Source organism: Notolabrus celidotus, chromosome 10 (assembly GCF_009762535.1).
Source record: "Notolabrus celidotus isolate fNotCel1 chromosome 10, fNotCel1.pri, whole genome shotgun sequence".
Taxonomy (NCBI): domain Eukaryota; kingdom Metazoa; phylum Chordata; class Actinopteri; order Labriformes; family Labridae; genus Notolabrus; species Notolabrus celidotus.
Genome location: NC_048281.1, coordinates 22,110,314 through 22,224,621, shown reverse-complemented (window position 1 = coordinate 22,224,621; position 114,308 = coordinate 22,110,314). Strand labels below are relative to the sequence as shown.

General features: G+C 39.5%; 5 protein-coding genes across 10 annotated transcripts; 1 reads left to right on the top strand and 4 right to left on the bottom strand.

Annotated features, from left to right (window-relative positions):
* Nucleotides 1–4,773: 4,773 nt before the first annotated feature.
* On the bottom strand, nucleotides 4,774–10,781 carry tpt1 (tumor protein, translationally-controlled 1). Its single transcript, XM_034693710.1, has 6 exons — nucleotides 10,648–10,781; nucleotides 10,028–10,101; nucleotides 7,762–7,946; nucleotides 5,856–5,961; nucleotides 5,645–5,761; nucleotides 4,774–5,211 (listed from the first exon to the last, which is right to left on the bottom strand). The coding sequence occupies exons 1-6, from the start codon at nucleotides 10,673–10,675 to the stop codon at nucleotides 5,209–5,211; spliced, it is 513 nt and encodes a 170-aa protein (XP_034549601.1). The 5' UTR covers nucleotides 10,676–10,781; the 3' UTR covers nucleotides 4,774–5,208.
* Nucleotides 10,782–12,167: 1,386 nt separating this feature from the next.
* On the bottom strand, nucleotides 12,168–38,198 carry ranbp2 (RAN binding protein 2). Of its 3 annotated transcripts, none has more exons than XM_034693503.1 (30): nucleotides 37,958–38,185; nucleotides 35,450–35,517; nucleotides 35,241–35,352; nucleotides 33,820–33,972; nucleotides 33,399–33,629; nucleotides 33,144–33,286; nucleotides 32,655–32,850; nucleotides 32,275–32,418; nucleotides 31,997–32,156; nucleotides 31,627–31,808; nucleotides 31,040–31,239; nucleotides 30,413–30,536; nucleotides 28,760–28,921; nucleotides 28,212–28,349; nucleotides 27,741–27,872; nucleotides 26,550–26,771; nucleotides 26,326–26,409; nucleotides 25,955–26,096; nucleotides 25,740–25,834; nucleotides 21,063–25,650; nucleotides 20,533–20,610; nucleotides 17,637–17,813; nucleotides 17,152–17,238; nucleotides 15,852–16,027; nucleotides 15,289–15,703; nucleotides 14,608–14,697; nucleotides 14,313–14,470; nucleotides 13,936–14,209; nucleotides 13,246–13,601; nucleotides 12,168–13,121 (listed from the first exon to the last, which is right to left on the bottom strand). In XM_034693503.1, the coding sequence occupies exons 1-30, from the start codon at nucleotides 38,027–38,029 to the stop codon at nucleotides 12,816–12,818; spliced, it is 9,465 nt and encodes a 3,154-aa protein (XP_034549394.1). In that variant the 5' UTR covers nucleotides 38,030–38,185; the 3' UTR covers nucleotides 12,168–12,815. The 3 variants fall into 3 exon arrangements, with proteins under 3 accessions (XP_034549394.1, XP_034549393.1, XP_034549392.1); XM_034693502.1 differs by lacking the exon at nucleotides 20,533–20,610 and having other exon boundaries at nucleotides 15,289–15,437; nucleotides 15,486–15,703; nucleotides 37,958–38,184; XM_034693501.1 differs by lacking the exon at nucleotides 20,533–20,610 and having other exon boundaries at nucleotides 37,958–38,198.
* Nucleotides 38,199–38,607: 409 nt separating this feature from the next.
* Nucleotides 38,608–74,122, bottom strand: LOC117819953 (LIM and senescent cell antigen-like-containing domain protein 1). Of its 4 annotated transcripts, none has more exons than XM_034693506.1 (10): nucleotides 73,957–74,122; nucleotides 50,025–50,184; nucleotides 47,473–47,539; nucleotides 47,180–47,300; nucleotides 46,951–47,100; nucleotides 45,673–45,823; nucleotides 43,866–43,958; nucleotides 43,138–43,186; nucleotides 42,040–42,115; nucleotides 38,608–40,306 (listed from the first exon to the last, which is right to left on the bottom strand). In XM_034693506.1, the coding sequence occupies exons 1-10, from the start codon at nucleotides 73,983–73,985 to the stop codon at nucleotides 40,192–40,194; spliced, it is 1,011 nt and encodes a 336-aa protein (XP_034549397.1). In that variant the 5' UTR covers nucleotides 73,986–74,122; the 3' UTR covers nucleotides 38,608–40,191. The 4 variants fall into 4 exon arrangements, with proteins under 4 accessions (XP_034549397.1, XP_034549398.1, XP_034549396.1 ...); XM_034693507.1 differs by lacking the exon at nucleotides 73,957–74,122 and adding an exon at nucleotides 68,114–68,129; XM_034693505.1 differs by lacking the exon at nucleotides 73,957–74,122 and adding an exon at nucleotides 64,226–64,332.
* Nucleotides 74,123–76,510: 2,388 nt separating this feature from the next.
* Nucleotides 76,511–98,148, bottom strand: LOC117820059 (GRIP and coiled-coil domain-containing protein 2). Its single transcript, XM_034693699.1, has 24 exons — nucleotides 97,947–98,148; nucleotides 96,644–96,706; nucleotides 96,443–96,527; nucleotides 96,251–96,330; nucleotides 96,054–96,158; nucleotides 95,428–95,926; nucleotides 93,250–95,168; nucleotides 92,388–92,451; nucleotides 92,126–92,226; nucleotides 91,289–91,387; nucleotides 90,515–90,634; nucleotides 89,404–89,568; nucleotides 89,144–89,248; nucleotides 86,912–87,074; nucleotides 86,669–86,769; nucleotides 86,353–86,430; nucleotides 86,091–86,228; nucleotides 84,023–84,144; nucleotides 83,451–83,627; nucleotides 83,148–83,356; nucleotides 81,472–81,699; nucleotides 80,995–81,134; nucleotides 78,443–78,644; nucleotides 76,511–78,241 (listed from the first exon to the last, which is right to left on the bottom strand). The coding sequence occupies exons 1-24, from the start codon at nucleotides 97,950–97,952 to the stop codon at nucleotides 78,168–78,170; spliced, it is 5,043 nt and encodes a 1,680-aa protein (XP_034549590.1). The 5' UTR covers nucleotides 97,953–98,148; the 3' UTR covers nucleotides 76,511–78,167.
* Nucleotides 79,762–80,985, top strand: tmem223 (transmembrane protein 223). The gene has a single exon (XM_034693700.1). The coding sequence runs from the start codon at nucleotides 79,960–79,962 to the stop codon at nucleotides 80,749–80,751; it is 792 nt and encodes a 263-aa protein (XP_034549591.1). The 5' UTR covers nucleotides 79,762–79,959; the 3' UTR covers nucleotides 80,752–80,985.
* Nucleotides 98,149–114,308: the final 16,160 nt, after the last annotated feature.

Below are 114,308 nucleotides of genomic sequence, written 5' to 3'. Positions count from 1 at the left end.
TTTTTCAATTTTTCATTGAGCATAGAGAAAAAAACAAACAAACATGACATATCTCCCAAAATTATCTATATACAGTAATAATGTTAATAGCAGTTATAATATTAATATATTAATAAAACTAAATATAATAAAATGAATTAATAATCAGAATTAATACACATTTGTAAAAATAAATAAAATAAAGTAAGAAGGAGACAAACAGACTTGGGGGTGGGGGTGTCGTTAATCAGGAGGTAAAAACTTCAGAGTATTGAAGAAGGATAGAAAGAGTTGCCACCTATCATAAAACTTTCCAGAGTTGCCTCTGAGTGAGTATCTTATCTTCTCAAGTTTTAGAAAAGACATGACATCCTTGAACCATTGAGTGCTGGAAGGAGCTTTGATGGACTTCCAGTGAAAAAGAAGACAGCGTCTCGCCAATAAAGAAGTGAATGCTATAACATCTAACTGCTTCGAGGTGAAGCACCAACTATTGACTATTTACTCAATGTCTACAAAAGCATCTTGCTGCTTATCACTTTCTTTTTCAAATTAACAATTGTAACAAAGCTTCAACGAAAAGGATAAACTCTTGGTGAAGAACCCCATCTAATTATGTCTCAATGTTTCTGCTCTATTGATCAGTGACGTAATCTACCATATGGCCCCTAATGCCCCACAACACCCGAGCAATGGGAATAAATGGGAGGCAATAGCCAGCACTTCACCATGGTTATCAAATGGGCTCCTCTTTTCACCAGTGTTTTGTAGAGTTAGACCCACAGCACCCCGGGGAGGCTTCATAGTTAACCCCCTCCATTCCAGCTCTCACCTCCCGCCACATCCTCACACCGACATAAGGAAGAAAGAGATAGAACAGAAATTTTATATAAAAGACAGAGGACAGGGAAGGCAGAGCCTGTTTGGGCTAGAGCTCATCCCTGTCGGGTTAGGCTGTGCACATCCACCTTTCCCGACTCCCCCATTTGCTTTGGGGAAGAGAAGAGTGAAAAGAGAGAAAAATAAAGGAGATGAACAGTTTCCTCTTATTCTAACATTATTTCTCTTCATCCAGATTCAGTGCCTTGTTTTTGCTGCTTCGTCTGACATCTACTTTACCGTCCTACGCAAGCTCTGTCCACGCACTGATTACTCCCAGTAATAAGATAATTGGTCATGCTACGAACCCTCTCCATCCTACCTCCACCAAACAAACCCTAACTTTCAATCCTCGCTGTTCAGCTTCCTGCTACCAACTCTGCATATCTAAACTTTTATTTTGTCATAAAACTCCACCACGAGTCCTCCCAGGTCACTGTTAACTCAGCGAAATAGACTTTCTGATGACTGATCAACCAGAGCACTCTGTCAGGCCTGAGTGTTAGTGCAGACTATCTTCTGCTGGAAGACAAGTAGTTCTCAATATGAAGTAACAAGTGACAGTTTGAAATACTGTTAAGCAGATTTCATATTCACATTAAAACTATATTATCAAACAAAGAACTATGCTAGCTAACAATCCAAAAACACAAAATCAGTATTATCCTGATCTGGACTTAGTTTTTTTCCTTGTTTATTATGACCCAGGTCTCATTCTTAGCGGTCTTGTGTGCTTGTCATTGGCATTGGAGGATTTCTTATTTTAAGACAAAAGTTTGTCTTAATATCAACATAAATATTGTGTTCAAAGATGTCTATTAATTGGATATGGTTGGTCCACACTGACTTCATGTGGTGCTGAAAGTCATTTACCATTCATAAAGTGAATTTGTTTAGGTAACAGACTACTTTACCCCACCGGACTTCTGTTTCCAAAACTTGCATTCACCCCTAATTGTTGAAAAAAATGTGTTAAAAGTTGTATTCATTCTCTGTCTCTCATTGCCCTTTTCCCTGCTTTCTTATCTGCCTCTACTCCTTCACTGGTTTATTTATTTTTGTCATCTAGCCTTACATGGCTGCAATCTCTCCTCCTTACTGTGAGTCCAAATCTTTCAGTACCATAGGCATAGACAGTGTCTCCAATCTTATCTAGTTTTTTTTTACGTTCTGTTAAGTCCATCTAACAGCATTACCTTACCCCTGTTAATTGTTTCCCACTCTTCCCATCATTTGCCTAAGGCCATTTAATTGTTGCCTTATACCCACAGTTCCTCTCTCTGACTGGCAGGTTGGCCTCAGTTCCATCTCCCTTCATTCCTTGAGCACTTACTCACGCCACCTCAGCCACAGGGTCACTGATATCCTGTAAATGGTGGTTTTCAACCTGGATCTCAGTAGACTGATTGGACTGACTAGTGAAGATGAACTGGTAGCAACTCTGCGTATGTTTTACCAAACACTTCATCTTTCCTTGATGTGCTCAGAAGCCTTTTATTTGATAAAACTTTCTTCTTGCCACAATGATAAATCTGGAGCTTTTCCCCCTCCTTCTTTCCACCCTGTCTTCCAATGATTCATTCATCTAACTCAGGGGTGTCAAACATGCGGCCCGTGGGCCAAAACCGGCCCGCCAAAGGTTCAAATCCGGCCCGCAGAACCACTTTGCAAAGTGAAGAAATTACAGAGAACTCATTAACTGGAATTTTTCAATGAAAGTAACTACTATTTCAGATTTGTCCTCTGGGGGGGTCACATAAAAGCATAGGAGTAAACCAAAACCTGAACAATGCTTTTTTTCTTAAAGTGAGAAGATAGATTACTTGCTATTTGCAAAATTCAGTTGAGATCAGGCGGCAACCTCTGGTCTATAAAATATGAGTCCAATGTGGAAGTGCTAAAAACTGCAGTTCATTGAGGATCCGCTTGAGGCTGGCTAGACAATCTTTACAGTAGAAATAAACATGTTTACAGCCTGGTACAAAAGACGAGTGTAGTCTGGATAGCTCATTTCTCTATCGGCACACACTGTAGGGGTTGAGCTTTTTTCTAATGCAGCAATTTGGAAGATATTGAGATTATGAGTTTTCCAATGAGAGGCACAGCTGACTTGACTGACAGGCGGGAACACTGTAGTTGTTGGCTAGTCAACCAGCCTCTTTACATCACAATAGCTCGACAGCAGTCGAGCAGCATATTTTATACAGTCTATGGTGCTGACTGAGTGAACCAGAAGCTGAAAAGCGTTTTTTTTTCAGGACTTTTTTTCTCAAAGTGATCAAATAAATGACTTGCTGTTTGCATAATCCGATTGAGATTCATAAAGATTTTTTTGGGCACTATAAGATGATCCACTAACTACTAACACTAGCACTACACCGCTGCATACAACACTGTCCAGCAAGCAAACTGTTCATGCTGGGGCTGAGGAGTCCAAAATAGTCAACTTTACCTTCTTCATTATTATAATCTATCAGTTCTTTTGCAGTAAACATCAAATTCGGTGTCAGGTGAATGGATAACTTGTGTGTTTGGTGTGTTCGCAGCAGGTCTCAGTGCTTAAAGAGCAAAAGCCCACTGTGAGACTCATCATGGCAATAAAGACCATACAAACATATTATGTTATGATTTTGCTGGTCCGGCCCACTTCAGATCAATTTGGGCTGTGTGTGGCCCCTGAACTGAAATGAGTTTGACACCCCTGATCTAACTCATAGTGCCATGGACAGGTCTGTGCCTCTACCCTCCCACTAACTATTAACTATTTCACTCTAAAAGGCAACATATGTTGCTTATCATTCTGTCTCATTAAAGAACACTTTGTTCGTTGATAAAGCATATACTTTTAAATCTAAGGGGGATTTCAACATAATGTAGCATATTATTTAAACCAGGATCATGATGATGTATTCTCTGTGAAAACACTTTTTTTCTTTTGGTTGTCACTCAACTGCTCTATTTTTGTACATTTAAAGGAACTTTTTGTAAGTTGACATCAATCTACCATCAAGGTTTTTTAAATTCAAATTTTTGTTAACTTTGAGTCCTTTGGGCCTTTCTTCATCAACCGAGCAGCCTGACCTCCTGGGGATCAACTGTGCCGAGTCAGTGAGCTCTTTTAAATCCATTCTTAAAACAGACCTTTATTGCAGAGCCTTCCCGGATTTGATCAGACTTTTATTGTTGCATTTTAAAATATGTTTTATTTCTTTATCTTGACTTGTGTGTTCTTATGATCTGCCTGTTTTATTTTGCTGCCCATTTGTTGCACATTGTAACCTGGTTTTGAAAAGTGCTCTACAAATAAAATTATTCAATGACTCACCTATTCCTATTGTGCTCCGATGCTGGTTCCATCCAGTTTTCCTTAACTGTATAGCTGGACTCCCAGAGGGGCAGCTTTGAGTTCCCAAGTAGGGACATTTGTGGGTGCTGTGATAAAAGGATTGGTGTCTAATATGTCATCGCAAATAAAATAGAAATTCATTTTTTATTCCCAATTCAAATTGATTTTCATTGCTCAACTCCATTACAGAGTGTCAAAAAATTCCACCATCAATTCTTCTGTACACTCTAAGTCATTTAACTTAATTCATTTTCATTGTTTACATTTCATCCATTATAGCTCATTAATTCACTTGCAATAAATACTCAAGCCTAGTGTTGTGTGTCTAGAATTGAGTGATTCCATGATTGAAGATTCAGTAACTCTGGTAAGGAGATGAACATTGAATATAATTCCTCCTTAGATGTAGGTGGAACAATAGGCATGTAAGAACAAAGTGCATATCAGCTACCGGTCAAATGATAGACCCAAATGTCTCAAGATTAACCAAAAAGTTGACCATTTAGTAGTAGGGTAAGACATTTCTATGTAAAGAACAGACAAATTCAACACTCCAAACGTGACAAAACTGAGGTGGGGACATTGGATTTTATTTTCAAATTCAACACACCTTTTCATTGTAGATGGAATTTTTGCTCAATGCAACAATAAAAACAAAAGAGGTCTGTGGAAGTCAACCTGTTTAAACCATGGACTAAAATTGTTGGGGGAAAGAAATGTACTTCTTGTAGCTGGAGCTTTGGGTTTCTTTTTTGAATTTTCACATCAAAAAACATTGCCAATCCTTCATCAAAAATCAAACTGCAGAAGCCAAAAGGAAATGTAAACCATAAGTGACCAATCACATTTGATGTCCTATAATTGGTAGTGGGGCAGTGGGCTATAACGAGAATGTTGTTTTAATCAATTTACAAGAATAATTCGGTTTAGGCATGATGTAAAATAGTGCTCCATCAGTCTGTTCGTTGGGCCATGTGGAAAGCAGCAGTTGTTGTTTCAGGTTGTTACTGCAAGGAAAAGAAATGCATGTTACTATACAAGGTGTGTAAAAGTGTGTTTATGTATCACACAGAGTAATACAAACAGGAAAATATGCAGAGCCCTTAGTATGAACCAGAACATTAGAATGAGGTTTGTCCAGGGCAGATAAAGGGGGACAGCACTGCTGAATTTCTTTAGTTATGTAGCCTTTGTACAGTTACATTTTATATCTGTATACAATTCTCAAATATTGAATTCACAGCTTGCTAATTTAACGATAACAGCTGGCACAATGCACAGTACCAGGAGCCCAAAGCAGCACTCTTATTAAATTGATACATTTTATCTGTTAAACATTATGATTCTAGGAAAAAATTGCTACAGCAGCTTGAAAATGAATTCATTAAAAGACAACGTTTCATGTGACTTGATCTTTTGGAGATTCAACTGACTACTTACACATTTCTCCTCTTCCAGACCATCTTTGAAGAAAAGCATGTATGGCGTGGAACCATCCTCGCGGTAGTTCAGCAGTGCAACCATCCCATCAGGGTTCATGGAGGGTCCTGTGAAGAACTGCAGCAAGATTTTAAAAAAAAAAGATGTGTTAAAGTTGACCATTTAAGTGCTGTCTATTTTCAACGTTTGCGTCTCTGCTTTGTGTAGTTACCTGGAAGTCACCGATATTGTCAAGAATACACTTCACTTCCTTCTTGCAACTCGCCATGAAACTCTCCACTCTCTCCGGTTTTGTCTGTTCCAGGTGCAACTTAACCCTGGACATAAAAAGCAGAGTGTGAAATCAGTAACAGTTCCTGTTTAGCATGCATTAGTGTATTTTCTAGGGATGTAACGCTATATCGAAAGACTGTAAAAAAGCGATACATATAGGGGTGGATTAAAATTGATTCAACATAGTTTGTATTGCGATATTATTTTTCTTGCCAGTGGAAGGCGCTATTAGCATTAAACCCCACTTGTTCAACATCATTAAGTCTCTTGCACTGCTCTCTTTTTACTCGCTGAGTGGAGGCGTTTTGAGTTTAAAGCATGAATCAGAATCAGCGGAGACGCTCAGCTGGCGGCTGCAGCTGAGTGACAGGTCTCCACCAGCGCTTTTTTCCTCAGCTGCCAGACTGATTCTGACCTAGTTTTGCTCCTGGCTGACACCTTACTGCGTTTTATTGCTTATTTTTCTCAATAAAAACAAGTAGACAGAAAACTGGACACCGAGTCTCAAATATGATTCTGTTCAGTAGTGTTAATTTTGGCAGCCATTTTTGATTTAGTCTTAGTCTTAAGAGGAAAATGCCTGTTAGTTGTAGTCACGTTTTAGTCTTTTCAGCCCTTTTTATAGTCTAGTTTTAGTCAGCAGAAACTCAAAAAATTTTAGTCTTTGATTTTGCCAAATCATTTTCTCTTTAAAATAATTCATGTAGTCGATCAGATATCAGTATCAGGATAACCAAGTGTTCAAATAGTCAATATATCACTCTAACACTTTTGTGTAATATCTTAAGTTTAATGATTTAGCTTCTAACTGCTAAAAAGTAAAAAGGAAACACTCTTGATGTGACCACTATGAAGATATTTTGATTCTGTTGATTCAAATAAAAATGCCATTAACACAATATAAGGGCTGTATTGCACTTTTACGATGGTCCCTGAATGCACCTCGCAGCGACAGAGGCACTGGTCAGACAGTCAGTTCACGGCACTCTGAAATGTATCTGCATCATTCAACAAGGAGTTGATCAAAACTTACTAAATGTGTCTGATGTATCACCAAACTGAATTAAATCAAGCTCTAGACGCAGAGATTATCGTTTATCGTCATCATTTTCGTTAACGAAATTAACACCACTGTTCAGTTGTCCTGTTGAAGTCTTCCCTCTATGACCATGCGTCCGTGGAGATTATGAGCCTGCTCCACACATTGATAATCAGCGTGTTAACATTTTGAACACCTCAATACGATCAATAGCTGTTTATTACCGTCGGTAATATACACTAGGCCGTGCAGGAAAATTTGATTTGGGGGGAAAAAACCCCATTAGACATTTTTGACATGGAAAATTGTCACGTTTTTTTCAATTATTAAACGCTAATTGATCTATCGCATTTCCAAAGATCGATCAAGGAAAATACTTGAAATTTACATCCCTAATTTAAAAGAGATTTACCTCATCTGTTTTAATATTTTATACTTTCATTTGGGAATTGTTCACTTTCCATTTCTCTAATTGTTCTGAAATTTTCCAACAAAGTATTTTTGTACAGTGATTTTATTGTGCAGTAGTTTTATTTGAGTAACAACTCACCTTAAAAATGAAAAATGATGTTTACAAATAAATATGAGAGAAATATTTAATGCAACTGTCCATATCTGAGAATTGAAATAAAATAGGGATTTAAATTATGAGTTCAATCCAGGTTTCTTGAAAATCTTTAGAGAATAGGGATTCGAATGGAATCGTGATTTGAGTGTATCGTTACATCCCTAGGATTTTCTATACCTGATATGTTGATGCAGAGCACTGACCATGCATTTGGCTGTCTACAGAACCCATACTCACGCCTTCACGTAGTCTTTGAGGTGAAGACCATATGTCTTCTTGTTGAAACTAGTCTCCTGGAGGTTGTGGTTGAGGACAATGTCGCAGCCAGACACAGAGCCAGGGTCGTTTGACTCAGTCGCCTCTTCAGCAGACGCGTTAGCCCCGATTAAAGAATCATCAAAGGTGTCACTCCTGATGGTAGTCTGTAAATATGAAAACAAATCTAAATTAAAAACTTAACTGACAATATGCAGCAAGATAACCTGCCAACTTAACCCCATAGGACGGAGGACACTTCCAGTGGCCATTCAGAAACAATCTAAATCAGCCTCTGTCCTTTAACATTGAGAGGTCTGTTGACTAATGCCAGGCTGCATTGCAAGAAACTGATCACAGTTAGTTGTGACAGGGGATGTCCTAATCAGAAAAGGTTTTTAACTTTTCCACTTAAGAAACTTTAAAGACATACGATTCAAATAACCTGTGGGGGAAAAAAAGAGGCATGTTTTAGATTTTTTCTTTTTTGAATATTTAAAAGTTCCTCAGTAAGACCTAAACTCCTTTCAATCTTGTGTCTCTTGGGTTTAGGGATTAACGTAAGCACTAAGGCGGGTCACATTTCTTTACTGAATACCTGAAGGGCTCAGTCATCAAAAAGTGACGTGATTCGTGATTCATGATTACAGCCAGGCATGTGACTGACATCTGACAAAGAAGCCGGACAATTTCACAATCGCATGCTGGATCCTTGTCAATGGAGGCACGTTTATTGTTGTGAGGAGGGGCGGTGTTAAATTGTTACTGTACGGTTTTCCAATCAAATGAATACTCCAACTAAAAAAAAAAATCTGATCTAGCTGCATTAACCCTTTCAGGGGTAGCCAATTGATTTTGAACAATTCTTTCACTGAACTGAAACATCAGTCCTCAATTGACAATAGGTTGGGTAATCTCTCCCTAGCAAGTACCTAAAAACGACGATTCACCTTGTCTAATGACTTGGCAAATGTATAATGTATCTTGGTTTACCACCGACACAGCTGTGTTTAAATTTTAAAAGGGTAAACTTCAAAATGTGGTCAACATTTTAGCCCAACATCGGTCAGCCATGATGAAGAACAATACATCCGGACTGTGACCACTAGTGATGTGTCTCTGAGAGTCGATGTTTTGTAGTGAATCAGAAGAGTCGGCTCGCATCTGGAGAGCCGGCTCCCAGTTTTTCCTTTCGCTGCTTAGCTCTCAGTGCTCAGTCCCAACTCTGCTCACGTCTGGTGAAGGTGATGGAGGGGAGGCTATGTATCGTGGCTACATCTGTTCCTACCAAAGGGCCTTCCAAGTCTTCTTGAAGACAGGGCAAATACTCACTTATGGCCCTTTTCCACCGGCCCGTCTTAGGCCTACTCTACTGGACTCTACCATGTTTGTGTTGTGTTTCCACGGGCGCGGCACTTCGTGTCATATACAGGTTTTTCGTACCCGCTCTGCTCTGGTTCAAAGCGAGCTGAGCCGATACTAAAAAAGGAGACGTCGACGGACTGCCAGCCACTGATTGGTCAGAGAAAGACGTCTCCATGAGTCATGAGCACGATGCCGAACACAGGAATCAACTTTACCATTTTTTAAAAACGATATCAGTACTCTTTTGCTTTCCTATCTCGCTCGGCATGTGACAAAAAAGCCACATACCGAGCAGCAAGTACACCATTGCCTCCATTTGTTGTTGTTTGTTGTGTTTGTGTTGCGTTCAAAATTATGTGAATGAAACCCCTCCCACTGAGTCGGTACTCGGGCAAGTGGAAAAGAAACCCAAACCGAGTAGAGTCGAGTAGAGCTGGAACTCAGTGGTGGAAAAGGGCCATCAGAGGAGATATCCAATCAGCCCATGCAAGCTGAGGCATCGGATTTTTCTCAATGCCAACCTGCACTGAGGACATTGATAATGTTCGCTTGAGTTTGGTTCAGGTTCTGTGGATATGTTTGCAGTTTTTTGATAATTTGTGCAAAAAAAAGGTTTAAAATACCAAACAAAGGTAACATGGATTTGTAACAAAACTAAGCAATTTGAAGGCTTCTCATAAAAACACTGTACGAAATAACTGTTTAACACACAAACCATTAGTTTTTGTAAAGTTACGGTAAAATATACGGCTACAAAAGATCCTAAATGAAGAGCTGTTCGGAAGCCGAATTCAAAGAACCGACTCTCTGAAAAGAGCCGAAGTTCCCATCACATACATACCGGTAGATCTCATCACCCTGTGTTCGGATAATGTTGACTCACCTTTCCTTCAACTTCGTAGAAGAGCCCGCATTTACTGTTGGTCATTTTGTAGCAGTCCGTTAACATCTCGTCTCCTGTAAGCGGAAACAGTTTCACAAAGGTTAAAAAGATCATATAAAAGATGGTGGAGGGTTAATTTGATGTGATGAATAAAGCAGAGTGCCACGTTACCGAGCCTGATGCTTATTCTAGAAACATCCAGACGGATCTCCTATAAATAACACTATAAACGCCAAAAGGCCACGTTCACTTCAACTTTAAGAAAACCGTTATATTTCTATCCCTAACCCCTTTTACCGTATCACGTTTCCGTTATTAAACAGCGCCTAATTGGTGTTAATCGAAGTTATTTAAAACTCAGATTGACCCGCGAACAAGGCTTTGAGCTAACCGGCTTTAACAACACTAGCTAGCCAACAGGGTGGCTATGTTACACAGTCAGTGGTGACCATTTTGATCAGCAGCCGTATAGCGTTAGCATCTCACCGATGGTTACACGAGTTAGCTAGCTCGGGCCTAAACCAAACTCTTGTCTATAGCATTAACACGGCCCCAAGAAATCCCTTTGTCGTCCAGCTAACTACACGGACGAGATTAGTAATCGAAACACAAGCCGTTACCGGTGATGACGTCCTTGTAGATGATCATTTTGACGCTGAGATGTTATATCTTCCAGAGACGGAGAGAGAGTGCGTGCTGTCCTATCCGCACGGGGGAGAAAAAGACCGACAGGGCCGCGAGTCTCTGTATTTACATCCTGATGACGTCAGCGTGGGTTTGATGACGCGCTGAGCTACGCTGCTGCCAGCACGCTGCGTCAGGAAGTGGTACTTTTTTTTTTAAAGAACCTAACTTTTCCTGATCATCCGTGCACAGAGCTCATGAGTCATGAGCTCCTACTCAGGGTTTTTAAAAATGTAGTCACTCTTTATTTCATTGGAGAATCTAAATATGACATTGTTTTCAGACCAATACGACATAATGAATGTAAAGGAACGCTTCCCGCATTTAATCTCCATTTTATCAGGAGAGGCCATGGACACCCTGATTGGACACCGCAGTAGCATCCCTGAAATCCTAAACTATTATTGGCCAGCTGCCTTGTCGGAGGTGGCCATTATATAGTAATCAACCATTTGTCATTAGTTTATATAGGCTAATTTGCATTTCAGTGTACATCAGGGGCGTGAAGCTCATTTCAGTTCAGGGGCCACATACAGCTCAAGTTGATCTGAAGTGGGCCGGACCAGTAAAATCATTACATAATAATCTAAAGACAAGGAAAACTCCAAATGTTTCCCTTTGTTTTAGTGCAAAAAAGTACAAGTACATTCTGAAAATGTTCACATTTAATGATCTATCTTTCTACAAAAACAGCTGTTGTATTTTTGCCATGATGAGTCTCATAGTGGGCAGAATATTTTACTCTAACACACCAAACACACAGGTTTCACATACACCTGACGCAGAGTGTAATGTTTACATCAAAAGAAGAGATAAGATTATTGTAATGAAGAAGGTAAAGTTGATTATTTTGGACCCCTCTGCTCCAGCAGGAACAGTTTGCTTGCTGGACAGTGTTGTATGCAGGGGTGTAGTGCTGGTGTTAGTAGTTAGTGGATCATCTTATAGTGCTCTAAAAAGTCTTAATGAATCTCGACCAGATTATGCAAACAGCAAGTCGTTTTTCACTTTGCAGTCATTCCGCGGGCTGCATTGGAACCTCTGGCGGGCCGGTTTTGGCTCGCGGGCCGCATGTTTGACACCCCTGGTGTAGATCATTTTCTTTGGCTGTTACTTTAAACATTTTCTTCTTGAGTCATTGAAGAATTAAATTTCTGCAGTTTAAAAAATAATAATCAAAAAATATATAAATAAAAATATTTGCAAGAATGTATCTTTTTTGTATTATTCATACAAAATTTAAATGTTAAGTACGTTATAAATATATTTATTTCTCAATTAAGGAAAAATTTAAGTATTTCCTCTAGGCTTTCTGTACATGTAAATTGATATAACAGTATACAATTTAAAAAGAAATCCCCTTTTTTTTCTTAGAAAGCAACTTTATTTGTCCTTATTATTTTGGTACAACAAACATAACACTCCTTAACACAAAAGAGTGAGTCAACTCCAGAACTCCAGTCTATGTAGGGAAGGGAGATTCAATTATACAAAGGAAAATCACAGGGGATGCCAACCTTAAAAAGAACACACAGGCAGTATTTGAAGAGAAGGGTGGGGCATTGTTACAGATCAAGGTGCGTTTAAGTGTCAGTGTCACCTTGAGTTGATTGACAAGGCTTCTTAAGGATAAAAGGAACCAAACATTGAGTGAAGCTTATGAAAGAAGACCAACACATTCAAACTGAACAAATATTAGACAAAGGAACAAAAACATAATAATAAAAAGGAGTTCATGTACAACTATACACAAATACAAACAAATCATGAGAATGTATTGACAGGTGATGATAAAGATACAAGTGCAACAAAGCAAAAACATATTTGCCTCCTCCCACATACTGTGCCAAGTTACCCCTTTGCAACTAGGTTATAAGATAGCAAAAATAATTTCTGTCTCTAGGCTACTGGAACCAAGCTTCTGTGAGGAATCATCTTGATCAGTAGTTTGTGACTGGGGGGTTAATTCCTAGTCATCTAATGACGAGGCATTCAGTTGCAAAAGGCAGATAAGAACTGCAAATAGAGCACATCATTACCCAGTCTGTATTTTAATTTTATAACCTAAACCAAGCGGTGAATTTCAAGCCTAACATATAAAAAGCTACAGCTGTCCACAGTCGGTGATGACGAGCTTCTTTGACGGTTTGCCTCCTTTTGTTCCCAGCCCTCCCATCAGCTGCACGACATCCATGCCATCACGAACCCAGCCAAACGACACGTGTTTGAAGTCCAGGTGTTCTGCTTTCTTCAGCGTGATGAAGAACTGGGAGTTGTTGGTGTCACGCCCACGATTGGCCATCGACAGAATGCCCGGGCCCGTGTGCCGAACATCAAAGTTTTCATCCTCAAACTTGCTGCCGAAGATGGACTTGCCTCCTGTGCCGTCACCGTTTGTGATGTCACCAGCCTAAGACACGTATGGGTACATTGTTAGAAATGTCACATGGAGATTTATTCTTGCGATAGATACAATAACTGCGAGTCTGTTTGGAGATATTATATTTAAAAAATCATTTAAAAGCATGACTCACCTGACACATGAAGTCTGGAATGACCCTGTGGAAGGTGGAGTCTTTAAACCCAAACCCTTTCTCGCCAGTGCAGAGAGCCCTGAAGTTTTCAGCTGTCTTGGGGACGATATGGGAGAACAGTTCTATTATGACAGTGCCCAGTGGCTGGCCGTCAGCTGCCACATTGAGGAAAACCTGTGGGTTAGTGTCTCTGGAGTGCTCTTGAACTCTGGACATCTTAGGTGTGGCGAGAAAAGAGGCATCACCCTCAGTTGCGCCAATGTGACTCTGACACTCGCAGAAGGTCTTCTTGAAGGATTCTGCTATCTCCGCGGTTTTGAACTTGGCTGCCAGCTGTTCCACTGCACCATCGCCATCTGGAAAATCAGAGAGAGAGAACAGAGAAGATTAGCAGAGGAGCAGCTGACGACTATTAGCACAAAGTCGTCTGTTTTGACATCAATTTTAACAAAAGAAATTTGTGGAAAAGAGTTGCAGGTTTCCAAGATATAATTATAGCTCAATCAAACTTATGTTAATATTCAACTAACAGCTGCACGTGGGCGTTTGTTGTCTTCATGACAACAACGAGCTCTCTGTAGATGGGAAGGTGCAAAAAGTGTAGCTGTGTTGTTAACACAATAGCTTAAAAAAAAGCCAAAACAAACAAGTGCAGTGTAAAACATTGTGACATGTAAACAGTGTAAGAACCTGAGTAGTCCGTGGCAGTCCAGATCAGTGCATGGGCTGAGGCGTTCATGGGTTTGAGTTCCATCACTGGTGTAATCATGTGGTTGGCACAAACTCTCAGCACCTGCTCTCTTCTCATCAGAACTCGATAAAAATGTTTGTCAGGATGGAAAAGAATCTTGATGTCACCGATGCCTCGCTCCTTCCATTGGCTAAGGTCTCTGTCCCATCGGTAGAGCTTGGTGCGCTCCTTAAAAAGGATTTCCTCATCCTCCTCTCCTGACTTTGTCTCCACCTGGAAGTTAAGAAGTCACACAAGGGAGAGGTATGTGGTGAATAAGTTACGAAACACCATCAAGGTGGGGACAAAAACATTGGAGTTCAGAGTCCAGGGGTACCTCTGGTAGAGAAACTATCGGCTCAAAGTGAATGTCCACATTATTAGCAGAGTCCTCTTCATCACTGCCATCCTCCTCTCCATTGTTTTTGGGTGCTGCTGCCACTGTTGACCCAAAGACTGTGGCTCCAGCGTTCGCCCATGAGAAGTTGGTGTCCTCTTTAAGGAGAGAACAGAATGCAGTGAGATATTTATTCGTTTAAGTGGTGTATCTGTGATGTTACTCACACTGACTTCCTCCTAATATATGTTAATCGTTCATACAAGCAGTACATTATGTCAACACTAAAGCCTACCTGTTGTTCCAAAAGCATATGCATCTGTGTTTTTCGCTAAGTCAGCAAAAGAGAATCCTCCAAGAGTGTTAAAGCCAAAGTTTGATGAGTCTGTGAAGGGAGAGACGGAACCGTTACATATGGAAATTAATGCAGTTAATCAAAGCTCTGATTTGCTGATGCAGGATTCCAATAGCATGGAGGTTTGACCACTCTAAACAGTATCACCCAAAGTAAGGATTGTGCACAAAGTGGAACAAGAGATGATAAATAGTTCATTTAGCAGGTCAAGGTGGAACGAGTTTGAACTTTTTATATAATTAGTATCATTCAGGGTTGCAAGGTCTGCCGTTTACCTGCAGAACTGGGCTAGTTTTGAGGTGTTGGCGCAGGTAGAGCACCCCACCCATTTTAGATGTTCACGTAAAGAGTAATACAAATCCATATCAGAAACTAGTTGTTGTAATGCACAAATTTGACAAAATCAGACACCCAGACCTCCACAAAGAGTCAAAGTATGACAGGTTAGCATAAAAGGTTGTAGGCTAAGCCTGTGGTAGGCTGCTGATGAGCTGTTGAAAATTTGACCAGGATGGTTATTTGACAGGTTTCACACACTAATGCTGAATCGCGTTCAACAGGTGGTCTGTCAAAACGTCAATGGTCTGACTTTTGTAATAACGAACAGTAAGTGGTCTGTACCTTGACCAGCTGTTTGAGCAGTCAGAGCTACAGATCCTGTCTCAATGTTAGACTCTGGCTCTGGGCTCTTCTTAGTTGACAAGTCAATAGGTGAGCTGCTGCGAGGAGGCGAGCTGCTGGGAGGAGGTAAGCTGCTGGGAGGTGGCCTGCTGCTAGGAGGTGGAGGTGAGCTGCTGCTAGGAGGTGGAGGTGAGCTGCTGCTAGGAGGTGGAGGAGAGCTGCTGCTAGGAGGTGGAGATGAGCTGCTGCTAGGAGCTTCACTCTGCGTCTCTATTGGCTGGTCTGAGGTCTGTTCTTCTGGTGGAGATGGGGAGCCGGCAGCTTCTATGCTGCTGGAGGATGGACCTGGGGTTGGCTCCTCTGGGGCATCTGCAGTGCTGCTAGGGACCTCTTCAGGCTGGTTTAACTGGGCATCCTGAAACAATAAACCAGGTTAATGATACTGCTGCTCTCTGCGCTGTATTGAAGAAAAAAAAAAACTCTTTTTCCCCTGGTCACATCTTCTAATGCTTTACAATCACTGTCTAAATACATATTTGCATATTTAATTGAAATTGTCCTACCAAGTCCTGCTGTGCCTTGCGGACTTCTGTCTCAAAGTCCTCAGGCTTGTCATGGTCTGGGTCACTGTCAGTGGTGCTTATGCCGCAGAAAAACGTAGGTGGCAGCTGAAGGCTTTTTGCCTTCTCCTCCTCCTCTGGTGTCGGCTTCTTCTCCCACACCACTTGGCAATCGGTCTCTGAATGGGACAGTTTAACTCAAATGTTATTATTTACTCTGCATACTAGAAAAGAACATTATTTACCTATACAGTATGGGCAGGCAGGTAAGGATTCACTGAGTCAGAGAAGTATGAGGGTGCGCTGCCATTTAGTATTTTATATGTTAATAGCAGTACCTTCATATCTGCTTAGTCCTTAACAGGCACCCAATGAAGAGAGGCTAGCACTGGGGGTATGGGCTTATATTTACATGCTGCTGCATTCTTTGCAAGCTGCTGCATTGTGTACTAACTACAGACCTCGCACTCCTTTTCAGCAAAGCAGACAGAAGTACTTTACATAACAATAATCTAGTCAGGATCAGACAAAGGCCTTGATGAGAACCTCAGCATCATTTAACGAGAGAGAGAGAGATGTTATTGAGGTGGAAAATGATACCCTTGTCACCTCTTTACTCTATCTCCTCAATGAATAACACAGTCATCCAGAGACAGAGTCAAATTATCATATGGATTACTCAGTCAGCATTTTGGTCTTAGCTGAGTTGAGAAGCAGGAAGTTTGAAGATAACCAATCTTCAACAAGTGGCATATATAACTGTATATCAGCATATCAGGGAAAATCAATCCCTTAAGCCTATGCTGTAGGTCTGTGAAGCTCTTCCCGCAAAAGCCTATGCATGTAGCCTAACGTGCATCTCCTCCAAAATGTAACTACTCGTTGAGACGACGTGGTCTGCAAGCCCTGTGATTGGTCCACTGGACGGCATTGTATTTCCTGTATTTATAGCACTTCCAGAATCACCGTCCATTGGACGTACATTTCACCTCCTCAGACGTCTCCTCCCTCTCTATTCTTCCATGTAATCACTGCTGTATGATAAACAGCAATATGTATCAACTCTAAGTTAACAAAATATGCTCAGAAAACAGGAAACAGGCATTCCTACTATCATAGCGTAGTATTGCAGAGCTATGCGGACAAATAGACACACAAAACTAACTTTTAGGTATAGTGAAAACAACAGTTGACCTAGTAAAGATCCCTGAGGGACTCCATGCCTAACAGCAAAAAACAATGACAAAGAGTAAGACTAAACATAAGATAAAACATTGTGATGGACAGGATACAAGACACATACCATCACCACATGCTGCAGCCTTCTTCACAGGACGGTCAAGGTAGAGCTTTCCATTTAAGGCTTTTACCGCTGACTCAAAGTCTTCATCTGAAAATTAAGAAAAAAACAAATCATATGTTTAGCTTTTATTTCTGCCACACAGTTCTCACAGACATTCATTACTTTATACTTTTTTGTTTTTTTGCAGGTCATTATGTCTTCAATTAAAGTTTGGTAGTATGAACACCCACAATGATAATGTAGGCAGCAGTTATGTAAAACAATGTGCACTTTCCTCAGTAAAACAGCTCACAGAAAAACATGTAGTCATCATGGTAATTATTGGGGCTTGGTTAAAAAATTTAGAGAACATTCTATTGAAATTGCATAATGAACACTTGCAATATTTGGCTAGATTATCTAATAAGTCACATCAGTTAATCTAGTTACCATGATCACTAACAGAAATATTTTTTTCATACTCTTATTTAATCATTTGGTCTCACCGTCAGTTTCATCGTCACTTATGTAGCCTGGCTCATTCTGGTAGCAAAAGAAGGTTAGAGGCAGCAAGAGTTTTCGTGCCAGGGCGGCCTGTTCAGCAGTGGGTTCTCTGACATACACAACCTCCACCTCTGAGTCCTCGTTTGACCCTGCACTGCCTCCTTCTGCCCGAGGTGGCCCTGGAACAGACACATATGATATAAGTAGAACACACAGTTAGGGTAGGAGCAGCTTCAAATACATCAGCAGGTAAACTGCTTATTTTCATCTATAACAACAGGTTAGTTCCACACACACACACACACAAAACTCATGCATGGCAAAAATGAATAGCATGCATTGATTCACAAATGAGACAAGTCGTTTAAAAGACTAGTCCTGTATGTATATAGATTTTTTTTAGTTTGTTTGGCAGACATATGGCAATGTTGCATTGAAATGGTGAAGATCTGGTTCACTACTCTGACAAACCTCCGCCGAGGTGCAGTATCCAGTCAGACGCCGGACTAATTGGGGAATTCCATTCCATGCTGTTGCTACACATCCTCTCCTAAAAACAGCATGCTTGATGCAGCACATTCCTCTCTGAAGGAACGCCGTCTCAGGAATTTGCTCAGCTCACATTTCAGAAGACATTATAACTGTACTGTGATACAAAACTCTGGTATAATTCGGTGTATTGCTGAATCAAATACTAACTGGTTATCTAACTGCTCCAAATTTAATGACAGTTATGACATTACCAATCCCATGTATTAAGTTTGTAACAGGGATGCCACATTGAGGAAGTTTATTCAACCAATTCAGAAATATTTGGCAAACTGACTTAAGCTCATAAAATTCTTAAGTCAGTGAGTCCTTACTTTCCAGCATTGTCTTGTTAGACATATATCACTACAAAGAGAGTTGACCACCTACCAGAGCACATTTATGACTGCAAGTTTATTACATTACATTGCATGTTTTCTGGCTCTCTCGCATTAAATAAGCTTTTACGATGATAGAAATTTAAGTACTTTCATTTCTTAAAGCAGATTCCTGCTTGATTATGCGAGTTGCAAATCTTAATAAAAATACATGTTTTCTATTTTGATTGAAAAACAGCAATACACATAGCCAACTCAGAACTGTTAACCACAGAAGCAGATGCTCTTCATAGTTGTCGCGTCTGTTTTTCATTGACAACACAGCAAGTATTTCACAAGTTCAGACTTTTTCATCAGGTATTTGAATTTCGATAGCTTATACACAGGAATAGACTTGACTGCAAGCAAAGAAGCCGAACAAAAGCTAATGAAATAAGCAGGTTTGTAACTGGTGTATATCTAACAACCATGTACCATTGTTCAAAACTACTACAGTGAGTCACATGTACATGGACACATCGAAACCTTTAAGTCTCTATTTGTAAAGTCTACGGGCAAGTGTTTCCAAAAAATAAGAGACCTATGTAGTGATGTAATGATGAGGCTCTTGTCTTGAGAAAAGCAAGCTTGTACTTAGATGGTTCAGTTGAACCAACTCTGAACCAGCATTAGTACTAGCACAGAGCGAGCACCAGGGAACTTTTTAGTGGAAAAGAGGTATACGAACTGATTGTCCGTCAACCCAGGAGATGAGAGGCAGATAACTAAACACCAGAGGTGGGAGAAAGCCATTGTTTTGCAAGTCTCAAGTAAGTCTCAAGTCTTTAATCCCAAGTCTCGAGTAAAGATGTGCAAGTCCAAGTCAAGTCTCAAGTAAAGACAAGACAATTTGAGTCAAGTCCGAAGTCATAGGCTTGAAATTTTGAAGTCCTTACAAGTCATAAGCACGGTTTACCAAATAAAATGCCATTTTAACAATGTAACAATCTATTGAATTAAACAAATACAATGAATGCATTTTGAATTGTTTGATTTTTTAAAAATAAAATAAAACCAGTGTGACAAGACTTAGTCACAGAAAAAGAGAAAATGGTCTTCATCTGGTGTTTACATTGACTCTTATTGACATTCTGTTGAAAGAGGTAGAAAACTCAAATAAGACCAGTGACAGCGAAAGAACTTAACCTCAAAGAAAAATAATTCTGACATAGCATTCAGGGTATAATCAGTGCTAAGCGGTGAAACAACAAAGGAACTTCTGAAGACGTTGCAAAGTCATTTTAACTTGTCTAATGCTCAAAATCTCAAGTTTTTTCAAGTCATCAGATGAAAGTCCGAGTCAAGTCCCGAGTCATTGGTGCCAAAGTCCAAGTCGAGTTCCAAGTCTTTGATGATATTGTCAAGTCGAGTCCAAAGTCATCAAAATTGTGACTTGAGTTCAAGTTGCGTAACTCAAGTCCACACCTCTACTAAACACTTCTGGAAATGTTCTCTTCAGTGAACTGAGAGACATGCTGATTAAACAAAGTGAACAGCTGGAACAGCACAGATGTGCGTGTGTCAGAGTTCAAGCAAACAGTTTAGATTGTGAACTAATCTTTATATTGGAACATTAACAAACTGAGATGTTTACCAAACTACTGGAATGGAGATTTAATCCTGATATACTTATATTAAAATATTTATTATATTGATTTATTTCTTGGCTTTAATAAAGCAGCTACATTGACCATTATTTCCACCATGACTCTGACAGAGATTCAGAAAACAGATGATATATCAATCAGATTTGTGCATCTTTACCTGTGAAGTGAGACATTAAAATCTGGTGTAATAAAAAGGTCCAACAAAAACGTTAACTGCACGACTAGAACATTTTTTAAATAAAAAACTGCACCTCCACACACTGGACATGCAAAAGATTAGCTTCAACGTCTTCCACTCCGTGCATCCAGGTTATTTTTGTCTAGTAGTAAGGGTCAGCCAGGTGACAACTGAGAAGTGTTAACACACACTGCAGTGGTTAGAATACCTGGTGGTTCAAACTGGGTAGTTGATGTGCTGGTCCAAAAAGCCATTGGATTATCTTTGAAAAGCCTAAAATCCAGCCCTGAAGGATATTGAGTTGTTGGGTGAAGAGAAACTAATTGTGAGGCTGATACTATCACCATGTATCAAAATGTTAATTCATGAACGAGTGACACTAAGTTATTTATGTTCAAGCTTATCTGGTTGAACACTTGTGTTTAATGTGTTCAAGAAAATTATTGTACACAATTTACTGATTACAGGTGAACTACAGCTGTAAATCATCCTTTTATAGTTTGTATAAAAGGAAAGTATTTTAAGAAAATGGGAGGTGACTGAAAAAGCTGATTTAATGCTTTTTCTCTACTTGAAATTTTTGAGAAGGGTGCTGGCAGGGTCAACTAAGAGGATCATGGAGTAATAAGATGTTGACAAAATGAGGCACATGAGTACAAATTGAAACAACAAAAGCAATCATGATACTTGATCAAAAATCAATACAGAAAATAACTTAATATAACTGAAAAACTGTACCTCTCTCTGGGATTTTGAATGCAGGTGCTGTAGGTGAAGCGTTGGCAGTGGGCTCTGAATCTCTTGCTCTTGAAGTGGATGCAGGTTCTTCACCCTCACTGTGAAATTTAGGAGCCCCAAAAAACTTCTGAAGGCTATCAGTGCCAAAGACAAACTTAGGAGGTGACACTACTGTCTTGGAGAGGTTAACTTGACTTGGCGATTCAGCTGTACATGGTTTACAGTCTGGAGAAAGCTCTGTACGTTCCTTGGTGGTCTCTTCCAGAACGGCAATGGCTGCCTTCCCGCATAGAGGAGTGTCAGGGGTTACAGATGCTGGTGTTCCACTGTCTTGAGGGGTGGCAACTCTGGGTGTCACAGGAGTCATCAATTCCTGCTGGTCTTGAGCAAGCTTAGCATCTTCAAAAACTTGCTTGAATGAATTTGCCGTTTCTTGAAGCTTGAATCTCACAGCCAGCTGTTCAATGTTTCCCTCACCTACTTCAGCAAAGTCCAAGGCACTCCAAACCCAGGCCTTTTCTGCACCCTTCATAGGTTCCAGTTTCATAGCTGATGTGATCCAGTGGTTGGCACAGATTTTAAGTACCTGGTCCCTCCTCATTATCAACCTCACTCGCTTGCTGTCGTAATTCTGCAAGATCTTTAGATCTCCAATACCCCTCTCTTTCCACTGAGCCAGTTGCTTATTATAGCGATAAAGTTTGGCCCGGTGACTGAAAACTACCTGCTCATTTTCCTCTCCGGTAGAAATCTCCACAAGTTCAGGCAATGGCACCACAGGTTCAAAGTACTGGCCGTCCCTTTCCTCATCCTGGGTTGAATCCTGCTCGTCATCAGTACCAACTGAAGCTCTGCTCTGGTTAAGCTTAGCAGGAGACTTGGAGGGGCTGATGCCCGGCTGGAAGCTGAAGTTGAACCCACTGGTGGATTCAATTCCTCCAAATTGGAAAAGATTCTTTCTCAGGGGGCTGCTGGCAAGCGGAGAGGCATAGACTGAGGAGTCTGCTGTATCATCCAAAGCCTCTTCTCTTAGGTCATAGTTATCCCACTCTAAAGTGGGGCCAGTGGTTTCACCATGAGGCTTTATTGCAAGGCTTGAAACATTGCTAGATGCATTAATGTCTTCTTGGTCATTGTCATCTTTGATTTTTGTTTTATCCTCTGTCAAAAAGAACTTCAGGTCTTTCAAACCAGACTTCATTTCCTCTGCCTTCTGAATGAGGTGTGCTGTTCTGCCTGAGTCAACTAGCTTATGGGGGGTTTGTAAGGGGATGTCCAAAAGCAGTCTCTGACACTCTTCAAACCTCTCCTTAAACTCTGCAGCCAGCTCTGGGCTTTTGAACTTGGCAGCCAACTGTTCAAGTTTAGCATCTCCATCAGAGAAGTCATTGGCAAGCCACATCCACGCTTTGTCTGAGCCTGCCAGGGGCTTAAGATTCATGGTGGTGGTGATCCAGTGGTTGGCACATACCTTTAGGACTTGCTCTCTTCTCATTAGCACCCTTAGTCTGCCATTCGTGTTGTTCTTCAGGAATTTAAGGACTCCTACACCACGCTCTTTCCACTGACCGGAGTTTACGTCAAATCTGAACAGTTTGACACGCTGAGAATAAAGAACCTGTTCATCTTCCTCACCCGTCACTAGGTCAACCTTATCAGGGATTTGGACCACTGGTTCAAACTGTATATCATCATTTTCTTCTGTTTTATACATGTCATCATCCTCTGTTTCCTTTGAGGCACCAGTCTTTGAAGGAGTTGCCTGTAATGATGAGAACACTTGCTCTCCAGCTCTAGAGAAACCTTTGAAATCAGGGTCTTTCTCGCCAAACTTGAAGTCTCCTCCAGAGGACTCTGCCAAGTCTGCAAAGCTGAAATTATTCTCTCCTCCTGAAATTAATGGATTCTGTTCATCCTCCGTTAGTCCTTCTGAGGACGAAGGATCATTTTCTTTTGCCTTGTGTTTGTCAGCTATGTTTTTCAGAAAGATTGAGGCTGACCCTGATGGAGGTATTTGATCATCAGATGGGGAAGTTTCTTTTGCAGGTTCCGGAATGCCAAACGTGAAGCCACCAGCTTGAACAGGCAGTGAGAAAGAGAAGCCTGAAGCACTAGATCCGGATGGAGGAGCTTCAAACTTGAAAGAAGCTGCTGAACTTTTTTCTTTATCTTTATTTTGACCAAACTGAAAAGTGCTGCCAGTTACAAAAGGCATTGTAAACCCAGTTCCAGCAGGCTGGTTAGATGAACTTTTGGCCCCGAAGGAGAAGCTGAAAGAGGAGGCTGAGGGAGCAGTGCTGGTTGTTCTTTTTGCGTTGGGATTTGGGGTCTGACAGGATAAGCATTTAATGGCAGAGGAATTGTTTCTTACCAAGCACATGTCACAGTCCCATTCTCCATCTTTTTTACCAAACATTGTTGATAAAGAGGGAGTGCTTTTGGCGTTGGGATTTGGGGTCTGACAGGATATGCATTTAATGGCAGAGGAATTGTTTCTTACCAAGCATATGTCACAGTCCCATTCTCCATCTTTTTTACCAAACATTGTTGATAAAGAGGGTGCTTCATTTGGAGCACGGCAGGAAACAAACTCAGTGGCTGATGCATCATTCCTGACCAGGCAGTCGGTGCAGTCCCACTGCCCATCTTTTTTTGCAAATTCTTCCCCAACTTCTGACACCGCTGGCAAATTAAACGTTTTTGAAGCCCCCTCTGTCGATTTAGTTGCAGGGTTGGGAGTTTGACAGGCAACGCATCTCTCAGCAGAGGCCTCGTTTCTTATGTCACATGTATCACAATCCCACTGTCCAGGTTTCTTGCCAAACTGGGCACCAAACCCAGATGGAGATGGCTGTGCTGCTGTTGCTTTTTGTGTAGTGGTAGTTGTTGTAGGTGAGGTTTTAGGAGCTTTACAAGAAACACAACTGTCTGTAGAGGCCTCATTTCTTGTATAGCATGTGGTACAGTTCCACTGCTCTGACTTCTTGCCAAACTGAGCCCCAAAGCCAGAAGCAAATGCACTGCTTACTGAGTCAGCAGGTGTTGAGGTGTTGGTGCCAAATGTAAATGAGGAGGGTATGGCACCAAATCCAGTAAAGGGAGAGCTAGAACTTGTGGGTTTGGAGGAGTCAATTCCAAATTTAAAACTAAAGGGACTGCTCTTGGTTTCACCAGTAGATTGAATATCTGGCTTTGCTGAAGAGTTGGGATTGGCAGTTTGACAAGCAGCACACCTCGCATCTGTGGGTTTATTTCTAACACAGCACATAGTGCAGTCCCATTCCCCTTCTTTGATAGCAAACTGGGCAGCCAGTGAACCAGAATCTTTAACACTTTCCTCTTTCTTCTCTGGCTGGATTTGCTTTGCTGGTGATTTGGGCACAATTGTTTGGGCTTCCTCAAACTTAGCCTTGAAAAGTGATGCCTCATCTACTGTTTTGAAGCGGATTGCAAGCTGTTCAGGCTTGGGCTCTTCATCTGCATAATCAATAGCATTCCAGACCCAGGATTTGTCAGAGCCGGCATTTGGTTTCAGTAACATATCAGAAGTAATGTAGTGGTTTGCACAGATCTTGAGGACCTGTTCCCTCCTCATCAAGAGGCGGACCTTCCCTTTTGTGCTGTGTTTCAGGATTTTAACGTTGCCAATGCCACGCTCTTTCCACTCTTTTGTTTCAGTGTCAAATCGATACAGCTTTGCTCTGTTGCAAAACATTTCTTCCTCCTCCTCCTCGCCCGTTTTCACATCTACTTTATCAGGAAGAGGTACGATTGGTTCAAAGTGAGGACCATCTTCGTCCTCCTCAACATGAGTGCTGTCATTATCACTCTCTGCTGCTTTTTCCTCCTCTGTTGTTGAATTGACAACCCCAACCATTGGCCTGGCAGCATCCCCAAACTTGAATGCCTGCTGCTCCACCTTTCCAAACAGATTTCCAGTGCCTGCGCTCTGAGCAGAGTCAGTAAAGGAGAAGCCACTGACAATCTTATTTCCAAATGTAAAGATGCCGGATTGGTTTGGGGGCTGCTCTTGGACTTGAGGCTTCTCTGTTACAGTATCTGTTTTAGGGAGAATGTCTGACGTAAGAAGACCAAGCAGACTTTCACTGTGCTTAGCTTGGGAAGCAGGGAAACTGAAATCTCCATCATTCGATTTAAAGTTGGAGTTGAATTTAAAAGCGTTGGAAGGTGTAGACTGGGCAACTGCTGCTATTCCAAAACTAGGCACTTTAGGGACTTCAGCAGGTGCCTGTTGGCCAAAGGGGAGTTTCCCAAAATCCACAGGCTTTCCCTCAATGGTCTTTGGTTGCTGAACTGGGACAACAGCTGGTTTGGTGAAGTAGCCAGGTTCAGGAAGCGGAGGGTTGGTGGTTTGTTGGGTTACACTCTGGCCATAATATTCTTCACTATATGGGGAAAGAAGGCTTGTGGCTGGTGATTCAAACCGAAGAGGGGCACCAAAGGCCGGTTCTTGAGGAGGGTAAATGCAGGCAGGGGTTGTCTGCAATGGTGGTGTATGGGTGGGCTGCTGGTAGGCATACATATGCTGCTGCTGTGGTGGCATACGGTTAATACCATACATTGGGGCCTATGTAGAGAAATTCAAAAATAGAACAAATTGTGATTCAATGTACAATTGTCTGTTATTGCAAATAAAGATTAAAACATGATAATTACCTTGGTGGGTGTTACATTTGCTGCGGTTCGTAGGAGGTACTGAGAGTTGTAAGCTGGAGACTGGTTGTAGTACCCCGAGGGACCCGTTGTGGCAACTGAGATGCAAATATGTTAAGAAAAAAAAAATATTTTATACACAATTCTGACCTATACTTTAAGATAATGATGTAGACCTGCATATTTAGACATTTTTTGGTTCTATGAAGAATACTGACCTGTTAGGGGGGCCCCATGGTAGGACTGGACTGGGGTAAACTGCTCCTGTAGCCCCTCAGCCCCGTAGCTCTCACCATACATTTTGTGATGAGGGGAGCCAGCATTTCCTGAAGAGTTGTGTCTCAGATCGTGAACCTCATTCTGTAAAAGAAGGAGATTATATGACTTCACAAAATCACAACCTGTTAATTGGATCTGCAAACTTTTTATGACTTCCTCAACTACATCCTTTTTAAGATAGACTCAGCATTCTGTACCAACACAATTACACCAGTAGAACTAAATGATATTTGGCACTTTACTACCTTTATTTGATTTTAATTCTTGCATCTATTGTTAAATTGTGTGGAATTAATCTCTAGTGTCTGACCTTGAGGGCTTCAACTTGCTGACACAGCATCTGAAGGAGACTTTTCTGATCCTCCACCCAATGTGGTTGTGTCTTGGGTGAGATCTGGAAAGCAATCATGAAAAATCACACATTGTGTCCTAAAATCTCCATCGTTGTGGTGAATTACATGCAACTATTCACCTACAAATAGCATGAATAAATCTCATAAGTGTTCAAAATGTGATCCAATGACTTTAACCTACCAGGTGTCTTTTGGAAGGAGAGCTGCTTTTGTTAGGAGATGGAGTTGAAAACTTTATATTGGATATTGCGGCAGAGGTTTCTGAAGGATGAGCTGGACTGGAGTGTGTTGGTCCTCTTAGACTTTCCACTTCCTTTTCCCTCTCTTCATCCTCGCCACTCTCCCCCAGCTGCTGGTTCACATCATTGAGGAGGTCCACAATTTCCTCCATGGAAACAGGAAGCTGGAATACAGGTGTAATATATATTGTTACTAGGGCTGTCAGACGATTCATTTTTTAACTCACAATTCATTCCATGATCGTGCATTAAAGCTGAAAACACAAATGATGTGCTGAGGACCGGTTTTGCATCAGTCACGATCATATGGTCGCGCCGCAGCGGCGCTCATGTGAGCGGGGAGGTCGTTTTGGAGGAGCTCCGAGGGGAGGGGAGGGGTAAGACGGAGTCCTGAGGAAATGCTACATTCAAATTCATGCTAGTTTTCTGTGACTACCAACCCTAGCTTTAATACCGTTTCATGGCATATTAATTTCACATTATTATCAATTTTTTTTAATGTACCTTCAAAAGGATATTTTTAAAGTTGTTAATACTTTATCACAATGGGATTGGACAAAAATGCTTGCATAGGTATTTTTATTTCAATATAAGCTTAGAAAATTTGGCATCTGTAGTTTTAGAGTTCATGTTGGGACGTTAAACAGATTGTAATTCCTAATATAATTTCTATTTTATATTGCTGGCCAATTAATTCAAGTTTGATTCAAGTTTCTCGCCAAAGCATGAATTTTCATTTTCTTGTCTTGATACTTGAACACATCATGATGGCGATGATCACCTTATCGTCATTTTTCGGATCCGACCTTGAACTTATCCTAATGTAACCTTTTGTCACCTCATTTAGTTAGCTCGCTTGCATCTATCCTGCCAATTTCAACACAGATTTCAGCATCAGGTTATTATTTTTTTTATTTTTACTATTTTTGATTTTCCAGACTTGCTACAAAGTTGGGTGAGATACCACGGCTCCTTTGATAGGAGGGGAATTACGACTTTCCTGCAGAGCTCTTCACACATTCAACCATACTCCACCAACAAGACGTTGTAGCAGTATGATAAGCTCAAACTTTAAGTGATTGATTTTCAAGTTTTGGAAAAAGTTGAACTGGAATAAATGACCCGGGACTTACCTTCTCAATATCATCTGCATTACCATGGTAGATTTTGGATAGGTAGGTCCGGAGCTTTTTCAGAAAAGTGATACACCTATCTTGAGTCTCCTCAACACCATTGCTTGCCTCCTCTGATAGTCGCTGGTAAATCTTTCAAGGAAAAGTTGTAGTCACAGAAAACAAAAATATAAGACATTTGAAGCCATCACCAATGCATCAATCATACATCACATATTTGCTGGTTGTTAAAGGCTAACATTGAGGAACCGCCATTTGATATTGTAAAGACTAGGATGCAAAATATAGTTTTTTTCTGATGAGAAGATATTTTTAGACTTGTTTGACATATTTGTTGATGCCATGTAATGCTAATTATTATTATTGTATATCCAATCTTTCTGTGAAAACAGACAAAAAACTGATGGCAATAAAGAAGAAAAACAAAAGTCAATGTTTAAATTACCTTATGTTAGGAAATGAGTGACTTACCTGTGCCAATTGCCAGATGGATGACATGCTGTTGATGGTTTCCAAGGTAGCAATGGCCTCCTCTGTCTTGCCTTCAATATCAAGGAGAGCCGCACACACTACGTTGGCTTCCTCTTCATAACCCTTCACAGAAAAAATCTGAAATGGAAACAAAAACAAACACATAAAGAAGATACAATTTCATACATCAACATAATGTAACATATTGTATTTGAAAATGTCTTTATTCTAATCAACTCTGGATACATATTTGCTGCTAGGAATCAAACCAAAAACCAAGATCTATTACACTTAACACTAAGACATACTGACCCAATAAAATATTTAAAATTCTCAAAAAGATGAATACACCTGTTCAGCTTCAATGTGTGTATGTTTTTAGAAACAGCCAATAATGGTAAATAATAAAACAAATGAAACAAGAATTCAGAGTATCATACGGCAATAGCTTAATCAGGGCAATTTTTGAGCCGTAATACCCAGAATCATTACACCAAAGACGACACTATCTCTTCTTATCATAGAAAGAAACCACAAGAAAGTATAACCTGAATGTCTTTGGATGGGAAATGTATGAAGAGGGGCTCCAGTGGTTCTGGGATACTGCGTCTGTTTTTGATCCTTTCCAGCAGTGGAAGTGCTGCTTTCCAGTAGTGGACACTGCGGCCAATGTACTCCTTCCGGTCGTAGTACGAGTCCACGCCATCGCCCTGTGGTAAATAGAAGACAACCTTAAGGTTATAAGACTACAGTAGCCAAGACTGTGGCAGTCCACCATTGTCAAACTTGCAAAGCCACTTTTCAAAACATCATTGGAAAGATTGTGGTAAAAAGGAATAGCCAACATTTGCTAAACTTGAAGTTAAAAGAGCACCAATAAATCAATACATTTTAGATTAATTTGTTAGTTGATCTTATAAAATAGGTCTAATGATATTTCAGACACTTTAAAAGCTCCAGTGATAGTAGGAAGTATGAGGATTAAGAATAAACCTGGTCACCCTTGCTAGTTGTCACCAGAACTAATAGTCAGTTAAAAGAATGATTAATATTTGAATCCTTGTGGGCTTTAAATGCTGGTCATATGTTTAGTATAAGCAGCGGTCCACCACTAGCCAGGGCTGTAGCTTCAGTTCATGGCTACTGCCATAATGCTATAGTGCTCTAAAATCTGGATGTAAACAAGCACAGAAAACATAGCAACTTGTAGCATGGCATGATTGGAGCTAGAGAATGGAGATCAAGATTTATTTAAACTGGAATATAACCACTCAACTGAAGTGATGTAAATCTAGCAAGCACATGTGGTGTCAACCTAAAAGGAGGACTGATATCTGGCAGTGCTGGCTCTGTTAATGTTAGCCACAATCAGCAGACCAATTTAACATTGTTCCAGGGCGTAGCTGGGTTGGACTTTTTTAATTTCTGTTTAAAGGACATGACATTGGTTGCTTTGAAAAATCGCTGGCCAAAGCCCCCTAAGAAAGCAGTCTGGCTTCTTATATAAACTGCAAGCAGTAATATCATGTGTGTATTAAAATATATATAAAATGAAAAGTGTAGGTTGTAAAATTGTGTGATAACATTTTTTTTTTTATAAAGGTCATGTTTCACAATATGGCGCAGTTTTCGTATTGTTCCATGTTTGCAAAAATAGTTGGATGGATTAATGTAGCAGACTTCAGGACCTGATCAACCTGTCTGACGCATAGAGTAAGGCAGCGCAAAGGAGACGTGACACAATTTTTGCCATAGCCTTTCAAAATGAAGGTCACAGTACATTCATATAAGCATGGTAAATCTCACTTGTCTGCAATAGATGAGACAACACTTGGCATGTGATTGCTAGAGCTGTGATCACACCGCCAACCTTCCGATTGAGAGACGACCGACTCTACCCACTCTACAATGTCCTGATGGTATTGCTGTATATTTCTAATTTTGTAATTGAAAACAACCACCAACTTAGGGAACTCAGTGACATCAGAGCTGTGAGTAAGCCTTTGTAACTTAAAAAAATAAACAACGCTTGTTAAAACTTGCTCATACTTTGACCATTGCAAGACATACGTGTCAATAGATGGGCAGGTAACATCCGCTCCTAAAATTACTTGTATTACTTGCCCAGCACTGGATTCAAGTTAATTGTCCAGCTGGCTATTTAATGAGTGGAAACTGTGTTTGCGTGTGCGTGCACGTACCGTCTGACTGAGACGTTGGGCCCAGTGAATAGCCATGGCTGGTTGAAGCCCATTTTTTTCTCCCGCTCTCAGAGAGTTCAGTCCATGTTGCACAATCATCCGCAACTTAGCTGACATGCCCGGACTACAGGGAGACAAACAACAAAAATAGTGAACACATGTACACAACAACAAAAAACACACACATGAACAGGCCATATGGAGTGCCTTGTCATTTCAATGCAAGTTATTAAAAAACAGTAAGAATTAAAAATATTAAAGTGACAACTGTGCATGTATCAAACTGTTTATTTTGTGTTGGAAAACGTAACAGAATAGAAACTTAAAGTAAGTTGTTTAACAGTAAGTTTACTGTAATCTAACTAAGTATTATCTAGACCTGCTCTGTTTGTAAAGCACTTCAATAATACACTTCAATGCTGTATGGTTCATTGTCCCACTTTATATTAAATAACACATTTTATTTTTATTTTGAGATAATCCACAGACAGCAATGTTAAAACTGTAACATCAACAAAAGTTACTAGTCATCAAACATCACATGTGGTCTAACCTGACATAATCATGCCAGGAGCTATTCTGGCAAACACATCTCTATGTTTAGTATCAACACTAAGGTGTACTCACGCAGCTCGTTTGTTTAAGAGGCTGTAGATGGCGTCCCACCACTCCCTCTGCCTGTCTGTGGTCAACAGGCGAAGAAGAGGAAGGGGGAGGCAGCGAGGCTCAAAGAGCTGTTGCTGCTGCTGCTGGTTCACTGAGCTGCTGATCTTAGCCGTCTCCTGAAGTTGACAGTGGCTACAGAAAACCACACCATACAGAAACACCTGTACGGAGTAATCAACACAAAGACGGTGTGTTATGCATTTTGGCACACAAAGGCATGTATTTGTCATCTGAATATATTCATTTATGTGATTTGTGTTTTGATAAAACTGCCACTGTGTGCTTTGATAGCTCTTGTGGATATACTAAAAAAGTGGATTCATGAGGCAGACATCACAAATTGTGTCAGCAAAATCAGTGTTTCTTACCAAACCATGTATGGTACATACAGATTTTATACAACATACACCTCACAGTTTACTTGAAAGCTTATCAAATCCCTGTTGATACCACTCCTGACATGTTTTCCATATTGGAGACTGCTGGAAAAATATGCAAAGCACCAACTCGTGTTATGCTGGTCCTCCAGCCCACATGATTCCACCTACCTCTAAGTCCAGCAGGCAGATCGACTCTGGTGCGTTGGTGTCCAGTTTGGAAGTTTCCAAAGTAAGCCGAGGAAAGAGCTGCTGCAGCCAATCCTGCATGGCCAGTCTTTGGTCCTGGAGGGTCCACTGTAGCCCCAACCAGCACAGATGTTGCAAGTCACCACCATGTAGCAGTATAGAGCCTACAGAAATGACACCAAAGTTATCACAATGTACAATGTATGAGCTGTTAAAAGAATACACTGCTGTCCTGGAATTTTAAGACTGTTTACTTTTTTTTGGTTCCCCAATTAATTTCTCAAAAGTAAACGAGTACCCACACAAACAATTTAAGACATGTCTATACTGCTATAGTACTTAGGTTTTGTACCAGCATCAGATTTGGCCAGTTGAGAGAGCTCTGGAGCCGCAGTGCTAATGGAATGAATGTCATCATTGGCAATAAAGGAAGACATGGTCGAGGCCTGCGGTCCAAACAGGAGTTCAAACAGCGAGTCCTGACCACTACGATTCCCAAATGCCTCCACCACCTACACACGGGAAACAAAACGGTTATGACTACTTTGACAAATGTCCATTGTGCATTAGTGCTGTCATGTAAAATAACAATGCTCAGTGTTTAAATTGGATCAGAGAACTGGGACAGACCTCTCTGATCAAGGCGGTTGGATCAGTGCTCAGATTGAGCAACATGTGGCCAGCCTGACTCTGACGATCGTTGGCCAGCAGCTCCAAAGGCTGTGGCGGTGCTGCTTGGTCTCTTTTGGTCACTTTAGCTTTTGGTCTAGGAACCTGGTAGAAAGACAAACAAGAAAGAAAAACTAAAGTCAGTTTTTGATGTTTTAAAATTAAACTTGTGAAATACGTGGCTTAATGTATAAAAAAATAACATATACATAATCCATATCATCCACATTTGTAACATGTATACTTTCTATCTTAAAAATATGCATGAACTTAAAAGCTCAGCACTGTCTACGTGCAAGCCTCATCCCTTCTAAGAATTCAGCATGCTGCTGTGACAGTACCTGGTAAGCTAACAGGTAGCATAATCCAGCCAGGTCAATGACAGCCCTCCACGTCTGTTGACGATCCTGAGCCAGCTTCAACAGCAGTGTGGCAGCGTGCAGGTAGAGGTGACCTCTCATTTCTACAAACACTTCCTGAAGCTCGTCCATGTGGTGGCCAGCTGTGGTGCTCAGCATCTGCATGGCTTGGTCAAAACTACAAAAAGACATACACACACATACTGATTAATGTGCAGTTAATTGAAGATAAGGTGCTTCAATAAAAACTAAATTGAAATTTAGAATTCCGCGATTATGACAACCTACACCCTACCACCAAATTTAAAGCACATTATGGAACATGCTGACGACCCAGGCAGAAGATGAAATCACGTTCTATGTCTTCTGTAAGCAATTATATCGCTTACAGTAGAATTGTGACCAGCATGATAGGATTTTTTAATCCAAATATAAACAAACGGAAGTTGTCTACACCTCAACATGACTTACGCTTTAAGAGCATCAAGACTGGGCTGTGAGCTGCTATCAGACAGTGTGATTCTCAGCCGGTTGCAGTGGGCCAACAGCAGCTCTCTCTGGAGACGCCGACACATCTTCTCATTACTGGAGACACTCGGCTGAGCAAGATACTCCTGCAAGAAAGGTCAAACATGAACTTAAACAGGTCAGACATACAACTTTGAGAATTGAATACTAGTACGAATATGTCAAATATAAAGTGTGTATAGGCCCTTTGCTGCTTACCTGCACTGTGTGCAACACAACAGTATACCAGTCCAGGCTGTTTCTCAGCATGCCCCTTTTCTCAGCAGCCAGGCAATGCTTAACAGCCTCTTCAAGCCGCCCATCCTGACAGAACAGCTGAACTAGCTTCACGTTAACGTGAGCATCTGCCGGCCTTGCTGCCAGCTCAGCTTGGAGGAGGTCAAACAGCTGGTTCCATCCTGGCTGACCCCGACGACTCAACAGGCGCTCCTGCATGGGGCAACAGATGTAAGCATAGAGATTAGTTTAGTGTGGCATTCTTTTCTATCCTTATTAATTTCACATCCTTTATGATAAAAATGAATCTTAAATAGTAGAAAACAGTTGGGGATGTTGAATTTTTCTTGACAAACATTTTAAAAGTGTCATTGGATGAATTCAACAGTTTTGGAAACCTCACCTTTAGATTGAAGACAGCAGGGTTTCCAGGTAGCAGCTTGGCAGCTTTCTCCACCCAAAACTCTGCTCTGCTGCCACTTTCCTCATTACTCACAAGTAACTCAGCCACCTTCAGCACCAGGTCCCTCTGGGCTGCATTCAAATCTACTGACCGCTAGATACACACAAAGAAGTAAAGCCATGTGAGTGTTAGTTCTTACATAAGCACAGGGGATAGGTCCTCACTATGAAGGAGAATACTCTCCAAAAGCAAAACCCAAAACATGATGCAAGCTTAAATGGAAACCCAGTAAAACAGCTGCTTTATTTTGAAGTCATTAGAGTCAAACACTGCAGAAAGGTGGAGAAGAGGTGACTGAATTGTCACTAGGCTTCTCTGGATCTTTGCTGTAGACGACCTGCTGTTGTGGAACTGCCATACTCCAGCTGCTACAACTATTAACATCAGTCTCACAGTTATCATCACTATTACAACGCTAATGTTAATATCAGAACAGTTCAACTCCAACTGCTATAATTGATACTTTCACTCCTACCACTATTATCAGCATCATTATTGTAAATGCTAATGTGAGACCTGTTGACTTTAACTGCTTAAAAAAGTAAGATCAGTCTATTAGCATTCATTTTAAGTTCCTGCAAATAAGAACATTACTGGCATTGTATTCCTGAGTGTGAATGTGCTGTTTTTGTTGTTTATTTTTGTCTCTGCCCATCGCTCTCTTTCTGCATTTCCCTCTATCTCTCTTGCCAACCACAACACAGTCTCAGCAGATGGCTGTCTAACATGAGTCTGGTTCTGCTCAAGGTTTTTGTTCACTTTACTGGAACATCAAGTGCAACTAAATCTACATGTCCAGAGTTTCCAATTCTCATGCTATCAGAGATGAGAAAAAAAGAGATATTTTTAAACCTTCCAAACTGTACACTATAGAACAATCTGATGACTAGAAAATGCACCTATGCAAAGGGCAGTGTGTGTATTTCCACTCCTGATGCAGGTATAAATACCAGCCCAACAACCTGTTAAGTTGGCCCACAGTTACTAGGATAGGTTCTCAGAACAATCAAAAGGCTATAATTAAAGTAGGATTTCCAGTTGTGTACTCTGTGACCAAATTTCTTACACTCAGCACACTTCCTTCATGCTTCTAAACTATGCATAAACAGAGTCCACCCAATCAAAGAAGAATCCAAAGGCTTAGGTTAAGCTCAGATGCCAGCGGCCAAATAAGCTGTAATGCAAATTACTGGTTTTGTTGCTGTTGTCTGTTGATGTTGTTTGTGGGAGAGTACGATCATCCTACTCTTAAAAGGTCTGAATGAGACCTTGTGTGAACATGACATTATCTAACAAAATTAAGGGAAAATCAAGCATGCATTATTTCAGGAAGAAGGGTTTTTCTAATATTTTCTTCTTACCTTGTAACATCCTACTGCCTTGTTGATGTCCCCCTCTCTCTCATACAGCTGTCCAAGGAATTTGTGTGCTTTTGGATCTCTCTCCTGGACTTTGAGATACTCTGATACATGTCTAGGAATATCATGAAAAATAAAAAATGTTGATTTCATGGAGACCTCTTGGGAAGAAATCGCATGTTTAGTCAAGAACTGGAGGTTTGTGCGCTTACCTTTTGGCAAGTTCATATTCCTTTGCTTCAAAGTACAATTTGGCAAATAAAAAACCTTTGATTGGCTTCTGTAAACAAAACAAAAGAGAAATACTCGTGAATGAAGAATGTTTTGCACAATTTCAAATATTATCTTGTCTGTTAGGTAAGCTAAGCAGGTACAAAAACGATACTTTTATGGCTTATTTTACAAGATGTTTAAAAGACTTAATTGTACTTACCTACACACTAATTCAATTAAAGTTGTTAGACATTAAACTTTATTGGCAGCGTGTATTTTATCTTGTTGACTGAATGTGTTAATAATTCACCTGAATTTGGCATCTTCGCTGTCTAATTTTGGTCCTTGAATGCAACATTCAAAGACCAAAATGAAAACACTGTAAATTTTATCTTTCAATCCATCCTTCTAAGCATTTTAAGTACTTAATGTTTCAAATGTTTGTTGTTGTGTGTGAACCCCCTAAACGATATAATTGCACAGCTTTTGTCACCCTTCCTCTACACTGTTCATAGCTGTTAGCAATAGAGTTGCAAAATTCTGGGAATTTTCAAAGTTGGAAACTTTCCATTGGAATAAACAGGAATTTACTAAATTGAAGGTTGGCTCTTAATAGAGGACTTAGATATAGTTGAGGAAAATATATTTTACCATAATCCTGACTAAAACAACCAGATTTCATGCAAGTACAGTTGAATATCTATGCAGAGCCATCCTTAACAAGGCTGGACAGTGGGACTGAAAAGGAGGAGTCGGAGTCGGATGTTGAAGAAATGGACTTGGAGGATGAAACCCAGGAAGAGTAATCAATAGTGGTGGGAGTATTGATTCTGTGGTATCTACAGTTGTGCTCATAAGTTTCCATATCCTGGCAGAATTTGTGATTTTTTTTTGGCCATTTTTCAGAGAATTTGAATGATAAGAGAAAACTTTTTTTTCACTCATGGTTAGTGGTTGGGTGAAGCAAATTTTTTATCAAACAACTGTGTTTACTATTGTTATATCATAAAGACAACAGAAACTATCCAAGAAACCAAACATTCTGCCAGGGTATGTAAACTTATGAGCACAACTGTATATCTTCTCACACACTACTCATTTGAGTATCAAATACTTTAATAAAATATAGATACTAATTAATAAATGCGAAATAAAGGCAAATGTGTCACTTCAGATTCTTTTAGGGCAACTTACTCCAAAGTTTTGTACCAAAGAGGCTGTTTTAAGTTTTCCACTAGTGCTGGGCGATACCATACTTTTATGATTCAATACATAGCGAATACTTTTTCTTCACAATTTATTCGATACCCGATACAGATACTTTCAGGGATTTAAAAAAATAATAAAATTCAACGCTTGAAAGACAACTCGCTTAACAAATGCTCTTCATTTAACAACTTGAATATGCAAATCCTTTGGTGGCCTTTTTTTGAACAATGAAATACATTCAGAAAAACACATAAATAATGTACATCCTTTATTTAAATTATCTGAGTGGAAAGCTTAAAACAGCCTCTTCAGTGCAAAACTTTGGAGCAAGTTGCCCTAAAAGAATCAGAAGTGACACATGCGCTGTTTCAAGCTTTCCACTCAGAGAATTTAAGTAAATGGTGTTAATTATGTATGTGTTTTTCTAAATGTATTTCATTGTTTAAAAAAAGGCCACCAAAGGATTTGCATATTAAAGTTGTTAAATGAACAGTATTTGTTAAGGGAGTTGTCTTTCAAGCGTTGCATTTTATTATTATTTTTTAAATCACTGAAAGTATCAATATCAGGTATCGAATAAATTGCCAAAAAAGTATTCGCTATCATATCGAATCATAAAAGTGTGGTATTGCCCAGCACTATTGGAAAGCTACAAAACTTTGAAGTAAGTTACCCTAAAAGAATTAGAAGTGACACATGCGCTTTTATTTCGCATTTATCAATTAGTATCGATATTTTATTAGAGTAATCGATACTCAAATGAGTAGCGTGTGAGAATCGATATATCGAAACCACAGAATCGATACACCCAGCACTACTGAAGTTCTGTTGACAGGTAATGTGGTTAGCCCTGTTGTTTATCGGCGGAATTCTCTTCCTCCACAACAAATACAAATCTGCTAACAGCACGACACTCTGGCACCCGGAAGAACTGGGGCGAATCGTTTCAGGTGTATTTCCCTGGTCATAGCTGCAGTTAAAAGTAGTTCAAGTAACTATTTGAAAGCTAGCTAGCTCGACAAAGTGCCTTAATTTGACCCAACAACCTCATGCCGCGCAATTTCCAGAGGGGAAGACACGACGAGGCGTCATCATGCCGGCTAGCAAAGGACTACAGCTAGCTTCGGGCGATTAACAGCTGTGATAAGAAACATTAAATAAATACTACGTGAATGTCTGCTTCAGCTAAGTGGTTTCACGGCTCGTTTGAATGGTCTGGTGTTCAGGTCGGCTGACACATGCTGGTTTGACATGATGGCAGTAGCATGCTAACACTAGCCTTAACCGGCTCAACTTACCTCTTTGAGAGAAGGAGACGAACTCTGTACTGTGGACACGTAACGGTCCACTTCAACCTTACTCCGCCGCATGGCTCCCAAAACCAACTACCTCTAAAAAAGGCTGCTTATAATGAATGTTATACCATACATTCACAAAATGTTAAAAACGGACATTGATATCGGTTCGACTGTCACTGCTTTAGCATTAACTCCCCATGACGGTACTGCGCAGTCTCAGTACCCCTCTGAGACTACGTAGGATGTGAACGTTCTTGAATCGGGATCCTCGACCAATCAAATCGAGGAGTTCGTTTGACGCACACTGACGCAGTACTTTTTGAAAGGGGGTGGGCTGGACTTGGACCTCTATGGCTGGGACAGGCGAGCAATCAGTCTAGTTCAGTTGTATAATCCATGCTGCAATAAAAAACATATTAATAAGACATAAACCGCATTTAAACCAATTTTTTTATCCATCAATCATAACTAACTATGGTAGATTACTTCAGTGCATTCAACCACAACAGTTATGCAAGGTAATACTTTGTCCATTCAGTAGCAAAGACACATTGGCAAACCCCACTTTTGGATGTATCCCAAATCTTTTGTGACATCAGGTCACACTCAAATAGAGATTAAAAGTTGTCAATGAAAAACATAACTACATGGAAGGACTGAAATATGTGTTTATTTGAAGAGTTGACAGGCTATATCAGATATAAGGGGGAAAAAAACACTTGAAAATTGTGTTGACATGAATAAATATTGTCATTTGACAAGCCTTGTGAGTACAGTTTAAGGGCAGTGTTGCTTTATCAAGAGTCATCACAGTCATCCAGGTAATCAAGTATCAAATAAAAATATCCACAGGACTATTTTTAGGGGAGCCTAAGTGTTCTGCTTCACAACAGTCCAGTGGATAGTTTGACTTCTACATGACATGTCTCATATTTGGTATAGGATATGTAATGAAATTCACAGAAGTTACATTGGAAATTGTATTCCCGTTGAATAGTGGAATGTCTTTCTCTAACTAACTGCTATGTAAATTGGTGTTCTGCAAAATAAATACTGAGTGAGTGAAACTTTTTATTAAATGAAAATTATTCTCTCTCATTTACAACAGTTGGCTTTCTTTCCTAAGAGGTCTGAGCCTTAAGGAAGTCGGTAAACCCTGTTTAAGAGGATCACTTTCTCTGGATTACAAACAGCAGAGACACATGTTCAACATCTAACATTGCTCCAACATCCGGTCTCTACACATGCCACAAGGCATCATGTTGTAACACACAGAGTAAGCAGTTGCCATGCAATAAATCCTGTCAAGAGACACTTCAAATCCTCAGTATTGGTTGACTGTGTGTCAGAGGTGTTGCTAATAATGGATTACTGAATGCATTACTTCAAAAAGTAACTCTAACACTCTGTTGCCCTCACATATTTGATTTAAAACAGAGCTGAACATTTCAGGGCTGTTGTAATAGATTGTAGGTCACCATACCAGGGGACACCTGTTTACTTAGAGATTTTTCACACATCAAAATGCATAGCACAGAAAAAGGAGAGGATATATGTAACAGTTGAGATCAACCCTGTAACATTATAGAAGCTACAGTAAGATATGAATAAAAGAAAAGCAAAAACTTAAAGAAAATTATTTAGCATAAAATGAAAGGAAGTACACTTGAATAATACATAAAATAGCACATACTGATGGAAAATTAGTATTGGAGTTATGATATACTAACCAGAAATGTTTTGTCCTAAACTTTCTTTGGAATTACTCCTTAATTATACAAGAGTATGGTTAACATCATTCAAACACAGGACACATGACTTTGCATCATGACGCAAGTTGGTAAGCAAATGAATAGCTTTGTGTAACAATATTTATTTTTCCCACGTTTCAATGTTGTCTTTACGCTAATATGTCACTCTGAAATATGGCACTATCAACATTTGTGTTTTGGTTTAGTTTGTGTAATGAAACAAGGCAAGCATGTGAAAAATATACTGTGCAGTAATTGAGTAAAAAGGCACTGAATAGGTTAATGTCAAATCCACTGACTGACCAACAATCTGTTGTCACGTGAAGCAATTATCTGTGAGTGAAAGGACAAAAAAGTGGAGTGTTTGACGAAAACATAACTTAATGCTATCAATTGAAAACATATAAAGAGCCTGCATAGTGGATTGTAAATATAGGATGTGTGACTTTGCATCGCCACCTTTCCACTGTCGCAACTGTGTGGTTACTTCCGAGCAACAGTTTCGGACAGCTTCTTCAGTCTCTTCTTCAGCTCCAGAGGGAATTTCTCATAGCATTTCTTACACACTGGCTTCATGTCAAACTCCACAAACTTGTTCCTGTGGGTGAAAGAGTTACAGATAGTGTTACAGGAGTACGGAGTCATTAATCCTAGTACATATCTGTGTCAATGATGTTCTACACACTTTAAAACCCTGACAGTCATAAATATTCTACCTTTACAGAAGTGATATGTGACATGCATACAGTATATTACAAAAAAAAAAAATCAACAAAACTTAATAAGTAAAAGAGAACAGTGTGGATGAATATCTTCAGTTACTATTTTTATCAGCGACTGGACAGAAAAGTACTTGAGTTGTTATGCCAGGTATTCATTTTTAACCCTTTTTTTTACTGTCTTCTGTACATACTGAATGGAAAAGTACTACGTTCTTTAATGTTTCTTAAAAATAATCATATTTAGACTTTGTTCATCTAATATTATTTAAAATAAGCATGTATTCCAAGACTGGTTTCCCTATATTTGCTGCTGTAGATCCACATGAATGTTCTCTACATTTTTTATATTGATATAGCAGACTAAACCCCTCGCAGGTGCTAATAGTGCTCTTTGATTGTTGCCTGCATTAAAGCCCCTGACTTCCACTTCCACTAGCAGTTAGCATAACCTTTTCCTTCAGCCTCCATTCCCTCCTAAATCAGTTAATCACTGGCAACACCAGAGCACATGTCAAAACTGCTAGGACCTCAGTACCTCCAGAGCTGCAGCCAGAAAGCTGCCGGAAGTGATTAAAGCTTAGCCTTTATGTGCAGACAGGCCAGGAGACCTAGAAAACAACACATACCCTTCACCACGTGATTGATCTGATTTTCCAATTTGCAAAGCAGGGGTTACCCGAGTACGAGTCTCAATCCTGACGAGTGTTGAGGAATGGTCATTGTATTGAAACCACTAAAGGCATCTTGAATATGTTGAGACTAACTTTCTTGAAAGTAAAATGTAACAGTGAGATTGAGGAAGAGAAGTGACATGAACCATGTTTGAAATTGGATGACAATGAAACAACAAAAGGTTAAAGAAAAAGTAAGGAAGATGGAAACTGACCAAAGGAAGAAGAGTGGAAGTAAGGAGAAAGAAGAAAGAGAGGATCACAGACACATGGGTATCAATAATTTCTTCTTCTTCTCTTTCGAGTCGCGCTCGCGCTTGGCCAGCCGGCGTTTCATGTCATCCGGAAGGCGTTCGTAGCAGTGCTTACACACTGGCTTCAAATCCACCTCCACAAACTTTTCCCTGCCAGAGCAGGAGGAGGGAGGGAGAGAGGGCAAGATATGTGAAAGAGAAGAGGAAGGGCAGTGAGAGAGGAGGAGGAGGAGTAGGAGGAGAGGAAAGACATTGAGGTGACAGGAATAGAGATGAGAGAAAAGGTGATGTAAACGGAAATGATAATAGCAGCAGAAGATGGAAAGATTGTAGAGAGTAGGGGGAGGAAGGGGGAGCAAGATAAGCATACAGGAAGACAAAGAAGGGGGAAAGTACAAGAGAGGAGAGGTTAAGAAAGAAGCCTGCAGAGACACAGAATTATAAGTGGAAGCTTGAATGAACAAGATTGGAAATACAGACAGTTAATAGCAGTAAGAAGTCAGAGATGCTGCGTGGTAGAGAAATAAAAATGTAGCAGGCAAAGAGAGAGCTCATCCAGTCCTCATTTGAATTTCTAAATCAATACCTAATCACAAAACCAGGGTTAAAATGTGTGGATCAATCGTATAACACATTGAAAGTATCTGTGTTAGAGTGCGCCTCTCAGGGAAGTGTATAACTTACTTGAGGGTGAGTTTGGTGTTGCAGGTGGAGCACGCGAAACAGTTGACACACCAAGCCTTGTTTAGGGCAGACACCACTGGAAAAGAATCAGAAGAAACAACACTGCATGAGACAAATTATTCTAAAACCTGTAGTCTGGTTTTGAACTGAATTTAAAGATACCTTCACACAATAAGAGATCAAAATACAGTCAAAGTCATACTGTAAACACAATTGCACTACTGTACATACTGTATAGCTATTAATACTGTATCCCATAATAATAGTCATAGCCTGTTAATAGCCTGCACATACCTGTAGTTATATTCAATCATGTAGATACATACTATACGTACATATTTATATATCATTCATACCTCTGTATACACTGTATCATATGTAATTTAATTACTGCTTAACCCTCCTGTTATGTTTGTTTCTTAGGGACAGCAATAATGTTCCTGGGTCAATTTGACCCGGGCCATATTTAATTATCCAAAAATGTCGGAAACCAAAAAAATCCCAATAAACATTTTTTGTAATCTCATTATTATCTCCATTACTAACCATTTAAATCAATAGTTAGAGCAATGGTATTCTGTAACTCTCACAGATCATGGTTCAATGAGGATAACTCACACGCTTTTAATGAAAATTCATGTTAAGACTTTAGTAAATGTACATTGGAAAGACCTAAATATAATTACAATAGTTTTACATGACAGATTTTTTTTTTTTAATTTTTTTTTTTTTAATTTTTATGTAGTGATGTTGATAAATTAACATGAGACACCTCTTCTGTCACATGCTGCCCAGATTTTTAGGCTGTTTTCAGCTGGTTTGGAGGGCATATATTGCCTAAAATGTGAAATGAACCATTTTCATTTTACATGTTGATTTCACCTATTAAGCCAAGCAAAGACGTTTCATACCAAGAAAATACTTTAAACGTTTTTTTTTAGATTTTTGTACTATAAAAAGGGTCCATTTGACCCGCAACATAACAGGAGGGTTAAGCACTGTTGGTTAGATGCTATCTGTATTTTGTTGCTTTGTACCTGTGACATGCGCAATGGCAATAGAGTTATATAATATATATATAATAACAATTTTTCTCACCATCTCCTTCGATGACACGATTGCAGTGGTAGCAAACATCTCCAAATAGCTGGGTGTCACAGAGGAACACAAACAGGGAGTGAGTGATGTGGCATTAGTAGCATTATCATGTTTTATAAATCATTGGAATAATGTAATACAATGCAACACTGGCATTCTTTATCATCTGTATATATAACATGCCCCATACAATAAAAATCATGCAACAAGCACAGGCTCAGAGGCATTTTTTAAACTTCCTGGAAGAACAAGTGATGTGTGGGGAAAAATGTAAGAGGCTGACACAAAATTAAGTCTTAACATTGACTTTACACAAAGCAAATCACAATTTGGGCTGAGAGGATTTATGATATCTTCAAAATGTGAGCCACAAAGTCATACATTGTACTGCTTGTCCTCTTTTTGGTTCAGTAGGTTGTTGTTTTTCTGGAAACACTGATAAGCTTTAATGTCAAGGAGTTCATATCACTACATTTTGCATGCTACTTAACTCCACACATTTCCTTTATGTGTCTTTATTCATCACTTATCAAACACCAACACTTGTTGTAATTAAGAGTGGCAACCAATCGGTCACAATGGTGCACTTAAGAACAATCTATCAGGCTTTTCCATCATCATATCAATTAAAACAAAGGGGGGATATGTTTCTGAGAGGCAAAACATACAGTATCTGCATGTTTTAATTTCTGTTTTTTTTTATTTTTCCCAATCCCGTTGAGCGTTACCTGGTTATAGTGTGTTTCACAGTAGGCCAGACCCTTGCGTTCGTAGTGACGGTGTCCCAGGAATGGTTTCTCACACTTAGCACACACAAAATGCTGAAAACAAACCCACAGTCAAACACACATGATTAGCACCAGTGTCAGTCAGTCCATTATTACAAACATTATCAGGTCAGACCACAACCACATCACTTCAGTCCACATGTCCTTTTGCGGTGTCCAAACAGGAAACGGAGTACAAAACATGCACAGAGTAGTGAGCTTCAGAGGATGTTTTTATCCTTCAAACAGATATGCACATTCTTTACTCTGAGTATGAACTTTTACCATCTGTAAGAAGGTACAGAGACCCCAAGTGTAAATTTAATCGCTTTAAAAACTCCTTTGTGCCGATCTCTATTAGAATTTTAAATAGTAAATAGCCTGTTACAGTTGGGACAGTGTTATGGTGCTCTCTCTCTAAGATTATGCTGTGTGTTGTATGAATGTGTACTATTTATTGTACTTTTATTTGTATTGTGTTATTTATTTATGTGTTCTTGTATCATTGTAGTGATTTTTGAAGGAGCAGGTAACATGTGGAGCACTGATGTCAAAGACAAATTTCCCTATGGGGACAATAAAGTACATCATATTGTATCCTATGTGAGGGAGGAATGGTAGGATGTGACTGATAATGAGCTCAATAGTAACCAGATAAGGACCTACTATGTGTCCATGAGTTAAGTAGGAATGGCTGAGTATATAAAATCCAAAACAAAGGTTAACTTTAAGAGAATGAGGTTGTCAGTTCAATTTTCTCCCATTATTTAATGTTTGTATTCCTCAAATAAACGAAGGATTTCTTAGATTATTGTAGTGTATAGTATATATATCTGGTAATATTTTGTTTTATTTTTATTTTTTGTAATAAAAATTTACATTTTGTAAATGTGTACCAAGAAAAGCACTTTATGAGTTGTAAATTATTATAATATATATATATATATATATACACACATATACATACTTATTATTATCATTATTAATCTATGTAAAAAAAAGTAGTTCATTTGAATAAAGTAGTTCATTTGAATAATTATACCAAACTTGATTATTGGCGACTTGAGCCATACAGGTCATGCTCTGGACCTAAATGCTGGTCAGACAGACAGACATAAACTGGTGAACTTTTATATTAGTACAGTAAGGAGGGCTGGGAGATTCTTGCCAGGCAAAGACAAGGCAGACGCGGGGCAGCAGTCAACCTCAGACCAATCCTTTATCGATCCCCTCACCATGTCAAAGTGTCTCTCGCAATAAGCTCGACCACCTCGCTCATAATATGGGTGGCCCTGAAATGGGCGCTCACATACAGTGCACACATGGTGCTAGATGAGGAGGAGGGAAGACCAGAAGATGACAATAACATTTAAATATACTGAAGATAAGATGCAAATATGCGATGGAAAATAGGACACAAGGAAGAAACAGACAGAGAGCAAAGGAATGATTTTAAAGCTTGGAGACCGGGCGGCCTGAATCTAACTGTGAAGAAAGGCTGGTTTAAGATCAAAACACAGACATGGAATGATTTTGAATGGGAAGAAAAAGAACAAAACAATGGCTGATTCTATAGTTACGCCATTTAAAAAATACATGCAATATCAAGTATATTGCATCTCAGCCGGAAGTCTGTTATATTGAACGTGGAAACATTTAAAATGAACTGTTCTTTAATTTGAGTGAGAATCCAATTCGGAGTTTATGTAATGTTTCAAAGCATCAGGTATCTTGGCTCGCAAAGTTTAACAGTGAAACATCTCCGCACCTCCACATGCCATTGCTTGCCCATGGCATTAACCACACGACCCTCGATGGGCCTCCTGCAGGCGCCACAAATGGGGACACCCATCTTGTCGTGGCAGGGCAGGCAGTAGAGCTCTCCCTTCAGCTCCCTGGCATCAGCTGTCAGCTCCTTACTGTTGAGAGAAGTATATGAAACTAGATCTAGCTTTGCTTTGATTTAGGAAAGACACATTCATTTAAATGCAAGACATGGAGCATTTTCACAGTGGCCTAATGAAACATTCTGAAACTTCCCATGGAGACGGAAAGTTGTTTCTTTTTTAAGAAAGTCAAAAATAATGCTGATTTTGAAATTGTATTTATGGTACATTTGCACAAAGTGGGGGACACCGAAGACAACACATGGGTTGAAACAACAATAAGTGTAGTCAGAGAATTTTGTTTTTATAAGAAGTCATAAGACACTTTCAGTCACATATTGTCATATACAGTTACAAGGTTTGTCCACTAGAGGGCAATCTTTGGTCCATCATTGCAATACAAACTGGAAGTGCTGCTTGTTTTGAATCTTTAAAGTCTATGCTCATTTAACCAATTTCAGGATCCCTACGAAGTTTCATTTTGATTTCATCAATGAAGTAATCAAAGTGTTCATAAACCTGGAAGTACTGTGACTGTATGACAAGTAAGGAGATAGTCTGGCATAGAATTCAAGATCTGTGAGTCTGGTGTGTTTTATGGACTGAATTCAACATCATGCATTTTCCACTTGAAGCATCTAGTCTTACTATTCCGTAAATGCTCTACATAATCATAAGGAGTGGATATAAACATTATGATTTCAAGAGTGAAGTCAGTATAGAAATGTGTTGAACCTGCATTCTTTATTTTGACCAGCAAGGGGAGACTCTAATGTTTGCAAAAGCAGATCTGATTGGATTTGGACAGATGAGAAAATGAGCCTGTTTTTCCTTCTTGGTTTTAAGTCTTTGTTTCAAGTCTTCTTGAATGATTCATCATATAAGTTTTGTTAATTCTGGTCCAATTTAGAATTTATTTGCTGATAAAGAAGAATAGTAGGCAATTGGCCATGGCGACCTATAAATCAGGATGAAGACTTTAATCCAATCCAGCTATGGTCCAAATAAAGTCACTTGGTTACAAGAAACTTAAGTTGCTATGGGAAATAAGAGACTGAAAGCTCAAAAAGAAAAACAATGGGGGATGTCATGGTGGCTGCATCCCCTTTTTCATACAGTCTGTGTGTGAGATTGCCAGATATGTGTGTGTGCATGTTTACCCGCAGTTGTTGCAGTTGAAATGATCCGGGTGGTAGGGGTCATTCTTGAAAAGGAGAGGCTGCTCCTCTATAATGGCATGACACTTCTGACAGATGTACTTGCCGAGGCCACGAGCCTTCTCTCGGTTGTGACACGGACGACACAGGTGCCTGATCGGAGAGTGAGGAACAATAAGCATAAAAAGTGACAATAAAAGAAAGAAAGAGATACTGGGTAGTAGGAGCTCACCTTCCGGCATTCTTAACGAATCCAACATCAGCGAGCACGGCCTGGCAGATATCACAGCAGAAGCAGTCTGGATGCCAGCTGTTGTTCATTGCCTTGATCACACGGCCAATGATGAACTCACCTGGAGAAAAATGGAGGGCTTATAGTTCAGAAGCACACAGTTCAACAGAAACTCATAGTTAAAAGAGCATCTCCTCTCAATAGTGTCCGAATAAGAGCTTGAACCGGCAGGGTCAGGTACAAAACATGGATTGATAGTATTTTTTTCTTGTTACTGCAGTTCTTGTACTTACCACACTGGTGACAGCAAGGGGCGAACAGCATCTGGAAGTCATGTTCACAGTATTTCCTGCCTTCAAACTGTCAAAAGAAGTACAATATTTTGAACACAACTATTAAATCACCAAACCAAGCAATATGTCTCTGATCATAATGTTGACACTCTGTTTTTAGTTTTAGCTAAAACTCTGACTCAGTCAATAAAGTAATGTAATTAGAGAACACATCTTAATGACGACTGTGTTGAAAAGCTACTGCATTAAGAGCAAGTGTCGTGAAAAGTCAGTGTCTAAGTTTTTGCAAACACTTTACCCTGAAGCTATTCTATTTGGCGAAGAGGTACAGTTGAGAAGCAAGACAGAAAAAAATTTGATATTACTCAGCAACACTGACACACTGTTCAAAAAGAAAAGAAGCAAAGAAAAGATTTGAATGAGCCCCCCTTGCTGTGCTGACATCCATATTTAAAAAATAAAAGCACTTTGGAGCAGCAAGCTCGACTCAGTCAAGCAGTCAGAACATAAAGAATTGATGACCTGCAACCTGGTCAAGTTTTCTTCCCTTTGTGCTTGTGCAGCCCCAAATGCAGATGTAGGGTTTAATATCTGAATCACATGTCCAAAGTCACAAGTCCCCATGTGATTCTAGTCTGCAAGCATGACTGTATGCTGTACTGTACAAACACTCTGATAATCCCAGCAGTCATCAGTGCAGCATGGCTTCACAGTAACGCATTAATTGAAACATTACAATCAAATGTATCTACTGTACTGTACATCAAAAATAACTATGTATAGTTATCTGTTAGCATTTTATTATTATTATAAAATGATATGCATAGCACCCTTTATGGATTACAATCATATGAAATGTGCCTGTAAGTATCTCACAACATTTTATCATGATTTTATTCTGAGTCTATCTAATAAGTTAAAGCTCCTGTGAGCAATTTTCTGTTGTGTCTTAATCTTGGTACTCCCTGTGGTGAAAGCAGTACCTCTTACATTATTTTATTTGATTATTTATTAGTTTATTTGACAGGGGCCATGCAAAACAAAAACTGTCAAGCCAGAGTTAGCTATAAGCTAATTTTCATCTGTGGTCCCTGGGCAGGAAGATGGAAAAGAATGTACAATACAAATGATAAAAACATACTAGCATTTAAAACAATACATAGGCTACTCAACACAGTCCATCACTAATAACAACACATTTAAAATTACATTTCATTGTCTCTATTTTGATGCAGTCAGAGGATTAACTCAGTGACCACATGATTGTTTTTCCTTGAGCCATAATTTCAGTTTACTTTTAAAAACACTGAGGCTTGCACAGTCTCTAATGTGGGTAGGAATTGAGTTCCATTTTCCTGCTGCTCTGACTGAAAATGCAAACTATCCCAATGCAGTCTTCCTGAGTTTAGCTGAACAGTCTCCTCTTGCTGATGTCCGGGTCTCCCTAAGATTGTTCCTGCAGAGTAACACACATCTTTGCTGATTTTGTCCTGTGCAGTGTAAGTTGTGTATCCTGACAAAAAGAAAACCATCCTGCTTTCTTATAACAGTGAACTCTATGACACAGTGAGAGTATTTACTGTGGAAAAATAACAAAGAAGCACTTTCCTCAGTGTGCCGCTTACACCTACCCCCTCACAGTTGCTACCGGCATTAGAAAGTACAATGTAGGAATTGTTACTCTTGTCGCTGTTGGTCTTGTTTGCTTTTGGAGGTCATAAAGACGCATTACTGGTAATTTCAATCTGTTTCACAACCCTTTCAAAACTCCTTACTGTAGCTTTAATATCTAACTGGAACACCAGTGATGCTCTTAAACATCAACTTGAAAATGTATTTTTAGACAGAGAACAGAACAATTCCTCTCAATATTTAAAGTTCAGAAGTAGAAGCTAGTGCACATTGAAATGCAAAAATAGTACATTCCCTGTCATTCAAACTTGTTTTCTGAACACAGAAGATAAGGTAATGATCGACCGATAAAATATTTAACCAAGGCTCAGAGTGAATGTCAATCGCTTGGCTTTGAGTTTGAAATTGACTCTAATCTTAGAGACACCTTCTCTGAACAGAGGAATGCCAGGTTCCCAGGGGCCTGCTGGAGAAACATCTGGCCTTGTGTCAAAACTGGTAAACACTCAGCTTACTGGAAGGCGGGAGTTTCAACAATTCAATACTTCCCTCCTTATTTGCATCAACAGGGCTGTGTGGTTTGACACTGCTTAATTATTCTGCCCTAAGCACTGATGGCTGACTCATTTCTGTGACCACTCATGGCCATTCCAAATCTACAGTAAAAAAAAAGAAGGGTAGCCTTGAATATATTTATTACATCAGTGTAAATTTTGTAGTAAACATTTCTGAGGCTCCTCATCAGACCGCACATGCTGTCATGTTGATTGTGTGTCATGTATTTATGGTCTGCGGCAAAGGGTCTACTTTTGCAGTTGCAATCCATTAGTGTATTTAAATCTTTCACTCCCTGCATCATCCATCTTTTACTGGATGAGCTACGTCACTCTAACAACACAGCGGTAAAGACAGTGGGTTACCTCATAGAAGAGTCCCTCAGGGAACTGCTGGAAACACTGGGCGCACACAAAGCACTGCTCATGGTAAAGTTCCCCGTTACTGTTCACTATCTTCTCTGCAGGGGCGAAGCCGCTCTTGCAGCGCTCACACATGGCGTTGGCCAGAGCATTGGCCATGTTGCTGGGAAGAAAGAAACATCACAAATCAGGATCAGAGAAATACATATTAAGGCATGTAAGATATGTCATGTTAAAAGTAGAGGAAGAGAATGCAATATCTATCAATAAATTAATCATAATTCAAACAATTCAACAGAGCACATTATGACATTTACTGTCAACAGGTTTGTCAGTAGATTATTTAACTCCTGTTTTATTATAATGTATATTCAGAAGGGTTAATAATGTAATATCCGTATTTAATTTAATTTCTCATTTGTTTGACCTTTTTATTAACTTGTTAAAATGATAACTGAATGTGTAATGTCCCCAACAAGATAATTTAAAATTAATCCTTAAAGTTTGATTATTTTTTATGATGCATTTAAGTCTTTAATGTAGCATATTAAGAGGATATTGATACATTTCTCATTGATTTTTATGTCATAACTTACATATCTCTATAATAGGATATCTAACTCTAAAAGGTCACACTTCTCTTCTGTTTTGTTTTTATTTTTAGCCTCATTTCTCAAAGATTATCACTGGAGTAATGAAAACAGTCGGAACACCTAAAAGAGAAAGCAGAGAAGAGTGGGGAAAGGTTTTGAACAGCTTCACACACAATGTCTTGGTTGAATGTTTATTCTGGCTTCTCTTATCAGGGTGTGGGGATCTATGAGGTGGGAACCTACATGTTGTCTTTTTGAGAGAGAAGCTGAAGTTTCCATTTTATCATGTGCGCTGCTGGACTCAGCAGTGTGTTTGTATGTGTGGCTGTGTGCGTAGACACACAGGTTTGACAAAGGCTGATGAACAAACCCACCGAGGCATGGAGTTAAAACGACATCTGACATTAAGCGCCCCCCCCCCCCCCCCCCCCCCCCCCCCCCCCCCGTTCATTAAACAGTCTGATTTGTTTTACTGCCTCTCTGCAAAGCGTGACTGTCATATATCTTTGGGGAGGGGCCCCAGGCTAATAATTTATTTTACGAGTTTCTGGTGCCAAAACCTGCAGCACAAATACAGTCACACCCAAAGACCTGCCTGCCTCAATGTTTCTTAGAAACCTAATTATTTATGCCTCTTCATTCTGCTCACCATCATCCTTTTTTACTACACAAACAGACATAAAAAAAAGAATTGAACTCTTTTATAAGGTCAGCATGAGAATGAATTTAAATGACACTTGTATTGAAACATCTATGCGTCATTTCCTTTCACTTTCATATGGAATTCAAACTCTTCTTACACCTGGAAACACTCAACAGTCACTGGTACTGCTTCTACTTTTCAAACTGGGAGGAGGTCTTAATCCTTCTGAACACATCCAGGATTTATGAAATGTGCAAAACGTGTGTGTTAAATGGTAAGCCAGTTCATATTACCAACACTTAATTCTTGTATTTGCTGATATGAGTTACAGTTTAAGAGAAATGAAGTCATGCTCATACTAGATGGCTGATTGATACAATATGCATGTGATCAACCTGAAATAATTCTGTACATGTATAGAAGGTGTTTTGATGTCTTTAATATCTTTTGAGAAAACTATGCACAAGAGTCTGAGGTAGTATGGACACGTGAGAAGGGAAACTTATCTTTGAACTCATGACTATGTCAGCAAACCTTTCTCTATTAGGGTTGTGACATTCACGAACAAACCGAATCTCTTTAACACGAACAATAGGAACCGATTTGTAGTTGCGTGCCATTATTATTATTTTTTTTTTATCGACAGGAGATGTAAATCCTCCTCCCAGTTATTATTTCCCAGATAAAATGAGTCAACCCCAAGCTGGCTTCTTAAAAATAAATAAATACATATAAAAAGGAACTAGTCTTTTGAACGGCTCTTTGAAAGGAGCGGATCAACAAGATCCAGCTCTCTTCAAAGATCTGTAAATCCCATCTCTAATCTCTATCATAGATTTAAGCTTAAGCTAAACCTAAAACTAAAACCACCATGATACAATCATTATTACACAAATTCATTGTTCCTCAAATCCAAAATATTGAAAATTTTTGACCTTGTAGCTTTTAAAACTGCACAAATTGTGTATAAGGCAAGGAAAAATCTCCTTTCAGGAAATATTCAAAGCTTGTTCTTTGAAAGAGAGGGGGGTTATAACTTAAGATTAAAGATGGTGAGTGTTCGGACCACCAGGAGAAGTTTTTGTATTTCAATCTGTGGTGTAAAACTTTGGAACAGTCTCAATATGGAAGTACAGCAATGTCAGAACATAATCCAGTTCAAGAAGAAGTATAAAGAAATTATTTTTTTTAACTGACACAAGGAGGATGACAACTGTTGAAAATCACGAGGGGTTTACTTTTGATTGTTGGTGTAAATATGAAGATTTGACTTGTGGTAGTGCACTAGTATAATGCCAGATAATAGTAAATAAAGGGGTACGATTAGATAAGTTTTAACTTCTTCCTACTCCTTTTCACACATGTAAAGTAAAATGTTTCAGTGCTTGTTAATGGAACTGATTGATTTTGTTTCTGTATAACTATTTCTTTTTTTTCTTGTTTGTTTGTAGAACTAGATCTTTTTTTCTACTTGTATGTTGTTGTTGTTTTTTATTTTACTTTTACATGTTCAAAATAAAGACATCAAATCAAATCAAATCAATTATGAGGATGAATGCTGATACAGAGCAGCTACAATGTTAAATACCCAAATACAAATGTTTAAGAAGTTAATGAGAAGCTGTTGCAGACATAGATGTTAAAGAGGAAGAAGGAAAAAGACTGAGACAAGAATGGCTGGACCATCCGGGCTTTTCCACTTTGTTTGAAAGGTCAAAATACCAAAGTGTATCCAGGCAACACACAGACACACAAACAAGACTGTGATGGAGTTTTTCTGTTAATTTAAACTTAGTTAGAGTAATTTATGAATTAACAAGAGTTTCTCAAACTCCCAGACACTGTGCTCATCATACCCAGTGTGTATGGATTTTATTCAGTGCTGTTGTCATGTAAACAATCTGATACTGAACGTCTGTTCAGGAATCTGCACTTTAAGTTTGGTAAGTTGAAAAAAAGATGTAGGGATACCACAGCTTCCATCTGGGTTCTCCTTCACAGACTTATCAAATACATATTGTTCTATACACCCTGCCTAGACCCATATCAGACACACTGACAGCCCTGCCCTGTCCAAAGGATTTATGGGAGGAAATGATACATCCCTAAGGCATTTCCACCCTCCTATCTGCCTGGAGCACCCTGTGTGAAGAAGCTTAGGAGCAGTCCCAGGACTAAAAACAGGATAGGTTGTTGTACTCAAAACAGCAGATGTCACTGCTGTAAGAACAGTTATAAAAATGATTTAGATTGAAGAAGAAACTGTGGATAGATCATGTGAGGAAGTTGTAACTGTAGTATGACAGAAATGATCCCTCACCTGATTCCCACAAAATGCTGACTGTCAAGATAAAAGTAGAGCCAAACAGTGGCCTTGGTTCCATGATGAAGTGCTGTGCAGCATCCAGGTTCTACAAACAGTGCAGTCATTTAACTACTTTAAATCAATCATCACAGCATATTTAGCTTTAGACTGCTTTGATACAAATTCAGACATTTAACTTCACACAAAACTACTTAAAGGTACTGTAAGGAGTTTTTTGATGGTTATCAAAAAGACCTAGATTAATATTGACGCCTCTTTCTGACCTTCAAAAAGCAATACAGACAAAACTTGTCTGTTTTACCAAACAGTGGTTTGGTAAAATCAGAGTCAAAACCAGGTGCTATAAGTAATCAGCCTACGCTTTTTAATACATTCAAAATCTTTTCCTTTCATCCTCTTGAAAATGGACGCTGGTTGTCAGCACAGAGAAAGGATGTAGAGTGTCTCCTGTTCCCTCCATGTAACATTTTCTTCTTTTTCATAGGTTCTAATAGTTTTATAAATATCTGCAGACCTGAGTTTATGGCAACAAGGAGGGTAAACTGTGACCACAACATTACTAACAGTATTCTGATTATTTCAGGGTCAGTCAAGGTTTGGCTCTTAAGTTCTCTCTACTTGTAATTTAAGCTTTTAATAAATACCAGGGGTTGATTTTACATGGTGGAGGATGAGGACACTGTTATTTAAGTAAAAAGTTTATCTGTACAAATTATACAGAACAAGCAACTGACAGTAAGGAGGTCAACAAGTGGGATTACAAGCGGGTAAAAGAAGATGTGAACATGTTTGACACGCCTGGCTTTTAATTTTGAGTAATTTATTTTTAGCCCTGGACTGCATTATTCTAATCATTGTTTTAACAACATTTATTTATTTATTTATCTATCTATTTATTTCTTGTAATTATCTGATCGTTTTAACTTTCTTTGATTTTTAATTGGGATTTTTACTCTTACTTATTTTATTAGTTTTACTGTATTGATTTTTTTTTAATCTAATCTAATTTTTTTATTATTATTTTACCATTTCTGCTTTCTGTCTCTGTTCTTTTGTGAAGCACTTTGGGCTGCATGCTTGTATGTATGAAAGGTGCTATATAAATAAAGTTGAGATGAGTTTCTCCGAGGGAGCTCACATGTAGCAGATTCAAGCTTTGAAAGTTTACTGTAATGATGTCTGACATGTCATTCAATGATAAAAAATACTTGTTTTATTGGACGATGATGTAATTTTCCAACCGGTCTGTATAAATAAAGGACAGCAACATTAATTACAGACTCCAACAGCATTGCATTGTGTATTCTTCCACTAGGGAAGAGGCAACATCTCCAGTTTGTGTACATTCAAATTATAACGACAGACACATCAGGCCTAAAATGATATATGAATTTTAAAATAGCCACTTGGACCAATCAAAGATTTTCAAATACCAAACACAAGGGCTTTATTTTCCTCCATGATGGACAGAACTATCAGGTTATTATCTCATCTTACAGTCCCCCAATCATAGCTGCCCACTTGTATCACCTGAGTTCCAAAGAAAGCTTCAGAGTGAAACAAACTTGTGGGTCACCCTCAACCATGTTTTACTGCAACCTGTAATGAGGCCAGATTAGTCAAAAATACAGTTCGTATATATAGCCTTCCTGTCCGTCATGCACACATTCTTGAAATGCCAGTTGGCATATTCTACTTTGCATAACAACTCCCCCCCCCTGGCACAAAGATATCCCTTCCTGTGTGCTCCCTCCTGTGGCGCTGAGAGCTGTCCCTGCACAAACATGGCACAGAGGATAGCTTAAGCACATCAAACTAACGGGTAAAGCCAGCTATTACAATATGAGAATTCTTCACATTCTGTAACACTACAGTAAGCTCGGAGCATACACACTAATACCATGCCAGGGTATGAGTGGACTGAATTCCTATACCCACAGCTCGCCTTCCTCCGACTTTCGTACCTGCACAGTTATGATATGAGGTCATCATTGACCAAAATGTTCTGTTCTCAAACGTCCTCAGCCAATCACAGGCACTGGGAATCTAACCACAACTTCAACCTCTTTCTATGCGTTAGATAATTATGAGTTTTTTTGGTATTTTTATGGAAATTAAGAATTGAAATATGTTCTTGCTTCAAAACATCAACCATAATTTTATGAGTATCTGAACTCCATGTTTTCAGCGTTAGCAGCAGAATCCTGTTCACACCACACAGAAGGATTTCTCTGTTACAACATAAAACTGATAAAATTGCTATTAAAAAACACCACTTGGTAGCAATAAATTCCTATAATGCAACTTTTCTTCCTCTTTGTCATCTGCTAGGCCAACCTACGTTTAAGAAAACTTCAAATGGAGTACTTACAAGCGAGCATAAAAATCACAAAACTCTTTATAGACTTTGACATCGCTCTTTCGTCTCTGGGACTTGGACACCGGGACCTCTGCCTCTCCTCCATCCCCATCCCGAAGCCTCTGGTGATAACCATTCATTTCACCATGAGTCACAAGGTCTGGGGCTTCTCCATCCTCAGGTATTGACGGAGGCAAGGCACGACCGTTTATCTCCATTCTCATCTGCAACAGTCCCCCTCCTAGCACTCAAATGTGAAAGTCAACTGCTGTCTAAAAAGTAAAAACCCTCCAGTAGAAATCCTCCTTGGCTGTTCCGTGAAAGTTTCCAGATTGCACTGGGAGCTGTAATCCGGCAAGACGGAACACAGACCGAAACACTGATCAGACTGCACTGGGAGTACTCTCCCACTCTCTCACTCACTCACACACACACACACACACTCCCTCTTTCTCACATTCCCACATCAACTCTTTCTCTCCTTCTCCCTGTAACACACACACACACACACACACACACACACACACACACACACACACACACACACACACACACACACACACACACATACACACACACACACACACACCCCTCCTGTCACCCTCTCTGTCTATTCTTGGGGCAGGTTACTGACATTACAGAGCCCAGTCTGACGCCTGTCCAACCAGAGGTCAGTGTGCCATTACACACACACACACACACACACACACACACACACACACACACACACACACACACACACACACACACACACACACACACACACACACACACACACACACACACACAAAGACACAAACACTTTGCTGTATTTTCATTAATAAGTGTTTTGCATTCCTAATAGCCACAGTCAATGACTAATATCTGCCCTTGCTATCAATCTGTGTTTATGTGTGTTTAGCAGCTGTAGCTCTCAGCCCTCTGGTAGATATAACAACATGGCTCCAACTCAATATTACGCAAAGTGGGAATGTAGCACAGGAAAGCAAAGAGGCTTTAGTAGTGAGATACCAACATGACTGGAACAGAGTGGAGGATAATGTTCTGTTTATTCCAGGGGACATTTCCAGTGTGATAGCAAAATACACTGGAACAAGAACTCCAGCAGCAGGATGCAGTATTTCTGTGATAAGTTACCATTCTGATACAAAAGATGTAATACAGCTGATTCTATGGAGAATACATACAAAAGTAATTTCAACTGCATACCGGCTTCACCATTACCAAATACTCTCTCACCCCCCTACTGGTAAACCCTGTCATGTGACAGTTAAAGGACTGCTCATTTTTCCCTGACAGGATTAAACTCAGAATTTAATGAAAACACTGCATGTCTCTTTTTCCAAAATCTGTCTCAAGAACTGCTTGAACCTCTGTCTGAAACATCCCTCAGAAGTTATCCAACGCTGCAATTATAAAATGCATTAATGGTCCTCACAAATCCCACATTGGTCTAAGGCTAAGCATTCCCTCAGACTATGCGTCTTCTAAATGATAGCTCTTTATGTGGCTAAACTCAACTGGCATCTCAAATTAATGACCACTTGCCAAATCGTCAAAACAACATTAAACCAGCACTGGAAATACACCCCAGGGATACAAACATGTTGGACGCTCATTGGAGAGCAGATGCTGGGCTCAAGTGCTCATCCTACAAAATGAAGGAATGTGCAATAAATAAATACGTTACCAAAGAGTACGGTTGGTGTGTGTGTATGTGTGTGTGTGTGTGTGTGTGTGTGTATTTGGCTGAAACATGTCTGTGAGTTCTTCAGTAAAACAGTCTTCTACATGACTCCATCATTCTACAAATAGACGCCCAGTGGAGCCTCAGTTCCAAACTAGGTGCTGGCAGCTGCTGCTCTGCGTCTGTGTGTCTGTGTGTCTGTGTGTGTGTGTCTGTGTGTGTGTGTGTGTGTGTGTGTGTGTGTGTGTGTGTGTGTGAGAGAGAGAGAGAGAGAGAGAGAGAGAGAGAGTGAGTTTGTATACATAGCAGGAGCCAACTCTGCCTCCGCTAAACGGGGCTTCCAACCTGCATCAAATATCCAATGTATTCGCTTTCTTTTTCACTGAAACCCACAACATAAACACGTTCATTCTATTACATCTGTCCTCTAAACAGAAGCAGAGATGCTTTGTTGCTTTGAAACCTTCTTTTTTATTTTTCAGTTGCTCTCAAGGGGGTTTCTAGAATGAATGACAACACGCATTTCGACCGGGCACTATTTTAAGCTTTAAGAGTCTTTCTAAAACAGAACAACAACTGCAGAAAAGTCACCTGTCTTCAGCTGAGGCTGCACTGGGGAATGTTATCCAATGGGAACCAGTGTTGAGTGAGCGGGGTACAATGGGTAGGGTGGGTGCTTTCACAGGAAACACGTCTTTCCTCCTGATTACGGTCAGAGCTATAATGCAGGGTGTTGCTCCCTAAAATGAGAGCTTAAGAACTGCTCTTTGGTGTCCAGATTGTATAATATATTGTACAAAAATATGCATTGCCTGTACTTGATTAAGGCCAAATTGCCCTTCAAAATAAAAGCACTTGAATGTACATTTAAGACCAAGTAAATTAAATCAGATGAGAAAGATTTTTTCAGTGGTAAGGTGACAAGCTAGAAAGTGTCTACTCAATGAAGAAAAAGTGTTCAATAAATGTTTTGTAAACAGGAAAAGGGTGGACAGACACAGGGGAAATATCTGAATCAGAAAGAAGGTATAAAAAAATCTGACATGCCAGAGCTTTCACACTCTGGCCTCTGGAGCATCCTAAGCCTACAAAGGATTTAGTAGCATGTGATTTTGTCCTTGAAAAATATTGCACTTAAAAGATCCTTGAGGAATAAAATAAGACATAATCTTAACTACAGTATTTTAAACCTTATTATTTAACAATCAGGAATGGTGAATAGTGAGATATGCCTGAAAGAGAGCGTGAACAAGAGAAGAGAGTGAATGTGAGTGGCTATATGAATGCCAACCTGAGCTTAAAAATGGCCACAGCAACTGTCAGCAGCAGAAATAGTGTCTCTGGTGCATTCCCTCCACAGGACAGGATTTAGAGACTTCCTCATGGGGACATTAAAGGTCACAAGAGAGGTCATAATGCAGGTCATTGATGGTGACAACTTGCAAGATGAGGAGGAATATTTACTGTTGAAGTGAAATGACCACTGAAGTTAGCAAGATAAGGCTGGTGGTTTTCTAACAGAGGGGTAATGTGTATTAACAGTCCTTTTGAATGTGGGCTGGGGTCTCATTAGTAGGAAGTTTTTTGCCAAAACTCAACAAGCACTCATCTGTTATCTGTTTATTTTGCTCTATGTTTAAAGGGTGGGTCAGGCTGTGAAACCTGTAGTATTACCCATTCTCATATACCCATTAACCCTCCTGTTATGTTTGTTTCTCTGGAACAGCAATAATGTTCCTGGATCAATTTGACCCGGGGCATTTTCAATTATCCAAAAGTGTCAGAACCCCAAAAAATCCCAATACACATTTTTTAAAAATCGAATTGTTAACTCAATCATTAACCATTGATATCAAGATTTAGTCCATTGGTGTTCTTTAATTCTCACAGATCTTGGTTCAATGAGGATAACTCAACTTTTCATAAAAAAATAATATATACATTTTTTTTAATGTAAATTGGAAATCCCTGAATATATATACAGTAGTTTCACATAACATTGATTTTTTTTAATTTTATTTTACATTTGGATTTTTTGATTTTTTTATGAAGTGATGTTGATAAATTAACACGACTCCTCTTCTGTCACATGCTGCCCAGATTTTTATGCAGCATTTAGCTGTTTCGGAAGGCATATATTGCCTAAAATAGACTTAAAAAAGGGTCAATTTGACCCGCAACATAACAGGAGGGTTAAGGAAGCAAAATAATTATCTTCAAATGGTTGGGCAATACATATTTAAATAACTTGACTTAAGGACGTAATGCAAAAATCAGCAAGTATGAAAAAACGAATGTTACAATGTTACAATTTCATTTAGCAGAAGAAACCTCAATAGCATCATCATCATCATCATCATGCCACAAACATTTGATAACAAAATAATTTAACACTAAAATGTGAAATGTGCAGGTTCTGGCAGACGGAACAAATCAAACACACCCTTCCCAAACACACCAACACTCCTCCTCACGCACTGTGTCAACAGCAACCATGGCAACAAGGACATAAGGGCTGTTGGGCAAAATAATTTTTCCTTTGGCAAGACAGAAAGAAAGAACACACAAGTGTGTAACACTTAGTGACACACTGATTCAGTGACTGCGCAAACATAATTTATGACTAACATTTCCTCTTGTTGTGCACTTTTTGTTCCTGTTTGACGCCCTCTTGACCGGCACCATCAAGGGTCTTTTTCTACTTAACTCCACAGACAGCCTGGAACATGCCGGCCAGAGGAAAACAGTAATATATCATATCTCATAACACCCCAATGCATGCAGACAACAGTCCTAATTGAGGTATTTATTTTTCCACATTTTGCATGTGGAAGTTTCCTTTACATTTTGAAAACCATGTTGTGTTTTGTACTCAAGACAGCGTTGTTAATTAATGAGGTTTGGAATCGAAAGGGAGGGAAAAAAACATAAGCTTAGTGGATCTAGGATCCTGCTACTAATTTTTACATGGTAAGCATCATTAAACAATACTCAGTATACATTTCAGGCTGCACAATTCAAGATTTACAAATGCAAAAGTATGGGGAAAGTATTTTTTTCCAATTCATACCTATCATTTTTTTTAAAGGTCATGTATGCAAGAAAAATATCCTGCTAGTTTCCATGGCTTTCAATATCCTGTCACTACATATTTCTACTGACTATTCAGGTCTTACAGTTTATGAAGCGGCTCTGCAGTGGCAAATATTTCTTTATAGAGAGATTTATGAATGTTTCTCAACCCTCCTGTTATGTTGCGGGTCAAATTGACCCTTTTTAAAGTCTATTTTAGGCAATATCTGCCTTCCAAACCAGCTAAATACAGCATACAAATCTGGGGAGCATGTGACAGAGGAGGTGTCGTGTTCATTTATTAACATCACTTCACGCTATATAAGTACAAGTCCATTTACTTCATAAAAATAAAAACAAATAATAAATTTAAAATGAAATTTTAAAAAATGTATTTTGTGTCAAACTATTGTATTTATAATAAGGGCTTTCCAATGTACATTAAAAAAAAGTTTAACTTTAATTTTAGTGAGTTATCCTCATTGAACCATGATCTGTGAGAATTAAAGAACACCAATGGGCTAAATCTTGATTTAAACGCTTAGTAATGGAGTTAAAAATTAGATTTTTAAAAAGTGTATTGGCATTATTTTGGGTTCTGACACTTTTGGATAATCAAATATGATCAAATTGACCCAGGAACATGATTGCTGTTCCAGAGAAACGAACATAACAGGAGGGTTAAAAAGAACAAACCTTGATGTGCTATTAAATTTATATTTGAAAACGCAACTAAACAGAATTCCTGTTTCTTGTTTTTTGTCATAGACTGTATAATTAATGGATGTAGTATCCGTGACGTCACCCCTCTGTTTCTGAAGCGCTGTTTGGAATCCAATCTTCGTCGGGAACCATATTGGAAATGCTGAACTCAACCTGACTGCTGTTGATCTAGTGTGAGGTAAAGAGGCGGGCTTTGAGCCTCCTAGCCAACAGCTACAGTGTTCCCACCTGTCAATCAAGCAGCTGTGCCTCTCATAATGGAACACACGTAATCTTAATATCTTGGAAATTGCTGCGTTATGAAAAAATCCAACCCCCGTACAGTGTGCGCCGATCGAGAAAAGAGCTATCCAGACTACACTCATTTTTGTACCAGGTTGTAAACATGTTTATTTCTGCTGTAAAGATCTGCTTTTTTGAATTTGTGTGTATGTGGTTTCTGGTACTTCCAGAGCCAAACCTCAAGCGGCTCCTCGATGAACTGCAGTTTTTATCACTTCTACACTGGCTTCAATTCTCCCCGCTTGGTTTTTGTTCAAGTTAAGAACATGGAAGTTATTATCTTGCCAACACTTGCAGGGGTTTCTTTTAACTGATTGTAATCATTATCATTAAGAACAATAGCTTGTCCACGCATCGTTTATAAAGAGGTAGATCATACTGATTGTCTTTAGGCAAGTACTGAAATAAAGTCAGGATTTAAGACTTAGGTTATCAGTCCAGATTTTGACTTTTCAACCACTACTCTTCACATACTGTATGTGTTTGTGCAAAACTGTAAATAGACTCTACTAACATAGAGCTTTCTTCTGACTACATGTCACATTCACACATCACACTGATGGCAGTGCATGCTATTTAAAGTGCCCACCAGTGTTAAGTAATCCCATCTACACACATTCACACACTGCTGACTATATGCCACCAGGAGCAATCTAGGGCTCAGTGTCTCGCCCAAGGCCACTTTGGCATGTGGACTGTTGGGAGCTGGGATCAGACCACCAACCTCCTGACTGAGAGATGGCCGACTCTACCTGTGAGCCACAGCTGCCCAACAAGGTACTCTGAGATTCTTAGACAGGAAGTTAATGTGCACTGTTCAGCTTGTTCAGCACAGGCCCTGTTTACACTTAGCATTAAGACGTGTGCTGAGTCATCACAAATGGGCCTCGAGATGCAGGTGTACACATAAATCAACCTCTTTGGTGTTTAATGTTCTCTGGCATGCTGTGTCATTTTCAGTTTTCCAGCATGTGCAGAAAAGCTAAGGTTATTCACAGACTACACATCGTTTTTTCCAAAAAGAGAGAATCCCATACAGATGAGGATTGTGGTTAAGGAATTACTTATTTTTTACAGCTTATAATACAGCACAGAGAGGATACAGATGTTCCACAAAGGAAGGATACTGTACATTTTCACAGAAACTCCAGTGAGGTGTGAATTCAGAGGACTGTATACTGTCCATATGAGCACACCCTCTCTCTCTCTCTCTCTCTCTCTCTCTCTCTCTCTCTCTCTCTCTCTCTCTGCTGTCAGTTTGCTTCCTGTTTTTTTATTTCTTACTTTTAGAGGTCAATAAAGGTCGTTTATTCTAGATGTTTATTCAAACATAGAACTGAAAGTGAGATTGTTTTACAAGCAGTCACTGGAGACGTGTGTAGAGACAGCACATTAACACCAGATTTGGACAACCACACTTGCTCAATTGTGACAGTTGACCAAGAAAGCATGTAAACACCAGGTGTAAACAGACTCCATGTGTCCAAAGGGATGCTCCCCTGTCCTGAAGTTTAATTTTTTTCCAGTGATACGAAGTGCTTTGTAGTCTGCAAGGTGAGAAAACAATGATTCAAGAACCCATCCGACACCACACTGCATTGCATGACAAAGAGGGAGGACTCCAAGTGCTTGACTTGGTCCATCTCCAAAGAGAGAGCTCTCTCTTTCAGACCACATTCTTCACATTACATTCCTCTAATCACTTCAGGAATACACACACACACACACACACACACATAACCACACACAAAAGAGGGGGAATTCACGCAGAGGGACAGAATGGGAGTAGAAAGGAGTAGATGGAAACGTGTTTGTAAGACAGAAAGATGATCCAGAACTGATGTTATCACTTTTTAAAAATGAACACCGCTAAAATCTGCACATGCTGTGCATCGTCTATCACTGTGAGTCTCACATCTTAGAGGAATTCCACCATCAGCTGCAGTGTTTGCTGATCAAACACCCCACCACATCTCACCCCATCTATCCCTGTCAAAACAAGACACACAGAATAGCACTTTTCTTTAAAGGCTCTTTGGTAATGATAGCCGCTCTGAAGCAACGCGATGAACCTGCTCTGAGTCACTGAATGATTCAAGATCGAGGCAATCTGTTTCAGCTAATGATAACAAAGGGGATCATGTGCAATTGTATGAAAGTTGATCTAAGGAATATTAAAAGGTCATCTTTCATAACACAGGAAAAAGCAGCCTTCATGAGGAAACCTATTACGGTAAAAGACTTCTCTTATGAGGAAAAATGACGACACAGAACGAAGGAATGGTTATGTTAGGAGGCAAAACACTTTTTAGTAGAAGTTTGTCACAAAATATAATCCTGCAGTTGACAACATATTCTTAAACAAGCCACTGTAGAAACTGGACATCCTGACAGGCATACAATCATTAAAGAGTTGTATCTTTTTATGTGCGGCTTTGTGCACCATATCTTTCTTTTTTCTCTGATGCAGTCTCAGAAGTTCTTTGACATTAGCCAGAGTATGAGGAGCTTCAACTCACCTGAGGTTGTCCCCGGCCTGACTTCCATAGCTGTCTGGTCTCTCTTGCCTCCGCCTGTACAAGTCTGAGTTTGACAACTCTTTCAGCCTCAAAGAGTTCATCTCCCGTTTACCTCTCTCCCTTCCTTCCTTCCTTCCTTCCTTCCTTGCTTGCTTGCTTCCTTCCTTCCTTCCTTACTTCCCTTCTACCCCCTGTCTGTTGGGAACCCTCAGTCCACACACACAGGAATCACGTCCAGAAAAGTGTATGTGACAAGCCTATAATAAAAAAAAGTCCTGAGCCGCTGTCGGCCGCTGCTCCCAAACACACCTCCAGCGCTCACACTTCTACAGAGGTGTGGTTTCACAGGCTGCACACCTATCAGCTCCATGTGGCTCCACCTCCTTCTCCTGTAGCAGGTAAAAAAGAGGATGAGAGAGCCATTCCCCTTTCTGGCCTTTACCCCCCGCTGCCTCTTTTTACCTCCTACTTCTCTCTGGCTCACGCTGTTGTAAAAGAAAGCCTGAGTTCAAACAACAGGGTAATAGAAACACTGACGGGCAGGTTGTTCCTACTGAAAACTACCCAGGTATACCAATCACTCAATAAAGGTTATTTGAGGTCATTGTCACTAATACTGGATTTTTGAAACTCAAACTAAAATATAGTTTAAGAAATACTCCATTACTGAAACAAAACAACACACATGGCTAAAGAGAAGTAGTGAAATATGCATACATGTAATCTGTAAATCACCTCATGAGCTGCTGTTTCCTTCCTCCCTTCCCTTTTGCATCTGATCCATCATTAACAACAACATAATATCACACAATGTCTGTGATAAGACAATATTTCCACCCGAAAAGCAGCTCTCCACGAACTATAGAAACAGACTGAGTAAATTTGCTGAACAACAAACGGAGTTATGGAGTATCATGCTCAAGTTTCAAACACTGACTGCTATTCAATTAGACTTGAGCTCCTATTTGGTAAACTGTGAGAATATTTCTCAGCTGTGGAACAACAAACTATTGAAAAAGGGGAAAATGTCAGTCCATGAATAATTCATCCAAACGTTATGTGGGAACAAGAGATCCTCCCAAACAGACACAAACCACAGCAGATGCACATTTTCAGATGGAGCTGAATTCCCCCTCAGATTCGTCTAATTAAAAACAAGGAGCTGTGATGTCACGGAGGCAGGGAAAAAGATCGGTCAGCAAACAAGCAGAGTAAACAAGCCGCTGAAGAAGAAACAGATGCAAACAGAGCTCACACTGTGAAGCATGCATGTACTGATTGATGATCTGTTCCTACAACAGCTAGTTCTGGGCTAACTGTGTTTATCTTTTTCGATAATATTGTTTCAGATAGTTTGAAGGGAATTTCTGTCTGTCAGAAGCCATGTCTCTCCTTGTGTGCACACAGTTACATGCCTTGTGAATAGTTCACACTATGCAGACTCACCTTCAGCAGCCTGCCTTAACCTGTTCAGCATTCCACATCGCTTTGAAATACTCACACACAACCATAGAAAAGAGCACACAGCGTGAATGTTGAACTTCAACCATCAGCTCCACATCCTGAAGCAGCAGGAGAAGCACGGGATGACATGTCTGAGTATGCCATGGTATTAATGATGAGTCATCGTTTTAGGTTTTATATCTTTATATAAAACAGTAAAACTTTCTTACTTCCATTCATTTGGAATTTCTCTCTCTCAAAAAAGAAAGATTATTTGCACACAATTCAAATCTAATATGGGAGTGTAAAAGTGACAATACAGTTATGTCATCTGCTCTGGATTACACAGTAAGCACACACAATGTGTAAGGAATTATGGCTCTACAATCACTGTGATTTCAACTGAACTCACATGCAGCCAAAGTTTTGTGAGAATATAAAATATGCACAAAGCTGTCTGGTTATAAGGCGCCAGTTTAGCTTAGCAGCCTACAGACCCTATGGCAGCACAACCTTTGCTGCATGTCTTCCCCCTCTCTCTGCTCCCTCACATTTCCTGTCTCCTGTCAGCTGTCTTATCCATAAAAGGAAAAAATGCACAAATGCAAGAAAAAAAAGGGGGCAAATTACGCTATCTTGCTGCAACTACGTACATACATCCACACACACATAGTCACTTACTCATATATTCCTGTGAGGCTTAACTGCACAGACAGCCCCTGACACTCAAGGAAAGACCTGTTTGCTACATGAGTACATTGCCACTGTGTGGACAACTCTGGTAAGACAGCTTCAAATACAACTTCATAAGCTGCATCTTTGCTTTCGTACTGATTATTCTTAACCCTCCTGTTACCCTCAAATGTACTAACGTCTTTTATCCATGGGGTCAGTTTGACCCCAGCAATTTACACCTCCAGAAACCGATTGTTACCTAGGTTTATGTGTCAGGTACTCTATGTTTCTTTGTTGACTATCTAAATAGCCCTTTAAATAAAACATATTTCAAGCATAAACATACTTTAAAGCATTCAGAAGGACTTTATTGTAAAACAGAACAACAAACTGCTGTGAGTTTATCATGCTCTCGTCTGCCCTGCCTTGTTTCTATGTTATCAAAACGTATGACACAGGACACATCATTGAATGTCTTTAGAGACATGGTGGCTGGAAATATTATATCTCAATCTAAAGGTTGGCGGTTCCCAGCTCCTGCAGTCACATGCAGAAGTGTCCTTGGTTATAGTGACCTCAATATCATCCAAAACAACCGAAACAAATGTGTATAAAATGTTGATATTTCTTATGTTATATACAGCTAAAACAGCCTGGGGTCAAATTGACCCCAAGGAACACCGATGCGTAAATTTTTTTGTACAGTAAATTGGAACATATCAACATTTTCATTTTACGTTTTCCCAGTTGTCCCTATTAAATTAGGAAAAGTCATGAAATATGAAGCCAAAAAAAAATGATGTTAGTCATTAATTTAGAGACGTTAAACATTGAATAGGGTCCAATTGACCCCAAGGATAATAGGAGGTTTAAGACAGTTATGAATAAAATGTGACACATTGTGTTCACGTTGGAGTTTGTATCTGCCAGACTCATAAATTCATCAATATATTTTTCCCTTTAAAATTGAGACAACAAACTGAAAGTAATATATAATGCATATTACATTATATTATATAATTGGTTATTACAACTGTCATGTTATTATATATTATTAGTATATAGTAGTATAGTATATTATAGTATATATAGTACTTTTTTTTACTATTCTCTTTATCTTCATACAGTTGTAATACATATCCATATTTATTATCTATTCATATTGCTTACAATCCGTCATAACCAAATCATAATCTCACCATGTCAACCTGTCACTACAGAATAATATTTGACTACAGCTTGTAGTTATAACTACTTACACCATTTGTAACATTTGTATATACCTTAAATTTGTATTCTTATTTTATGTTTTATTTGTGCTTATGTCTGTGTTGCTGCAACAACCAAATTTCCCCACGGGGATCAATAAAGTATTATCTTATTTTATCTTAATTGTTTGAAATATTCCACTTGTGTTGCACTTTTCCTGCTTTCCCCTATTTATGACTCAAAAACTGTACCACTGCTTCTCTGATTTAATGCTTAAATTCTCTTTTACAGTATGCTCATTGACTTAAGTTCAAATTAGAATCCTTCCAAAGGAAGAGGAAGTAAAAACACAAATGTCCAAACACTGAGTTAAAGTCAAAGATTAATAACACTCTCAAACATCAAGCTGACTACCTCAGACATATCAAAAAGGCACCCCGAGGTGTTAGTCGATGCACAGCTCTAAAAACAATAAGATCTGTGCATCTAGCATCTTGTGTGCAAAGCTGTTGATGCTACTACACTTATAAAAGTGTTTTAGAGTGTTTAAATTCATCTTACCAGTCGATCCTGACAAACTGCAGTGAGGATATTGTAGCTGGTGCTTAACTCCCTTTGCTGTCACTGCAAACACTCCTGCTGTTATCTCAGTCTGCATGGCCACATCACTTCCTGTTTCCTGTGTCTGTGTGAGCGTGTGTGCGTTCACTTGTGCATATGTGACAGCATAAAAAAACTTTAGCTTTAAGCCTTCAGTTTAAGGACAGCACCAGGATGGAGGTGGGGTGTGAGGAGGGAGGAGGAGGCAGATCAAAGCTGTTGTGGGAGAAGAAGAGGAAGCACTATAGAGGTGTGAGAGGGTGCAGGGTGCTTTTCAATGAATGGGCCAAATGGATGATGAAGCAGATCTCATAGAGCTGTAATGTTTGTTTCTCCAGCTTCTTAAGAGGACGATAAAGGCTGAACCCACTGACCACACTGACTGCCACTGACACAGTGTTCAGGTCGTGTGGATTAACCATGAAATTAACAAGCGTCACAAAACTTGAGTCACTGTCATGGACGTCTTCCTATCGTGGACGTTCCAGACTCCAGCTGATCCAGACGTGCTGGACTCCAGCGGCAACAACTACTACTACTACTACTACTACTACTACTACTACTACTACTACTACTACTATTCATCTCATCATCCCCATCATTGCTCTTTCTCTCTCTTATTCTCCTCTATCCCTCTTTACAACCCCAACTCGGCCAAGGCAGATGGCTGTTGAACATGAGTCTGGTTCTGCTCGAGGTTTCTTCCTGTTAAAAGGACGTTTTTCCTTGCCGCTGTAACTTGCTAAATACTGCGAGGTGCACTGCTTATGGTGGATTAGAATAGAATAGAATAGAATAGAATGTACTTTATTCATCCTCGAAGGGGGAAATTCAGGTGTCTGGGCAGATAAAATTATAAAAATCACATAAAACAAGTAACTCAGGTGTCTGTCAGCTCATCTCCCATTGGCTAGAGAGTTATGAAGTAGAGATAGACCGATATGTTTTTTTCAGGGATGATACCGATACCGATTATTAGTAGTCAAGGAGGCCGATAACCGATATTTGGAGCCAATATTCATTTGCAGTAAAAGGGGAAATATTGGCGTCAAAATTTTGAGTAATACAACCCTTAACTTTGTTTAAATGACTTTAAGCATATGTTTATTAAACAGCTTTTCAGATTTGCAACATGTTAAAGGTTTTTCTTTTTCTTGGACAACAGACATCTTTGTTTTAAAGTTCTATCAAAAAGTGCAGGGAGCTCCTAGGCTCAGCAGCTTGTATTATAAAGTTAAATGAAAACTTAAACAAATGGATAGCTCTCTAAAGTTTTCTACAGTAAATAAAGTTTTCCAAAATTTCTATATAGCCGTCGAATTTGTTTACAAAGGCCGATGCTAATATGCGTCAAAATGCCGATAATCGGTCTATCCCTATTATGAAGCCTAATGGCTGCATGGATGAATGATTTTCTGTATTTCTCAGTCCTGCAGTGTAGACAGATGAGCCGTCCCCTGCCACTGTTTCTCTGGTCCACAAAGAAGTTGTGAAGTGGATGATCTGTGTAATTTAGAATGACCTCTAGCTTCTTCTGTTTACATCTCTCCACCACAGCCTCCAGTGAGTCCAACCTGGTTCCAATCACACTGCCAGCTCTTTTCACTAGTTTGTCCAGTCGCCTCACATCCTTGTGTTTTATACTGCTTCCCTAGCAGACTGCAGCATGGAATAACACACTTGCCACCACAGACTGATAAAACATCTGCAGCATCTCTCTGCAGGTATCTATGGATCTGAGCCTCCTTAAGAAAAAGAGGCGGCTCTGCCCCTTCCTGTAGAGTGCATCTGTGTGAAGGGACCAGTCCAACTTGTTGTCCAGGTGTACACCTAGATATTTGTAGGAAATAAGGATTACGATGAGATAAGAGTTTTATCCGGTCTTGGTGTTGGGTCTTTGTTAATAATTTAACATAGAGTACAGTCTATACCTGCTATGTTTGTAAAAACATCTTGAGATAACGTTTGTTGCGATTTGGGGCTGTACAAATAACGATTGATTGGTTTATTGAAAACTGAGTATTAAACCTGCACATTAAAATCTGCACTTGTTGCATGACCTGTCTTTTGCATAATCCCTTTACACACACTTGACCATGGAGGAACTGCTGCAAGTAACCATGGCAATGATTGTTGTTACTTCCTTTCCTCATTTGAACACACTACACTTTATACTAGTTCACCTCACAACGGAAGCATTCATGTGAAAACAGTCAGCTTCACCGTGCTTCAAAGAGCAGAGATCATGGGACTCTCATGTCCTCAGTTAATGCTCACATTATATGAACTACTAGGCATCTGTATTATGTAATGTTAAAAACTCAGTAAGTGATATTTGTCTTACATTCCTCTGCATGCATCAAGTTAGTACACACACTACTCAAATCCCACATCACACAAGCTCAACACTCTTCCAAACAAGGACAAGTCCACACTGGAGCCTGCAGTCACTCCTCTAAGCTCCAGTTGTATCAACACAGAGCAGAATCAGATTTAAAAGTAATGCTTTGGGAATGCAGCAATCCTCGGGCCCTTTAAAAGACTCGCCCTCTTACAGCTTTCAGCGTCCAGAGTGCTTCATAAAAGCTAGATTCATCCCAGGCCATAATTTATTTGGCACAGCACACAGCAGCATTCACACTGGTGGAAAAACATACTGCTCTGAAGGCTGCTCCCCGGGGAATGGATGGTCAGGAAGTGGTTCAGAAAGCAATAACTACTGTCCAGTGAGTTTGTGTGGACATTCCTGTGCAGGGAGGAGGCTGAGCTGCAGAAAATGGAGGAACATCCTCATTGCTTCTGCTACATTTTTTATTATCACTGTTGTCTTATGTGAGTGTTTTTTGATAATTCAACTCTGCAGCTCCTGTGATCCCTCCACTGACACAGTAACACAGCCAAGGATTCTACTGAATTTGAGTTTGTGAAAGATGGTTTTCAGGATATTTAAAACACATTAGATCAGATATGTGACCATGGAAAGCATCACAAACAATGCAGAAAATAAATAACACTTTGCTGCAGCAGTCAAAATTGCAGATATTTGAAGAAAGCATATAAATAATGTGACATATTGACTTATACTGATGATCTTAGCTAACATTTCTATGAATGTTCTTGCTACTGTTGCTCTGAAGTCAGCTGATGACATTTTTTTCTTTCCTTAAATCCAATCCGAAATATTGTTGCTGTCGCTCTGTGTGCAGTTTGTCTAAGTGGTGTTGACGTACCTATACCTAAACATGGTGCATCTCAATAGTTGAACATAGAGCCAATGCATAGCAAATGCCACTCAGATCAGGCAGTTCATTTAGCGGTGGTAATGATGGCTACAGCAGAGAAGCATTAGGATTCTCCACCAATGTTTGCTCTGTATACCTCCCACAAACTTCATCACAGCACCAACTCCAGGGGTTGTGTAAAGCCTGGCTGACATTTAACCTGGTCATCATGTTCTTTTGGTTGTTTTTATTATTGTTCTTGATTTTTTGGAGCAACAAATCTGGAAATCTGTAACATCCTGACTCCTTATGAGTCTTCATGTAACCTCAGATTCTCCAGTAGGTCTTTACTAACTATTCCATGCTCAAACCGAAAAACAAAAGGCAATCGAGCATTTTCTGTTCAGGCCCCTGAGCTGTGGAATGACCTGCCGGAGGATTTTCAGGGAAGCTAACACACTGTCGTCTTTTAAGTCACTCCTAAAAACTCACTATTTTAAATTTGCTTTTTATTGATTTTATGATTTATTGCTTTGATGCTTGTTTTAATACTTCTCTTGGATAATAATATGTTTTTAATTACTGCCTACTGCTTTTTAAAAAATGTTTGTAAAGTGCTTTGTAATTTGTTCTGAAAGGCGTTATATGAATAAAGTTATTATTATTATTATTATTATTATGATCGTTGTTGTTGTTGTTGTTGTTGTTATTATTATTATTATTATTATTATGTGAGTTGTTTGAATACTTTAGCATTTTCAAAAGCAAGCACTCCACTTTAATTTTACTTAAATTCAAGTAGAAATTTTGAAACTTTCTGTGGTATTGAAATAATATTTGAGAGGGAGTATCCATACTTATGTGACTTACATAATGAAGTTGTGTATTTTGTCCACCACTGAGCAGCACTGTCTGAACTATGAGGCATTTTTAGAAATGCAACATGGAATTGCTGTTATTATAAGGTTTATAATAACTCTAATGTCATGGGGACTGCCAATCTGTGTAGCCTATTAAAGAATATTACAAGTTAATCCCTATGAGCTTTAACTCAGAACTCCATTAGAGCAAACAGTATGTTGATTTCACATATTTAACAGAAAATGTAGTGCTGACACAGCACAAATATTTTTCTGTAACTGAACATTCATCAATTTTAATATGTCAAGTAAAAACCTCTGTGTAATTTTTGACCAAAATTTGTGATTTGAACCCCAGGTGAAAAAAGTTGTCCAGTCTTGCTTTTATCAGCTCAGAAATATATCTAAAGTCAAGTTGTTAATGTCAGCAGAAGATCTACAGAAACACATTCATGCTTTTATATCCTCCCGTCTCGATTATTGTAATTCCTTGTACTCATGTCTTAGTCAAAAATCAATCCACCTTCTCCAATTAGTTTAAAATGCAGCAGCTCGTGTTTTAACGGGAACTAAAAAATGTGCCCACATCACCCCCATTTTAGCTCATCTACACTGGCTGCCTGTTGATTTTTGGATTGATTTTAAGATTATTTCACTGACTTTTAAAGCGCAACATGGACTTGCCCCTCTATATATCTCTGAGCTTTTATCCCCCTACAAACCTGGACGCAATCTGAGATCCTCTGGCAGTGCTCTGTTAGTTGTTCCAAGGACCTGACTGAAAACCAAAGGGGACGGGGCGTTTTTAGTCAGGGCTCCTTCACTATGGAACAGCCTGCCAGAGGAGATAAGACTTGCAGAATCAGTCCCTTGTTTATGCCATTACTTAAGACACATTTTTACAGGAAAGCTTTTATTGTGTGATTTTATGTAATTCTAACTCTGTTTTTAAGGGTTTGTTTTACAAGCTTGCATGCTTTTTAGTTTTTATTTCATTTTATTTTTTATCCCTCCATATTGCGCTGCACTTCTTCTTGTTTTTATTGCCCACTGTGAAGAACTTTATTACCTGTATTGAAAAGTGCTATATATAAAAAGTATTATTATTATTATTATTATTATTATTAGTAGTAGTATTATTATTATTATTAAGTAAAATATAAGCCAGCCTATCACAATGCAACCAAACATAACTTTATAACTACTGATCCACCTGATCATTAGAATCAAAATAAAAACAACTATTCTAACAGATTAGATTGTGGTCTCTTGACATGATAAGCTTATAGTTGTAGGCTTAGTAAGCCTAGTATCTGATCACTATTTTTTTAAAGCAGAAAATAGAGGAGCTAGTTCCCCAGCCTTCTAAGCTTCTATCAATGAGACAGTAGATGGCGCCTGTGAGGAGTTCAAGTAACCAGATTAAGATTGTAGCTATAGAAGATACAGCCTACAGTAAATTAAATGCATAGAAAGAGTGAACATAATCTACCTTCACTTTTATTTTAAAGGGATCCATGAAGCAAGGTGTGTGTATATAAAAGGCAAATTACATGTTGCAGATTTTTCAATGAGTTTGTAGCAACTTCAGCTCAGTTCCTTTGCCCATGAGAGAATGGAACATACCAGGCTGCGTTTTTTTTTCTTCCAGCGAGAAAATGACAACTTCCAAACTAAACAGGAAAAAGTCTCTCAGGGTAAAACTTCTGAACTTCTCACTCACCCATTCGTCATTTCAGTGATGCCGAGCATCGCTCCACTCTCTCCCGGACCAGACGAATGTGTTCTGGGTTCAGATGCAGATATCCAGATGTTGTCCAGTCCAGGATGTAACGTTACCGAGTAGCAGAATGGCGAGAGTGGGCCTCGCCTCTGTTAAACCAATCGTCAAGGTACCCTGGATAAGGTGTCGCACTTCCGCCATTGCCTTCAAAGTAAAAGCCCCTCCTCGCCTTTCATCAACCATTATTTGAAAACTACATAAATGCAAGGTAGAAACTTTTAATTAAGGAAAAATGTGTTGAAAAAAACACAAGTAGTGTCTACGTTAGACAGGTCTTTTCTTCCTGCAGTGGCCAGACTCTATAATCAAAAATAACCTCACCAAAACAGACTCATGTGCAATATCTAACCCCTATATTTATTAATATGCAATAATTACTCATCCCTCTCATCTTACATGTGCAATACGTTTTTCTACTCACCTTCTCAGTTCTGTTCTGTACATTGTTGTATATATACTATGCTACAAGTCTGCAAATTTTTCACCTCGTCACTGGTTTTGTAAATATTTGTAAATTCACTTATTTAGTTGTGTATATAAGATATGCTTATTTTTACTTCTTTATTTTTAATTATTAATACATTTTTAATAATTGCTATATATACTCTTGTTTACTTTCTACTGTTTAGCATTGTCTACTTTGCTGCTGTAACACTTAAATTTCCCCATCGTGGGACGAATAAAGAATCATCTTGTTATCAATTTACTTTATTACAATGAAGTATGGAAGTAAGTGGTTAACAACATCAATGGTTTATATTCAATTGCTTTGACAAAACATAAAACCTAGACATTTCTTATTTAAAATTGATAATATGAACATTTTTAAATCAAAGAGAATATTCAATTCAATAATAAACACGATTGATGATTGTTTTTCTTAGCAGATTTGCACCCAAACACCTAAATCTAGCATGTTTTTCTGCCTTTAGAAATTATTATTTACTGTTCTGTCTGACATTAGAAACAATCATCCATCTTTATTGATATAGCGCCAATTCATTACAAATGTTATCTCTAGACAATTTGAAAAAGAGCAGGTCCAAACTATACTCTTTAAGATAACAGTTCTGTCGTATATTATTCCATCATGAGAAAAGCACTTTGCAACATTTAGCAAGTAACAGTGGCAAGGAAAAACTTTCTTTCACCAGGAAGAAGCCTTAAGCAGAACCAGAATCATGTTGACCAGAAAGAGAGAGAGAGAGAGAGAGAGAGAGAGAGAGAGAGAGAGAGAGAGAGAGAGAGAGAGAGAGAGAGATGATCTCTGTGTCTTACAAATTATCATAAAAGATACCAGGTCAGCTTTTAGGGAGGAGCTGCAGCTGATAAATCCTGTTCAGGGTCATAACACACCAATGCATTATCATGATTATTCAGAGCCACTAGAGCAACAGGCTGTTTAAATGTGCTTTGGGAGCAGGTGGGCTAAGTTCTGTGGAGACAGGTTACAAGTCACTTACAAAAACAGCCAGATATGAAACTTAGCGCTTTTATTTTGAAAACCAATGGGTCAATTTGCAGTTTTTCTGTCTATCTGTTGCAGCTTTCTTTTACACTGAGTTTTCACCGCTGGAAACTCATTATTTGGGTTTTACAGCTAGAAAACGGTAAAATCATCAATTCTTAACAGATTAAACTTACATTTTGATGCACCGATGCTGGCTACTTAGCCTTCATCCACTTAAATCTAATCCTATTCACACATGAAGCATCAGTTTGGTATGGATATTTAGATTGTGTGACTTTTCTGAGTAGGCTACTCTAAACTCCACATAAGTTGGACAAAAGTGTAAAGGGATCATCTCCTACAGATAGTATTGCTTAAAGTTAAAATGTTTGAGCCATCAGCAGGTTTTTACAGACCCATTTGATAATTACACTTCATCTTAGCTACTCCTACTGCTTTTGTTTCTACTGACCCCCCCCTGCTTAAATTAAAACAAATCAGTTTTAGTGACTAAATGCATTTCATAAAAGGTAGCTGTTACATTAGTGCTGTTCTCCAGGGAGGTATAATAACCTTTCCTTCCAGTAGCAGACAGAGCTATTATTTGTTGTTTCCTCCTCTAAATGCGTCATGATTCTGGAAACCACATAAATGTCCTTAAAAGGAAAGCCAGTCCACCCCTTTCCCTCCTTAAAAAAGGATGAACATTTCTATAGCAAGATATGAATCTAAACATGGATACACAGGAAACGCCACAAACAGACATCTGATATAGCTATCAGTCATTCATATTAAGGATTTAAAAATAGGATATTAAGTGGGGACACTTACATTGTTAACTTTGTCATGTTGATCATTTATATCCTGTATTCTCTGAACTGCTAAGAAACATACATTAATTCTCAAGCAAAAATAAATGAGTGATTTATTTGAAAAAAAATAAAAAACCTACATTCCTTATTCATTATTTCTTATGATCTTTCAAATAAAAAAAAAGACAAACAAAGAATTACTCAGTACAATTAACTGCAACATAAACAGGAGAATTCTCATACATATCAGCTTTATTTTGGTTAGCATTTGAACATAACCACAAAGATCTTCATCTGAAATGAGTCGTTTCACTCTGAAGTAGTTTACATAATGTAAATGCCCAGCCTTTGTTATACATGTCAAAAGTGATAGCTGCTGTAATCTCTTGTAGCCTCTGTTGACCTCATCATAAATATAAAAGCCTAAGATAAAAATACATTCACTTATGCTGAAGGAATAACCGAAAGCTGCCACTGGAATGAGAAAATAATCAACAGTTATCTTCATTCAATGTTGGGATGAGAGCAAATCTTGTATTTGTGCAATGGAAACCTGTGTGGATGTGTGCTTTGCAGGGAGGGGGATTTCAGTGTGAAATCATCCCTCCCTTTTACCTCAACTAAAAGGTCAGAGGTCATGGTCGGACACTGCAAAAAGCAGCACCATTGGGTCCAGTTAATAGTCTCGCCCAAGGATACTTCAGCAGGGCTGGGTGCACTTGCTGTCATGGCCCTCCTTTAACAAGACTGGCAACAAATCTTTCATGTTCAGTGATTAAACAACAGCACAAAACCCATAAAATCAATCAGTATCAGAAACCATTCAGAAAGTAGCTATTAGATAGCAATCAGTACAAGAGTTACAACAAATTACACTAAGACCAGAAGAAAAACACAAACCAACCAACACTACAGGATATGCTGAGTCAAATTTCAAGAAAGCATAACTGCTACTGATTTCAGAACATGAGGTATTAGTGAACAACTGCTAAACCAATCAAAAATCAGATCATCTTTTACGATCACTTCAGCCATGTTTGTCAGGTACATCTGACATCGTAGAAGCCGCCACTGCCACACCTGAGGGTTAGCTGTTGAAGCCCATTACTAGTGCTGCTTTTTTATAACTACTGTGCTTAAAAATAAAAGCAGAGATCAAGTCATCTCCGGTGTCTCTGGCATGTTGCATGGAAATCTTACTTTTAAGGTCGTCAAAGCACACTCGATAATCTTAAACACTTACATATGCCCTTGATAACAGTTTGTAAAGGAATGAAACGTGTTTATAGTTATTTTCTGTAGGCCTCTGCTATACTCATTTAATCTGAAAATCATTTTCAAGTACTCTCATTAACCACACTGCTATCCCCATGATTATTCCCTCCTCTTTGAATGTGTGCACCTCATACACATTACACCTTGTTTTCATTGCTACACAATATACACATTATTAATCATATCAGCTACAATTTTTAAATAGTGCTAATAGTGCCTTATAATGCCTTTAATCCCCTTCAAGGACATATCACCCGCATGTCTGATATATGTTATAAATACAGGCATCAATATTAAGAGTAAGGAAGTCAGACATGTGTCACAGTTGAATTTTCATTCATAAGAGACCAATGTAACTATTGCACTGCAACTCAAAATCAGTCATCATGTCAAGATTTCAGTTTCACCTCTACTTCAAACCCTCCTCACTCTTATCCTTGTCCCTTCTTATGTGTGCCCAAAAGTTTGTAAGTGCCCCATTTGTCCTCTCTTTCTTTGTCTTCTGACACAATTTCAAACTTGCAGCATTACTGCTTTGTAATGGCTTTCATAAGAAAAGGCTTTGTTACATGTTAGCACTGTTTCTGGTTTGTTGGGTCGGTTGATTATTAAGTCTATCTAATCCCAGACCAGCTGTGAAGATAGGAGCTCCAGCCTGCGCCCCGGTTAACAGATCCTTCTTCCTGACCTGCAGGAAATCAAAAAGGAGAACCTGGTTAAAAATATGAACACATTACCGTGGGTCCATCCCGTAGCACTCTCAGTAACAAGGAGAGAAAAAGATGGGTACAGAAAAGTGTGTAAAATCTGGTTAAACAGAATAAATATGGTTGTGAATATGATGATTAATAGGCTCTATAGTGACACCCAAAGCATAAAAAGTTCATACCTTGTGCGATGGCAGCCAGTTTGCTTTTCTCTTCTGGACTGAGCTGCAGCATTGTCTGAATGACAGGGAGAAGGGCTTGCCTCTCGCTGCCACATTGCAGAAAGATGAACTGCAGCAAGACATTCTTCAGATACTCCAGGTTGGCCACACTCTTCTCTCTCTCCTGGTTTCGCTCCAGACGACGTACCTCACTCTTCAACAACTAGTGGACAGAACACATCAGCAAATTAAAAAAAATGGGGCTTTGACACGAAATTCCCCTTTAACATTGTAAACGTCACATAATTTGCATGGCGATCTGCGCACCTAAATCTCTGAAATCTACAGAGATTCACAAAAGAGAGAGTAATTTAATTAATTTCTGTCATACCTTGTTTCAATTGAAGAATGTGATGCCATCAGAGTACATTCTTTCAGAAGCTTTTCTGTAATGTGTACTTACATAATATTTAAAAGAATTGTTGCAATAAGGGATGGAAATCAAAAAGATATATTGACTTTATAGTGTGCTGAGTAGAGATGTGACGTTTGCGAACGAGTCGGTCTTTTGAACGGCTATTTTAAGTGAACGATGAGAACCGATTCGCAGTTGCGAGCCGTTCATTTGGGAGCCGTTTTTATATGCAGATTGCCCACGCTGCCTTTATGCGTCACCTGCGTGCCCCATGAGTATTTTGTTCACTTATTGTCTACACTTTGTTATTGTTTTGCATTCACGTTTTTATAATGTCCTAATTTTTAATCTAGTTGTATTTATATTTTTTATATACATATATATCTATTCTTATTTATTATTTTTTTATATTGTATTCTGTATTATTAAAATGTTCTTGTGTGGAAGATTTTACTGTTAAGTTGTTTTACATGGAAGTTATCTGTAGCCTGCGTAGTTTTTATAGTGCCACAAAGTTTTTTAGGTGAGGGAAAATTCAAAATAGTGGTCTCACTGTCGAAGCATGCGGACATGGCTCCATCTTATAGAATGTTTACAATGCCAAATTAAATTATAATCAATATTTCAGAATAATTCCCACCAATAGAATATATATATATATATATATACATATATATTGGCGGGATATGTAAGTTTGAATTATTCTGATCCAAATCTTATAACTGCTACCAGTGATTGCTTCCTTGATAAAAACGAGTTACCCCTGGTTGACTTCTAAAAAATAAATAAATATAACAATGAGCCAAAGGGCCAGTCTTCTGAACGGCTCTCTGAAAGGATCGGCTCCCAAAGATCCGGTTCCCTTCAAAGAGCCATAAATCCCATCTCTAGTGCCGATGAATAAGCGCGCGTAAATGATTTTTGGTCAGCACAGCTTTCCGTAGCTGAATGCCTTACGTCAGGCAAAGCCAAAGCAAGTATGGCGGCGCCCTCTTTACTCTTGTAGAATGTAGGCAAAGAACATTAGACATGGAGTTGTGACAGCGATACCAAACGTTTAAAATTGTAGTTCTTAGAAACTCTGCAAGTGTTGAAATACTATTAATAACTATTTACGTAAAACATGGGGTTAGAACGGTTTCTCCGCGGGACACTGACGTGTTTCTCGGCACAGTTTCGACACGTAACTACTCTGCAAAAAGTCAGTGTTGTTTGTGTTCCGGGCAGGTCCAACGAAGTGATCAGGTCTACTAGCATAACAGGATTGTGCTGCAGGCTGTTCAGCCACACAAGTCACTTCGGGACCGCTCACAGACAGCTGGTTCCCCGCCGCAGCCTCGGCTCCTCCGTCCAGCCCCCCAGAGATGTCACCCTGTTCCAGCACGACAGGACCCGCTTCTTCCGGCTCCTGTCCGTCTTCTGTGGCGGCCAGTTTCTATTTTGGACGTACCTGGGCCATTTCGCTTTCCACGGGCTAAGAGATACAAGAGCTTCTTCGGTGAAAGAGAAAGACAAGGTTGCAACCACATTCGAGCTCGCTGGGATGTGGAGCTTTGAGATGAACCTGGGGTCGAGCGCCTGGAGGTACGGCTTCACCGCGGGGTGTCTTGCTATAGGGGCTTGGATAGTCGGGCTCGCGGTCTTGTATTGTCGGCGCTCTGTCAGCCAGGTAGTTTTACACCAAGGTGGGAAAATGGTGACAGTGACCACACAGTCACCTTTGGGACCAGGACGAGGTCGGAGAATAACAGTCCCTCTATCGCAGGTGGCCTGCCATGCTCACAGACAGGAGTCCCCTTCATTCATCCCTCTCAGGGTCAAAGGACACAAGTTCTATTATCTCCTGGACAAAGACGGGACTGTGAACAACACTAGACTGTTTGATATCACTGTTGGAGCTTACAGGGCCTTTTAAGTTCTGGACCATACCTGTTTTACCACTAAATGCATCATTGATCCACAGATGAGACTTTACATGACTCCAAAGCTTGACTTCAGTATCTGCTTGATTGTATTTTTTTGAACCATTACATCAAAAGTGAACTCTTTAGATCACTTCATGTCTAATCACAAACATGATATGCTGAGAATAAAGAACACAACTGAAAAAAGTCTGTGTTTTCCTCATATGTGTGTACTGGTAATTAAATATACGTACAGTGATCTGCTCCATGAGAACAGCATTGGTGGCCTCAGTTTCGTGCAGGAGGCTGTTCATGTGCTCCATGCTACGGGTGGCTGTGCTCAGCTTTTGACTTAGCTCTGCTTTGGTAGGCTCCACATTCCACACAAATGGCTCTACAGACCAAAGACAACATTTTTTAAATGAGAATATTAGTCATGGGTATACATATTTATTTTTTATGATTCTGACCTCAAATATTTTATCTTCTATTTGTTACATATTTAATTAACAGGAAAAACAAACAAACGCATATGCTATTCTTCTAAGATCTTTGGAGTTTTCACCACAGATAAAAACTCCTCAAACATATTAGTTAAGTCCAAATTTTATTTCTACCTCTGAATTTGATTGCTATTGTGTGTGTCATGCATGCCAATTCCTACCAGGTAATGAATTGTACATGCTATTTTTACTATAAAAACACTGTATTCAAGGTTCTTTCTGACACACCTTGTTTGGGGTCCGGGGACGTGAGAAGATGTTCCAGAGAAGGCAGGGGTGTAAGAGCAGGCGAAGGACTCTCAGTCTCTGTGGTCTCCATGCCTTCACCCTCTTCTCTGGCCATAGACTGGAGGTCTGCGAGAGTCATAAGAGGCAGACCGGCCTGATTCTGATCGGTGTTTCTGCGCTGGAGGTCTAATGTGAGCGGCTTCCGGCTGGACTGGACTGACCCTAAACCTGAAAAAGTGTAGAAAGACATGTTGATGGATTTTTAAAAATGAGATTAATACGAAAATGTTAAAAACCAACCTTTAATGTGTTGTCTTTAAATAAACCTTTATCATATTTGTTATATTTAGAATAAAGTGTGTTGATCTCTTTCTTCCAGCCAGGGGGTTTTCCAGTCAGTAGTGCAAAAGCTAAAGAAAATCCGTTCAACATATGTCTTTTCCTAATTCCTACATGTCAAAGAACGTCTCTGAACTCTTCCTGCTGAAACAGTGTGATCAACCCCCTCAACAAACTGCACAGATTCCCCTCAACTTAATCAAAAGTTGCAACTCAGTGTGCTACTTATTTATGACAAGAGGGGGCACCAGACACACTCTGGCATTACATAGTTCAGCTGGCATAAAGGCAGACGCTAGTGTGTGTGTGTGTGTGTGTGTGTGTGTGTGTGTGGATAGGGATGAGAGGAAAGGGTAAGGACCTCAAGAGAGTAGGTGGACAATAGAGAAGAGTGATAAATGATCCTGTAATAGAACCAAAACATCGTACACCAAACCACTCCCTTCATATTCCACCTCCAGTCTGACACTGCAAACTCCTCCTCATCCTCCTGCTGAGGATGAAGAGCGAGGTGCCCAGAACATACATTTTAGATTACATGTATCTCTGTTACAGCCAATTAAGCTGTAGTGGTAAAAGAAAGCTATGACAGGAAAGGTAAAAGAAACCACAAATAAAGGTTAGCATTGTGAGCGTCAGCAACACAGGGGAGTAGATAACAAAAGCTTCTACAGGTTTCATGTAGAAGGATGGAATGAATATGAATATTCTGTATGATTTTATCTTCTTCTTTAAAAAAAAAATAAGTACAGATAGAAAATGTGATAAAAAGGCTCAAATCTGAATCACAGGAGGGGTTAATATTGGCTGCATACACCGGACTATTGCATATGCGTTTGCTGCTAATGATGAGTCTCTCCAGATGCCACAGTGAGCTGCTTGCCCCTCTGAGAGGCGGGGACGTAGCTGAGGAGCCACGCCAACACCTGGCCGTAATGAGGTGACAGAATAACACACACACACACACGTTGCTATGTGTGTATTTTCTGTTTGACTCCAGAGGGCAGCTGTGTGGGAGGTGATCAACGACTTTCCACGGCTACCCTTCTGATAAACACACCAATAACCCACCTCTTCTGTTCTCTCTCTCATCACTCCTCTCAAAGAAAAGCAGAGTAAACAAACTTCTTAACACTTGAGACTATGATGGATCTCTTTCTGTGACAGCATTCATGAACCCATTTGAGCTTTCGGCAGCACTCCTTTCTTTTGGATCATCCTGCTGCTAGCCATATAGGATTTTCATATACTTTTGATTTGCAATGCTGCTTAACGTACATAATCAGGTACTTATTAAGTGATTGGTTTATCTGGATCAACTTTGCCTCCATGCTTACTGCTCTGGCTCTGCAGATGAAAGAGTTGCTCCTCAACCCGGGTCAGCTGGCCCTGCAGGGTCTCCACAGTAGCCCGATGGTCGTCCTGCAGCTTCCTCAGCTGCTCCCTGTATGACTGCCGCTGAGCCTCAGCCTGGGAGGAGAGGTCGGCCTGAGCCTGGGACAGATCTGACCGCAGGCCAACGTTCTCCGACTGCACTGACATAAGCCTGGATGCATAAAAATAAGGTTTATGAGAGATCATACTCTACATAACCATGGTAGTATGAAACATTTTAGACGACGCCAAGATCTCTCTCACACCTCTCACGGAGCTCAGCCTCCTTGCTGATGGTCTCCTGAAGGATTTTGTTGTGTCTTTCCAGCAGAGTGTCGTGATCAGTCTGGAGCTGCTGCAGATCTGCTGTGCTGCTCAGGAGGCTCTGCTGACTCTCTGCCAGCTTAGACCTCAGCTGTTCTACCTGAGAAGACAACTGCTCCCTGCCACACACAAACACACATTGCATTTCCATTACATTTACACATCATTTTTACAGTGTTGACTGACACATGCTGCCAATTGGTGTTCAAATTCTCTCTAGTGCGATGTGTTACATTTAGCCCACCTTCTGTTTGAATATTTGTGAAAGACCATGCTGTGCAATAGTTGTTTATGTCTTTTTGTAATCTAAAAAACATTGTTCAGCCTTTCATCTACTTAAAAAATCCCTTAATTCATTTTTTTCTTGTGTCATGGTCAGTTAGCTATAGACTCAATCAATGTGTCACTGTTCACTGTAGATTACATCCCTCAAACATCAACATCCATTTACCCTGAATGCCTCCCTGCATCTCCCTTTATTGTGCACTTTTTTTCTCACAAGTGTTGTCCTTACCTCTCTAGTTTGCTGGAGTCTCCCTCATTCAGAGCAGTGGTTTTGCTCTTCTGCTGTTTGAGCACATTGTGGACACGCACCTTGTAACTCTCAAACTCCCCAGCTGTTGCCATAAGTTCAGCCTAGAAACAACACAAATATTTAGAAACAATACATTTATAAAACATGTTCACTTGATGAAACTCTCACACTCATGGTCTTAATTTGACCAATCCAAGGATTCAAAATCAGCTGTAAGGATCTCATTTAGCTGAGATCAACAGGTAAAACACTTGTGGTATGTAACTGTTCATTACTTCAACCATGTATATTTAAACAGTGCATTACATTATCATCACTCTGCTTCATCTTGTGACTTGTCTCCCATTATCTCTAATTGTTCTTTGCCGGTCCACTGCTGCATATAAACTCACCAACCTCGCTCAAGTCACGTCTCATAAAGGAGACCACAGCGAGATGAGAAATCACAAGGGCAGGATTAAGTATGCGCTGACTGACAAATACAAAGAGCAAGGTAATGGGGGTTTGAGGAGGAGTAAAATACTTGGGGTGAACAGCATGTCACAAACACCACTCAGTTAAACAGAGCACAGTTTAACATCAACAGCATCTCCAGCCCTTTGAAGTCCATAAAGCTGCTCTTTCAGTTACAATAGATATTGACTGAAATGTCATCACACTTGAAGACAGACTATTGGATGATACCGTTTAGTGGAGAGGACGGTTAGCAAAATGCTACAGATGTGTTAGTTAATTACAGGTATGTATTTGATTTACGGTGCATTAAAAAAACACAGTACTCTGCAGGCAGGCACATTCCATGTGTTTTTTTCTTCTACTTTTTGCTGAAATAATCCCTTCTTTTTATTTAAGACAAATATAAGTTGATTGTGTTTAAGCTAGGAAAAGATTTTCATATAACTTGTGTTATGCTGTGGACGTTCCAGACTCCAGCTGCTACTATCCATCTCATCACTATTATCTCTCTCTGAATCTCCTCTATCCCTCTTTACAACCCCAACTCAATTGAGGCAGATGGCTGTCTAACATGAGTCTGGTTCTGCTTGAGGTTGCTGCCTGTTAAAAGGACGTTTTTCCTTGCTGCTGTTACTAGCTAAATACTGCGAGGTGCAACGCTCATGGTGGATTAGGATGAGATAAGACCCGTCAGTAAGAGGTCACTGGATCTTATCCTGTCCTGATGTTGGGTCTTTGTTTATAATTTAACAGTATGGTCTAGACTTGCTATGTTTGTAAAAGCGTCTTAAGATAATGTTTGTTGTGATTTGGTGCTATACAAATAATGATTGATTGATTGATTGATTGATTGATTGATTGATAACGTTTATGTAATTACAGAAAAATATTGAACCCCAGCATCTAAAAAATCCCAGTCACATCTTATACAGCTGCAGAAACAAGATTAACTGATTAGTCATTTCATAGAAAATTATTTTGCAAAAACATTTTTATAATTGACATTTTGTGAAAATGTGGAGGGAGCAAATGACAGGAATTGCTTCATGTGAGAAGATGTTGGGGAAATTAAACTCCAGAAACAATATGATTAAAGAACAATGTGACAGCTTCAGTGACTTTAAGACTGGGGGAAGCAATGTTACCCTGTGAAGAATGTATGGTAATTTCCCTTAATATGTAAATGAAAACGTAAATGTAAATGCCCACTGTTTTCTGCCAACCTATTTTTTTTATTTTTTATTATTATTTTTATTTATTAGTATTATTTGTTTTTTTTGTTTCATTTATTTGCATATTTACTTATTTTATCTGATGTTGTCATAGGCCATTTTATTTGTTATGTCTTTGTTGTTCATAATTCTTGTTTAAAAAAAACCAAAAACTCAATAAAATTACTAATTATAAAATTACAAGAGGGCCTTCACCGACCTTGTCGGTGCTCGGGCCCTAAAAATATATAATTGACATTTTGTGAGCCAAAACCCAGGCAAAACATGTGCTTGAGGCTAATTAGCCATTAATTATTGAAAGATTGATATCAAAAATAGTCTAATGGAAAAATGTAATCCGTTTGTTTGTGTGTGTCTACCTTTGCAGTGTCTCTCTCCTGCTGCAGGTTGTTGATCCTTTGCTGCAGGGAGCTGCTGGTTCTTTGTTGCTGCTCCAAAGTAGACCTCAGTTGCTCCCTCAGACGGTGGCGCTCAGCTGTCAGCTCACACATCTCGATCTTAACACACAACGACACACACTGTAATATGTGGCTTGTGTTGGACTGAGATGTTGATTTGTATAACTATATTTCATCAACAGAGAGGATTTAAACCATTTTTGCTGGTGAGTGTCTATGTTACCTTTGAGCTTTCTAGCTGCTGTTGGTTAGCTTCCAGCTCTCCTTTAAGAGAGGCCTGCTGTATCATGAGGGAGTTTTCCTGCATGCACACACACACACACACACGGTGAAGATGTAAATGCATTGCACATATTCCAAAACATGGCAAGACACGATTAACTGTTCCCAACATCTTCAAGGCCTCCCCCACAATCATGCCACACTTGGCTGCATAAGACTATTTACATTCATCAGACAGTGATGTTACATATTACACACAGTCTTAGGAAATCCTCTGAGACACACTCACTGACACACAGCAGACACACAGAACAGACCTGTTTCTTGGAATCGGCCAGGTCCTTTTTGGTCTTCACCAGCAGCTGTTTCATCTTGGAGGTCTTCTCCTCCCCCTGGTCCATCTGGGACTTCAAAGACTCTGGAGACCAAAATAACAAAACAGACACACAGTCACACAGAGACACACCGATAAGCCAACCCTAGCTGTCAATATACAAATTATAGATGTGTTAATCTGTGCACTGAATAACAGCTTTTTTATCCAAACCTCTTATACATACCAATTTCCTCTTTGAGAGTGTTCTCCTTCTGGGTAAGTGTGTTTATCTGGGCCTTTAACTCTTCAGTACATTCATCTTGATAGACGAGTTTGGCATTGAGTTCTTTCACCAGCCGTTCATAGTCCGCCATCTCCATGTCCATCAGGGAGCTCTGCTGTGCCTCCTAGAGGCAGATTCAACATGCTAAGTCATCTCACCATCAGTAAGTTCAGAATTTTATAAAAAAAAAAAAATTAAAACCTAACCTGATCTGCATTCAAAATGTTTATAAAGTTTTTTTAAATACTGTAAATCCTCTAATAAAGACCAGTATTCCAGGCCTCCTATTATGACTAGGATCACAGCTTTTACAAGTGAATAAAGGCCGGCTTACAATTATTAACTGGAGAACTTCATAGTTCTATTACAGAGAGCAACTAATTGGTGAGTTCAGGATTGTCATGCACTAGCTATATGCTCTGTTCAGTTATAACAATGCCAGATTTCAACACTTAATATACACATGAAATTGTACACAGGTGTACACCTTGTCTATTTTCAAATATGTATCGACTCGCTGCATTAACTATATGAATTAAGCCCCCTTGGATGTCACGACCACTAATAATGGTAATAAATCCCCATACTTTACAAGTGTAAGAAGTCAATCAAAATTCAATGTAATTCTTATTTCCATGTAATTTGCATTCTTATTGAAAATTAATTATTATTTTACTTTTATTTAATATTATTATTATCATCATCATCATCATTATCATTATTATCATTATTATTATTATTATTATAATTATTATTATTATTATTATTATTATTATTATCCTTTTCATTGGTTTGTTGTATATTACTTTATCCATCTGTCTTGTTTATTTTTCTTTTTTCTTTTGTTCGTTTGACTAACTCTATGTAACAATCTTGAAAAATGCTAATTAAAAAAATAAAAAATAAAAAACAATGCCAGATTTGAGCTACATCACAGGCCCTCTCTGTGCAGTTTGCTCCAGTTTTATTATGACCGAGATGAACTGTTAGCATCTCCACTCTCTGCTGCTCAAAGCTGCGCTCTGTGCTCTCATCCTGATGGCCTGAAATTCTATCCACATAAATGATTAGCTGGATGGAAAGGGAAAGCCCTTACCATTTTACTGCTGAGTCAATATAAGACAGATGTGACAAATTTCACAGTTAATAACCAGCTTACTTCCTGGAGTAAGTTAGCAATTAATATATATTCAGTAATATTACTTCTTGGTCATCCAAGGGAACAATCGTTGTCTTGATCACGAAGAGATGGAGCGTGACTCAGTTAAGTGCATGCAAACAACACTGGTGCACAGAGATGCTATTTGCTTGGCAGCGCAGTGTGTAGAGAATTAAACCCTTCGCACGTGCTTTGTGAATTAGACCATGTCTTTTGGCTCATTTGCACGGGTTTAGTGGAAACACAAGCTGCACCATCCATTTGTTAACCAGGCTTTTACATTGTACTAAAATATGAACAATACCTCTCCAACAATGAGAATTTAAAATAAAGGCCTGCCTCTAATACAAGCCTGCTTCATATAGAAGAACTGGTACCTTCGGCAGTAAAAGCACAAAGGTCTTGGTTTATATTGGAGGATTTACAGTATATAAAAATGTTGTAAAATGTATAAGTTTGTTGTCTATAATGTATTGTATATAAATGTAAAATGTGACATTTTATCATATAATAAGTGATACAATGTCGTACCCATTGTATCACTTCAGCGAAGTTTGGAGAAAATATGACTCTTCATTTATTTACTGTTACTGAAATATTTTATAATAATACGTAACTTAAATATACCTCCTTTAATGATGTAAGTCTACTTGTATCATATCTTACATTTGATAACAAGCTCTATCTGCAAAAAAAATAAAGAGAAGACCAAATGTTTCTTTTTCTTTTTTTTCTATTCTCTCACAATCAGGTTGTAACTCAAGAAAGCTATAGTTTGTAGGGCTGTCTTAGTAAGTGGAAAAATGACAAAGTCATGCCTCTGGGCAGTTTCCATGTTCACTGCTGTACTATGAAACCTTCCACTAATGGAAAAGTAACAGAAGCTCCTGTCCTGTGGGCAAGAGCTGCTTTCTTTCTATCTGTAGCTGCAGGCCGGCCATCACCAATCCAGTCGTTTGACTGGACAGGCCCTCGGAGACACTAGTGTCTGAGAGGCTGTGTGTTTGTGAGAGTGTGCGTGCGTGTGTGTGTACCTTGCGTAGCTGCTCCAGCTCCTGGGCAGTCTGCTGAGACTGCTGCTGCTGCTTACGTAGCTGTGCTGTCAGCTCTTCTACTTCCTTTGTGGCAGATGACAAGTCCTGGTGGAGCAAGGAAACAAATACACAAGGGAACCCAGTATGTATATTTGACTGTATATTTCATTTCTTTTTTCATTTTTCTTTATCAACCTCAACAGCTGACAGGGCCAATGATCAGTACAGAGTGGAGATTATCTAACTCTTCTTATTCTTACCTTGATCTTCTGCTCTTTCATAGCTCTCTCAGCGATTAGGTCTTTCTCCAGACGGTCAGACTGTCTCTGCAGCTCCTGGTTCTGGGCTTCGAGCTGCCACACGTTGCTCCTTGTAGTCTCTATACTGGCCCGCAGGTCCTCTTTCTCACTGTTCACAGTCTCATTCTGGAAAGGCATAAAAACTCACGTTACTGTACCACAACAATATACATCTCCAAGGTGGCAACTGAAGAAAAACCCCAAAACAATAAAATAAAGGTGAACTTATAAGGGCTGAAATCCATTGAGGCATTCTTTGAAAAGTGTCAGTTGTGGTGAGATTGGCTGTTACATTCATCTGCTTTGGGAGTTGGAACTATTGTTCTATCTTTTTAAAAGACTTCCACTGAAAAGAAAGTCCTCTCTAAGAGGATGCTGTTTTAATTATTCTATATTCTATCTGAAAATGTAGGCAAATGCGCCAGACCCCAAGAAACCATTTGACACATTTAAAAACTGTTCATGCAAAACTGACAGCTGCAGACTCGGAGGACTTTCTCTGCAAGGAACACTGAACCAGCAGCAGTAGTGGCAGCAGCAGCAGCAGCAGCAGCAGCAGCAGCAGCAGCAGCCACCTCCCCCCATCATCTGTCAGCCAAACACTGAAATTGTGATTGGTAAACAGAAGTTGCCAGACGTACTCTAAGATACCCGACTAGCTTTCAGTCTGCCACCCCCTCGAGACCAATGAACACACACAAGAATAAACCTGGGCCTTGAAAAATAGTGTTGCACAAGCACACAGCAGATGGAAGTTCCACTCCGCTCCATTTACCGGCCCGTTGTTCTCTCACTGGAGAGAAACAGTTATGAGCTTGGGAGAGCAGTATATATGAAGAAAATTTCTCCCTAGCTCACCCAGACACATCTGATAGGCTATTTGTGGGTGCTGGTCTGTCAGGCAGAGCTGGGTGAAGAGAGCGACTCACTGTAAATCAGACAAAACTGAGTTATGTGAGAAGCACTGTTGAGATGTATTGCTTGACAAAGTGACACTGCGTAGATTTACTGGAGGGGGAGAGCAGTTTGTGTGTTTGTTAGTATTAAAGGTGTGAGTGTGTAGCTGCGTTACCTGTGTGACAGCACTGCTGAGTCGTTTGGTCAGCTCGGCAATCTGTCTCTCTGCTGCCTCCGCCTTCTCTCTCTCTTTATCCAGTTGCTCTGTCTGACTGTCGTAATCTATCTGCAGGTTCTACACACACACAAAAACACATCCACACAAACACATATTCATTCATTACTGGAGGCTCGGTAAAGGTAAACACAATGCATCTCAGTTATGAGCTGCTTTTACATTGAGCATGGGACAAACTGTCATTAGAAACACTACAGTGGCTTCTCCACTAATGGAGACACAGTCATAAAGCACAGTACAGTCGAGGGGCTGTTTGAAGAGATATCTGGGAGCATCATTTAAAGAAAGTCTGTTTCCAAGTAATTATGCTACCTCTTAGTAATTAGCAACATATTAGCAATGCATACAATTAACCAGATGTTTAAAGATTGAATGGATTTAAAACTGTCTCTCTAAAAGCAGGCCGTTTAGCACATATTTTAAAGAAACATTCACATTGTAAAACTGTTTGTAATGAAAGCACTTATGGATAAATAAGAGTTTAAATTAGCAGCCCTGTAGCCATGGTGCGGTCATTCATTTGCCAGTTGGGTGAACTGAATGGTGCATGGTCATCAAGGTAGAAAAGGCCATGTTCCATAGTTCCTGGAGTTGTTCTTTAACTTTCAGTGACATCTTCATGGCAGTAACTTGTAGTCAGACACTCAAGTAAAAAATAACAACAGAAACAACACAACTTAAAGTGTATATTCTGGTAGTTTTCACTCCAACCTTGTAGCCTTCAGCTCCATGGATGATGTCTTTCATAGAGCTGCTAACTTTCTTCCTCTCTGCTTTCAAAGATGTCACTTCCTCCTTGAGGGTTTCAACCTGAAAAGAAAGTAGAGGAAGTTTTGGATGATCACTGATCTGAGCACTGAAGAGAAAATGCAAGAATAATCAGGTCATTGATAATACTCATTGTTTCCAAGTTTTTTTTAACCACTTTAATATGTCATTTATCTAGTATACACTAGAGATAGACCGATATGTTTTTTTCAGGGCCAATACCGATTATTAGTAGACGAGGAGGCTGATAACTGATATTTGAAGCCGATATTCATGAGGAAGAGCACGTCTGTGTTGCGGCCGTAAATAGTGCAAAAATGAACTGACTTTCTGGCGGCAAATTAAAGTGCTGAAAAAAATCCAAGTGGAGCGTACACCTAAACAGAAGTGAGTGCTGGGGTTAGAATCTTTAAAAATTTGCTAAATCACGTGGCAGAAATTACAGGTAGCCTAGCTTGCGTTCCATTTCTCCCTGCAGTTTCTCATTGGCTGATTGGCTGTTACCCATGCTGTGGGTGTGACAATTCTGGAGACAGAGCAGTGACAGCAGACAGTGAAGCGCGGCTGCATCAGAGCCAAAATAACCCAGTTTTAAATTGATCTCTTATTGGTCGTCAGATTTTTAAAAAAGGCTCATGCCGCCAGCGTCAAAATGCCGGATATCGGCGCCGATAATCAGCCAGGTCGATAATCTGTCTATCCCTAGTATACACTTTGTTCACATAGTCAGTTACAAAATAAACTGGGATTAACCATATAAAATGTCACACTTCACTTTACCTCTTTCTTACTGATGTCCATTTCCTTCTTTGCTTTGATGGCCACCGCCTTTATCTTGTTCATCTTCTCATCCTTCTCTTTGTGCCCTTTCTCCAGGAGAGCTGCAAAAGTAGCAGTAATGACATAGTCTGAGTAACACTTTGAATATATAACTAAGAGTGTATCACCTTCCTCATAAAGCAGGTACACTAAAGTCGATTTTTGAAGGATGATAATTATAAATAAAATTGTTCCAAATGTTACTTTAGAGTCACTCCCATACCAATTTTCTTTGTGAGCTCACTGTTTGCATTTTCATCCGAGGAAGCAGATTGAGCAGCAGCCTCCTGATAGAGATGACAGACACGGAAGAAAAAAAATCTGATTACATACCGTTTATTACAGGACTCTAAGAAATATTTAACATTTCCATCCATCCATCCATTTTTGCTTCCAGGGTCGGGTCGCGGAGGTAGCAGTTCAAGCAAATTGACCCAGACCTCCCTCTCCCCAGCAACACCTTCCAGCTCCTCCTTGGGAATCCCGAGGTGATCCCAGACCAGGCGGGAGATATAATCCCTCCACTGAGTTCTGAGTCTACCCCTGGACCTTCTCCCATTTAACATTTTCATGACAGAAATATTTTTTCCCAACTTTACATTTAACTTTTTTTCTATTAGAGTTGCATCTCAGGATGAGTGGATTACCTTCACTCTACTTCATGTGACAGAAATTACAACCGCATAAAGTAAAAAGCTACAAGAGAGATTTACTTTACTGATCAGTTACCCTTAATACTATTTCATTAATTTATTTAAGAATTGTGTAAATTAAGACTCAAAAATAGTTCCAATTGACTACCCAAGAGTGTCCCACTGAAACCAAGTTGAGGTCTTTTAACTGCTTGCCCTTTCAAAGCACTAAAAAAGCAAGCATCACAAGTAAGCTACAAACGTTAGGTATTTAAATGAATTCACAACTTAGCGTCCATTATGTGCAAATTTAGGACATTTTAAGACAATTCCCAATGGTGTAATAAGAAAGGCACCTTCACAGAGAGAAAGGTATCTGTTGTTTTGGTTGTAACCAGGAGAGACCAAAGCTACCAGTTGTACAGAACCTGGGATATTGGGTTCTCCACTCACCTGGAGGGCGGCCAATTCACTCCTCAGCTGAGATATGAGAGTTTCCTTCTCTGTAAGCTGGTCTTTGAGTTCTGTGATCTCTTTCTCCGAAGTATCCCCCTCTCTGTCCACTCCCCCGTCTTCCTTCTCTTCTCCTTCTTGACTCATCAGAGAGATCTGGGCCTGAAGTTTCTGATTCTCCGTGCTAACCTTCTCATTGGCCACCTTCATTTCCTCCAGGTCTTTCTGCAGCCCTTTGGTGTCACTCAGCACCTCCTCCAGGTTGTTTCGCAACATGTTCCTCTCCTTTTCCAGATCCGTGATACGAGCCTGGAGCTCCTTTTGCACCTCCTCCACTGTAGCCTCTCCTCGAGCCTCCTCGAGACTACTCCTCAGCAGGCTCCTCTCCTTTTCCAGCTCCTCAACGCGTGCTCGGAGCTCCTCGGCTTCTTCACTGGTGTTGTGGAGTACCTCGCCTTGTTTTTCCTCCAGTGCTCTGATGGCGGAGCGGGCCTGCTCTGCATCTTGTGCGAGTGACTTCAAGTCTGCCTCTCTGTCATGCTTCTCAGACATCTCCTGCTCTAGCTGAGCCTCCAGGGCTGCAAGTTTGGAGCCCAAAAGCTCTGTTGTTTCCTGGGTCCTGGAAAGCCCAGAAGAAGTGTCTCCCAATTTCTTATGGAGGTCAGCGTTTTCAGTGGAGAGGCCTGTATTCGTCATCTCCAAAGAACTAATTTTCTCCTGCCTTCTTTCAACTTCCTCTTTCATGCTGTGCTCTACTTTTTCCCTATCTTCTTTTAAATGCTGCACTTCTTCCTCCCTCTCTTTTTTGAGGCACGTCAACTCTTTCTCTTTCTCCTCTCTATACAACAGTGCCTCCCTCTCCTTCTCCTCCAGCTGCCTCTGGATCTCTTTTGTTTTCTCATCCTTCAGACATTTCATCTCCTCTTCCCTGTCCTGAAGCTGAGATTGCACTTTATTCTTCTCCTCGCTCAACATGTTGACCATCTCTTTTAGATCTTGAGTCACATTTTCCTTCATGTGCAGCTGGGAGAGGATCTCCTCGTTCTGCCTGGTCAGTTCCACTACAGACTGCTTCAGCTCACAGGCTAGAGTTGTTTGTTCCTCGACAGAGGACCGAAGTTTCTGGTCCTCCCCTACAGAACCTTCGAGCTTAAGCCTCAGGTCTTGTATGTTCTTCTCCAGAGTGTTCCTCTCCTCTGTTACCGCTGTCATCCTCTCTAACACCTCACCCTTTTCCTGGGTCAGCTCTTCTATCTTGGTTTGGAGTTCCTTCACAGTGTTTGTACTTTGTTCCTTCATGGCTTTGTACTGGAGAACAAAATCTTGTGTGTTCTTACCCAGCTCTGTCTCAAAGCCTTGCAGTATCTCTCTCATGTGTTGACACTCAGCCAAGGCAGAGTCTCTCTCTGTGGTCAAAGCCTCACACTGAGCTCTGAGCTCCTCTGGATTTGGTAGATTTTGGTCCCCAGCTAACATCGATGACTCTTTGGATTCAGACGCAAGACGGTTCTTCCCATCTTTGTGAACTTCACTCACTTGCTGGAGCTCTCCTCTGGTGTCTTGTGTCTCAGGGTCCAGGGTTACGGCCTGTTCGTTGGGAGCACCGTCCCGGCTCATCTGCAGTTCATCAATTTTGAACTCAAGCTCCTCTCTCTCCAACTGGAACTCGTCTCTAGTTCTCTCCAGCTCAGCCTCCAGCTCACCTTTTACGTTACTGAGCAGGGTGAGTTCATCCTGGAACATGGTGTTTTGGGCTTGAAGGTCTTCCACGGCTACTTTCAGTTTCCCAATCTCTGTCTCCTCTAAATCACCGGGGCTTGAGTCACCCTGACTGCAGGCAGACAGCTCCAGCATTTTGGCGATCCCAGAACCACGGGCTGGCTCCTCATCTTCCTCTTGTACATCCTGCAGGTAGCTGTCTGGAAAACAGGTGTCAAATTAGCTGAAAATGTATTTCAATTTAAGTCTTATAATCTAATAAAGGTAATAAATTCTGCTTTGCTGTCAAAATAGGTTTGACCCAGCTATGCTCTCTTCTGTGGACTGGGTGGCCTCATGAAATAAATAAAAGGTTGTGCATACATAGAGGAATTCACCTACAGAACATATTGTGCAACCTTTACAGTAACAGATTCAACTCCTGATTTGACCTTTATCATAAAATGACTGCTGTTGTACCTTTGAGAGCAAGCTGCTCTGTCAGCTCCTCGTGGAGCAACAGGAGACGCTCTCTCTCCATTTCACAGTCTTCCTCCAGAGCCCTCATTTCCTCCTCATGCTGCAGACTCTTCTGAGCCAGCTCCTCCTTCAGATTCTCCACCTCCTGCTGGGCTTTTGTCAACTCCCTTTGGCAGCTCTCCTGCACCTCTGCGATCTCCTGTGATTTTTGCTCCTGGACTGCCTCCAGTTCGGCTCGGAGGGATTTGAGTTGAGCCTCCAAGTGACGTCGCACTTCTTCAAAATTCTCTTTTGTATGTTCGGCCAGGCGTTCCCTCTCTCTTTCACTTTCCCTCTCGCGGTCAATCTCTTCTCTTTCTTTTAGTAAATTCTGGAAGCGAGCCACTTCCTCTTGGTGTTTGTTGCTGGATTCTTCAATAGTGCTTTCAAGGATCTTGATCTTCTTTTGGTGGTCTTCTAAAACATGGTCTAGCTCCTCTTTCAGGGCTGCTAGTTCATCCTGCACAGAGTAACATTGTTTTACATATGTTAATACATAGAGTGGTCAGAGGAGCCCTTTTGATTTCAGTACAACTGGCCAAATAACAACTGTTTCACAGCATTCAGTAAGCACTGATGAACTTCACCTTGGCTTGCTGCTTAGTCTTCTCTAGATCCTTACGGGACAGTGAAAGCCTTTGCTGAGTTTCTGCCTTTTCCAGTAGTAAGGCATCCATCCTCTCTGTCAGCTCCTATTGCACATAATCAAATGATTCACATCATGCATTAAAATAAAGGGTTAATAGGAAAATATTTTTGTAAACATATAATCCAAAACACCAACCTGCATCAGGGTAGAGTCATCTGAACTGAGGTTATTGCTTTTAGGTTGTTGTTTGAGGGATTCAACTTCTTTCTCCAAATCTAAAAACAGATGTAAAGTCACATAGGTGTATAGCACTGGCCCACAAAGTCAAAGTGTCTAACAAAAATTTAAAAAAGCTTTTAGTATAGTATTTATAGCTCAGCGGTCTACCTGCATATCTGCTCTTCATCTTCTGCATAGCAGCCATCTGCTTCTTTGCAAACTTGATGAGGTCATCTTTCGACAATGTGTCCAGCTGTGAACAAAAAAATAAAAATAAAGAACAGATAGAAATTGAAGCAATTACAAATCCAACAAACTGTATCTAATGTCACCAGCCGGAACAATAGTGCATTTGCAGATGTGCAATACCTTTGACTTGGTTGAACTTGCTGGGGATGGAGCCACAGACTCTGGTCCAGTACCACCAGGGTCCTGTGTCAGAGAAAGGGAAAAGGCAGTAATTTTAAGTCTGGCTAAACAGATCGCAACAAATCGACCTATGAGTTAAATGAATAGTAAGTAATACTACTATTCGTCCCATCACTACTATCGCTCTCTCTCTTATTCTCTTCTATCCCTCTTTCCAACCCCAACACAGTCGAGGCAGATTGCTGTCTAACATGAGTCTGGTTCTGCTCGAGGTTTCTGTCTGTTAAATGGAAGATTTCCCTTGCCGCTGTAACTTGCTGAATACTGCAAGGTGCAATGCTCATGGTGGATTAAGATGAGATAAGTCCTGTCTGTAAGAGGGGGCTGGATTATATCCTGTCTGCATCTTAGGTCTTTGTTAATCATTTAACATAGAGCATGATCTAGACCTGCTATGTTTGTAAAAGTGTCTTGATTAATTGAGAAGTCTATCAGATAGGTTATACATAATTAGACATACTGTACTTCTATTGATTTTAAGATTATTTGATTTTTCAGGTCTTTTCAGTCAGGGCTCATATACTGTGGAACAGCCTGACAGAGTAGATCAGACTTGCAGAATCAGTCCCTTGTTTTATGCCATTACTCAAGACACATTTTTACAGGAAAACATTTATTGTGTGATTTTATCTATTTTAACTCTGTTTTTAAGGGTCTGTTTGTAATGCTTTTAAGTTTTTATTTCATTAATTTTTTTATCAGTTCATTTTATCTTTGCACTTCTTCTTGTTTTTATTGCCCACTGTGAAGGACTTTGTTACCTGTATTGAAGTGCTATATGAATAAAGTATTATTATTGTTATTGACTGATTGATAAGTCTATCAGATATGATAATTAGACATACTGTACTTCTATTGTATGCCTGAGCTGCTTATTACGTTGATGTCAACCCAATCGGGGAGCTGACTGTATATTGTATGCATGTTGTTTAAATAGAAAACAGCGTTGGAGCTTCATTGAATCTTCTGTTTTGCAACAAAAAAGCTTCGTGTTCGGTATTCAGAGCATTTCAGGAGCGAGGCGTGGAATGCAGGTCGGTGAGTACACGGGACATGATGGACGGATGAACCTGCTGCAGGCTGCTGCTGTTACCAGACCTATTTTCAATTTCAGAATTAAACATGGCTGGCTTGTGCCACTATTACAAACAGCAGAACAATACATTACAAGCGTTCTTTAAGACACCAAACGGGAAATACTAAGTTATTGCACACAAGCTAAAGCTAAATAATCGACACTTACCTCCATCTCTATCGAAGTTTAGCTGCCTCAAAGTCTTCTGACAAACACAGAGATGTACTGATGAATCCACCGCAGAGATTCGAAGTGATGTCTGAATTATATTTTGATTCCTTGGAGATTTAAAGCGAAAACATAGCCTCTGTTTTGGTTTTCGAGTTAACAAGCTAGAGCGCCGACCTGCTTCCGCAAACGTCAACCATGTGACGTCAGCATGATATACGTCACACATTCAACAGGATACTGAAGCTGAGGAGACCAGTGTTTGTTTTTTCTTTTGCCCAAGGAACACTCGAGAATTTATCAGAGGTGTCAAAAGTATTCACATTCATTACCCAAGTAGAAGTACAGATACTAGGGTTTTAAAAGACTTCTGTAGAAGTTGAAGTATCAACTCAAGCTTTTTACTCAAGTAAAAGTGTAAAAGTACTGGTTTTACAAAACTACTTAAAGTATAAAAGTAAAACCAATGTAAGGGGATAAAAATGCCATTAAGGACAAAAGCTTAGGCTGCGCCACAGGGGCCTATAGTGCACTACCCCACCTCCCCAAAAAACATGTTTCTAAAGGCCATAATGACTATAACGTCTAATTAATGTGTTAATGTTGAAATATTTGAGTTGCACCCAGGCGGCAACCTCCGGTCTAAAAATATTGTCCAATGCAGAAGTGTTAAAAGCTGCAGTTCATCGAGGATCCGCTTGAGGCTGGCTCCGGAAGTACCGGAGTCACATACACATGAATGGGAAAAAGACGATCTTTGCAGCAGAAATAAACGTGTTTACATCCTGGTACAAAAGACAAGTGTAGTCTGAATAGCTCATTTCTCGATGTGCTCTCACTGTGATGGGGGTGACATTTTTTCTAACGCGGCAATTTCGAAGATATTGAGATTACTAGTCTTCCAATGAGAGGCACAGCTGCCTGTGGGAACACTGCAGCTGTTGGCTAGGAGACTCAAAGCCCGCCTCTTTACGTCACACTGGCTCAACAGCAGCAATATGGCTGCCGCCGTCGACTGGTCTCAAAGCAGCTCTTCAGGCACAGATGGGTGTTGTCACGGATACTACGTCCATATTTTATACAGTCTATGGTTGCACCTGTTTCAGCTGCATTTATGCCCATTGAAAATGAACACATTTTAGTACAATGCAGATACATTAATGAAGCATTTATATGTGCTACTGAGCATTAACGTGTTTCATGGAGCAGAGGATATGATGACTAGTTGCCAATAAGTATTTTAATGGTGCAAAAAGACAAACTTCACAGACATGTTATCAAAAGCCTTTATTGGAATATAAATGGTCATGAATGTGTTTTTTTTTAACAATGACAAGCCAGAATGAGAACAAACCGAAACGAAATAAGAGTAACGAGGCTATTTTTAAAATGTAAAGAGTAGAAAGGAAAGATGATTGCTTGCTAATGTAAGGAGTAGAAGTAAAAAGGCGGCGGAAAAATAATAACTCCAATAAAGTATAGATACCCAAAATTTCTACTTAAGTAAGGTAACAAAGTATTTGTACTTACTTGACACCTCTGAAATTTATATAACAAAATTATATTTTTACTGACCCAAAATGTAAAAAACAAAACAAAACTCACCCTCTGGGCAACCTAGTGGTTAACTAGTAACCCTTATTAGTTCCAATGTGGCTGTATTAGGCTGACTGGGGTGGAAATGTGGAGGCAGAAATGTGCGTGACATCCTACCTGGGGGCCCCCAGCATGTGTTATGATGGAGTGATGAAAAGGTCAAAACAAGACCTTTAACCTTTTCAGTTCTCCTCATATGAAGAAGAGGTAGCAATGCATTGTTTAATAATGAAATACCCTTTACCCGAGCACAGGTTACATACTACAGTACCCAAAAATAATCCAGAAGTGCAGGCCATTATGAAACTAACAATGCAGACTTGTTTTAAAATGTTTGAATAAATGTGATAACGGATTTTACCCTAAATTTCTCAATGAAAATGTATTTATATCTTATCATTTATTTGTATTTATTTAATAGAGAAAAAAGCTCAGAAAAAGATAAGAGTTCAGATCTTAAATATAACCCCCATTTGAAAAAAACAAACCATAGCTTCAACCACTCCAAAACCCTGAGCGATGATTGGCTATTTGACAGAGGAAGGATCCATGCTGAATAGACAACGCCAATCCCTAAAAGTTTGGACACTGTATGTAAATAAAAAGAGATTTAGATGTTTTGGAAATCTTTTAAACCCTATGTTTAATTGAAAGTATTGCATAGACAAAATCTGGAAACTGTAAAATTGTATTGTTTCGTGAAAAAATATGTTACGTTTTATGAAAGTAATACATTTCAAAACAGTTAGGACAGCTGTAACAAAACACTGAACATTTTGTGTAATGCCAAAATAAACACTTCCAAAATCAGGTAAGAACAACACATTATTTTACTTTCAAAATTCCGAATTAAAATGAGCATACATTTCTGTCATAAAACATACAAATCAATGTAATATAGTCTGAATGACTTACAAACCACCAATTTTCGGAACTGGGGTTGTAGCCCTTTTTTTGCATTACATAGTATTTTAAATTACGATGTTGGGCAGACATCATTGTATGTCCTCATTTAAGCTTTAAAGGTTATATGTTGCCAATCAGCAATGTTGCTGACATTCATGCAGAAGTGAATTCACCACTTTGGCAACCCCAGTCAAAAAAGTTTGTACAGTCTGTAGGTCAAAGGATTGTACAAACACTTTTGCTCCTTATTAGAATAATTATCACCTTACTGGATCTACAAAAATGATGATTTCAAAAAATAGAATGCTTAAAAGTTTGCCGGGTAGAATAAGAAAGAGCATCGGCACAGTGCATGTGTAGGTTGATATAATTTCTCTGTGAATATAAAAGGGAGAAATCAGATTGGCAATAGGTACATTGATGACATAGAATACACATCTTTATCAAAACTAACACTAGCACTGATAAATAGTATTTAAAAAGATCCAGCACTGAAATGAATAATATGCACAGACCTTGATAGGAAAAAGAGTTTGTTAAACAGAGTCTGGTGTTGCATTGTGGTTGTAATGCTGTAGCCAAGGACCTATAAACTACCTTTCTGAATGTATTTTTTACTCTAAAGCCGTATGGGGCACAACATCATTCCAAAGCTGTCTGCTGCTACAATAACATTGTTTTGTAGAATGCTACAGGGAGGTGGGGGGTGTTGCCCTCATGCTGACATCAGGCCTGTCACAAACTCAATTGATGGCCTAACTGCGCTTCTGTATTCCCATCACGTGAGGTCCAGTGCTATCTGTTGAATATGGAGAGCGTCTGTTTTGACACAAGTGATAGAAGCACTGACGCAGGCAGCTTAGCGAGATGCCTCTCATCCTGACAAGCCTGGGATGCTCTGGGCAGAGGGGCAGGGGCTCTGCCGACTTCCTGTCTCATCTGGAAGAGACCCAACTCTGCCTTCCACTCAGCCTGGGTCAAACACACCCATCCATCACAGCCCCTCCCTTGTTTTCTCCCAGGGCATTGAGCAGTATTTTGCAGCCATTTTTCTCCCCCCACTCGTGGACGTCAGTCAGGGAAGGCTTCGCAGTAATATAACTGACACTAGCTGGCGTTCAGGGAGTAATGAATAGCCTAGCTGGGTCTATCAGGAGCAGCGAGTAGCGCACACTCTTTCATGCTTCTCTCATTCTCCTTTGCTTTCTCTCTTTTTTTCTGTTCTCTCAATCGCTGTCCTTGGCCAGTTATGTCTTAACAATTACCAATTTTCCAACTTAACATAGAGAGTGACCTAGTTCATCTTTTTCTGTTACCTCATGAATGAAATATAATTTAGAAATTGGAACAGAGAAATGTCTTATAGATTCCCCCTTCACACTTAAAATGCACTATTCCATACATCTGACCTATAGCAAATACAAACGTTGCATTAGAGGTACCCTAATCTGCATGACTTGACTCACTCTCAGGCCTCCATTGACTTTTCCATACAAGTTGCACCTGCACATTCACTCCTGTCATTGTAAGAGTAAGGAGCTACATGGGGTGCAGTAAATTGTGCCCAAAATGCATCACACACCACCAGCCAGGTGGCAGCAAAGGGGCCACGACACTTTAATAGAGCCACAAAGAGAGAGGCACCCAGCTGGACATAAAATTAAACAGTGTTTCATCAACAGAGAGAGAAATTAGACTTTAGAAGAATATCAGCTTCATTTGAAGCAACTGAAAAATCAAGAGTTGAGTCAAACCTCTTCAGAATTAGTCCTTGGTCAAACAAAACAATTTGTACCCATAGGTGCTTTCAATATTTATTCCTTAAGGAGAAGCCCAATTTATATTTTTCCAAAGTTCCTGTTTGCTCTCCTATGTCTCCCAACTTGTTTTCCTGATACTTTTTCAAACTTTGAGATTCTTTATTTGGAGTAGGGTTTTAGAGCTCACAAAAAAAACAAAATACAAAAAAACATTCAACATAGACCCAGCAGGCAGAGATAACGCCATTACTATGGTTCTCCCATGTTCAACAGATAAAAACTTGCGTATGCTCTGAGCATGTCTCACTGACCAGGACCCAAAGGACTGGTCACACAGTTTACAGTGAACCCAAATTGAGTCATTGGGGTTACAATGATTTTTATATCACATATTACATGTGCATGAGTCAAAGCACATCTAAGCCCATCATGGTAAATAGTTAAATGGAATTTACTTAAATAGCACTATTCTTGTCTGCAGAACTTTCAATGCTCTTTTCACACCACATGTCCCAACAAGCCATACATTTGTACACTAATTGTAGAGGGTACTTTGTAAAGTGCTTATCAGTATTTCATACCAATTTATACACTGCTGACTACGCCACTCAGGAGCAGCTTTAGGAATAAATATCCTTAAACTTTAAGCATTCTGTCTCATAAATGGCCTGGAGGACCTTGCTGTGTACAACAAGTCAAAAACATAGTAAGATTCCAAAGGTACATATTGTAGTAATTGACTCAGTCTTCATATGGCCTATATGGTCGATACTGTCCTCTGAGATTAATCAGTAGAGTTGAAGATACAATGAAGTGAGAGACACTGATTGAGCTGACCTCTCTAGCCTCTGTTTCTCCTTACCTTACTGTTGTACTCTTTCACTCAATGCACTCAACCCCTCTACCCAATCAGCAAAAGGTGACTTTGGAGGTTGCGGGTTGGAGTGGTTATGTCACCAACCTCCTACAGCATGATTGAAGCCTCTCAGTGGGGCTCCTGAAGTGGCATAGAAAGATGGAGTCGTAGATTAGTGCTTGGATAAACACCAATTTCACAGTGAAGAGACTGTAATTGTAGTTTTTGCTTAACTGGATCTAATGATGAAGAAGAAATTGTAAATGATGAAACATTGACCATCATTCAGTAGTTCTGCAATAACATGTGACCCTCCAACATTTTTCACTCATCTGTTAGTGACTTGCATTTTATTTTCTAATTTTAGAACATCACAATCACACATTTTTTGGAGAATAACAGTGTGCGTTACTGGAAATTTGGTATTTCATCATATCCCCTAAAATTGGCATTTGCATTTCACTGAATGAATCTTGAGATAAGATTGTAATCTAATACAAGGCATTCATACTCGTGGAGTCCTTATTTCATTCGCTGCCTGCATTTATTTTCTTCCTGACATTTTACCTCCGCTGACTGGCAGTACCATTAATAGCTTTGACATTTTAACATATAGCTCTGGCATTTTAATATATTAATAAGGGAATTGAACCTCTTGTTTTGTTCTTCTTGGAATAGAACCGGAAAGAGTTACTTTTTATAATAAATGACCAAAGCTTCTGAAAAGGATTATAGAAGTGTCATTTTTCTCTAAGCTGTTAATAGTGTCAGCTCCTTGCATGAGAGGTTAAAAGTTAATAAGGTTTGTGTCATATTTTCAAGAGAAGGTAATCTGTCTGACATTAGGATTTTCAGACGCTGTGAATGAGAGACACAATCCCTTGTAATGCATTTTAGGAGAGTTTTTAAATCAGTCTGTTTGGTTGGCTGTTATGCTGAAGGATGTTATGACAAAGGGTTCTACTTGGTGCAAACATATTAATACTCATCATTACTGCAATAACCTGTATGTTATTTTTCTGCACTTAGAATGCTTAAATGTCTAAAGCAATAGTAGGACCTTGATAAAGCTGTAATCTAAAACCTAGCTTTGAGTTTACTGTTTAACTAATGTTTGACTAATGTTGTAATTACGCTAATGTCTGTTTCCTTTGACTGTTTTATGATTTCATTTTAGTGTTTATTATTTCATTTTAAATTGAATATTTTTCCTGTGAAGCACTTTGGGATTTTATTCTATCAAAGGTGCTATAGTAAATAAAATTTACTTACTTACCTACTTACTTTAAGCTAGCAAGCTAGCATGCTCACAAAGCTAACATGCTAGTGTATAGCAACAATGATAGCAAAAATAATCTTGCTCATCATTTTAGCTTGATGTGATAGGATGCTAACAACAAAAAGTGCATGTGAAGTCTCTTCTGTTATTACTTGTCATATATCTAACCATTTATCCACTCTACCTCTTTTTTTGCTTCCTTTTAAGAATCGTATTTTCTTTTTTATTTATTTGAAACTATTAGTTTTTTTTCTTCTTTTGTATGGGTTAACAAAGCAACAGCAAATCACAACATGTGGTATTAGATCTTTCTTTTTTTCCCTCTCTCTGACTCTGTCTTGTTTGTCTGTTTGCTCCTGTCCTGTTTGTCTTGTCTGGTCTTATTGTGTCCACTTGGCCCTGTCTCGTTTGTCTTGTCCATCAGCTAACGCCCTTTCTTGTTTGACTTGTGTTTCAAACGTCTATCTTTCACATGGAAATTTACATCTATTAAGAATTCCCACTTTGTGAAATTGGAAACACAAAAATACAAAGAGTCTGTAATAGGATCTGTTGAAATAATCTTAAAAAGGACTGAGGCTGATAGGAATATTTTTTGCTTTAAAGCTAGCTTGTGCAACCAAAATTTTTGTTGCAGAAAAAATTGCATTGTGACTGCATATCTGGCTTTGTGACAGCTCAAAAATAAGACAGATATTGTGTTTGAGTGTTTGAGTGTTTGCGTGTATGACAGTAGCAGTGGCGAACCCATCCTGGAGCTTGTCTATTATTAATGATGTCATACCGTCAGCTGTCCCTCTGATCCGACGAATCCAAGCTGCACAGCTGACCTTTGATCGCAGCGTTGATTTCGGGTCTCTCTAAATTTTTGAGGCAGGGGTCAAGAAGTCAATTTAAAAGAATCAGAGACAACAAACTGCCATTAAATGTTTCTTTATCTGTTTAACATTATATACAGCCAAAGTCTGCCATCAAGGGACAAACCATGCCAGACTAAGTTTCATGTACGCTTAATGTATGCCCTTTCTTTAAGGTTCCACTGTGAGACAGGGCATAAAAGTGAAGAATCAACTGATTAGTAGGAAAGGGTAGCACTTTTTTCTTCCATGCCCATAGGCTGTCAGTGCGTTGTATATAAATAGTTTGGTGGCTCAGCAGGAGAACAGCACTTCATCAAGAACCACAGGCACAACCTGCATCCGTCTGCACTTAAAGTACCAACATTGATTACAGCAGTCTTCCTCTCTTCCTTTTCCTCCCCTCTGTTGCTCTCCTGTTCTTACACACCTACAGCACTATTTACACATCCTGTACAAATGTAGCTGTTTCACTTATTCCTTGACCAGCAGAGTTGAAACAAGGTTGTTATGTCACCTTTTTCTAAGTTAAGACAACACTGGTACAAGGAGCTTGCTGGTTATTCGTATTTGGACTATTCTGCTGCTTCAAGGCATTATTATTTTCAGGGTAAACAATCATGTTGCACTTCTGGGCTGAGAATGTCCAACATTTTGCCCTTTCAAGTCAAAAAATTGACCACAATACATCTTTACACAGTTACTGTACATTGAGAAATTAAAGGCAACATAACAAGTAAAATCCTTTGTACAAGCTGCAGCTTTGTAGCACATTTTGTTCATATTGTCCTATTTCTGTTGTATTCATTAAAGCTGGTTACCAATCAGAAGCCAGAAGGATTAGTTATTAGATCAGAATGATTGAACTGAAGTTCCCAAAGACATTAATTCAAATGTTGTTTGAAAAAATGGTTTCTTCTATTTTATGTATAGTCCACAGCTGCATCAGAGTAAACACTATGACAGAGTGACTGCTCTTTTTTGGGGAACCCCACTTGACTACAAAGAACGTTTTTATGTTCATTCTCATTTTTTTTGTGTGTGTGACGTTATCAATAATCAGAAAATCTGGTTAGTCTCCCTTGATTTGAGATCATTTTGTCTTGTCTTTGGACTGTGGGAGGAAGCCGGAGCACCCAGAGGGAACCCTCACTAGCACAGGGAGAACATGCAAACTCCACAGAGAACAGCCCAGGTGGGATTATAAACAGGAACCTTCTTGCTGTGAGCCAACACTGCAAACCACTATGCAGCCTGCAAAGAGATCATATATCAATTTTTAAACTAAGTAGGAACTGAAGTCTAATTGCAGCAGCATGTTGATATAACTCAAATTTAAGAGTATGCTGATTTGACCATGAGTTTTATTTCCTAAGGTAGCATTTTTTTTAGCAGCTTTCTTTCTGCATTTGTAGCTAGACGGTTAAAAAGCTGGCAGCCTTATTCTTATTTGTCAAACCCCATCTTGGGAGATAGTTGCAAAAACACAACAAAACTGAAGCAATAAACAAATTGAGGATTAGCGCTGTATTTAAGACACCTGGAACCACCTTGCAGCTCTTTTTTGCTGGATCAATTTTTCCACACAGACTCAGCTAGCTGTTGCACTTTTTTAAGGACCATTTTTCAGTGTCAGGGGGTTACACATTACTATGTGCAGTCACCATGGAAGCTAATGTACACATTCACTCAGCCTCATCAGGCAGCCCTGAAATGACAGCCCTGTTTAATGCATGCTCCTTTACCACAGCCCGGCACATACACACAGAAACAAAACACACATTCACACACGCACACATGCATGCAGCATGCCAGTGCTGATTTCATTTGCAGTAGTGGAGATACAACACAGTAGCTGATGGTGAGGAGAGTGATGAGGCATCTGGATTTGTCAATGACAGCCGTTTGCTAAGTGTGACTGAAATACTGCCTCCTCTCTCGCTCTGTCTGCCTCTAATGCTCCTTTTCTCTCCATCTTTTTCTCTCTCCCCTACTTCTTTTCATTCATCATCAGCTTGGTGGAGCTGTTAGCATTGCCCTGAAGAACGAATGGGTGTGTGCATGTGTGCACTGAAGAAGACTCTTAACCTTAACTGAATATATTTCATCTGCTCTGCCTCAGTTTTAATCAGAGTTAATGGAAGTGCTGGCCCACACTTAGCTCAGCCCTGGTCTCCAGCACACACACAACCACAGCACAGCAGCTGCACCGTGTTAGTAAGTAATACATTTGGTCCACACAAGCGCAGCATTAGCAGTAAACTGTAAAATTATCCTTAATCCTCCAAAAAATACTACTCAGCATAACAGTGGTTTCTGTGGCATAGCATTGTCTTGGATATATAAATTAACAAGATGAACTAGAGGCAGAGGTAGCCAACTCCAATCAAGACCTCTAATGAAGGTATGTTTTATTATTACTGGTAAAAAATAGCAATATGAATGAAAGAAGAGTCAAAGAAGTCAACAGAGTACATGAAGCCAAAGACGACAACGCTGATAATACTAAATATATATGTACCAAACCACATGAAGGCAATTATGCATGTTTTGAGGAAAGTAGACTGTTTAACTCCAAAGCACTGAGGTAGAAATAAAAAATTATAGTTGTTTTAAAAGATGTGCAGTGTTGGGAGGGCCACTGCACAATTATTGTGCACATAAGTAGTCGCACATTTTTGCTCTGAGAGCAGGAGAAATACCTGCTGTGATCCTAAGCACCCAATTTCTATGATAAACAACTATCTAAAGGAATGATACGATACTGCAACCAGTATTTCTGCTTTAGTTTGTCATTCTTAATGTCAGTTAAGGTCAAAAGAAATACAATTTCTGGTAGCAAACTATTTTTACATTGTGTGTTGTCTTAGCTCTCCAAATCCTTAACTGTGCTGAATCAGCAGTATCTATTTTTTTTTTAGCCACTTGGGGACAGCAAAACAACCTGTTAACAGTATTTACACATAACCTTTAACACTCATGTAGTTTAAATACTTCAAAATATTCTTTCCAGGATAAGATAAGATAAGATAAACTTTATTGTTTATGGACAAAGTGCAGTGCTGCTCACAATCAATACATTCATTCATTCGTCATACCAATATACAATAACATGCCCACTGTCAAAATAAATAAAACATGTGGCATACCGATGTGGCATACCAATGACACAGCAAATACCAATAATACAATAATACAATACATACCAATAAGATACCAATGTGTTAGTAAAAAGCAATGTCCTATTAACATTAGTGTAGAGTAAGTGAACCGTCATACTCATTACTAGAGCGTTTATATTGGTGTAGATTGTTTGTTGAGGAGAGTGATATTCAGCTATATCTACATAGGAGCTTTGTCTGCTGGAGTCATGTTTTGTAGCCACCATTGACTGCCAGTTAAATGAACACAGCACTCGATACGCCCTTCATTGTGAGATGTGGACCTGGCCATTAAACTTACTGATACTGGTTGGTACAGTCCGAAAGCAGAACATATTCTTGCATTGGTTTCAAGCAGACATGCATGGCTACAGACAGGTCAATGACTATTGTGTTAGTGTTAGAGGATCTTTGGCTCAGTGGGTAGAGTTGGTCGTCTCTCAATAGGGAGGTTGGTGGTTCGATATCAGCTCCTGCAGTCATATGTCGAAGGTTCTTTGGGCAGGACACTGAACCCCAAATTGATCATAGTGACATAATCCGTGGGGTGTGAATGTGTATGAATGAGATTAGCTAATACTGATGGTCCCTTACTATAGCAGCCTCTGCCATCAGTGTGTGAATGATGTGTATCTGTGACGATATGTGTAAACACTTTAAGTGGTCAGAAAGACTAGAGAAGCGCTATATAAGTAAGTCCATTTACCATAAGTGTCCGTTTTCTCTCACATTCCCTCCCCTACTCTGCTAACCCAGGAAAGAACACTGCTGCAGGAGTCTGCATTAGTCAACAAAGCTGTCAGTCAATAATATTTTTAACATCAAATAACTAATAAAATATCAAATAAAAAAGTACCATATGTTAAAATGAAGGAGGTGGGGGCAATGACCTTTACTGCAGCCTGTCACTAGGGGAGCTCCAAATACTTTGGCTTTACAGTCCATGAATACTTGTGGTGCCCATTTTAATATGCAGTCTTTTGTGGCCACCTGCCAAAGTTTTGTCATACTGTTATTGTACAATAATTGCTTCTTTAAGCTAAAAAACCACTACATTCAAAATGTTCTGTTCTTGCTAGAGCTACGTATTCTCTCTCAGTCAGTCATTAAAAATGTGCTGTGCTGTTAACTGATATTCTTCCTGTATCCTGTTCCCAAGTATATAGCTCAGTGAAATAATGGCTTCTCATTTTCTTCATAAGAAATGCCTTGCTCAGCATTAACCACTTAAATTTACGTTTGCTCCAATATGACACCCAAAGGGACGTGCTTAAGTGTAACATGTCTTGGGTATCGTGATGAGAACTCCTGCACCTCTCTGTAGCTACAGTTAACAGCCGGGGACCACTCTATATTTTTTCAGCAATTAAGCAGCATCAGTCAGTGTCAGAAAACTGGCCCTGAATGGTAAGCACTCCATTAGTGGAATTACAGCAGCTTCAGAGTGCTGCAGAGAGAAACAGGGAAACGGGGGGAGTTAATGAATTCCAATTGGTAATCCATCAGTTGTGATATGCCTTTTACAGAAAACAGTGTTCAGACTGAAGCAGAATCTTTATTCAACCTCAAAACACAACTTTATCATGTTGTTTCAAATCAGCTGTAATCAGGACTGTGTGGGATATTCATGTGGAAAAGGGCACAAACAGCAATTACAGCACGACTTTGAGTTGTGCTCCAAATGGGCTGACTGGAACAAAACGTCTGATGTCACTATAGCTCAACATGAAAGGAAAAAGACATTAAGGGAAAGTGCCCGCTGAATACCAGCACAATTCTTTTTTGAGTCAAGAGTTAAAATAAAGTATTTCTGTTATTCAGCATGAAATTCATATCTTCTATTTGGCTTTTTTCCACATGAAGCCTTAGTTTGGTCAGTTTTTCGATCTACTCTAATGACCTCTTACACAGTATGTTGAAGATAGGAGTTGCTGGTGCTGAATTGTCTCATGATTTTGATTAAAAATTCAAAGTTTCCAAATGTAAGTCAATATGACAGACACACTTGGTCTAATCCAAACCAATCACCTAACATCACATGTCATTAAAGTATCCTTCCATCATTGTGCCCAAATAGTTAATGTAAACCTCTGTAATCAATTCTAGCAGTGTGTTCTAGCCAAGCGGCAACCTCCAGTCTCAAACTATAAAGCTGATGCGGAAGTGTTATAAACTGCTATTCATCGAGAATCCGCTTGAGGCTGGCTGCAGAAACACCAGAAACCACATAGACACCAATTCAAAAAAGACGATCTTTGCAGCATTAATAAACATGTTTACAGCCTAGTTCAAAAAACGTCTTGGCTCTACGTAGCTAATTTCTCTATCGGCACACACTGTACGGGGGTGAAATTTCTAACGCGACGGTTCAGAAGATATTAAGATTACGAGTTTTTGCCCAAATAAGGACATGACTGACTTGACTCATGGACGGGAACACATAGCTGTTGGCTAGGTGGCTCAAACCCCGCCTCTTTACGTCACAGTATTCCTGGTTGAGTTCCGCATTTCCATTATGGCTGTTGCCGTCAATTGGCTTCAAAACAGCGCTCAGGAACAGATAGGTGATGTCATGGATACTATGTCCATTATTTATACAGTCTATGGTTCTAGCAAGAAAAAGAAGGGATTCCTCTATCTCTTAAAATATGAAAAATTCTCTCATTCAAAAAACGCCTATTGGCAGACATCCGCCATTTAATTTCTCATTAACTCTATGCTGTTCAGCAAAGCCCTGATCATGCACTTTTGGTGCTGCCTGATAACCCAGAAAACAACCATCCTTATCCTGTGGCCCTGAATTAACATTCCTGTTTAAGTCATGGTCCTCTTAATGTCAAGCTCCTCTATATCAGAGTGGACAACTGAAAATCCGTGATGGACTTTTCCAATCACACATTGTAAAGTCCTGCATTACTCACCCTGAAAGCTCCTTTAACACTTGATACCTTTTCTGTTTTTTAGTTCATCATGTACACACTTCTAGGGGAATTTCTTCTTGTCCTTTTCTGTCACTGTATCTCCCGTGTGCTCTGATCAAGATAAACTGCCGTGTGCAGCCCAAATTTAATCCAGCGAGACCCAGACATCAATAATATATTAGTGGAGCAGTTAGCGGCCTAAAGATATCAGTATTGATCTCCTACTTAGATTCAGCTTGTTTGGACCAAGAGACAAATAGCCTCTCCACCCCTCTCGAGGAACCCATTTAATTTTAAAGAAAGAGTTACTCTACAGTGTTATGCTGCTTTTTTCGCTGCTGATGTCCTTTACATCATCCACTGTATATGAAAGTAACACCAGCAACAACTGATATGGGACAAGAAACTTTTCACGCTTATTCCTATTATTATTAGTGGTCCACTGATATCAGTTATTCAAGGGCCAATGCCGATAATTGGAGCACAAGGGCCAATAAATAATGCCAATGTTACGTTGTTGCTGTTGTCGTTCTGCATTCGGTTAAATACAATAGTTTAATAGTTACATCTGTTATTCCATGCACCTTACACCTAATCCAATATACATGATTATCTTCGCCAAGAACATGTGTTGTGCGTTGCTGGCTAACTGGCTAACATAGTATTATTATTCTGTATATCATAACAAAGTAAACAAACGTATATTAAATGCTAGCCAGTAACTGTTTTAGATTTGATATGCTATAATTTAGAAAGGGAAAAATATATTATCATTGATTTCTGTAATAGGCCACTGTAGTAGATTAAGCATTAAAATAGGCCTTCTCCGGCTTTCAGTGTAAAACACATAAAAAAAGTGCCCGCTGTATGCCTCTCAAATTTATAAAATGTCAAAAAGAAATCCTTCTATATTCACTTCTATGGACTTCCTGTGAAAAATACCATCTGGATACCCCTCCAGTGAATTAAATGTTCAAAGGAAGTGCCCTCTGGTTGCCTTTGTAGTTAATTATGTTGTGTTTGTCATGTAATTTAATCAATAATATATAAATATATCAATAGTTTTGAGTTTTCCTTTTTCAATTGACACAACAATTGTTCCAAAAAATATTCACCACGATGCAGGGAATTATGTGTTGGATGCTTGAAATTTTCAGGGGAAGGTCCCACAATCCTCCTCTTGTTTCTGCTGCATCAATCAATTTAATTTACCCATATAATATGAATACCAGGGGTTTGAAAGGAGGTGCACTTTTTTTGGTTTGCCCCTCAAACAGCATAAGTACGCCACCGCTCGTGAGCACAGGCATCTGCAATACTGATGATTCCAAAATGCAATTAATCTTCTATTTATTACTTGTTCCGATCAATTAACCAATTTAACTCACATTTTTACCTTATAAATTGCTGCACTCACTCATTACAATTTCGATCACATCAACTGTTTTGACAGGCCAGGCTAAAGACTCAGAAGTGTTCATGTTCAGACTTGTATATTGGTGTCAAAATGCCACGAATGGAATTTTCTATCAGACTGATGGAGAGCCCTTTCCCCAGAACTGTGATTGTAGCTTCCCTCCCATATTAGGAACAGAACAATCAATGCCCTCTTTCTTTTCTGCTGTTGTTTTCTTTTATACTTGCTCTTTGTCAAAGAGTCAATGCAAGGGGACATTTTTAGTGGACTGAAAGGATGAAGGGCCAACAAATGTAGACTGATTAACGGGACATGCTAATTGTGACATTTATTGTGTACAATTGGTCTGAGCATCATGCCTTTTTCTTTGTACCAGCAGTTTTTAGCACATTCAAATGTTATTTTGCCAAGAAATTTGTTTTCCCCTCCAACCCCTCCATTTAGACTATCTACCATAGCAAAGAACCGAACAACAATACTTTTGTGGAATCAACAAGTTTTTCCCCTGAGAGGTTAAAGTTAAATCTTTTGCTTTCCTTTGTAAACGATCCCTTTCAGACCTTTTCCACTATTGACAAGATTAAGTAATATTAAGTTGCTAATATTGGTGCAATTCCTATTGTTCAGCAATAACAGCGTGGCAGTTTATATTCAGAGTGAAACTCCCATAGACAATTTAGGGGTCAACTTCATTGTTGTGACTGGTGCTTGATTTGTTGGATATGTATTGAGTATTTCAAGTGTTTCAATACCGTGTCCTCCTCAATCTATAATATTTTTCCAAAATGTGTGCCTTTGCATCCATTCTGCACCACAGCAGATAAGCCTGAAACCACTGTTCTGTTACTCTCGCGCTACTCAGAAACCCAGTGTGTGTTCATGTGTATGTTTATGTGTGTGTCTGTTTTTCCGACTTCATGACAGACTTTAGGGCTTAATCCATTTACCTTTCCATTCTCACTGCCCCTAACCAAAACCCACTTTTATTCTGGCACGGGGTGATGCACTTCACTTTACTAAAGAAATCCAACTCACAGTGAAATGCTGACAGAACGGAGCTGTACCCAGCATTTGTGTTATGTTGCAGTCTTCTTTCACTGCTGTACAACTGAACAAATAAACATTTATGACAATCTGAAATGTTCTGATATTAGATTACTTTTAAAATGAAGCAACTGATAAACTGGGGTCAGAAAAAGGTTATCCAGCAGACAAACACAATCATAGCTGTGGTTAGGTATACAAAAGGGGTAAGAATTGGAGTCTTTATTCTCAATCTAAGAGTCATTCCTCTGCATTTGGAAAGGTTTCAAAGTCTGGGACAGGGACAATATATTAGTAAATGGTTCAGCTCATGTAAGATTTAATTATCTATTCCAATTCAGAGCAAGTAATGTGATTATCTTCTGCTGCTTCCTGTGGGGAGTAGAGGAAGACATGAGTCAAACCTGCAGCAGGAGTGAGCTGAAGTACAAATCATATGTTTGCAAAATATAAAAATGTGTTCAAGCATTCTCCTTCAACTTAACTTGTTCAGTTCACTTGTTTTTTATGCCAATTTCCCTGACTGCAGAACAGTCTCGAGTGAGTTAGCCCACATCTTGTATAT

What these genes read in the sequence shown, in the direction of transcription:
- tmem223 (XM_034693700.1), top strand. Translation starts at nt 79,960, where the DNA reads ATGGGGTTAGAACGGTTTCTCCGCGGGACACTGACGTGTTTCTCGGCA.
- LOC117819953 (XM_034693504.1), bottom strand. Translation starts at nt 56,166, where the DNA reads ATGAGAATGGAGATAAACGGTCGTGCCTTGCCTCCGTCAATACCTGAG. An exon ending in TGTGATTTTTATGCTCGCTT is followed by an intron (nt 50,185 to 55,954) that starts GTAAGTACTCCA and finishes CTTTCTTCCCAG; the next exon opens with CAACATGGCCAATGCTCTGG. An exon ending in GTGAAACACACTATAACCAG is followed by an intron (nt 43,187 to 43,865) that starts GTAACGCTCAAC and finishes TGTGACACCCAG; the next exon opens with CTATTTGGAGATGTTTGCTA.
- LOC117820059 (XM_034693699.1), bottom strand. An exon ending in CAAGTTCAACCAAGTCAAAG is followed by an intron (nt 96,528 to 96,643) that starts GTATTGCACATC and finishes TTTTGTTCACAG; the next exon opens with CTGGACACATTGTCGAAAGA. An exon ending in GTCCCCGGACCCCAAACAAG is followed by an intron (nt 81,135 to 81,471) that starts GTGTGTCAGAAA and finishes TTTGGTCTGTAG; the next exon opens with AGCCATTTGTGTGGAATGTG.
- tpt1 (XM_034693710.1), bottom strand. Translation starts at nt 10,675, where the DNA reads ATGATCATCTACAAGGACGTCATCACCG. An exon ending in CTCAAAGACTACGTGAAGGC is followed by an intron (nt 5,962 to 7,761) that starts GTGAGTATGGGT and finishes TTTTATGTCCAG; the next exon opens with GGTTAAGTTGCACCTGGAAC. An exon ending in ACAATATCGGTGACTTCCAG is followed by an intron (nt 5,762 to 5,855) that starts GTAACTACACAA and finishes ATCTTGCTGCAG; the next exon opens with TTCTTCACAGGACCCTCCAT.
- ranbp2 (XM_034693503.1), bottom strand. Translation starts at nt 38,029, where the DNA reads ATGCGGCGGAGTAAGGTTGAAGTGGACCGTTACGTGTCCACAGTACAG. An exon ending in GCAAGGCACAGCAGGACTTG is followed by an intron (nt 15,704 to 15,851) that starts GTAGGACAATTT and finishes TTATTGTTTCAG; the next exon opens with GATGCCCAGTTAAACCAGCC. An exon ending in TGCTCAAACAGCTGGTCAAG is followed by an intron (nt 14,698 to 15,288) that starts GTACAGACCACT and finishes CTCCCTTCACAG; the next exon opens with ACTCATCAAACTTTGGCTTT.